This window comes from Budorcas taxicolor, chromosome 10 (assembly GCF_023091745.1).
Source record: "Budorcas taxicolor isolate Tak-1 chromosome 10, Takin1.1, whole genome shotgun sequence".
Classification (NCBI taxonomy): Eukaryota; Metazoa; Chordata; class Mammalia; order Artiodactyla; family Bovidae; genus Budorcas; species Budorcas taxicolor.
Window position 1 is genome coordinate 34,273,427 of NC_068919.1, and position 111,716 is coordinate 34,385,142.

Sequence of the window (111,716 nt, forward strand, 5' to 3'; positions counted from 1 at the left end):
GTGGAATGTTTCTTGAAGTATGGACAGTTTGTCCAACAGCAGGCTGCCTCAGTCTACAGATGAATCCAGGAGGCAAGGAAAGGCAGAAGTTAAAACATCACAACTCTCCACCACAGCCCCAGCTTGGGGAGGGTACCAGCTGCCGAGCACTGGCCGGGAGAAGCCACTCCAACCAATGGGAACACGTCAGAGCTGGGGGTGGAGGGAGGAGCTGGAGGAGGGGAAGCAGGGGAGACACAGGAGCCCTCTGGGAGAGACAGAGCTGCAGCTGCAGCCCAACCAGTCAGACCAGCTGGGGCAGTCCCTCCTGGTCCTGGCAGCCTCGGCAACCTAGTCGGGATAGAGCAAATAAATGACAACAGTTTGGCATCCGAGAGCTGTGTCTGAGGTGAGGAAGGGAATGCATCCAGGTAGGCGAGGTGCTCATTCTGTGCTCTGTGCTGCCCCATTCTCACCTGGGATGGAGGAGAGGGATCTTCAGGCCCGTCCCAGAGCCGGCTGGAATACATAGTTCCATAGCTGGGAAACCCGGGAGCTCCATGGAAGAGCTCCAGCTTCTAGACTACAGCTGGACACCTGCCCTAAACAGGAGCTGAGAGGGCTGGGTTTGCCCTCCAACCTTGCCATTTGCCAGGCAAAGGGGGCGGGGGCATCCATAGCCAGGTCTCCACCTCACCTCTAAGCTCCTACCTTTGTAACACCCAGCGCACTCTGTTGCCTAGGATGACACGTTAGCGATGCTGTTCCTTCTGCCTTGAAGTCACTTCCTCTTCTTCCAGTATCTTTTACTCATTTTCCAGGACCCCTCTTCTGACTTCCCCTTCCGTCAGCTCCCAGGAGGGGAAGGAACTGCATTCTCTTTTGAGTTCCCCTAACTCCAGGCTCATAAGCTGCCATATTATACAAGTTTTTTTTAAGCACAGGACTTATGCAATTTTTCATATTTATATGAAAATGTGTCCATACCTGTCAGGTATGGCACCTGACATGAAATACTTAGGCAGTGTTTGTTGCGTGAATGAAGGACATCCCAGAGGGTTTGGTCACCAAGGTCATGTCCTCGTGCTCATGCTGAGTCGCTCAGAAGTGTCCTACTCTTTGCAACCCCATGGACTGTAGCCTACCAGGCTCTTCTGACCATGGAATTCTCCAGGCAAGAATACTGGAGTGGGTACCCATTCCCTTCTCCAGGGGATCTTCTCAACCCAGGGATCGAAGCTGGGTCTCCTGCATTTCAGGCAGGTTCTTTACCGTCTGAGCCATGTTCACTTCCATCAGTCTGGGAATTCAGCGAAGAGCCAGAACCATGACACCCCACATCATGGTTCTCTTTTAAAAAATATTTATGTTATTATTATTTTTTGGCTGCATTGGGGTTTAGTTGCAGCATTCAGGATCTTCCACTGTGGCCAGTGGGCTTCTCTTGAGTTGAGACACACGGGCTCAGTAGTGGTAGTGCATGTGCTTAGTTGCCTCGCAGTAGATGGGATCTTAATTCCACTACCAGGGATCAAACTCATGTGCTCTGCATTGGAAGGCAGATTCTCAACCACTGGACCACCAGGGAAGCCCCACCTCGTGGCTTTTACACCCCACTGAGGGACACACTGTAGAATGCAGAGTCTTTGACTGCTTAGAGGAGCCAGCTGGTCCAATTTCTTTGTTTGCAGTTGAGGAAGAAACTGTCTCCCACAGATGGGAGGGCTGAGCCTCTTTCACACCTGTCTGTGAGGCGTCGTCTTCCCCATGACAGCCACCATAAGTAATATGTGTCCAGGGTCTGTCTGTCCCAGACACAAGACTCTCAGTTGGTAGAAGCCAGCCTCTCAAATACCATAGCTCCCCTGGTGAAGTTACAAGGACCACAGCTGGCAGATGTCCCTGGGTCACTTTTCTTGGAATGCTCACCGCCTTCTCTAACTCCTTACGAAGGGTCTCGATGGAAAATCAGAAACAAGATCAGATTGATCTACTCTTGTCTTTAGCTGTTAGGAGATGATGTTTTTCTAACGCTGCCTGTTTCTGTATTCTTTCTCCCTCCTTCAGTTTGGGAACCTGTGTTGAAAGAAAGACATGGGAACTTCCCAGAGGCAACATGTCCTGAAGACCTCCATGGAGAAAGGAAGTTTGTATGGTTCTGATCCAGCTCAAGAGCTTAGGGTTCTCATCACTGGCATGTTCAAGCCCAGGAGTGAGCCTGGGACTCTGAAATGTGAAGAATTTCCCTAGTGTTGCTCTAGAAGTGGCCCAACTTCAGGTTTTCCACTGGCTCTCAGTCTCAGAATTGACTTAAGAAAGAAACAATGTTGACCAGTCCTGTGAGGACCCACCCTTCCAGGCAATGATCAGAAAAGGACAGCCTTTAGAGGAGCAGGAGGAGGTGGGAGCAGAGGTCAAATAACTTGTCACATCACTTAATTCTCTGAATCATCTCCTATCTAGCCATGGCCGGCTTTTACTGTGCAACCCAAATACTTCCATGCTTGTCTCCCACATTCAGCCAAACTAAGTTGTTTCCAATCATCTTATCCTGTCCCAGCCTGGTGGCTTCTGACCTCTGGTCATTTCTTGGAAAAGCATCACATAACCCAGATCCACAAAATGTCTCCCACAGCTGGGCCCCTCAGAATGTCAGAAGCAAACTTTCCAGTCTGCACCACGCCCCAGGAGGCAACAACTGAGAAAGGGAGTGAGGAAGCCTCCCAGGTGGATAAGTAATGGGAGGTGGGGTACCCATGCCCTACACACTCCATCCTCCTGTCAGTTTTCCCACACTGGTTGGCTCTGCCAAGAGCCATCCCAGTTGTTGTCCACCTAGCATGGCATCACTACCGCCTTGAATAAGGACGGACCAGTATGAAATTCATTTTTCAGGTCTCAATGCTATGGAGCCACCTGAACATGAATAATGAAAATTCCACAGGCTCTTCCATAGGATCTCTAGACCCAAGGTCATGGTTAACACATACATTGCTTTGGGTGAATTAGAGAAAGGAGGTCCCTCTGGGCATATTCCTTTTTAAAGTGCCTACTCTGAGTGAATGAAGCAGGAAAAAGCTTCTCCATTCGTGCCTCTGGCCAGGCACTCTTGGGCATAGCATAATTTGGATAATTATATATGAGGGCCTGACTCAACCTCCCTTTCAAAGCCTCCCCCAGGTCATCTGAGTGTTTCCCAGAGATCTGGCACTCAGCAACCTGTCCATTCCCTACTGTCACCATCCAGTATTTGCCATGCTTTTCCCTTCCTGCTCTAGCTCCCTGGTTGAAGGCCTCTACCTCTGAGACCACTGGAGGATATTTCCCCTCTGCTGGAGCCTGCAGCAAGGGTGCTGATGTGGCACTAGCATGGGGCCCAGGAATGGCCTCCCAGTGCTCTCAGAATGGCCAGAAATTGAGATGTTGGAGCTGGGTTGTGCCCTTGGCAATTGGGCCTGAAGACAGTGCTGCTGGAGGCCAGCATTACACAGTATCAGTTTCTACAGCCTCTGCCTTTCTCTACAAAGCCAGGGTCCTTGGGGCCAGGTCAAGAAGGGTCACTGCCCAAGACAGATATCAAGTGGCCCTTCCCATTCCAGTTCTCCCCAAGCCTATGGTTCCACCATTCTTCTTCCTCAGAAACAAACAAAACTGTCTGCCAGGCACCCCATCCTCTTTTTTTTCTTCAAATATCCAACATGTTGGAATAAGTGGAGGTTCCCACTCTTCATGATACTAGTTTCCTCCCCAAGAATTTGGCACCCAGAAGCTGAAGTTAATTAAACATAAACTTGGGTTGAAAGAATTCAACATAAATTAAGGTTGAATCCCTTAATTTAGAACTGAGGTTTGTGGCACCCAGAGCACCGGTATAGAAGTAGAACGCTGGCAGCATTCAGATCCTGTTCTGTTCTTCCTATAATGGGTCACTCCCATTGCCATTTACTTCCTTGAGGTTGGATCACCTCCTGTATAAACTGAGTACAATAATGAATATTTGGCAACTCTAAATTCTCCAAGACCTTCCTGTAGGGTAAAACTCTGGACGGGCTAATTCCAGATCAAAACAGCCTGCTTTTGCACTTCTTATTGATGACAAACTTGTATCTTACCTGGTATCTTAATGGCCCTGTCATATGAATGCTTCTGTTCTTAGCTTGTGATCCATTCTGACCTTTTGGCTCTCTTCTGTTGATACCAGTTGATAACTGGTATCTTCTTGTTCAGTATGTGTATTTTTTGCATTTATCAGTGTGGAAATTCAGGGTCAGGCAATTTCCAGTGATTTGAGAAGACCCACGAAAAGTAGGGTAGTTCTTCTGAAAAGCAGAAGTAGAATCCAAAAAGTTTTCATGGAATTCGAGAGAAACCCAGCTCCTAGGAGAGTTCCCTAATACCTTGTCACAACAGCTACTGTGAGATGCAACTAGGTAGCAGCCAGTAGCTGCCAGCCCTGGGGTTAATGCCTCTTCTCACCCTTCCTCCTGGCAACACAAAGGTTGTTTGGATTATTATGGCTCCTTCTCATTGGTTCTTCTACCTCAGGACAACTGATCACTGGTAAATATAAGATGCAACCACTGCCAAGATTGGCTGATCTGTTGCTGGGGTAAAGGGCAGCATGGTGATGCTGCTTTGCCAGATGTGGTTTTCTTCAGGTCCTGAACACACACACCCTCATTCAGCCTCTCTTGACCTTCCTCCCATCCTCAGAAAGTCCCTCTTTCCTCCTGTGGTTGCGCGGTAAACAAGCAGTTTGTCCAGGGATCCCTGGAGACCCAGAGGTTTTCATCTTTGCAGTGTTTAGCCTGCTAAAGTAGGGTTTTGTATAATTCAAGAAGGCAAAGTTGGGGAAAATCAGCCTTTGACAATCAAGAACACACATATGCCCCCATGACCAAGCAAGAGATCACAGATTTTCTGACAACTAAACTAAACTACACTGATGCAGATAGGTATGGCTTTGCATGTAAATGGGTGAAAAATGAGAGGCTTGCTAGTCCCCAACTCCTACCAGTTGCCACTGAACCTGAAATTCCATCATTAAGATTTATCCTGCTATGAATTTTCTTCCCCTGGGACCTACTGTTAGAATACAAAGAGCTAAAATCTGTTCTGAAAGATGTGTGAAAAGGCTTCTTTATGGTCAAATAAGTCTAGAGATGCCAACATATTTTAGTGTCCCCTGTGGTAGGCAGAATAACGGTCCCCAAAGATGAGTATGTCCTAATCCATGGAACCTGTGAATATGTCACCTTATGTGGCAAAAGAAACTAGGCAGATGTGACTAAAGGTTAGGACCTTGAGACAGAAAGGTCATCCTGGATAATATGAATGGGTCTGTTATAATTACATGAGTCCTTCAAAGCAGAGAGATTTTCCTGACTGTGATCAGAAAAAGAGATGTGGTGACAGATACTGGGTCCAGGAGAGTGATGCTGCTTGCTTTGAAGGTGGAGGAAAGGGGCCACAAGCTAGGGAATACTGGCGAATGTCTCTAAGAACAAGAAAACAGGAAACAAATTCTCCTGAAGGGCCTCCAGAAACACAGTCCTGCCAACACCTTGTTTAGTGTGAGACTTGAGTCAAATTTCTGACTTACCAAATTGTAAGGTAATAAATTTGTGATGTTTTAAGCTGCTAAGTTTATGGAAGCTTGTTAGAGAGCATTAGAAGACAGAATATACTCCCTCCCTCAGAGATTCATGAGTGTGCATTAGCTATTAAGGGCTCTAGTGAATCTTTCAGACGGCTGTGCAGCTGCTGCTGCTGCTAAGTTGCTTCAGTCGTGTCCGACTCCGTGCAACCCCATAGACGGCACCAGGCTCCCCTGTCCCTGGGATTCTCCAAGCAAGAACACTGGAGTGGGTTGCCATTTCCTTCTCCAGTGCGTGAAAGTGAGAAGTGAAAGTGAGGATGCTCAGTCGTCTCCGACTCTTCAGCTAGGCTTGTTCAAAAACGCTGCTCCCCAGCCACATCTAAACTTACCATGGTTTCTTCCTCAAGAAATCAGAACTGGGACTAAAGAATGTCAGTAAAGGCTGGTCTGCTGAAGGGGAAAAGAGGCAAAACCTCCGGAGCTGTAGCATAGCTGCATTTTCTGCCTGGGACTACAGCAGAGAAGCAAGGCGGTGTCATTACCACATTACAGATGAGTTAAAACTTAAGGTCAGAGAGAATATGTCGCTTGCCTAAGGTTGCACATTTGGTACGATTTCTACAGAATTAGAATCTAGTTTTCTTCAATTCAAGTGCGGGGCAGGAAACAGCTGGGTCGGAGCTGCCTAAGAACTCTGGACACTTGTGACACTTGGGGCAGACAGCAGGAGGTGGTCATAACCTGGCCAGCCAGTCCAGAAATCAGGTCAAGCGCAAGCACTCAGAGATATCTCACTATGCTCATTATATCAGAGAATTCTGATGCTTAAAATGTTCCTCGCTTGGCTCAAAGATTAGCTCTAGAGCCTGGACGCAGAAAGCACCTGTTGAGAATTTACACCTCCTGAATTTACACCCGCTAAGCCTGCGGCACCTGGACAGCCACAGTCCCCGGAAACTACCACTCCCACTATGCACCGCGACAGCGTTGACTAAACCCGGGATAAACTACAAGTCCCAGGATTCCTTGGGAACGAGCGGGGAGGAGCGGAGGGGCGTGACACGTTGTCCGCGCGGGACCGTTAAATTTGAAACTTGGCGGCTGGGCGTGAGAGCTTGGGGTGGCTGGTTCGTGAGGGAATTAGGTGCGTGCTTTTTCGGGGATCACCCTCCGGTCGCTTCAGTGCCTCGAAGGGCAGGTTGCAGAAGGAGGCCCAGGCGGTCTGAGGCTCTGAAGAAAGGCCCGCGGGAGGACGAAGCCCTAAGCCGGGAATGCAGGATGGCGGCGATGCAGAAGCAAAGGGGTGCTCCGAGGTAGGTACCGGAGAAGGGCGGCCGGGAGCTGGGCCTGCGAGCTCCTAGGGTGCCTGGCAGTGACAGAGGCTCCGCTGAGAGCAGTCCAGGAGAAGAGCAGGCCCGACCGAATCGTCCTCCCTGCTGGAATTGGACGTGAGGAGTGGAGGTGAAGGCACAGGGTTAGCACTGACCTCAGTGCGCTGAGGGCGCGTGAGAATCATGCTGCATCCAGCTGCAAAGCCAAGGAGGCTGTGGGACCCCGGGGGTCCAAAGGGCTTGGAATTTGTGGTCTGTGTTTGTGTCTCAGCCCAGCCATTCGCTAACTCTGTGACTTTGGATACGTCTTTAAATGGAAGATGCTGCTGTTAACGCTACCTACCATTCCGAGTTCTGGGAGAATTCAGGGTATTTGTAAAGTAACTGCCTCCAAATAAGTGCTTAGCACATGGTAGGTGCTGTCTTTAAGTTAGTAGCATAGTTAGAAATCTAAAAAGCCCTTTTCTGCATGCTTGCTGCTCTTCCTTATTTATCCATATATAAGCTCTTCTGTGGAGAAGGCAATGGCACCCCACTCCAGTATTCTTGCCTGGAAAATCCCATGGATGGAGGAGCCTGGTGGGCTGCCGTCCGTGGGGTCGCTAAGAGTCGGACACGACTGCTTCACTTTCACGTTTCACTTTCATGGAGAAGGAAATGGCAACCCACTCCAATGTTCTTGCCTGGAGAATCCCAGGGACGGAGGAGCCTGGTGGGCTGCCGTCTGTGGGGTCGCACAGAGTCGGACACGACTGAAGCGACTTAGCAGCAGCAGCAAGCTCTTCTGGATTGAAATTCTTTGTGCGTTTTCATTAGGGGGTACACGGTATTTATGGGCTTCCTAGGTGTCGCAGTGGTAAAGAATCTGCCTGCCAGTACAAGAGACACAAGAGAGACTCGGGTTCGATTCCTGGGTTGGGAAGATCCCCTGAAGCAATAAATGGCAGCTCCAGTATTCTTGCCTGGAAAATTCCATGGACGAGGAGCCTGGTAGGCTACACACCATAGGGTCACAGAGAATCAGACACCACTGAGCACTACCACAACCACACAGTACTTAGATAAATGTCATTTTACGAGCTCTTTAATTCATGCAAAAGATAGATATACTTTCTTTATTTTATATTGGAGTATAGCCAATTAACACTGTTGTAATAGTTTCAGGTGAACAGCAAAAGGACTCAGCCATACATGTATCCATTCTCCCCTAAACTCCCCTCCTATCCAGAGTGCCACCTAACATAAAGCAGAGTTCCCTGTGCAGTAGGATAGGACCTTATTGGTTATCCATTTTAAATATAGTGATGTCATGCGAGATATATTTATTAACCACCTACAAAGTACTAGGTGTAACAAAAACACAAAAATCCCTATCCTTATGAAGCTTAAGTTCTGGGTGGAGTGAGGGTAGGGAAAACACGATAAATAATCCAAAAGGTAGACAGTGGTTGGTACAAAACAAACAAAACTGGGGAGGAGGACGGTTGGTGCAATTTTTGATAGTTTTGAACAGAGGGCCTCACCGAAAAGGTGTCATTTAGGTCAAGACTGGAAGGAAACTCAAGAGTTAGTCATGCATTGATCTGGGGGGAAGTACAAAGGCTGGAGGGTGAGAGTTGGGGGAGGCAGGGGCACTGGCTGAGTAATTGGAGCAGAATGAACCAGAGAATAAAAGGAAGTGAAGTAAAAAAGGTGAAGATGCAGGCATTGTAAGGACTTGGCTTTTACTCTGTAGTTGAAAGTTATTGGAGGGTTTTGAGCAAAAGAAAGACATGATCTGACATGGATTTAAACAGGATCACTTTGGCTGCAGTATCGAAAAGACTAAAGGTAGAAAAGGATGGAAGCAGAGAGACCAGTTTAGACGTTATTGAAATAGTCCTGGCAGGAGAAGATGGTGGCTTGAGCCAGGCTGAAAACAGTGGAGATGCTGAGAAGGTTCATTTCTGGATACGTTCTAGAGGTGGAACCAACAGGACTTGCTGGATGACTGGGGGATGTGAGAGGGGTGTCTAGGTTGGCATTAAGATTTTTTACTTGAGAGCTGGATAAATGAAATTGCCGTTTATTTGAGATGAGGGAAGAAGCAGGTCTTTGAGGAGGCAAGAGGAGGAGAAGGGAGGGAGGAAGCAATCCCAGCTCAATTTTGGACATTTAACAGATATTTTAATTGCTATTTTAAGAGAAGAAATCTAGAAACCTCAATAAATATTTATTCACTGCTTACTACTGTTAGATCCTGTGTTAGATTATGAGAATAGAAAAATAAATGACATGGCCCTTACATTTACACAAAATAGTTAAAAAGATAAGAGTAGTTACAACTTACATTATTAATCACTTACAGTTTGTTTTCCTGAAGGGAGTTTTTAGCTCTCGTCTAGACTGAGGTCACACAAAACTTTCACTTTATTTTTGAAGAATAGTGCCTGTCTGTCTCTTTTAAACACAGAAATAGCATCTCTTAGCCAGAAGTAAGCTTCTCTTCGAGGATTGTAGAGCTCTGAAGTTCAGAGTATATACCCTTTGTGGTGATTACCTCCAAAAAGCTTTTGCGGATTCCCCCCATAGAATTGACATAATTGGAGGAGGCACTTATGACCAGTAAACTGTATTTTTGTCTGCTTCTACTCTGGGCTACCTATATATATAAACTTCAGTTTTAAGTAATCAGTTGAAACATGGGGTTAGTATGGTAAACACTTTGCTAATTTTAAGTTAAACAAGGTGATGCATTCAGTGATAGGTATCAATCTGACTTTTGTCTACTTTGCCAAATTTACAATATTTTTTTCCCTTCTTTCTTCCTGTCATAAACTTTCTTCTTAGGATATTGCTCACAATACTGTAGCCATGTTCTCTCTCCCATTAGGTAATACTGCAGCCTTGAACTTGGAAACAGATAGAAGGTTAGGAGTATAACATTAATAACACTACTAATATGCCAGCCCACTGTATTTAACCCAGAGATCATGAATTATCACTTTTCTGAAAACATTTACAATAATCCAATGTTGTAACAATTCAGTGTTAGTATGAGATTTACTTTTGTTTCTCTCTCCACAGTGAAGTCATGTCCTTGGAGGGAGATGAATGGGAGCTGAGTAAAGAAAATGTCCAACCTTTAAGGCAGGGGCGGATCATGTCCACACTTCAGGGAGCACTGGCGCAGCAAGAATCTGCCTGTAACACTACTCTTCAGCAACAAAAACGGTGTGTAGAATGGCTGGGGCTCCACCAGTCATCCCCAGCTGTGGTAGTTAATGTGGGCGTGGACCCATGCAGGATGGCATAAGGAGTACTAAACTACTCTTCAAAAATTGGTAAAATTGGTAGTCTGAGAATCTGTTCCTCTCCTGCATTCTTATCACACAACAGCTATCTAAAGATCCCCTTGAGTGCACTTAAGAACAAGAGCTATAGGATTTCATTTCACTGTGGAGCAGCCAAACTCTTGTATCAACAGAAATATTTCTTATACAGGGGGAACTGATAAGTAAAGCAAGTATCATATTATAGTATTTACCAAAAGAATTATGTCATTCTGAATCCTGAAACAAAATTAACTCTTTGAGACTAATCAATTAATGAAATTGCTTCTTTGTGTTCTGAATACTGAGGGAGAGTGCATCTGTTTATCCTTTGTCTGTACTCAATTATTAATGTTCTAGGAACATATTTTTGAGAATGTATGCAAAAGAAATAGTGGTCTCCAAAGAAAATGTAAGCCTTGGAGAAACTGAATTTAAGGAACTCAGGGTGATGAAAAGCTGAAAAATACCACTCTATTGTTCAATATAGTGAACAGTAAAACTTGCTCTCCTTTGACAAATGTTTTGATAAATACACTTCTTTTCAAAAAGGTAAACTAAAGTATTGGTTTCTACCTGCAGTTTCGTGACCAAAAAATTCTTGTATTATCAGAAAATTATCATAACTTTGCTCTAATGTAATGAATACCCTTGATCATCTCTTTGAATCTTTAAAAGCACTGGATTTTATGGTTTTGTTTCACAGATGGTGTTCTATTATTAAATCTTTTTGATGACATTCTGTGACATTGTACTAGTTTTTCCACTTCACTAACTATTCTTCCTTTTTGCTTGTTGGCTTCCTACTTGATTTTACCTAAGTTTCTGTTCTTTGCCCTCTGTTCTCATTCCATATTCAGATTTTCCAGCATTATTTAACTACTGTCTACATCTCTTACTTGCTTTCTAAATGTCTTTTTATCTACCTGTAACATATGATGAGATAAATATTTCACTAGTGTATTAAATACTGAATCTTTTCTCATGTAGGACCTTCCTTTTTCTACTCCATTTTGATTAATGGTATGAATTAATCTGAATGATCTTACCTCACTGCTCTCTCATACTCATTGATTTAGTCGATTGCTAGGGATTGGTGATTTTTTTTTTTAAAGATCTATTTTTTATTATTTTAAACTTTTGACTGTGCTGGGTCTTCGTGGCTGTGTGTAGGCTTTCTGTAGTTGTGGTGAGCAGGGAGTACTTTTTGTTGCAGTGCGCAGGCTTCTCACTAAGGTGGCTTCTCTTGTTGAGCATAAGCTCTAGGCCATGGGCTTTAATAATTGTGACTCTCGGTCTCAGTAGTTGTGGCACACGGGCGTAGTTGCTGCAAGGCATGTAGGATCTTCCCAGAGCAGGGATCGAACTTGTGTCCCCTGCGTTGGCAAGCAGATTCTTACTAGGAAAGCCCCTAATTTTTTAAAGTATAATTTGCATGCAGTGAAAGGCTCAGATTTTTAAGTATGCTTAGGTTATTTTGATACACATTTCAAGACAGAACATTTTTATTTCCTCCGAAGGTTCTCTCCTGCACCTTCCCAATCAATCTTCCCCTCCTCCATGAAGAAACCAGTGATCACATTTTTATCACCATAGGTTAGTTTTGTTTATTTTACTATTTTATATAAATGGAATCATATAGTACTTTCAATATGTTTTTTAGGCATTTTCACGTTGCATGTATTAGTAGATTGTTCCTTTTTTTATTTTAACTGAGTAGTATTCCATTTGTTTATCCCTTTATCAATTATGGACAAATGGATTCTTTCCAGTTATGTGTTTTGTGGGTAAAGCTGCTATTTACATTCTGAATAAGACTTTTTGTGGACATAGATTGTCATTTCTCTTGGAATAACATTGCTAGGTCAGAGAATAAGTGTTTGTTTTCCAAAAAGGTTGTAACATGTTACACTCCCATCAGAAACATATTAGAATCAGTTTGCTCCAGATCCATTCCCATATTTAGTGTGATGATGTTGTTGTTGTTGTTGTTGTTTCATTTTAGCCATTCTGGTGGATGTATAATAGTATCTCATGATGGTTATACTTCCCATCTCCCAAGTGACTACTGAAGTGAGCACTTATTTACTTGTTTATTGGCCATTTATATATCTTCTTTTGTGATGCGTTTGTTCAGATATTTTGCCTTATTTTACAATTGGAAGATCCCCTGGAAGAGGGCATGGTGACCCACTCCAGTATTCTTGCCTGAAGAATCCCCATGGACAGAGGAGCCTGGTGGGCTACAGTTCATGGGGTCGCAAAGAGTTGGACATGACTGAGCAGCTAAGCATAGGACTGCAAGTGTTCTTTATGTAGTCTGTATACAAGTCCCTTATCAAATATATGTGTTAAAATATGTTCTCCCAGTTCATGGCTATCTATTTTCTTGGTGGTACTTTTTGACAAGCCGAAGTGTTTAATTTTGGTATCTGATTAACTAGTGTTTTTCTTTTAATACCTTTTGTGTCTCCTCTAGGAAATCTTTGCCTGCCTAAAAGGTCCTTTTTTTTGAAAAAAGGAAACAATCCTGTAGTTCTTTTTTTTTTTTTTCCTAGTAGCTATGTTTTAGCTTTTATGTTTAAGTCTGTGATTCATCTTAAATTTATCCTTGTGCGTGGTGTGAGGTTAGAATAAAAGGTCTTATGCCTCCGTCCCTACCCTCGTATGCCTATCTAGTTGTTCTGCCTTCATTTGTTGAAGAGAGTTTTTTGTCTTTCCCCATGAAATTGCTTTGGGGCTTTTGTCAAAAATCATTTGGTTGTGTATGTGTGGATCATTTCTGGACTCTATGCTGTTCCATTGATCTAACTGTTTACCTTTTCATCAGGTTGTATGAAAGACAACTTGTATGACAACTTGTATGTTGTCTTGATTAGCTTTATATAATAAGACTTGAAGTCAGGTAGAATTCAAAATTCTTTTAGCTATTATTAGTCCTTTGCTTTTCCAAATTTTAAAATCATTGTGTCAGTTTCTAGAAAAGAGACTGCTAGGATTTGAATTGGATTGCATTGAATCCATAGATCAATTTGGAGGTTTGCTGATTTTTATCAGTATTGTCTTGAATTTTATTTTTCATTTGTTTCATTATCTCATACTTAAATCACCATTTTAGTCACACAATTGTGGCCCCTTTTCTAATTTCTCCTGTTATTATACTGTTGTTATCAAACAGGGTTCTTGGATTCTTTAATCAGTAGAAATTGATAAGAGTCCAGACAAGACATTCAAGCAAGGCTTTACTGGGACTAGAGCTGCAGGGATCAAAAACAAGTAACAGGTTCCCTTGTTTGCTTCCTGAACGTGGGGCCAGCTTGTTCCCTAAAGGGAGTGAGGGTAGGGGCAGGTCCAAGGTTTGGGCTGGAGGGGTGGCTTGGGTGATCTGCCCACCCCCTTGCTTTTGCTGTATGCAGGGATCATACTGCAGTACCCTGCTTTTGCTCTGGACACCTTAGAAGTAGCAGTTGGGTTTTTGGTCTTTTTATATCTTGTTCAAAATTTGTTCCAACTGCTCATGTACACAGTTATTTTTTACTCCCTTATAGTTTCTTTATATTCTGTTGCTCCAGAAAACATTTGTCCAGGTGCAAGCACTGTCGCCAAGGGTCCCAGGTCTCAGCCTTTTTCAGTGTTACCTGATTAATCTTTTTGAAATCTTTACTTAGCATATTCAAGATACTCTCCAACTGAAGAACCACTACTGGCTGAACAGCCAGAATCCAAGCTCTTAAAATTTGCATTTAAAGCATTCTCTTACCTCTTCAGATATCTCCATTTATTCCCAATACTGACTTTATGTTATAGCTGGATAAGCTCTCCGACTTTGACAACTTTATTCAATACTGATTTCCCTCTCTCTTGTAAAACTCTTTTTTTCTTTGAAATCTTATGTTTCCTTCAAAGTCCCACCTTCTACGACTGCTTCTATAACACCTCCTTTTGACATTATAAAGCCTTTACTATCAATTCTTGACAGTTGTAATATACTGCTCTGTATTGTTAGTTAATTTTTCACTTATGTACTGTCTTTCTTATTAGAGTTTAAGGGTCTTTTGTGTCAGGGACTATTCTTATTCTTTATGTTAAACATAACCCCTTATACAGTTATTATTGATACATTGTTTATTTAAATTGTGGTTTATTACATAATACTTCCCCTCTATTCTGACTGGTCAATCTTTAACTTCATCTTAGCCCTCTGCCTTTGTAAGCACTTTATAAAGTCATATTTCACACTTTCTCTGAAACATTCCTCCAATTTTTATATGGTCTAATTCTTCTTTGACTAATGTTATCCATGGAATTCTTCTTTAAGAGTCTTATTTCTGGATATATATTTATGTGTGTGTGTGTATATTTAGCTTCTTCAGTACTATCATATGCATATAAAGGTAATGGGTGTCATTTATTGAGTACTTAACTACTTACTTTGTCTAAATACTTTACACTTAAGACTAATCAACCTAATAAGATAGATCATATTATTATTCCCATTTTACAGATGAGGTAACTGAAAGCAGAGTTTAAATAGCTTTTCTAATGTCACTCAGTTAGTGATTAGTGGAGCTGCACTGGAACCTTGGGAGTCTTGTTCCAGAGCTTTAAATGCTGTGTAATAGTACTTTTCTATAAGTTGTCTTGAAATTTCTCTTAATTTCTTCATATTTTGTCTCTCCAGTTATGTTATCAAACAGAATCCTCATTATTTCTATTCTTTTTCTTTCTGTTTAACAAGCTCTCAAACTCCAGTACAGTTATCTAGATTGATATTAAATACTTAATAATGAATAAAAATAAAGGTGACACTCGTTCATTTGGTTGTTATCACTATTGCCTATGCTAACATTTTCTGTTTAAATTTCAGGGCATTTGAATCTGAAATTCGATTTTATGCTGGAAATGACCCTCTGGATGTTTGGGATAGGTGAGTCTTTTTTATTTAACAGGGCAATAGAAACTTAATAGATGGAGTTCTTATAGCTATGCCTCTCAAACTGAGTTGTGTGAAGCAGTGTGTTAGAGTAGAGAGTAGTGTTTTTGAGACACAAAGAAGCAGAATAATTATAGCGTATCTTCCTAAGGTGTGACTGTGAGCTATACCCATCTGCCACCATCCTCATTTTTTCCCACAGGTACATGTTAGCAATATTTAGAAAAGTCTGAGAGATACAGGTTTAGGACATGTCACTGAAAACCTCTAAATAAACATTGTCAACATATTAGATATTTCTGCTTTGAAAAGTCCAGAATGGATCTTGGAACAAGACATGTTAAACTTGAAAAATAATTCATTTCCTCTCTTCCTATTCAGATATATTAACTGGACAGAGCAAAACTATCCTCAGGGCGGGAAGGAAAGCAATATGTCAACGTTATTAGAAAGAGCTGTAGAAGCGCTACAAGGAGAAAAACGATATTATAATGATCCCCGATTTCTTAGTCTCTGGCTTAAGCTGGTAAGTCTCTCTGAAGTGCCATCTGAGTTTATTAAATTAAGAGATTTTTCTCAATAGGTATCTTATACATTCAAAAACTGAGCTGTTCAGTAGATACTAAACATTCCATAAATACTCAAAATTGTTTGCATCTAGAGATGCATTTTACCAGAATTTTTTTTAACCCATTAAAAGTGACCATAAGGCCTGTATATCTCTCTGTAGGAATGGGTTATTTATAGGTTTTAATCATCATTAGGCTGTGCAGCTGTACTCGGGGAGGACATATAGGAACCAGCACGTGGTGGTAGTACAATTGTTTGGGAAAATCTTTTGTAGGTGATTCTGCTGTTCCTTTCTTCCATTTTGTGAATCATCACCATAAAAAACAGTGTTGTTTATATTTTATCTCTTTAATTTTTTTTCATTTAGTATGTTGCTATAATTAAAACTATTGACCTGACCACTTTGTACTGTCTTACTTGACATGTAGTTCTTTTAAGGACACTTTTGAGGATTTTTTATGAAAACATCTTCTTTATAAAAATGATGACCAGAGTTTCTTAGACATTAACTCTTCTCTTTTATCCTAAAAGAGATTAGAGAAAAGCAACTGGGGACTTGGTGGTGGTCCAGTGGTTAAGAATCTATCCTCCAATGCAGGGGACACAGTTTCAGTCCCTGGTTGGAGAACTAAGATCCCACATGCCATGGGGCAACAAACCCCACAAACGACAACTACTGAGCCTGCACACCACAACTAGAGAGAAGCCGACACATCTCAAAAAAAGATCACCTGATGCAGCCAAAACTAAATAAATAAGTAATTTTTTTTTTTTTTTAAGAAAAAAGGCAAGTGGTAAATATTTAGAATAGAATTTTAGGTGATAGAATTAGATATTGGATAAAAACTTTAAATAAAATATATAAAAAATTAAAAATAAGTAGTCAAGTAATTCTAAATAATAGACTGTTTTCAACAATCATTGTAATATGATAAAATACCAACACTGGAAATTAATAAGCTTTCTGGCTAAAATATACCTCTATATTTATGGCTAAAATATAATAAAATAATTATTAATATCATTAAATGACTCTTGAAGACATAATTATCTTGATTTCTGCAGGCCATTTGACATATCTTGGCATCCTTATGTACGCTGGTGACATTACCTTAGGGATAGTAGTTATGGGAATTTATAAGAAAGGATGGCACACAAAGAATGCTAACCAGATTTGTTAGTGAGACTGTGGTTCCTAATGGTGAACTAATAGATTTTGTTGTTCATTGTATTTTATATAATATTCTTATATGTGACTTACTAGAAGATTGAACTAAATAAACCTCTAAAGTGACATTTAATCCCAGGTTTCTATGATTATAGTTAGTTGAAGCTAGTAAAAGTAGTAATTGGAATAGTTTCTCTGTTCACTTGTGTTAACCCAATGTTTGTAGTGAAGAGTAATGATTATCATAGAGTGAAAAGCATAATCTAAGCCAGTGCTCCTGAAAGAATGATCTGTAGACTGTTCAAGGTAAATACAAAAATTGAGAGTAAGCGTTTAGAAATTTTATTGACAATTTGATGTTGTGCATCTATGTGCATCATTTTTCTTATGACTTCTATTTTTATTGTCTGTTTTAAAAATATCAGTCAACAATGCAATGGAAACTTTTAAACACACATGCCTAAAATTGTCCCTTCACTACAGGTAATTGGAGAGGCACTGGTCTAGGTAACCCTCAAATCCAACATTAAAAAAAAAAAAACGCCTCAAATTCAAATTATTAGCCCTAGAGTGATCAGCAGTAATCTAAACTTTGTACCTGGGAAACAAGGTGCATATTAAATTATTTTGCTTTCTTTCTTAGTCAAAAGGAGTAAAGATGGGCTCCTCACACTACTCTTTTGCTTTGCAGAAAGTTTTCTCCAGTCCGTTTTATAAAGGATAACTAAAGTCTAGCTAAGGAAAAATTTGTTCTTAGAAAATATCCAGTATTTTTAGTTAAAAGTTTAAAATGGTTTTAATTTGGCTTTTTAAGAGTTACCAGAAAGATATATTTAACTTCTGAATTGATTAATCTAACCATCTTATCCTTTTATATAGTTCTTAAGTGATCTTATTCAGCACTCTGGAATAACCCAAACTGTATTCACTGCCCCATGCTGCACCACAGCTGTTCAGAAAACCATTATTGAAGTGCAGTCAATTTTAAACTTTATTTATGTAGTAATAGATATCAAGGACTTGCTCTTACAGTGATAAACATTGAGAATTATTACTTTGCTTGAAATATCATCACATGTGGGAAAACATCTCTAATTTGAATAAGCAGAAAAACTCCATTACTGAATTACTATGAAATTAAACTATAAGATACTAATGGATTTTGTTAAAGATATAAATGGAACATTTCATTTTTTTCTACTAGACCATGGGTAGGGACTAGAATGTAGTAGAGAGCAGTGTTTTCTGCCTTTGTGGAACTTACTTTATTGAGGAAGACAGATGGTAAGCAATTAATTGTAAGTGTAATAGAAGAGAAAGAGGGAAAGTGTTGAGATGTATGGTAAAACATACAAGGTGGACTAAACCAAGGCTAAACAATCAGGAACAGAAAGATATGAATGAAAATACATGTAGTAAATGAACAGGAGAACATGTTATCCTCTGCAGTAGTAAAAGAACTCTTAATGAGAACACTGAAATGCTATTTTTATATGAAAGTAGAAACTTAAAAATAAAATATTAGCTATGAAATTATATTTGGAAATAACTACTAACATTTTAAATTTGTATAACCATCTTAGAAAGCAATTTACTTTTTAACATAGTTCCACTTATAGGAATTTATCTTAAGGGAATAATGTAAAATGTGAAAGGCAATATGCTTAAAGGTATTCATTACACAATTATTTACAATTGGGAAAAAGTAGAAGTGGTTTGTCCAAAAAATAAGGGAACAGTTCAACGATGAAAGATCTACTAGATGGAACATTGTTCACCCATTCAAACATATTAATTAAGTAGCAGCATGGAAAAATGAATGATGCACAGTTAAATGGAATAAAAATATTTAATTATGATTAAAACTATGAAATGACAAAAATCTTTTTATCCCATTGAAAAATGATACATGTTCCTTTTTTTTCCTCAAGAGAAAAATAAAGACTGAAAAAATATATCAAACTTGTTAGTGGTGTGGGATTTTTACCAATCCCTTCCCTTTCCCTTTTTGCTGCTAGAATTATCTGTATTGTGGCTGGTCTTAATAAAGTCTCTTTTAAAATACAGATTTGACCATGTCATTTCTTTGCTTATAGCTCTCCTACCCCAACACATATAACATTGACTATCAGGTATATTTACAATTGATGAGCTTGACTTTCAAGTCCGGTCACACCTTTTTTCCCCAAACTTCTATCTAGCCTACACTTCCACAATCTTAGTCTTCAGTGTCTTTGCTTATGCTTTTTTCTCTGCCTAGAGTGCACTTCATTTCCCACTCTTTACCTTATATAAGTTTATTTTTCCTTAAGGGCCACACTCAAATGTCATGTATTCTTGAAAGCTTTCTTCCCCATTTTTTTTTCTTACAAATTAATTCCTTACTTTTGTCAGGTAAGGGATTAGTGTAAATGTGTTTTAGGTCCTCCCAATATATTCCTTATAATCCTGTGTTATAATAGATAATATTTTTTTCAGTGCAGAAACTACATATTGTATCTCCAGTGACCAGCACATAACAGACAATATGTGAAGAAAAATTGGTTAACTGCTAATGTTTTTAATTTGTTACAGGGGCATTTATGCAATGAACCTTTGGATATGTACAGTTATTTACATAACCAAGGAATTGGCATTTCACTTGCTCAGTTTTATATCTCATGGGCTGAAGAATATGAAGCTAGAGAAAACTTTAAGAAAGCAGATCTGATATTTCAGGAAGGTATTGAACAGAAGGCTGAACCACTGGAAAGACTGCAGTCCCAGCACAGGTAAACTTCCTCTCTGGAGCTTTTCTTAACTCTTTAATAGGTACAGAAAGTTGTTTTGCATCTGAATAAAGTGCTCTCTGTGGATTGGCAAGTTAATTTCATTACTATTCAGTTTTTTAAAAGACATACTTTAAGTATTTTCTATTTAACATACAGTAAAATCTAGTCTTTGATGTACAGAAACATGTAACCATTATCATCATTAAGATATATTTGAATTATTTCATCACTCCATAGAATTCCCACATTCTATCCCTTTGTGGTCAACACCTATTCACAGTCCCAACCTCTAGCAACCACTGATCTATTCTCCAGCCCTATAGTTTAGACTTTTCCATAATGTCATGTTAGTGGAATCATATAGTATATAGTCTTTTAATTTGGGCTGCTTTCATTTAGCATAATGCATTTGAGTTGTAAGAGTTCTTTATTCTGAATACAAATCTTTTGTCAGATGAGTGATTTGTAAACCTTTTCTCCCAGCTTAATTCTAGAAGTGACTTTTACAGTACAGAAGTTTTTAATTTTGAAGAAGTTTAATTTATCAATTATTTCTTAAATGGGTTGTGCTTTTGGTATATCTAAGAATTCCATCTAGCTGAAGGTCACAGAGATTTTTCTCCTGTGTTTTTATCCTGAAGTGTTATAGTTTTTGTTTTTAAATTTGTGATCCATTTTGAGTTAATTTTTGTAGAAGGTATTAAGGTTCTTTTTTTTTTTGCCTATGAGCCTTATTTATTCATGTGCCTTTTGTTGAAAAGGTTTTCTCCATTGAAGTACCTTTGCATTTTTGTCAAAAATCAGGTGATCATATTTGTGTAGGTTTATTTCTGTTACTCTGTTTTCTCTTTTGATCTTAATGTCTATCACTGGTATATATTACCCGTATCTAGATTGCTGAAGAGTTATAGTAAGTCTGGAAATCAGTTAATTGTTCTTTTTAACTCTTCTAGTTCATTTGACGTTCTGTATAAATTCTAGAATTAGCTTTCTAGGATTTTGGTTAGTATTATGCATGAACAAGATGTATTTCTCCATTTATTTAGATCTTTTATTTCTTTGAATAGGCTGTGGTAGTTTTTATCTTTCAAGGACTTGGTCCACTTCATCGAAGTGATGAGTTAATAGGCATAGAGTTGTTCATAGTATTCCTTTATTATCTTTTTAATGTCTATAGGTTAGGTAGTAACCTTCCTTCTTTGTTTTTTCATATTGATAATCCTGATATTTGGTCCTCTAGTTTATCAAATTCTATTGATCTTTTTAGGAAATCAGCTTTTGCTTCCATTGATTTTTAAATCTTAATTGATACTCTGCTCCTAATTTTATTAATTTCTGCTCTTTATTATTTCCTTCTTTGTGCTTACTTTGGGTTTAACTTGCCCCTTTTCTAATTTAAGGTGACACTTAGAGCACTGTTTTCCAGAGCTTTTTTTTCTAATATAAAAGATTTCTGTCCAAGCACTGCTTTAGCTGTATCCCACAGATTTTGATAATAATACTATATTTTCATTTTCATTCAGTTCAAAATATCTTCTAATTTTCCTTATGTCTTCCTTTTGATCCGTGGGATATATAGAAGTGTATTATTAGGAAGTGTTTGCAGATTTTTCAGGTATCTCCCTGCTACTGATTTCTAGTTTAATTCCATTATGGTTAGAGAACATAATTTGTATGGTTTCAAGTCTTTCTAATTTATTAAAGTTCATTTTATGGCCCAGAATATGTGAATGTTTTGTGTACACCTGAAAAATGTGTTTTCTGCTGTTTTGGAATAAAATATTTTATAAATGTCACTTTTAGGTCAAGTAGATTGGTAGTCAGTTCTGGTCTTCTGTATCCTTGCTGACTTTCTGTTTACTTATTCTGTCAGTTACTGAGAGAGGAATCTTGAAGTCTCTTTTATTGTGTTTTTTTTTGTGGGATTTTCTTTTTCATTTTTTTGCCACACAGCTTGTGGGATCTTTGTTCCCCTTCCAAGAACTGAACCTGGGTCTTCGGAAATGAGAGTTCAGAGTCCTAACCACTGGACCACCAGGGTATTCCCTCTTTTATTGTGAATTTATCTCTTCCTTCTTTGAGCTCCTATCAGCCTTGCTACACATATTTTGAAGTTCTATTAAGTATATACACATTTAGAATTGATCCCTTTATCATTATATAATGTTCATCTTTATCCCTGATCATACTTTTTCTGACGTCAGCTTGATCTGATATTAATATAGCCAGTCCAGCTTTCTTTAGTTTTCATGATACATCTTTTCCTTTCTTTACTTTTTTTCCCAACAGTTTTAAAGGTATGCAACCATATCCACAATCTAATTTTAAACATTTTTAACACCGCAAAGTGAATTCCATACTTATTATTATTCCACAGAACTGGAAAAGGTCAGTTTTCATTCCAATCCCAAAGAAAGGCAATGCCAAAGAATGTTCAAACTATCACACAATTGCACTCATCTCACATGCTAACAAAGTAATACTCAAATTTCTCCAAGCTAGGCTTCAACAGTATGTGAACTGAGAACTTCCAGTTGTTCTAGCTGGATTTAGAAAAGGCAGAGGAACCAGAGATCAAATTGCCAACATCTGTTGGATCATAGAAAAAGCAAGAGAATTCCAGAAAAACATCTACTTATGCTTCATTGTGCTAAAGCCTTTTGACTCTGGATCACAACAAACTGGAAAATTCTGAAAGAGATGGGAATACCAGATCACCTTACCTGCCTCCTGAGAAATCTGAATGCAGGTCAAAAAGCAACAGTTAGAACCAGACATGGAACAACAGACTGGTTCCAAATTGGGAAAGGAGTATGTCAAGGCTGTATATTGTCACCCTGCTTATTTAACTTATATGCAGAGTACATCAGGCTGGATGAAGCACAGGCTGGAATCAAGATTGCCAGGAGAAATAGCAATAACCTCAAATATACAGATGACACCACCCTCATGGCAGAAAGTGAAGAAGAACTAAAGAGGCTCTTGATGAAAGTGAAAGAGGAGAGTGAAAAAGCTGGCTTAAAACTCAACATTCAGAAAACTAAGATCGTGGCACCCAGTCCCATCACTTCATGGCAAATAGATGAGGAAACCATGGAAACAGTGACAGACTTTATTTTCTTGGGCTCCAGAATCACTGCAGATGGTGACTGCAGCCGTGCAATTAAAAGACACTTGCTCCAGAGAAAAGCTATGACCAACGTAGACAGTATATTAAAAAGCAGAGACATTACTTTGCCAACAAAGATCCATATAGTCAAAGCTATGGTTTTGCCAGTAGTCATGTGTGGATGTGAGAGTTGGACTATAAAGAAAGCTGAGGACTGAAGAACTGATGCTCTTGAACTGTGGTGTTGGAGAAGACTCTTGAGGGTCCCTTGGACTGCAAAGAGATCAAACCAGTCAATCCTAAAGGAGACCAGTCCTGAATATTAATTGGAAAAACTGATACTGAAGTTCCAGTACTGGGGCCACCTGATACAAAGAAATGACTCGTTGGAAAAGACCTGATGCTGGGAAAGATTGAAGGCAGGTGAAGGGGATGACAGCAGATGAAATGGTTGGATGGCATCACCGACTCGATGGACATGAGTTTGAGCATGCTTCCAGAGTTGGTGATGGACAGGGAAGCCTGGCCTGGTACAGTCCATGGGGTTCCAAAGAGTCAGATACAACTGAGCAACTGAACTGAACTGATTAGCAGTGACTCTCCATTCCCTCTCAATCCAGTTCCAGGCAACCATTAATCTCCTTCTCTCTCTGGATTTCCCTATTCTGGACATTGCACATAAATGGAATCCTACATTATGTGGTCTTTTGTGACTGGCTTCTTTCACTTAGCATGTTTTCAAGGTTCGTTATAGATGAACGTAGTTGTGGCATATATCAGTATTTCATTTTTATTGCCGAGTAATATGTCATTCTATAGATATAGTGCATGATTTATCCATTCATCAGTTATTGGGCATTAGGTTGTTTTCAATTTTTGGCAATTATGAAATAATGCTGCTACAAACATTCATATTACAGGATTTTGTGTGGATTTCCTTTTATTAACAAAGGGGTTTCTTTTTATTGAAGGGTAGTTGATGTACAGTGCTGTAGAAGTTAAAGGTACACAATGTAGTAATCTGCAATGTTAAAAGGTTATACTCCGGGTGGTGCTAGTGGTAAAGAACCCACCTGCCATTGCAGTAGGCATAAGAAATGTGGATTTGATCCCTAGATCAGGAAGATCCTGCATGGCAACCACCAAAGTATTCTTGCCTGGAAAATCCAATTGGCAGAGGAGCCTGGCTGGCCACAGTCCATAGGGTCACAGAGTTGGGCACGACTGAAGTGACTTACTTAGTAAGTGACTTACTGTGCGTACACACTCCATCTATAGTTATTATAGAATATCAACTATATTCCCTGTGTTGTACAATATGTCCTCGTAGCTTAGTTTATACCTAATAGTTTGTACCTTCCTATCCCCTACCCCTATTTTGCCTCTCCCCACTAGTAACCACTAGTTTGTTCTCTATATCTATAAGTTTCTTTTTTGTTTATTCACTAGTTTGTTATATTTCTTAGATTCCACGTTTAAGTAATATTATGCAGTATTTGTCTCTTTGTCTGACTTATTTCACTTAACATAATCCCCTCCAAGTCCATCCATGTTGTTCCAAATGGCAAAATTTCATTCTTTTTTATGACTGAATATTATTCTACTATATATTTATACCACATCTTGTTTTTCCATTCATTTGTTGGTGACACTTAGGTTGCTTCCATATCTTGGCAGTTGTAAATAATGCTGCTCTGAACACTGGGGTGCATGTATCTTTTCATATTAGTGTTTTTGTTTTTTTCAGATATATACCCAGGAATGGAATTGCTGGGTCATATGATAGTTCTGTTTTTAGTTTTTTGAGAAACCTCTATGATCTTTTCCACACTGGCTGCAGCAATTTACATTCCCACTAACACAGTACAAGGATTCTCTTTTCTCCACATCCTTGATAACATTTGTGATTTGTGATTTGTGATGTGTTCTTTCTGATAATCGTCATTCTGACAGGTGTGAGGCGATACCTCATAGTGGTTTTGACTTGCATTTCCCTGAAGATTATTGATGTCAAACATCTTTTCGTGTGCCTTTTAGCTCTCTGCCTTTCCTCTTTGGAAAAAGTCTGTTAAGGTCTTCTCTCCATTTTTAAATCAGGTTTCTCTTTTCCCTTTTAACCTGACAGTGTCTTTTTATTAAAAGTGGTTCTTATACACAGCAAAGAGTTGGATGTTGTGTTTTTCTCAACTGTCACAATATTTTTTGTGTGGTTTATTTAGAACATTTTGATGGAATTACCAACTTTGTGGGATTCAGATATGTTATTTTAGTATTTGTTTTCAGTTTCTCTATCTTTTGTTCCTTTGTTGCCCCTTTCCTGTCTTCTTTTGGATTGTTTGATTTTTTTTTTTTTTTTTTTTTTTAGTATTTCACTTTAATTTATTTTATTGACTTTTTGTTTGTTATTTTTTAGTGGTTCCTCTAGGGTATATAACACATATACCTAACCTTTCACAATCTACTTAGAGTTAATATTTTACCACTTCAAGTAAAATAATAGAAGGCATAGAACCTTTATAACCATATAGGTTCTATATTTTCCCGACTTTCTTGATATACTAGTGTTAAGTATTACATTTACATACATTGAAAATCCCATCAGACAGTGTTATAATTTTTGCTTTCAAAAGCCATATGTATTTTAAAGAACTTAGGAGAAAAATAGTCTGTTATATTACCATTTTTGTTCTCCTTATTCCTGAAGTTCCAAGCTTTCCTCTCATTTCCTGTCAGACAAGAGGTTTTTTCTAGCCATTCATATAAAGTGAATCTTTTCCAATAAATTCTCTTAGTTTCTCTTCATCTGAGAATGTCCCCCCGCCCCCGCCCCACCAGCCTCACTGCATGCAGAATCTTGATTTACTAACCAGGGATCAAACTCGTGCCTCCTGTTTCAGAAGTGTGGAATTTTAACAACTGGACTTCCCAGGGAAGCCCCTGAGAGTGTCTTTATCCATCTTTGTTTCTGAAGGATATTTTCACTGGATGTAGAATTCTGGTCCAACCATTCATTTAGCATGTTTCTGTCTCCTAGACTATCTGATATCTGATGGGGCATCTACAGGCATTTGAATGGTTCATCCTCCGTTTTGTAATGAGTTGATTTTCTCTGGCTAAGTGTTTTTTTTACTTTAACATTGCTTTTCAGCAATTTGATCATGATGTATCTAGGTATGATTGCCTTTATATTTAATCCATTTGGGGTTTACTGGGCTTTTTGAATTTGTAAAGATATGCCTTTCACAAAATTTGAAAAGTTTTCAGCCGTTATTTTTTAAATGCTTTTCTGTACCTTTTCTTCTGGGACTTCGGTTCCACGTATATTAGACTCTCTGATACTGTCCCACAGGTCCATGAAGCTTTGTTCATTTAAAACAAAATTTTAACTATTCTGTCTGTTCTTTAAGGTGAGCAGTTTTTATTGATTTGTCTTCAGGTTCATTTACTCTTTTTTCAGCTTTCTCCATTCTGATAATGAATATATCCAGTAAATTGTTTGTTTCAGATATTGTGTTTTTCTAAATTTCTAAAATTTCCATTTGATTCTTTTTCATAGTTTCTGTGTGTCAGTTGAGAATTTCTATCTTTCCACTCATTCTGTCTTTCCACTCATTTTATATTATGGAGCATCATTGTGTTAGCTGCTTTAAAATCTGTCTGAAAACTCAACACCTGGGTCATTTGATGTTTTTATTAATTTTTTATTAATTAGCTTATTTTAATTGGAGGATAATTACTTTACAATATTGTGATTTTTTCTATCATTCTTTGAACTATATGTAAAATTTCTACATGAGTACCAATCGTGGTTGTGCTGTGATTCCTATATTTGTATTTTTGGTCACTGTGCTGTGATGTGCTTAGTCCCTCAGTTGTGTCCAGCTCTTTGCGACCCGACAGACTGTAGCCCTCCAGACTCCTCTGTCCTTGGGGATTCTCCAGGCAAGAATACTGGGCTGGGTTTTTATGCCTGCCTCCAGGGGACCTTCCCAACCCAGGAATCGAACCCAGTTCTCCCACATTGCAGGCAGAGTCTTTACTGTCTGGGCCACCAGGGAAGCTGTCATCTGATGTTTGTATTTCTGTTTTTCCTTTGAGAATGGTCACATTTTCCTGGTTCTTTATATGTCAGGTGATTTTGGATTATATACTAGACATTTATACTGGTTTTATTAGACTCTAGGTCCTGTTAGTTAATGTTGATGCTTTTGTCTAATTAGGTAACCAGCCTTCAGATATAATTTCTTTTTCAACTTATGTGAGTAGTGGTTCTAATGTCAGTTCAATTTTCAGAGACCTTTAGGTCTATCCCATTCGTCTGTTGCTCCAGGGTTAGTCTAGGGCTTGGACAGTGGTTTATATTATAGTTCAGTTCTTAAAGCCTTTTCTGTGCTGCTTTGGGTCTGCTCTGTGTATGCATAGCTCAAGGGTGGTCCAGGGCTTGTGCCAATTCATGTACAGAATCAGGAGATTCTCTTCTTCAGCTCATCCCCTCCAATATTTCTCCCATACTCATTGGCCCTCACAGTCCGCTTTTTCCTTTCCTCTGGACAAAAAGATGAGGTTTCTTTAGGAGTTTTAGCTTCCTGCACTGCTAATGTAACAATTCAAAACCAAATGGAAAAGAGAAGGGGAAAAAAAACAGGAAACAGCCTTGAGTGGGTTGTTTCTTTGACTCCTCTCCACAGTCCACTTGCTTTTGTTTACTTTTTAGAGACCTCAGCTGCTTTTTTGTATTTTGTCTGGAGTTTTTAATTCTTTTTTTTTTTAAGTTTTTTTTTTTTTTTTTTTTTAGAGTTTTTAATTCTAATCAGGGAGAAAGAGAGAAACTAATATAAGCTTATTCCATCTTGGCCAGCATTTGCAGTTTACTCCATTTCTTTACCCTTTTGATAATACTTAAAACTTTGGCAACAGCACAGAAGTTTAGTCTTCAAACTTCTACCAGCTTTACTAAAAAGTAAAATGTCATGTTTAGTGCAACTTCATTCATCTGATTCAGGGAAAATGTTGGGGTAGGGAGTTGGGTGGGGATTCTTTGTAGCAAGAGAGACAATAAAATAGATGTGTCAAGATGTTAACAATTAGTTAATCTAGGTAAAGAAGATATGGGTGCTCACTTACTCTTTCAACTATTTTGTGAGTTTGAAAAGTCAAAATAAAAATAAAAAGTTGATGGGAAACTCTGATCTTAATATATTCTATAATCTTAATCTAAGACACTGATCTAATCCTGAGGTCAACCTGCTGGTGCTCTTCAGAGTATTTTTGATTGGTCAAATTTGGATATACAAATTTGGACCTTCTCTGATTTCAAGGTGGCTTTCTTTGTTTCTGACAGAATAAGCACTTTCTTTTGGCTATTTCTATATATTTCTTCCCTTACATCCCACTCTTTTCCTGTTTAGCAAATTAGGAAATTGACTCTGGACAGTAGTGTTCATCTCACCAACTGTTAATTGTCCCTTCTCTTACTTTAGACAATTCCAAGCTCGAGTGTCTCGGCAAACTCTGTTGGCACTTGAGAAAGAAGAGGAGGAGGAAGTTGTGGGATCTTCTGTACCACAACGAAGCACACTGGCTGAACTAAAAAGCAAAGGGAAAAAGACAGCAAGAGCTCCAATCAGCCGTGTAGGGGGTGCTCTCAAGGGTAAGTTTGTTAGGTGTTATTATGGGAAGCTTTTAGTTTCGGGTGATAGGCAAATTATGTAAGGAAATCATGTATAAATATATATATGAACATTGTCCTGTTGTTCTGACTACTAGGAAGCAAAAAAAGAAGTCTAAGGAGAAGCTGAGATCAGTGTGCAGTAACACTAAAACATGTCAGCATTTTGTGTCTTTAATTAAGAAAAACCTATTCTGGGACCCTTATAATGCAAAGAAAGAGGGAAAGACAGAGAAGGAAGGAAAAGAAAAAAGAAAAACTTAATCTAATATGTATCTAGAGTAATAAGCAACTAGAGTTTCTGAGTTTCAGTTACTAGTTGACAGATATGCAGTAATATAGCAAGTATTATCAAAGTAAAGCTTAACGTGTACCAAATTCACAAAGAATATATTAATTTGGTCTTCAGTTTTAGAGGGTCAGAAATTGGGCTCTCTGTATACTTAAAGATGATCAGCAATAGCTGTTTTTTAAATCTACTATTTTTTAAGGTAAATTTTAGGTTCCCAGCAAAATTGAGCAGAAGGTACAGAGAGCAGTAAGCTTTTATTAACCACATTTATAGCAGTTAGACACGAAGACCAGATATTTAGATCTCTTATCCCTATCCTGATATCAACTTTGTAATACTCAGAATGTTCCTTGGAGATCTGAGAATTAGAGTATAGAGAATATAGTCCTAAAAAATATTTTATCCAGATCATGATGAAGCTTGACTCTAATAAGCAGCCCCACTAAAGAGAATACCAATAATAAGTGGGCTGCGTTGGGTTTTTTTTTTTTAGATTCAATACATTTCAGCTGAGAGAAAAATTTTACCTGAAAAATAAATATTAAGATTTCAGTTAATCCTGATAAAATTAGACAATGTTAGAATGATGACTGAAGGAAGATACAGAATTTGTTTTTTGGATATCTATATGTAAAAGATTATAGGTGAGGGAAAAAAGGGAGGGTATAAGTAACAAATACAGAATAGACTTAAAAATTAATAATTTGATGCATTAAGGTTTTTAAAAATTATTATTTAAAAAAATCTCTGATTCTATGGTAGTAGAAGTAATCTTGATTTGGGAAAGGTTCAAGTATACCTTATTGGGCATCTAAATTGGTAAAGATTTTTAAATTTAGATTTTGAAAGTTTAATATTTTTCTCTTAGCTCCAAGCCAGAACAGAGGTCTCCAAAATCCGGTTCCTCAACAGATGCAAAGTAATACTAGAATTATTGTTTTTGATGAAAATGCTGATGAGGCTTCTAGAGCAGAGTCATCTAAACCTGCAGTCCAGCCATGGATAGCACCTCCTGTGTCCAGGGGCAAAGAGAATGAGCTGCAAGCCGGCCCTTGGAACGCAGGCAGGCCTTTGGAATACAGGGTAAGGACTCTAAGATCCAGTTTATTTGCTGACATAACAAAGGCTTCAGAGTTCAAACAGGAGTATTTTTAGCATCTCTTTTAATTCCTCTTGAATAATTAGGCATGGTCTGCATATGGTGTGTCAGAATGTAAAACCATGGTAATTTTAGTTTTCTTCTTCATCGCCAGCCTCGTGGCAATACAGCGTCTATGACAGCTGTACCCTCTATGCTTCCAAGTTTTACTCCATATGTGGAAGAGACTGCACAACAGCCAGTTATGTGAGTTTGATTTCCAGATATTTTGAGGTGGAAATTATTAAGGATGGACAGGGGCACCTATCTAATTCCTAAAGCATTTTCTTCTTTGTGGAAATGAAAGTAAAAGAAAGTTTTATTTCCTTTATGTCTTTCTTTTTTTTTTTTTTTTTTTTTTAGTGTGTTAGGGCTAAAAGACCACTTGTTATTTTTATTAAGGAATAAAAATAGGTTTATATTTAAATTGGTGTAGTCAAAGATAGTCACTGTTATTTAAGGGAGATGTTCTACCTTTATTATTGACAGTAGTGAGGAATTATGGCAGTTTTTGCTCATAACCTGCTTTTTCTTTCTGAATGTCTTTTTCTTGGCATTTCTATGAAATATAATAAATGATTAAATAATCAGGCAGTCTAAGATTCAGTCTAATATATAACATTGTGGAGTGGTAATATTAGGTCATATTTTGTGTCCCATTGCAAGAGTTTCTTCATATATAATTTTAACCCCTCATTATATGCTAGGTATGATGTTTGTGTGGGTTTTTTCATAGTCTTTTTATCAGTTGAGCAAATTGAGGAAGCCTTTTAAGCATGTGGATGCTTGGACCATTAAAAGTTCTGATCCAGTGTATCTGAGGTGAGGACCAGATATCTTTAGTTGTAAAAAGATACACAAAAAAATAAAAAATATATAAGTGATTCTGATCCATAGTCCAGATCCTAGTCGAGGTATGCTCCATTTTTACACCTGTATTACCACTCTCTACTCTTTCCCTTCAGCTGATAATGTTGAATTTTACATCATCAATTCCCTAAATGCTGTATTTCTAATTCTTCTGGGTTCAGAACAGTGATAAATGGGCATAAGTTAGCTTCATTTTGTACACTGGGCTCTATTTAGATTTGGTTATTCACCACAGTCATAGAAAACAAACTTATGGTTACCAAAGGCCAAAATGTTAGTGTTAGTCACGCAGTCATGTCCAACTCTTTGCGACCCATGGACTATAACCCACCAGGCTCCTCTGTCCATGGAATTCTCCAGGCAAGAATACTGGAGTGGGTAGCCTTTCCCTTCTCCAGGGGATCTTCCCGACTCCGAGATAGAACCCAGGTCTCCCTCATTGCAGGTAGATTCTTTACTGTTTGAGCCACCAGAGAAGCCCACCAAAGGGGAAAGGTATGGGATAAGTTAGGGGATTGGGATTAACATATACACATAACTATATATAAAATAGATAACCAACAAGGACCTACTGTATAGCACAGAGAACAATACTCAGTATTTTGTAATAAACTATAAGGGAAAAAAATCTGAAAAGGTATATATATATATATATATATATAATATATAACTGAATCACTCTTGTACATGTGAAACTAACACATTATAAATCAACTATACTTCAATAAAAATATTACCTCCTTTGAAAAAAAGATGTTATTCAGATTTATTTTTACCTATAAGTAATATAAGCTATTTGATGACTCTTAACTTATAGCTAATTCCTTCCTCATCATAGTAGTACGTAGAATATAATTGTTGATGGACTATGTAAATTATTTTTAGCCTCTTAATCATTTTTGTTTTTTGGAATCCATCATATATAGCCTTACAACTGACATCATCCCTGTGTTTTGTCAAAACATAAGAAACAGCTCATTTGATCTATATGATAAATAATAATTACCTTGTTTCTTTTAGGATACCATGTAAAATTGAACCCAGTATAAACCACATTCTAAGCACAAGAAAGCCTGGAAAGGAAGAAGGAGATCTCCTGCAGAGAGTTCAAAGTCTTCAGCAAGAGTCTGAGAAGAAGGAGAAGATGATGTATTGTAAGGAGAAGATTTATGCGGGAGTGGGGGAGTTCTCCTTTGAAGAGATCCGGGCTGAGGTTTTCCGGAAGAAATTAAAAGAGCGAAGAGAAGGTATGTGTATTTATCTAGCTCAAGTTTGTAAAAATAACTTAGTTGTAGGAAGACTGAGTTGCTATTTTAAGCCTGAGGAAAGTTCCTGCTGTTGTGTGTACCTTTGTGTGATGCTTCTGTGGTTTCTGTATTTCTGTACATAAGCTGAACTTCCATTGCTGCTTTCTGTGTAACCCATGAGGGAAAATTTTAAACAACGAAGTTTGTGTTCAAAAGTAAAGAAACTGCATGACCAGTTCATATTTCTCCGCAATAGGCAGACAGAAAAGTGCTTTTCCTAATATTTCCTAAATATTTCACTTTACTTTTGATACTGTGCCTGAAATTTCTCCCAGGGCTAATTTAGATTAACGGACTCTGTCATTTAGATGATAGTTGTATGTCCTGATTATTAAAGAATTCTTTCTGAGTTAAGGGAGGCTTATACATTGAAAAACTGGAAATTTGGGAAAAGTAGGAAGTGGTTCTGATTCTGAAGCTTAGAAGTGCTTGGGGGGCAAAAGGTGCCCAAAACAGGCTGAAAGTAGGGAAGTTTAGCAGTTTAGCATTTGGAATTTAAGGCATTAGAAGATGAGTGAGAGTATAGAAAAGGAGGTTGCGGGTGGGGGGGGGAGGAATCCAAAAATAAATTTTATTCATTTAGGCATTTTGGCTAGGATATACCAAGAATGAAGAAATAATTTTTTTTTTTTTAATACAATCAACCAGAGTAACCTGCAGCTCAGCTCACCTAAAGAGATGTGACATTCATAGGGCTAGCTGGGAAACTTAACCGTCACTTATAATTTGTCTGAGAAAAAAAATCATTTCAGAGTTTCAGGTGACAAGTTAGAAGCAAAGGTCTGTAAAGCAGCCTGTTAGTAAGTTTGGAATTGCCTTGTTACATGAACTGGTGCCTTCCAAAATTGACAGAAGTGCTTTGGTCTCAAATAATATATGGAAAAATGGAATCTGTGTGTCTAGGTAGGAGAGAGGGAATGCGTAAAAAAAGATAAGGAACTAGTTGTGTGAAGCTTTTTAAAAGTGGAAACCACCACGACAAAGAAGTAGGCTAGCAGAGTAGCCAGATATGAGCTGGGAAAGGAGCAAGGCACTTAGGTTGAAACTACCGCTTCCTAAAGGGAAGGCTCTAGCTACACCAAGTATATAAAAGTAAAATAGTACGTTTTATTCTCAACTAGCTAAAGAAGAACCTGAGCTAGGGTTAGCTGGGATTTGAGTACTGAAAGAAGTATTGACCTCTGAGGATATTGTAATACTCTTTTCCTAATCTTGTCTCTGAATCTAGTTTGTACTCTTAAAATCCTCATGCCTATAAGAAAGTGGTTTCTTGTTATATTCAAAACTAGCTTCAAAGATTGTTGCTGACATTCAACTCTCAGGTAGGGACATGAGAAATGAGGAAGCCACAGGCTGGGTCTAAAGACAAGGCTGTTACCTTTTCTTCCCATTACTACTTCTAAAGCATTTTCCCCCTTCTCCTTCAAAAAGTTTCTTTCCAATTCAGTTTTTTTCCTACTCATTGAACCTCCTTAGTATTCTACATACCTGGCTCATTTCTTATTTCTGCCCTTACACCGTCCACTCTATTGTATTCACCTGGCAAAACCTCAACCCTAGTTAAATCCAGCTGTCTCCTCACACTCTGTACCTGCATCCAAGTATAATAGTTTAAATGTAGCTGGAAAAAAATGCAGCTGTGAATTGGTCTCATTTTAAATGCTTTTTATTGTTTATTTTAGCTATGCTGGATCTTTGTTGCTGTGCATGGGCTTTCTCTAATTGTGTTGCACCAGCTTCTCATTGTGCTGGCTTCTCTTGCTGCAGAGCGTGGGCTCTAGGGCACATGAGCTTTCCTGGACCAGGGATCAAACTTGTGTCTCCTGCATTGGCAGGCAGATTCTTAACCACTGGACCACATAGGAAGTCCTCATTTTAAATTCTTGACCACAACATTTACCAGTGCCTAACAGTCTTACTAGTTACCTGATAGGTGAATTTCTTCTTTCTGCTAAACAACTAATTTAATTTTGTTTGATTTTCAAATATATATCCCTGTCCCTCCTGACCTAGAATCTCCTTTGTAACCTCATTGAGAAAATAGAAGGTATGTAATGGTAACTCTATTTTCTTCCACCAAATCTGCCATCTCTGCTATCTGTACACTCATTCTTTTTGTTAAAATTAGCATTTCTCTGTTCCTATCAAAGGAATGGTCCTTATTTCTTCCCCCTCTAGCATTTTCCCTTTCTACTAAACCATTCTTACTAATTTAGGCAAATAAAATGTCTCCATTTTTTTAAAAAGAAAGAAAATCTTCATTACCCTTATTCATCTCCAACTACAACCCCATTTTTATACTCCCTTTCACAGCAAGATTTGGGGGGAATTGTAATCTTTTGCTGCCTACTATTTCCTCAACTGAAAAAGAGTAGTCATCTACAGAAGTGAATTGAACCATACAGAAACCTGAGTACCGAAGAATTGATCCTTTCAAATTGTGGTATTGGAGAAGACTCTTGAAAGTCCCTTGGACAGCAAGAAGATCAAACCAGTCCATCCTAAAGGAAATCAACTCTGAATATTCATTGGAAGGACTGATACTGAAGCTCCAATACTTTGGCCACCTGATGCAAGGAGTCAACTCATTGGAAAGACCCCAGTGCTTGTAAAGGTTGAGGGCAGGAGGAGAACGGGGCAAAGGAGGATGAAATGGTTGGATAACATCATCAACTCAGTGGACATGAGTTTGAGCAAACTTTGGAAGATAGTGAAGGACAGGGAAGCCTGGCATGCTGCAACCCATGAGGTCGCCAGGAGTCAGACATGACTTACCGACTGAACATTTCCTCAAGCATCTTTTCTATTCCAGTGATCACAGTAACCAGAAACTTCCTTTTTGCTGAATCCAATGGCTGTTTCTGAGTCTTGATCTTTATTGACCTCTTGGCTTCATTGAGTACAGTTAATGAAATGCTTTATGAAATGCTTCTCTTTGGCTTCTTCCTTGATGGTGTATTCTTGCCCCATTTCCTTTACTGTTCTTCTCATCCAGGGCCTCTTCCTGAGGCCCAGTAGAGTTCTGAAATATCCCAATTATATCTTCTTTCAACAGCCATCTTTAAGTAATGGATTAAATACTGTGTACAAGCTATTGACTCTCAAATTCATATCCCCATCCCTGACATTTCACCTGATCCCCAGACTGATATTTAGTTGCCTGAATTTATTGCCTGTCCTAATAGCCATCTTTTAAAATTTATATGTATTTATTTGGCTGTGCTGGGTCTTAGTTGCAGCACACAGCATCTTCAGTCTTCATTGAGCATTATGGGGGTCTTTAGTTGAGGTATATGGAATCTAGTTCCCTGACCAGGGATTGAACTCAGGCCCCCTGCATTGGTAGCTCAGAGTCTTAGCCACTGGACCACCAGAGAAATCTCTCCAATAGACATTTTAAGTTCTATATAACCAAAAACAGTTACGGATTTATGTCACAAACCACACCCCAATATACAAATGTACCACAGGCTTCCCTATTTCAACAAAAGGCATCACCATGCACCAAGTTGGTTCAGTTCAGTTCAGTCGTTCAGTCGTGTCCGACTCTGCGACCCCATGAACTACAGCACGCCAGGCCTACCTGTCCATCACCAACTCACAGAGTCCACCTAAAGCCATGCCCATTGAGTCGGTGATGCCATCCAACCATCTCATCCTCTGTCGTCCCCTTCTCCTCCTGCCCTCAATCTTTCCCAGCATCGGGGTCTTTTCCAATGAATTAGCTCTACTCATCAGGTGACCAAAGTATTGGAGTTTGATCCTCAACATCAGTCTTTACAATGAACACCCAGGACTGATCTCCTTTAGGATGGACTGGTTGGATCTCCTTACAGTCCAAGGGACTCTCAAGAGTCTTCTCCAACACCACAGTTCAAAAGCATCAATTCTTTGGTGCTCAGCTTTCTTTTAGTTCAACTCTCACATCCATACATGACCACTGAAAAAACCATAGCCTTGACTAGACGGACCTTTGTGGACAAAGTAATGTCTCTGCTTTTGAATATGCTATCTAGGTTGGTCATAACTTTCCTTCCAAGGAGTAAGCATCTTTTAATTTCATGGCTACAGTCACTATCTGCAGTGATTATGGAGCCCGGAAAAATAAAGTCTTCCACTGTTTCCCCATCTATTTGCCATGAAGTGATGAGACTGGATGCCATGATCTTCGTTTTCTAAATGTTGAGCTTTAAGCCAACTTTTTCACTCTCCTCTTTCCCTTTCATCAAGAGCCTCTTTAGTTCTTCTTCACTTTCTGCCATAAGGGTGGTGTCATCTGCATATCTGAGGTTATTGATATTTCTCCTGGCAGTCTTGATTCCAGCTTGTGCTTCCTCCAGCCCAGCATTTCTCATGATGTACTCTACATATAAATAAGCAGGGTGATAATATACAGCCTTGACGTACTCCTTTCCCTATTTGGAACCAGTCGGTTGTTCCATGTCCAGTTCTTTAACTGTTGCTTCCTGACCTGCATACAGATTTCTCAAGAGGCAGGTCAGGTGGTCTGGTATTCCCATCTCTTTCAGAATTTTCCACAGTTTATTGTGATCCACACAGTCAAAGGCTTTGGCATAGTCAATAAAGCAGAAATAGATGTTTTTCTGGAACTCTCTTGCTTTTTCCATGATCCAGCAGATGTTGGCAATTTGATCTCTGGTTCCTCTGCCTTTTCTAAAACCAGCTTGAACATCAGGAAGTTCACGGTTCACGTATTGCTGAAGCCTGGCTTGGAGAATTTTGAGCATTACTTTCCTAGCATGTGAGATGAGTGCAATTGTGCAGTTGTTTAAGCATTCTTTGGCATTGCCTTTCTTTGGGATTGGAATGAAAACTGATCTTTTCCAGTCCTGTGGCCACTGCTGAGTTTTCCAAACTTGCTGGCATATTGAATGCAGCACTTTCACAGCATCATCTTTCAGGATTTGAAATAAGTCTACTGGAATTCCATCACCTCCACTAGCTTTGTTCGTAGTGATGCTTCCTAAGGCCCACTTGACTTCACATTCCAGGATGTCTGGTTCTAGGTGAGTTGATCACACCATCATGATTATTCAGGTCGTGAAGATCTTTTTTGTACAGTTCTTCTGTGTATTCTTGCCACCTCTTCTTAATATATTCTGCTCCCTACAAAAAACTCTGAAAGGTATATTTTATCCCTCTTTCCTTACCATTCCCCCACATCTAATGAATAAACCAACCTTGCCACCAAAAACTTTCATACATCTTTCATTTATCGCCAGTCCCATTATTACCTCAGTCCAAACCACAGTCTTTTAGCTGGACTACTGCAGTTAGACTTTCTGCCCTCTTTCTGGCCTTCCCAAAATTCATTGTGTTCACAGCACATTATCATTTTTAGAAAGTCAGGTCATGTCCCTCCTTTATTTAAAATTCTCCCGGGTTTTTCCATTGTCTTAGAATGCAGTACAAATTCTTACAAACCCTACATGATTTGGCCCTTGCCTACCTTTCCAATCTCATCTTTTACTTTGCTCCCTATTTCTATGCTACAACCACGTTGGCCTTCTTTTGAGTCCTTGTACCTATGATCTGTTCCTCCGTTAGGGCCTTTATGCCATCTAGTCCCTTTCCTCAGATCTTTATATGACCGGCCTCTTGTTATCCAGGTTACAGCTTTATAATGTAACTGCCTTAGATGATCTCCCCTGATCACTGGTTTAGTAGCTCCTGACCGCCATTCCCCTACTCAGTAACACATTTCCACATCACCTAATTTTTAGTTTTAGCACTGATTATCTTGTTAATTTCTGTGTGTTTGTTTTTGCCAAATTGAACATTAGCATCATATGACCAAGGACTTTGTATTATGTGCCACTAAAACCTAAATACCGTGTTGTGCTTGGCACATAATAGACTTCTGTTTTTTACTGACTAAGTAAATAATAGAGACCGAGACCTCAAGTTCAGGGCTTTGCTCCATCTATGTCATTCTTATCTGTAATATTGACTGTCCCAAAGACAAGCTTTGACAGGATTAATTGCTATGAGGAGTAATGCCTCAGCCAACTTTACTATTTCTAGCTGAGCTGCTGACCAGTGCAGAGAAGAGAGCAGAAATGCAGAAACAGATTGAAGAGATGGAGAAGAAGCTAAAAGAAATCCAAACTACTCAGCAAGAAAGATCGAATGAGCAGGTCATTTTCTCTTTTCAGTGCATAACAACTAATGCTTATTGAAACAAATTTAAACAATATGAAAATGTAGAAGGTAAAAGTCCCTCCAGTGCCCACTCCGTTTTTGGTAGTTTCTTAGCTACTAGTATCAGCAAAGTTGAGCAGAAAAGTAATTTTAACAGGTGACTTTAAATGGAATTTGTGGCATATAAGTGATACAATTTATTGACATCTTAGTTATACTCTAAATCACTATTCTGTTACTTCTGACTTTAGTTTTTTATTCTAGTCATGTTCCATTAAAATAAGATTAGCTAAAGAAATTTAGTGTATATTTGCTTGCCACTACTTAGTTAAGTACAGCAGTATCAGTTTATACTGGGAACATAAATTTAAGAACTTCTGTGGGACAGACATTCTATATGGTTAGTAAATATCTTGGGAAAGTGTATAGTAAAGCTAATTTTGGCACTAAAACTTGAAAATAGGTAGCATTTTCTAGATAAAAGGGACATACTAATTTTGTTTATTGAATGCAAATAGCAAGAAGAGAAGATCTCTACAAAGGAGACAGCTGAACTGCGAATTGCTTCAGAGTCTCAGGAAATAACAGGAATGGCTCTGTCCAATTTTGTTTGCCCGGTAAACTCTTGTGCCAGGTAGGACCACATTGGTGGAAGGAATGATGCTTATAGGAAGGAGGACTCTCTAGACTTGAAGTTTCCTTAACGTTTATAGTATTGAGACATGATTTTTGCAAGTCTTTGTCATAACGTCAGCTTTGATGCTAATGAGGGAGGTCTAGGTACTGGCTTTTTTCCATTTAAAAAGATAACGTATTTCTTATAACAACCAAATAATTTTTTAAGTGATAAAACCACTCATTTCTACCACCAAAAGATGACTAGCATTAACATTGCTTTATTTCTTCTTTATGTGTTGTTTTGGATTTGTCTATAAAAATGAAGGTTTATCATTTTGTAATCTGCTTATATTGTTAATGTAACTTGATGTCTGCTATCAAATATATTTCTGTAACCATTCTAATGACTGAAGGTTCTATCTTAAAGAATTTGGTTTAATGGTACTAGAATATTTTCTTTATCTTAGAATGAAGATTATATTTAATTTTTAAAAAAGCCTCTTGGACTTCTGAGAATTAAATAATTTGTTCCATGGGTAGTAAGCCACATGTTTAAAAACAAGTTTCTTCACAGGGAAACATCACTTGCAGAAAACGTTTGGCAAGAACAACCTCATTCTAAAAGTGAGTTGTATTTGACAATCTCATGAAGACCTTACTGATAACAAATGCATTATGTAACAAGTATAGATAATTTTATTGATTGTAGTAAAAGGAGGTGAAAGAAAGCAAAGAGGGGAACTCAGGTTTATAATCTTTGATTCATGGAATTCAATTTATTAGCATATAATTCAAGATAGGATAGACATTTGAAAGAATATTTTTGTAAAATAACTCATTTCTTAAAAGTATTTCATTTTAAATGTAATTTAAATTTATACTAACTATAAAATAATATTTCACTTTAGTTAGTGCACTCTAGCTAAACATAGCAGTAGCAGCCAGGAGCCAAGACTGGAAAGTGGTTTTTTGATGGAAAGAGAGGGGAAAAGCTTAAAATTAAAGCTATTTTATATTCAAATTTGGTCTTTTTGAAAACATGTTAAAAGTGGTAGAAACATGAATATCCACCTAGTAGTTTAAAAAATTCAGTAGAATCTGATTAAACCTTTAAGTCTAACCATCAGTTTATAGGAAATGTAAGGCATAGAAGAAGATTTGAAGCAAGAATATAATTGGCCAAAAATCCAGCATTATGGGGTAAACAACCCAGTTTCTAAAACAAAAAATTAATAGTAAAAACAAAAACCCTATAAAATAAAAGCAATTTAAGAGGCAATTTCAACTGGTCAGTGTTTGAATCTACTTTACATTCCTAATTCAAACTTTCTAAAAAGTTTTGGTAAAATGTGATGTGATACTTCTGACTGGATGTGTGAATTCAGAAATGGTTAATTCTGTAGATATGATCATATTTTGAGATTATGCTTTTTAAAAAGATGCTATCTCTAAGAAATGTGTACTGAAATATTTACATATGCCATGGTATGGTGTTTTGTATTTGCTTCAAAAATATTTCAGAGTTGGGTTAGATTTGGGGAGTGGTGATGGGGAATAAAGATGAAACAAGATCATCCATGTTTAGATCACTTTTATTAAATGATCTTTACTTTTATATTTTGGAAATTATTTACTATAAAAGATAAAACTGTTTTTCTGCTTTCAAACAGCAAAAATGTTAATTGACCTAACTGTCTTGAAGAGTAGGACATTTACTCTAAAAGAGTGTAAATTTAGTCTCTCTTTCTATAGGTTCCAGTGTACCTTTCTCCATTTTTGATGAATCTCTTCTTTCAGAAAAAAAGCCTGTCAGGTTTGAGGGTTTTTTTCATTTATTTTGTTTCAACAATGAAAAGTTTTCTATTATTATAAATAAGGGTGAAATAGGAGGTTACTGTTATCTGTGTTAAAAGAAGAATTGCTAAGTGGCGTATGTCTTTTTCTAGTCCTGCTGCAGCTCCCTCACGGGTTCTAGCCCAACGAAGACCTCTTGCAATTCTCAAAACTTCAGAAAGCATCACCTCAAATGAGGATGTATCTCCAGATGTTTGTGTAAGAAACAGTATCCCTAAGTTTATATAAATGGGCTAGTGTATAGTTTCATTCATTTCTCATGGAAGTTTAAAGTGAAAATCATTGGCTTGAAATAAGCACATGAAAAGATGCTCAACACTATTATCAGAGAATGGAAATCAAAATCATGGTGAAATACTATACACATCCGCTTGGATGGCTATAATCAAAGAGACAAAATAACAGCTGTTGGTGAGGATGTGAAGTAACTAGAACCCTCATACGTTGCTGATGAGGATGTACAGTGGTACAACCTGTTTGGAAAACAATCTGGCAATTCCTGAAAATGTTGACAATAGGGTTACCATATGATCCAGCAGTTCCCTCCTAGGTAAATATATCCAAAAGAATTTTTTAGTTAATTTATTTTCAATTGAAGGATAACCAAAAGAATTTAAAACATATCATTACACAAAAACTACATAAATGTTCATAGCAGCATTGTTCGTAAGAGCCAATAACAGGAAACAACCAAACATTCATCACCTGATGCTTGGATAAACAAAATGTGTATCTGTAAAGTGGAGTAGTGTTCAGCCATAAAAAGGAATGGAATATTGACATATCCTACAACATGGGTGAATCTTTAAAACACTTTGCTAAAATGAAAGCACACCTAAAAGAACACATATTGTATTATTCCTTTCATGTGAAATAAACAGAAGTCTTCTCATAAAGGCAGAAAATAGATTAGGATTTCTGGGGGATTAGGGATAGAGTGGGTTGGAAAGTGACCACAAATTGATATAGTGTGTCTTTTTAAGGTGATGAAAATGTTCTGAAGTTAGATAGTGGTGATGATTGCAAAGCCTTATGAATGTGTGATACTAAAAACCACTGAAATGCACATTATAAGAGTGTATTTTTTGGTATATTAATTATATCTCAATTTTTTTTTTTAAGTAGGGAAAAATCACTGTCTTCAAAGCCCAGGATCTTTTTTCTTTATAAAAAAAATTTTGTAGCAATGAAAGTTATGTGAACCAACCTTTTTTTTTTTTGTAGTAATGTTCTGTTTTAACCACTGTGGACTAGTGACCCTGCACACATTCAAGTCAAAGTAAATAAACTTTATCAATGACATTTTATTGAAGTTTTAAACCAGCATCTGGAAATTTGTCTTAATATTTAAAGAGAACTGAGTATGTTTAATCTAAAGCTTATAAGGGGAGACATGATCAGTATCTATAGTGATTTAAAATAGTGTTAAATCAGTGTATTCCAATGAATCAAACATGTTTTTCTTTTTTACTTATTTATTGAGGTATATCTTATATCCATGGACCTCCCTCAGTAGCTTAGCTGGTATAAAGAATCAGCCTGCAATGCAGGAGACCCAGATTTGATCCCTAGGTTGGGAAGATCCCCTGGAGAAGGAAATGGCAACTCACTCCAGTATGCTTGCCTGAGAATCCCATGGATAGAGGAGCCTGGCAGGCTACAGTCCGTGGAGTCACAAGAGTTGGATGCGACTTAGCAGCTAAAGAGAGAGAGAGCTCTTATATAGATACATTGCACAAATATTAATTGTACAGCTAGGTAAAATTTTAAATATGTGAATATCCATGCAGTCTTCACATATATCAAGATACAGAAAATTTGTAGCAACCCAGAAGAACCTTGGGAGCCATGTATGACTGAAGGTGCTGAGGCCCCATTCCAACTGGAATTTCAATTCCAATTCCAATTGGAATTCCCAGAGATAAAATCCAAGCATGTATTTTTGTCTGTTTTAAATACTTGCCCAGGTAATTCTAATGTAGGTAATAGAGATGATGATGTAGAAGAATAATTTTTACATACTAGATTCTGGAGAATACCACCAGAGAATAGGCTGGATTTGGAGGTAGTGGTTCTAGGTTCAGATGTTCAAGGATGGACCAAATTATTAAGAGGATATCTTAGGTTTTTTTGTCTTAAACCTTTTACTTGAATTTTGTTAATAGGTACCTACCAGCATTTTTTTCCCTAAAAAAAAAATCATATTTAAAGTGTCTAAACTAATAGGGCCGTAAATAGTATTTGCATAAATGTATCCATAGACTACAGACATCTATTTTACTCCAATCTTACGATTCTTCAGTTTCATCTATTCTTTCTTCTAGATGTATCTCTCACCTCTACTTAATTATGTTGAGCCAGAAATTCAGAGTATATGTCATATTGGTAATGATCTAGAAAGTTAATATCTAGTATCAAAGAGGGTTAAATGAAATAGGCACTTTTGTGTATTCAGGTAAATGTATAAAGTGGTACAATATTTCTGAGGGAAGTTGGGCAGTATGAATAAATACCCTTAATGTCCCATTACCTTTTTGACCTGATAGTTCTATTTTTATGAACTATTCCTGAGAAAACTAACATATTCCTAAAGATTTAAAATCTATAAGAATATTTAAAATAGTTCCATGATAGTAAAATACAGGGAATAGCCTAAAACAGTTGGTCAACTTCTGATAGACCCACAGTGTTACCAACATGTTTTTAAAGAATTTTTAATAGCACAGAAAATAAACTAAAAAATATAATGATAACAAATAATATGGACTAGCATATATGCTGTAATTTCACTTGTTTTAAAACCTCTTTTTAAAATGCATAAAATATGCTTGTGCATGTATCCTACCAGATGTATGTGGTCATAGCAGTTGTCTTTGGATAGTGGTAACTGGGGACATCCCAGGTGGCGCAAGTGGTAAAGAACCTGTCTGCCAGTTCAGGAGATATAAGAGATGCGGGTTTGACCCCTGGGTCCAGACCCCCGCTGGAGGAGGCCATGGCAACCCACTCCAGTATTCTTGCCTGGTAAATCCCAGGGACAGAGAAGCCTGGTGGGCTACAGTTCATAGAGTCGCAAAGAGTCAACACAGCTGAAGTGGCTTAGCACGCACACACCAGTAGTAACTGCAGTGGAGAAGTGGGAGGATCAAGTGTGGGAGGGAGACTTTTTTACTACAGATTCTTTTAAACTAGTTGACTTTTTAAAACTATACACTTGTATTACTTTTAAAAACAAAGGCATATTTTAAGTGTTTTCCATTATTTTATACTTTTTTCCCCATATTTTCTATAATCATGAATTGTTGTTTAGTCGCTAATTCATGTCTGACTGTTTGTGACTCCATGGACTGTAGCCCACCAGGCACCTCTGTCCATGAGATTTTCCTGGCAAGAAGACTGGAGTGGATTGCCATTTCTTTTTCCAGGGGTCTTTCGGGCCCAGGGATTGAACCAATGTTTCCTGCATTGGCAGGCAGATTCCTTAACATTGAGCCACCAGGGAAGCCCATGATCATGAGTTACCTTTAAGAAATAAAATAAAATTTAATTATTTGTCATAGAATAAGACCTAAAAGCTAGGAGAATAGTCGATTACCAGAATGTATTCTAGGCCAAAGCCAGAAGAAAAATGGTATTGGTTCTTTGGTTGCTAGGTGAAATTGATTGAGGAGAAAACATTGTCCAGTATTTTTCCTTTGTGTGGAGAATCTTCACAGTGTATTTTTGATGAAATATAGTTTGCTGTTTTCATAATACAGAACCTTTTTCCTCAGATGTAAAGATGTACTTTTAAAAATTGTCTTTCTCTAGAGATTCTGTGTTAAAAATCACTTATCTAATGTCTCTTTCAGTAAAAAAGACAGGCCATTCATATGCTCATTGAAATGTTTCAGCTAAATTTTATGTGGTTTTTATTTCAGGATGAATTTACAGGAATTGAGCCCTTGAGTGAGGATGCTATTATCACAGGTTTCAGGAATGTAACTATTTGTCCTAACCCAGAAGACACTTGTGACTTCGCTAGAGCAGCTCATTTTGCATCCACTCCTTTTCATGAAATAATATCCTTGAAGGATCTCCCTTCTGATCCTGAGAGACTGTTGCAGGAAGAGGATCTAGATATGAAGACCTCTGAGGACCAGCAAACTGCTTGTGGCACTATCTACAATCCACCTCGCAGCATCAAGAAGCTGAGGTGGGTGGTAATTGTAGGTTGCACAAACCAAACTGTTTGAGGGCTCTTACTCTGTGTGTGCTTGTCAGTTATAGCCATCAATTATCAAGCTTTTACTACCTGCCGAGTACTGTGCTAAGTGCTTTACGTGACAATTAAGCTCCTTCAGATAAAATGTTAATGGGATTTAGTAATTTATTTGAATATGAGGGTTAGACGTAAATTTTTAAAAATATTTATTTATTTAGCTGCTCCAGGTCTTAGTTGCATCATGTAGGATCTTCCGTCTTTGTTGCAGCATATGGGATCTGTAGTTGCAGCAGGCAGGATCTTTTAGCTGTGGCATGAGAACTCTTAGTTGCAGCATGTGGGACCTAGTTCCCTGACCAGGGATCAAACCCAGGCCCCCTACATTGGGACCATGGAATCTTAGCCTCTAGACCACCAGGGAGGTCCCATGGAAGAAGTAACTGGGTTTGATTATGGTATCTTTGAGGAAACTCCAAAACGGTACCTGAGTGGTAGAGAAGAGGCATATATTTTTCCTTTAATATTGAGTTTAAAATAATGGTAGAGTAGCTTGATGCTAATTTTAAATAGGCTGTTAGAGATATACTTTTCAAAAGTATCTTGTAATAGAGAGACAGAAATGAAGACAGTAATAGCAGGAATGGCATCGAGAGCCAGGGACTAATAAGCCTTGTGATCTACCCATACTTAAAAGTCACCTAATTTAAACAAATTCCAGTTTTAGGAATATTCCTTAATTTGCCAGTTTGTGCTTTTAAAGCTGTATTTTCAAACTTTCCCCCTAACAAACTTTTCTCAGTTTCTAGCACATAGTCACCTTGATTAATTTCCTGTTTTCTTTCTTGACCTTTGCTTATTGAAGAGTTAAAAAGTCCAAAGAAGAGATAAAGAGGAAGAAAGCTAGTGTCTTAATCAGTTTTTCTCGGTCTAGTTTAGAATAGATGTAGAATAAGGCATTTGCTATAGATTAGGTTGTTGTTTAGTTGCTAAGTTGTGTCCAACTCTCTTGCAATCCCATGGACTCTAGTCCTCCAGGCACCCCTGTCCATAGGATTTCCCCGGCAAAAATACTGGAATGGGTTGCCATTTCCTTCTCCATGATAGGTTAGGTTGATAAAGCACAAATTTAATAGTTGGCATTGCTCATCAACCAAAGTAGATAAAGTTACCTAGATTCTGATTATGAATCTTTTTTTTTTTTTTTCAGGAAAATAATAGACTTTAAAGTGAGATTTGAATAGTGGATACTTTTTTTTTTTTACTTTTGTTTACATTTATTTTTTGCGGCATTTATTCCCAGTCCATAAGTTTTTGTTTCTTTGGTTTCTTCTAGGGTATCTTTTTCTTCTATGCAACCTCCTTTTCTGGTTTAGGACCAATTTGTTCTTTTTCAGTGAGAATTGATCATTTCAATGTGGCAAGGAGAGCTCATATATGAGTTGATCTGACCATGAACTCTCTCAAGTCCTGTGCCACATCTTGAGGACCTTGTTCACCTGGAATATGCTCAGTAACTAGAGAATCTATATCTAAGCCCTTAGGTTCAGAATTACTCTCTGCATTTTTGAGCATGTGCAGTAAAAATTCAGCACTCTTTTTGGGCCACTGACCCTGCATCCAGCCCCACTGTTTAGCCTGTGCCCACATTACCAACTCTACCATTGTAATGACAGAATGGTACACGCTGCTTCTTTAAGGTGACATCCTTTAGACACTTAGCTGCTTTCGGATATGCATACCCTTAATGGCCTGGACAGTTTCATGAATGTTCTTAAAGTGAACTCGAAGATTTGAGCCTCTTGATTTACGTGATTTTGTGGGGTTTTCTGGGTCAAATGAATAGCACACAATTTTTAGAGGTCACCTCAGGCCACTTATGCTTCCCAGGTGGCCCAGTGGTAAAGAATCTGCCTGCCAGTGCAAGACCCAAGAGACTTGGGTTTGATCCCTGGGTCAGGAAGATTCCCTGGAATAGGAAATGGCAACCCACTCCAGTAGTCTTGCCTGGAAAATTCCATGGACTGAGGAGCCTGGCGGGATACAGAGGTCGCAAAGAATTGAACTTGACTGAGCATGCATGCAGGTCACTTACTAGAAAAGAGCAAATAAAATTAGAACAAAGATAAGTTGATATAAATTATCCCTTTGAAGACTGATTAATTTGTGGTTCTTTCAGCCCAATTATTGAAGACAGCCGTGAAGCCACACACTCCTCTGGGTTCTCTGGATCTTCTGCCTCAGTTACAAGCACCTCCTCCATCAAAAGTCTTCAAATTCCTGAGAAACTGGAGCTCACTAGTGATGCTGCAGGTAGGTTCATATATACCATTTGTGAGGAAATATCTACATCTGTATCCAGTGAGCACTTTTTATCAGAGCAAACTGAGGCATATGTATTTCTTCTCTGGAGAAGTTGCCATAGATTGTGAAATCACTAGACTAAATGAGTACAAACTGAATTCAGTATCATAAAGACCTGAGATAGATGAGTGTTGTTAGATTAACAGTTTTGATCATGCAGTCTTGGGGGGGTTTTTGCCCTCCTTTGTTAAAATACCCATTTTGGTTTTAAGGTAATTTTTTTTTTCAACTTTTTTTACCCAGACAGCCCTACTCAGTCACCCTGGTGTTCACAGTATCGCAGACAACTGGTAAAATCGCTACCAGAGCTGAGTGTCTCTACAGAGTTTTTTGTAGAAGATAGACCAATGCCTAATTTGGAAATAGAGAAGGAAATTGAATTAGGTAAGTATCATTGAATGCATGGCCTTTTGTGTGTGACAGTATATAAATAAGTGACTATTAATACTTGAACTTGATGCTTAAGCACAATCAATATTTCTAGAATGTAAGAAACAGCATTATAGAAGTTGACACATTCATAAGTTTATGTCCCAGTAACAATAGGAATTCTGTCTTCCCCTCTTTCAATTTTTCCCCCTTTTCAATTTTTAACAAATGATTTTGAAAAGTGTTTTAGATGCTACTAACTGTCAAATATTAAGTTCCTTTAGCCCTTAAACCAGGAAATAAAACCTAGGGGGCTGTACATATTCATAGTGATTTTTAAATGGAATCAAACCTTCTCAACAGATAATGAGGAATATTGCATTAGACAAGAATACCTGGTATGTGAAGATTACAAGTTATTCTGGGTGACACCAAGAAACACTGCCGAGTTAAGCATAATAAAGGTAGGACTGATTCTTTGTCATTTCATTTACTTCATAACTAACATCAGTTGAAGCAGTAATTGTGACTCCATGGCACCATCAAATCCCTCTGATAGTCTAGGAGCTGCCTTATATGAGTCAGTGATGCGTCAAGAAATCGCTCACCATTATATGCCAAGGGCTGATGTGAAAAATGACAAGGTATTGTGTAAATCTCTTAAATACAACATGTTCAAACATGTTAGGTATTCTATCAGTTTTATCTTCTTGAGGACATCTTCTGAAATTTCCTGGCTTCCTTCAATCTGGAAGGAACACACACACACACACACACACACACACACATACAATATTACTTTGAAATTTCCATTCACCATCATCCCAGGGATTCAGATTACCTCTTTTTTATATTGACTGCCTAGTTACCTTGGATCCCTGTTTTTTTTCTTCTTTCTTGATTTAACTTAGGTACTTGATGGCCTTTTCAACCTGGAAACTTCTTTAGTTCTAAGAAATTATCTTCAAAGAAAAAATTATTTCTCCTCTCAGTCTTTGCTGTTCTTGTATCCTAGAATTCCTATTGTTAGGATTAAGGGTTTCCTGAACAGATTTCTTTAAAAATCTTACCTTTTTTCCTGCTGTTTTCTCCTTATATTTTTGCTTTATTTTCTGGAATGTTTTATCAACTTTATTTTCAACCTTTTTACTGGGTTTTTCATTTCTTTTATCATGTATTAAATTTGTAAACATTCTTTTTTATACTCAAATTTTTCTTCTTCGTAGAATTCTTTCTTCATTTCAAAGATGAACTATTCCTTACCTCTCTGACTATATTAACAGTGCTTTAATTTTGCTTTCTCCCTGCTTCATCTATTTTCTTTTGTCTGTTTTGATCTCCATCTTTCATATTTGAGACTTTCTTCAAGTCTTTGGCTCTCTCTTCATATTTAAGTATGGGTCTCTAGAAAACCAGTTAAAACTATGTATATTGACAGCTGTAGGCCTCACTGTACAATGATCTCATTTGACCTTGATATTGGAAAAAACCCCAGTCTTTAGGTCTTTTCTCTTGAGCTTATCAGATACCTCAGAGAAAAGTTCTGGTTTCTTACCTAAGATACATAATCCTGGCTGCTAGTCTCCTAAAAGCTTCGTGGGGAAATTAGTCTGGAAAGTAGAAGGGCAGGAAGGTACATCTTAACATTTGACATATAATAAACTTTTTCTTCTTTTCCTTATGGCATTCCCACTCTCAACAGTGCGTAAGTGTCCTTTAGTCTAGAGCCCTTCTGTTTTATATTCTCTAGGGAAAAAAGTGGTCTTCAAGAATGAAAGAGAGGCAGTTGTTAGGCTGGGTTACAGGAGCAAGAGGGGTAGTCAGGGGTCTAACTTTCTCTTTAACAGAGTTCAACCCCTCCAGTTTTAGCTCCACATTGACCCTTACCTCTGTAGATAATTAGTGCTACCAGTTTTATATTACAGAAAGATGGGCTTGTGATACAAATTTGGTTGCTGTCAGCCTTCTCTACTGCTAGAATCAGCTTTCTTGGGTCTGTTAAGTGGATTGTTACCTCTTAGTATTCTGTTTCCAGCTTCCAGAATATCCTGCTGCTCTGTTCTTTCCTAAAGGTTTATGCCTTTTCAAATATCCCTCTTCTACTGTTATTTCTGTCAGGATATCAGAAGGGCTGGAGGGAATGTTTTCAGTCTGCCAACCATTACCATAGATTCTAATGGCTTTTATTTTTAAAATATATTTTCTTACAGGTATCTTTTCAACCTGTCCCGTGGGACTTTTATATCAACTTCAAGTTAAAGGAACGTTTAAATGAGGAGTGTGATAATTTGTGTAGCTGTTATCAATACCAAGATGGCTGTATCGTTTGGCATCAATATATAAACTGCTTCACCCTTCAGGTTTGCAATAATACGAAAACATACCATTTAAAATCCTCAAGTAGAGAGATTTGTATGACATTTGGCAAAGGAATTTAGTACACAATTCCTATTAATCTTCTAGAAATAGATTAATTAATTTATTTTCCGAAGTTATTTTGACCAAGAACACATTTTAACTCTTTATTATGTCAATTTTCAAACATATAAAATGAGACAGAATTGTGTAATGACCCGGTCATTTATGATCATCACCAGCTCATGGCCACTTTTGTTTTAAATTCCTGGTCTGATAATTCCAATATCCCTGCCATGTCTGGCTTTGATGATTGTTAAAATTGTGTTTTTTGCCTCTTAGTATGCCTTGTAATTTTTTCTTGATAGCCAGACATGATGTACTAGATAAAAGAAATTGCCCTTTAGTAATGTGATGATAACGTACGTGTGAGGGGAAGGAAAGTGTCGTACAGTGCTATTATTTATCATCTTTTGTAATGCACGTATGCCTTTGGACTGTGAAGTTCACAACTTTCTGTTTCCTAAACTGTCCCCCATACCTCCCACCCGCCCAGCTTAGGTGGGACAAAATAGCTGGAGTGGGCTGGAATTGGGTATTTCATTTATCCAAGGTCAAGTAGACTCTGATAATATCCCAGTATGTTAGGCTCTGGTTAACTAGTTTCCCCTGAAGGCAGGCCTTATTAAAAAGAACAGAGTGCTCTGGCCTGTTTCAAATGTTTCTTTTTCCCCTCCCCCTGCTGGAAACAGTAGGGGGATTTTTCCACAGTATTTACTGTGAAAACCTGATCTCCTAGAGGTAAAATTCACAAAAATGTGGGTGCTTCCCCTATACTTACAGATACTAGAAGAGTTGTTGATTTTTTAGTTTGTTCAGCTTTTTACATGTTCGGACAGAGTAGCAACTTCCAAGTTCCCTACATGAGGAATGGAAACCAGAGTCTATTTTTGCCATTCTTGTTTTATCTGTACTACCCCTCTGGATTATTTTTAGTACCCATACACAATATATCTCTTTTTTGACCATGCTGCAGGGCTTGTGGGAGTCTCAGTTCCCCAGCCAGGGATTGAACCAGGACCCCTGGGAGTGAAAGCCTGGAATCCTAACCGCTAGGCCACCAGAGAACTCCCTACAATATGTGATTTTATTCTTTGGACTATTCTTAAGACAATTTTATGGCTTTTTTTTTTTTTTTGAGATTATTTCTCCTATCATTTTTATTTTTTTTTTTAATGTCTCTGAAATTATTTCATTTCTCATCTCTTTTTTTAAATTGAAGTATAGTTGATATACAATGTTATATTAGTTTCAGGTATACAACATAATGATGGTTTTGCTGCAATTGTGATGGTAATATGAATTCTCCAAAATTGTTGGCATGAGGATAATTTTAAACTACCATTTATATAGAGATCCTACTATGGGCCAGCCTCACCCTGTATGAACAATCTTACTGGAGAGCAGCATTGTTAAAAATGGGACAAAAACCAACCTACAAAGGAGCCCACATTCTAACAGAAAACCAGGAAGAGTACAGAGCAGCAGTAAGCAAGGTATTGACTATGTCACCCCAATTTAAATAATTTTCTGTCCTTCTATTTCCAGGATCTTCTTCAACACAGTGAATTTATTACCCATGAAATGACAGTATTGATTATTTATAACCTTTTGACAATGGTGGAGAAACTACACAAAGCAGAAATAGTCCATGGTGACTTGAGTCCAAGGAGCCTGATTCTTAGAAACAGGTTGGTCCTTTTCATTCTCTTATAATTCTGTCAGCTTTGGCTTAAAACATAGGTAGTTTCCATTTTCTCTTGCCTTTTAATAAATACTATATTAAAGAATACTGTATGTTAAGAGGATATTTGCTTCCTAAAAGTCAGTAGTCACTGAGAATAGTTTAAAAGTATTCAAAGGAAAAAAACACACACACACATTGAGGAAATAAACAAGAAAAAACGATATCACTCTATTGTGATGATTCCTGTTTAGAGAGATGTAAAAGATAAATATTTGTGGAATGTGAAGTAGGTTGTCTAGTGTTTCTTTGTGTGGGGCCAGTGCAGAACTAGGTAGATTGCTAGCAAAGTTGAGGCACTGCTCAGTTTCAAAGACCAAAGTTTAAATCATACCAAGCTGAGGTAATTGCTGAGAGAAGTAAGTAAAACCAGAGTGCGAATGCAAACCATGCCAAGAAAAGGGGCTTAGTGTTGAAATCCAGTTTAGCCATGAAGTTCAAGGAAGGAAATTTCAGAGCAGGAAATAAGAGATGAAACCCAGATACTCAATTAAGAAAATATAGAAAACATTGAGGCATAAACAAGGCAAAAATGGTCAACAATTTTTGTTTTATGGAAAGGACTAGAGGACCAGCACACCCTTCTAGTGATCATTGATCTCATGATGTTTGAGTAAGCAGTGTAGTTTAAAGATGCTTTTTCTATCCCAAGCTTGTGACTTGGGTAAGCAGATAATTTTCTCTTTGAGGTCTTTGGTGTACACTAAAAGCTGGAATCATTCTCTACATTTCTCCTGACTACTTATTCTGTTAGAAGAAACTGAATTAGACTCCAGATCATAGTTGGCATGGAAATTAAATAAAAGAATCTCCAATGTATTCCTGCAGTCATAACCAAAAGAACTAGAGCTTCCTACCTTCTTTCCTGAGATGGTGGAGTCTTAAAGGCTTCCCCAAGCATAATACAGCAGCATTTCTCATCCAGAGTACCACAGGTACTTAGTGCGAGTCTGGTCCAAGCATTTCAGGATTTTTATATCTATTCCCCTGTAATTACCTCCCACCCAATTAAATACAAGTTACAGTCAACCAGTCATTGTGATCACCAAAAATCTCCCCATATGTTTCTAAATGTGAAAAACCCTGGTATAGTTTTTATTTTGATTCTGTTTCACAGCACTGAAGTTTCAGAGGGATAGTACTAGAGTCCACAGGGCTTTTCTCAGGAATTGTAGGCAAAGAGATTTTCTAAGCCTTTTTAGGATTGGGCATTTGTATTCTGTATATTTAGATATCCTCTCAGTCCCCCAAGGACTCTAGAAAACCACATAGTGTTCAAGGGACATTGCCTTTTAATATGTCACAACTTTTCAAATTTGATAGGAAATGTTGTATAGATTCACAAGGAATTGAAAGAGCCTTTTGAAATCACTTAATGCAGTTTCTACATTGTGTGTGTGTAAAATGAGATCCAAGAAAGTGGAATGTCTTGCCCAGGGTAACAGTGAATGGAAGATTAGAGAGTTAGGAGACCTTTCTGCTTTTCATTATTCTAAGAAACATTTTCCTACCTCTCCCAAGTTTTGAAAATATTTGGGGATTACAGTTTTATGGCCAAAACAAAATTGTAAAGAAAAATGGGAACAGTTGTAAATTTTAAAGTAAAAGAGATAAGCTGGTGCTGTGGAGGTATATGTGATAGGATTAATCAAAGCCTCTATTTAGAAATATAGGACCTGCCATTGATATCAATCAGGAACTGAGAAAGCAGAGAAAGAAAAGGAACACATAAAAAATAATCCATGTTTTCCTCATATAAATAATTCCTGTATCTCTTTGGAGAACAGCTTTATTACATGGAATAGGTAATTCCAAGGAAAATCAGCAGTGATTTAGTGCTATGAAGTTGTGTGTGTGTGTATTTTTTAAGGAAATAAGGGTTGGAATTACAGATAAGTGTAAGATAGAGTATGGTATTAGTTTACTGTAAACAGGATAGTTTACAGTATTTTGTAAAGGTGTCACTTTACCAAAAAACAGTCTTATGTTGTTTTTGATTAAACTCAGTGAAGGAGTCTGAATGACATTCAGAAAGCCTAATCTATAATAGTAAACAAGAAAGGCTATGCCACCTATAAAAGCTTAATTTCCTCCATCGTAATCCTTGGTAGTGTATGAATTATTGCTATTATATATGTTAATATCTATAGTACAAGACCCAGGCCTGCATTCTGCTTCTAGTACTTAGTTTATATAATATGAAAACTCGGTAAGTGTTCTGTTGTGACCATGCACTTTGGCTTCTGTAGCTTAGGCCAGTAAACCACTCTTGACCTTCCCCAGTTGGGTGGATACAGGCACTCCTCTTACAGGTGCATTTTCATAACTAACCACTTGAGGGAGCTATTGGCACAGCTAAAGCACACCTGCAGTACCTCCTTTTTTCTTTGCTTTTTTTTGTTTTTAAAAAGACCAGCTATGCAGCTTCTTTCGTGGCCTGTTTTTTTAATCTCCTTCTCTTAAATTTGGGCTTAGAATCCACGATCCCTATGATTTCAATAAGAACAATCAAGCTTTGAAGATAGTGGACTTTTCCTACAGTGTTGACCTTAGGGCACAGCTAGACGTTTTTAACCTCAGTGGCTTTCGGACTGTGCAGACCCTGGAAGGACAAAAGATCCTGGCTAACTGTTCTTCTGCCTACCAGGTAAGTGTAAAATAAGCCAGAGCAAATATGGAGAGGGTTTCTTAATCTCTTTCTTACCTAAATAAGCCATGAAAGCTAATGTTTGCTGATACTATCTCTCCTGAAACAGATGACCTAGTTTTCATCTATCACCAAGTCAAGCAAAATGTACCATTTTTCTGTCACAACACTGAAGAATATACACATACACGTGCAGACACATGACTAACTCAGTAACCTAAGTGTCAGGGCCGTTTCTACCACTTATCTGTGTTGTATTTTGTAAATCATTTTCTGTGATCTTCTCTGTAAAATAAAGATAATAGTTTGCTATATGTACATTAGAACTCTTGTGAGGAATAAATAAAGTATATAAAAAGAACATTAGGACAAATGTAAACTGTTTTATATGGTGGCATTATATGCAAAAATCCCTTTTGACTCAGCTCTGGATATATGGCATTTGCTGATTGAATATATAGCATAACCCTGAACTAGTCACGTGCAACACATTTAGATCACAGCTGGAGTCCATGCATATTTAGTAGGTATACAAATTTGCATTTGACAGTCCAGATATTTTTGTTCTTAAGGATAATTCCTAGAGTTGGCTCTGCTGCTCACTTCTTTGGGGAGTTTCTCCCTTCACTGTAAGGATAAGAACAGTCTACTGAAATGTATGTCATAAAATAAACTGAGCTAAGCACTGTAATGCCTGTCAACTTCCTGTATAAATAAACTGGCATCATAGTCGCAGAGAGTGATTTTAGCTGATAGTGCTCTTTGTGATTTCAGGTAGATCTGTTTGGTATAGCAGATTTAGCGCATTTATTATTGTTCAAGGAGCACCTACAGGTCTTCTGGGATGGGTCCCTCTGGAAACTTAGCCAAAATATTTCTGAGTAAGTATTGCTGATTTCAGGATCTTTGCCTGTCCAAATGATCTTCTCTTTATCTCCGGTGCTCTCTCAGCTTTGACAGCTTGGTTTCTTAATCCAAATGCCATGATTTCATTAATTTTAACCAGTTTTCATTAGATCTTCAGTGGAGTACCTTGTGCAGGACAAAGGAATTATTAATAAAAAGGGAATCAAACTATTCAGCTTCAGGACATTATTTTGAACCTAGATATATAAATATGACATATAGGTTGACTATGGAAGTCTCTCAGTTTAGACGTCTTAATAGAAACATTTTGTGAGAATAATTTCTAACCAATTGGTGTTAGTCTTATACTCCTTTTTAATTGCTTTTATGAAAAGGTAATAAGCATCTCTTGAAGAGAGTTAAATTTCTAAATTACATAATAATTTTAGGCTATTATTTATTTAATGAATGAATAAAACCAAAGCAGAGAATTGAATCTCCTTGGTGAGGAAGTAAATGCTCTCTTAGTAAGAGTTGCTCGGTCTTAGAACCTTAGTATTCCCTCAAGCCTGCTTGTAATACTTAATAAATATCCCATCTTCCATCTTACCTTATCATAGCTGTTAACTTCCCAGAATAAGTATAACAATCTATCACCTACTAATAGATTCTTTAGTTAAAAGAAAAATCAGTATTGATACTTTAATACCGCTTTACTTCCATTTTCCCCTCCCAACAATTGAATTGTTGTTTTTCTTTACTCAGAATTTGGCCAGTCTTATTTGTCTCTAACATATACTTTCAAAATGGGTTTGAAATATAATTAAGGCATAACATAGGACAGAGTTAGGTATCTCCAGTTGGTTATGGTCCTAGATGAGTCTTACACAAGCGGAAGCAGGTAGGGGCAGGTGGGATTTTCTAACAACCTTGCCTTATACAATAATAGAAGCTTATCTGTTTTTTAAAAAAAATTTTTTTTAATACAAACATCATAGACTTAAGCAGTAGTTTCTTCAGTCGAGCTTAAGATTCTGCGAAGGTTGTAAATATAATGAACTACTGGGCAAGGGGAGAGAGGAAGCTGTCATCTTTCTAATGACCTAGACGTTAGGAAAGTTAGAGGAGAGGAGAGAAATTTTGTTTTTCTTCTAGTTGTAGAAATGCTGCATCTCAGTACACGGAGGAAATTTATAGATTCAAATGAAAGATTTTCTTTCCCTTTAGGTGTGTTCATTGTATTATAACTTTTCCCACTGTGGTAGTCTTTTTTTTTTTTTGTAGTTTCACCTTGTGCTTTCAAAGGACGCTATTTGAGTGATCTCTAACCCTAGAGTTAGGTATTACCTTAAACCATGTTGGTGCATAAATGTACCATTGAGTTAAACACAGAAAGAATTCAAACTCCTATATGCCTAATCTTGATGAAAATGGTTTTATATATTTTTAGGCTAAAAGATGGTGAATTGTGGAATAAATTCTTTTTGCGGATTCTGAATGCCAGTGATGAGTCCACAGTGTCTGTTCTGGGGGAACTTGCAGCAGAAATGAATGGGGTGTTTGACACCACATTCCAAAGTCACCTGAACAAAGCTTTTTGGAAAGTGGGGAAGTTAATCAGTCCTGGGGCTTTCCTCTTCCAGCAAGATAGGCAGTCAAGCCTCTCACAGATTCCTGCCTAAAATCAACGGTTGTACTATGGAACACTGGATCTGTGTATACTGTGGTTTAATTTAGGTACACTACTAATACTTTTCTACTTTTTGATAGAAGTATATTTCTAGGTAACTGGCATTTTCTTCTCAACAATGTACCTACTCTTGGCCTTGACTACGCTTAACAAAGAACAGTTTTATTCTAAATGGATTCAGTATTAATGGGTACCTTGCTGTCATTTAACACATTTGCCTCAACTTTTCCTTGTACTCTTCCCATTTGTAATTTGTAACATGTATCCTTATGATCACTATGTATTTTGTAAATAATAAAATAGTATTTGTTAAATTTGTGCTTCTAACATCTCATCTACTTTTTGCCAACTAAGATAATAAATAGCCTTATTTTGCAGACAGGAGCTACTTTACCATGGAAGTTTGTGTATTCTAGACTTGCAACTGGTATTATAGGATCATAATAATATAGAATAGCCAACCATTCCTGAAGGTGTTCGGGACTTTCCATTAAATGGTCTAGATTGAAAAGTAGATTAATTGGTTTATACAAGGCCAAATTTTCTGAAGTTTCAAGTGGTAAAGTTGTTTTTATTATGTCTTAATGTTTTCATTTTTTTTATCCACCGTGCGCCTTGGTCTACTTACATAATCTAGTGGTGCTGCTGCTGCTGGGCCTCTTGATAAGGGCTGTGTGAGTTAGGGGAAAAAAGGTTTTGAATGGACTTTAGCAACCTTTCAGAAATGGAATGATCATCATTGTGTTACATGCAAAATGATTTGTTAGGGGCAAGGTTAATGAAGGATTAGAAGAAGGTTTTTCATTTGAAAAATTTGAAGGGGCAGAATGTTAGAATAAAAAGATGACTTTGACACATGGACTCATTTGGGAGTGCATAGGTCTAGATGAAGTATTAGACCACTAAACAGAAGCTTGAATTACATCAGGTTTGGAGATAGGGAAGAAAATCAGTAGAAAGGGCAGTGAAAACTATTTCATATCTAAATATCAAAATTATCAAATGTGCCTCTTATGTTGGTGCCTTTTTTTTTTTTTTTTTAAACTCTAGTTGTCACTGTTACTGCTCTAAAATTGCTGGAAAGCAGAAGATTCTAAGTATATCTTAACTAAAAATATTTAAGCATATATACTTGAAGCACTGAAACATGACTTGCATCTGAAGGATAATCAACTTAGAAATTTTTGCTCTTAACCAAAATATGACTTTTGATACATTTTCATGTTTGTTTCTTGTACAACTAAAGATATAAAATTATATACTGTATCTTTTATGTAACTGAACCCATCTATCCCTCTGCTGTTCTTTGATTTCTCAATCCACCACTTTGACATGTAAAGTCATTACTCTGAGGCTGGATGGTAAATTTAGATTCTTTCTTAACATAGGCTTAGCTTCCATCTAGTGAATTTTTCAGCAGCCTTGACAGCATGACTGACAAAGCACTGCTTTATGGATAAAGCTTTATTTCTGAAAGTCTGCTCTGAGGAGAGGAAGGGAAATCTGAGGAAGTTAATTTATTAGGGAACTTGGAACTGTTTTGCTGCCTCTTCCTGCATTCCCCATCCCTTCCAATCCTTTGTTTGTAGAGGGAAGAAAATAGTACCTGGTCAGTTAGAACCTGTGATGATGTCTTCATTTTCTCTTGAAGTGACCCGAAGTGACGTCGCTCAGTTGTGCCCGACTCTTTGCGACCCCATGGACTGTAGTTTACAAGGCTCCTCTGTCCATGGAATTTTCCAGGCAAGAGTACTGGAGTGGGTTGCCATTTCCTTCTCCAGGGGATCTTCCCGAGCCAGGGATCAAACCCAGGTCTCCCGCATTGCGGGCAGACGCTTTACCGTCTGAGCCATCAGGGAAGTCCTCATTTTCTCTTAGCCTGAGCATAAAACTATAAAGTGGGCATGTTTGCCTCTTCCTTATAGCTTATGTTGTTTGTCTTGGGAGAAGGAAGCCTCTATTTGGCTTCCTTCAAATGGTTATTTCTTGTCTCACTAAGGCAGTGATAGTGTAATGATGGACCTGAGGAAAAGAACACAGTTGAAAAGAAGATTTTCACTTTTGTTTGAAAAGAAACCATGGAAATACAGTGCCTCACCATTCACAAAGTGTACATCCACTAATTTTCTTCCACTGTTAGAGTCTTCACCCCCTGTGACAGTTGCACAAGAAAGCTTCCACCCAAGTCATGGTGCTCTGCTGCCAAACTTGAATCTGGAAATAAAAAGAGCTGCTATATAGCATTAGGACTTTAGACTGTTAGCTGGGCTGTTATCTCAAGATAGACAAGAAAGCCTTTCAGAGGGTTAGCAAAAAGCTCTTTGAAATGACTTGTATTTAGGCTAAAATCTTTAAGCAAAGACAGCTTCTATTGCTTTGGAAAAAGAGGAATTCTTCCTCCAGCCTCACCTACTTTTACACCAAATTTGCTTCCAATCTGGCTTCTAAAATTAAGACTTCCCTAGTGAGGAAAATGCATTAAAAAAATATATTTAGTATGGCAAACTTCAATCTTAATGAAGTTCTTGGTTCCACCAAAGATATAAGAAGCTACAAATATTTAATAGGATAAAGGTGGCCGTTCAGGTAACTGGTATTGAAGCATGGATTAGAGTTTGAACTTAATTAGAGGATGAACCAGTACCAGCACTAGTTCATAAAGTGTGCACGCAAGCTCAGCTGTGTCCTACTCTTTGCGACTCCATGGACTGTAGCCCGCCAGGCTTCTCTGTCCCTGGTATTTCCCAAGTAAGAGTACCAGAGTGGGTTGCCATTTCCTCCTCCAGGAAATCTTCCTGACCCCGGGAGTGAACCCAGATCTCCTTGGCAGGTGGATTCTTCACTGCTGAGTCACCTGGGAATCCCTAACTCATACAGCACCCTTGTGCACATTAGAAAAAGGCTGCTCCTCCTAGTGGGTTCAGTCCCTTCCTACGCACCATAGCTTGACTGGACTGCAGTCCCCACTTACCCGCTCAACCTGGTACTCTTGTGCAGTGAATACATTGCCCTGCCATATGCAGTAGTCTCCTGTTTCACAGCTACCTACAAAAAAAAAGTTAGATCAAAAACATTAATGTAAAAAGCTGAAAATATACTAGATAACTTTGTAATTTTTTGTCTGTGATATAAAACCAAGAATAAACTAAGAAGATTGCTATTTATTACTATAATAGATAAAAACAAAACCTAACATAGTCACCTATCTCCCCTCGCCCCCACCAAAAAAAGAAACTCTAAGCTCAAACTAGGAATAATCACTGGCCACATGTTTGTGTCATTTTTTCACTTGCATTATCTCAAGGTCTTATAACTAGTCTCTCTGCTCCCCGCCCCACCCCACCTCCAGTCAAAGCAGAACCCTCCAGTGGCTTCCAGTGTCACATAGCTCAAAATGGGAAGACTTCTCACAGCCTGCGAGACCCTGCCAGGTCTAACCTGGCCATTCCCTCACCTCTTCCCTGACTCCTTTTCCTTCCTCACTCTACTGTAGTATGCCCACCTCCTTTCTCTTCCTTAAACATGCCAACTAGTTTCCTTCTTTATGAACTTTTAGCTTTCCATCTCTTCTGCTTGGAATATTCTCTCCCATAACTTCACATGCATTACTCCCCTAGTCCCCTTCAGGTGTCTTCTCAGATCGCCGCCTTATCAGAGGCCTTCCCTAGCTGTTCTGTGCAAAATGCCACGCCTACCCTTATACACACTGCTGTTCTGCTGTTACTCCATCGTTCTTTACCCTGCTTTATTTTTCCCATGGCACCTATCACCTACCTTTTCCATAGCGTATATAGAAATGTATTTTATCCTTTCCCCCTGTATCCCACTACTAGAATTTAAGCTCCTTAAGGGCAGGGATTTCCTTTGTTTTAACCCCAGTGCCTAGAGCACAGTCAAAACAGTATTTTATGCCTAAGGTACAAAGAACTCTTAAAAACATGAAAACCAGTAGAAATAGACAAAGGGCATGAACAATTCACTAAAAACACTTCAATGGCCAACATATGAGTTGTTCACTCTCATTCCTAATTAAAATGCAAAACAAATGGGAAATTTTCATCATTCACATAGTAAATGGTTGAACATTGTATTTGTGAGGGTGAGTGGAAATAAGCACTCAGACGTTATTAGTGGGAGTGCAGATTGGTACACTACTAGGAGGTGATTTGGCAATATTTAATTTAAATCGGAGAAGTTTTTCCTAAGATTTTTCCTTAAAGAAGCGGCACAGATGCTCAAAGATGAAGCACTGTGTGTAATAGCTGTCCTTCCTGCCTCCCAGTCTCATGAGTCCCACAGGGGTAATCAGTGCAGCCAACCCTGGGAGAAGAGGCGCCTGAGACTAATGCAGAGGTAAAATCAGACCATTTCTGTAGGTGGCGGTGGCGCTTGGGCATTGGTGCTGAAGCCCAAGTCTTCCAGTTTGGCATGAGCCTGTAGAGATGGCAAAACCTGAGTTAGACTTTGAAAGTAGAATTCCACACATTTCAGCTTATGTTTAAAACAAAAAACTGAGGGGGAGAAAGTGGTTGTCTTTGAGGAGAGGGGCAGCGAGAGGAATGAATAAAGGCTTTTACTTTTCAATTGTGCATTTCTGAGCACTTTGAACATTCTGATCACTTCCTTTATGTCTGTGGGATAATCTAGGCTAAGAAATTATGGGCTATGGTTTTGTCATTTTTTCCCTTCTCTACATTAAAAAAACAAAAGCTCTAATAAATGTTGGGTTTCTTTTTTTTAAGCAGGAAATTTAGGAGACTTTATCATCCAAATATAAAAACAAGATTAATTTGGAATTAAAATGAGAGAGTAAAAGCAGTTTTACATTACTGAAGATAATACATCTAAACTTCCATCTTTGGTATGTTAAAAATCCATACATGTTCAAATATTTTATAATTTTCTATTCAAAATGCTCTTTCTAAAATTAGCATCTTCCTACTATTGCAACTTCCTATGTCTGAACTGGGGTTTGTATGACAAAATTTGACTTTTTTCAAAACAAAAAACATAGGTTTTGTATAAAAGCTCATTGAGTTTCCACAGACTGACATAGCATGATTAAGAAAAGAACAAACTAATAAACTCAGGGTAAATGTCTGTAAACATACTTTTTTCCATCAAAGCATACTACTTCCAATAGTCTTGCTGTTTAGAGGTTCCTACAGCAAAGTCTCAGCTCCCTAGCAGTATTGACCCCTAATTCAAATTGACTTCTCCATGGGAAGTAGTGGTTGCCCAATCACACTGCTAGTTCTCAAACCCCTTGTGAGCAAAGGACTGTCTATTAATTTTATATAGTCCTAGAAATTAGGAGTGAATTAAATATGTAGTGAGTTTAAAAAAAAAAAAGTGAATTAAAATGTGAAAAATGTGGCCACAAGTTCAAAAACTAGTTATATCAGAATCTTGGTGAGGAGGAAAAATCTATCCTAGGCTGCAGATGTGTCTGGAATCATCTCACTTTCATTTCTAGTGTGTCACTTTGTGTATGTTTCTTTAATCTTACCGGCCTGGTCATGTGATACATTTAATTGCTTCAGTCCTACAATTAGCAAAGTGAAGATGGCATTTCATAAAAACAAATACCCATTAAAATCTGTGAACAGAAAGATGAATATACATTTGCCTTTGCATTTTTAAAACAGAATTGAAAAAACCTGGTAATTCTAGAATGAAGTGATAAAAATACTGAGAAGGATGACACATGAAGCTTCAATGAGACTGGCTCATTCCAGGAAATGAGACAGCTAAAGGTGAGTGAGTGTGTGGTACAGCAAGTCAAGGAGTCCCAGAGAACTGAAGGAATCAGGCAGGCAGAAATATGAGCTGGGGAGAACAGACAGAAGTTAACCGGCATTGCTAGGAGAGACCATCCAGATCACCTACCCTGTCACTGAACAGATAAGGAAGCCACTCGCTCAGAACTCACCCAAGCAGGCACATCCAGTTCCCTACCTAGCATGTGGACAAGTAGGGTAGGCTGCTGGGGTAGCCCCATAGCTCCTGGCTGCATTACACCATTAGTTGCCTTGGATAGGTGCATGTACATGTATCTTTTTACAACTGAGTTACAACTTATATGTGGTGCTCACGTTATAGGGGGTCAGCTTCACAGGGGTAATAAGACCTACCAGAATCTCCTCAATATTGAGGTGGCCCCTGCCTATGGTTCCACTGCTTGGAGGTTAGAGATGCTGCCTCTGTGGCCAGAATGCCTGGGTTTAAATCCTGGCTGTGTGGCAATGAACAAGTTACTTATCCTCTCTGAGCCAGTGTTGTCCTCTATAAAGTGAAGATAACCTGAGTGCCTACTTTACGGAGTATTTAGAACTAAATAAAGCTTTTAGTACAGATGCTTGTAGATGTTTATATTGGTTTAGTTCTAACGTGGTCCAAAGTCCTGGAAACTTCTCGAGTAAATTGGAACCTCAGCTAGATCAGGGCCTTACTATAATTTACTGTACAGAGTACAGCTAAATCTGTAATATAATAAAGGCAGTTGAAAGAAACATGATTGTTCTGTATTCTAAAGGAGAAATAGTTATTTCTGTTGGGAGTGACCTTCAGGAAACCAAATAATTGTACTTAAAGAAAACAGTCTTAAGATCAGCCAAGTTCTAAGCTTTCAGGAAGGTCCATCTAGTCTCATCTTCACCCCACAGGGCTGTTTCAGTCCTGTCTGCCCGATGGTACATATCAGGCAGGGTCTTGCTGCCCACACTGGTGGGAAGCAGGATGCAGATTCCCTCTTCTTTAACCATCTGTAGATGTATCTCACTCTTCTGCCCTCGCCTCTCCTTCACCAGGGGAAACCCCTTCTGGCTTAGGCACAGGGGCTACTCACCCCATTTAAGGCCGAGATATTTAGTCTCTTCCTGAGACTCTTGCTGCTAGAGCTTAGGCTTTCAGAACCATTTCTATATTACCTTCTGCTGCATCCCTCCCCTGAGCCAGTGGATGAAAAGTGACCACTTGCTTGCTAGGAAAAAGGAAAGCTAGAACGCAAGAAGTCCTATGAGTTCGATTCATGAACTGGAAAACCTGGGCTGCAACCCCAGGTCTCCACACTGGCTGCTTGATCAGGGTGGGTCAATATGCCATCTGTAAACTAGTGCTAAGCGCTATTGTGAGAATTAACACAATATGGTTGCTAAACTTTAAAGTTCCATGGTTCCTGGTAAGCAGTGGATTCATCTCTGTCTGCCCAGCAGTCAGCCCAGAGCTGGGTACAGGAGGCAGCCAGAGCCAGTGTAACCCGTCATGGACTCTACAGCACAGTGGAGATACCTGACATTCCTATTCACTCAGGTTTCGAGCTGCAACCTGTTGACTCCTGTTCTGCTCTTTGTTGGAACATGTTCATTTACCCTCTTCAGGACAGCAAATACTCTCTTGGAATGTGGCAAAAATGATTAGCCAATAAATATAAACTCTACTGAGGATCCACATGAAGGATATAAAGAAATAGAGGCATGCTCTCCCCCTTCAGAGAGTTTATAATTTAGTTAGTGGAACAGGATATTATAGGTTAAAGGCTAAGAGAATATAGAGGGGAATATGTCAAAGGACATCTCAAGGTAAGGCTTGACCAAGAGCTAAGGAGTTGAGCAGATGTGTTGGGACACTTTGAAGAAGGCAGGGCCAGCATGGGTGTCCGGGGTCATCAGGGCATGGCAGGGATTGGAGCTTGTATCAGGTAGTTTTCAGCTGCAAAACTCAGAAAATCTAAACTAGCATAAGGGGTAAGAATATCTGTTATTTCACATACCAGCCTGAAGCCCAGCAGTTCACAGAAGACCCACGCTCCTCCCTATTCCTCCATTCTGTGCATGTTGGCTTTTGTCCTCAAGGCTGGTCCCCTTCTGGAACCCAGTTGGCTCCCACAGCAAGCCAAACAGCTTGGAGCAGCGCAAGGAAATTCTTCCCAAAAACTCTTCAGCAAACTTGCACTCCTGTCTGGATTGTCACATGCCTAGGGTCTAAACCAGTCCCTGACAAAAAGAAGGGAATTACCAAGATTGGTTCAAACTAATTGAGATTACCCCCAGGGCTGGTGCCAGGGAGGAGCCCTTCCCTGAGCACACAGGAAGGGGAAGAGGATACATGCAAATAAGCTGGGCTGCTTCCAGCAAATCAGAAGGGGGATATGAGATAGATTTAGAGAGGCGACTGGTAGTGTCTTGTGCGTGGGTGGTGTTGGGAAGGAAAAAAAGACAGAATTTGGTAGGAAAACACCACCCTGGACTCTGAAACGTTGCCTGGGTTCAAACCCCTGCCCTGTCACTTAGAGACCAAGCAAGAACTTCAGGAGGCCTCAGATTCATCACCTCTAAAATGAGATAGTTAATAGTTCCCACCTAGATTGTAAATTTCATGAGGACAGGGACTTCTCCACAAAGTTATCCCTAGCGCCTAGCGCAGAGCTTAGCACCTAGCAAGTACTCAATAGCTATTTATTGAAAGGACTCATTAATTGGATTGTTGGGAGGATTTAATGAGTTAATGTGTGGCAAGGGCTTAGCACTGTGCATAGCCTCTAACGTGTGCTCAAGAAAATGAGTGTTTTGGCAGTCATTGAGGCAGTAGGAACCCTCCATGTATGTGCTTCAGCTGCTGTCCTTTCTCCTGTGCTGCCAGGCTTATCACTAGCCCTTGCTCATTGAGCAGAAGCTCAGGTGTGTCTGGAACCTCTCCTGGGGCAATGGGCCTGGGATGGCAGAGGCCATCACTGTGCACTTGGGACTCTGCAGTTTGCAACTTTGCTCTGACCAGTTTCTGAGCCAGCCCCCATATTACCATTAACACTTCAGGGTTAATCCCCTAAAGCCTCCAGAGACCAGCCTTACTCACCTCTAAAGCTGTATGTGCCCGAGTGGAGAAGGGGTGTCCATGTCACTGACAGAAGGCTTTTCTTTTTAGCTGTGTCTCAAGTGAAGTTTCCTCTAGTCCCTCCTTTTCCCTGCTCTGACAGAGGGGGTCCAGCCCCTCCCATCGAGGCTGCTCCCAGGAAGTCTCATTTCTGGGAAATGCCACTGCTGGACCTGCTGCCAGCCACTGAACTGGGAACTAGCGGCTGGCCCCTCCTGAATTCTAAGTCTGTGTCCTTGCCACATAGCAGTGAAAGTCAGCCAGAGGCAGCAATCAGCCCAGTTAGAGCAGGTTGTGGCCAGACCTTGACTGAGTGGCCCCCTTCAGCCGAAGGGTGCAGTGTCCCCCGGAAACAGTCACGCCAAAGCTTCCTGCCTTGGCACAGGGTGTCACAGCAGGGGCCAGGGCTTGCACGCCGACCCTGGCTTTGCCGCCACCTAGCTGATTCAGGGAAAAGTTATTGAAACACTCTGAGCTGTAGACTCCTCATCTGTATGAATTGGGATAATGATACCTCCCCCTTGGTGTTTTAAGGATTCAGTGATCTAACAAGCAGGGAGAACCGAGCCTTCCTACTTTACTTCTAGTCAGAGGGCTGATGCAGGGCCTTCTGTGAAGGCCAGAAGGGCAGTGGCCAGGCAGCAAGGCCGTCGGCCAGCAGCGACAGTAATTCCTGCTGCTGCTGCTAAGTCGCTTCAGTTGTGTCCAACTCTGTGCGATCCCATAGACGGCAGCCCACCAGGCTCCCCCGTCGCTGGGCTTCTCCAGGCAAGAACACTGGAGTGGGTTGCCATTTCCTTCTCCAATGCCTGAAAGTGAAAAGTGAAAGTGAAGTCGCTCAGTTGTATCTGACTCTTAGCGACCCCATGGACTGCAGCCCACCAGGCTCCTCCGTCCATGGGATTTACCAAGCAAGAGTACTGGAGTGGGGTGCCATTGCCTTCTCCGGATAGTAATTCCTATTGGAGTCAAATTGAGTTTTTCCAATTTCCTTTTTTATTTTTAATTTTACGTTACTTTACGATACTATATTGGTTTTGCCATACATCAACATGAATCCGCCACTGGTGTACATGAGTTCCCAATCCTGAACCCCCTCCCACCTCCCTCCCCATACCATCTCTCTGGGTCATCCCAGGGCACCAGCCCCAAGCATCCTGTATCCTGCATGGAACCTTTGTTGAAGAAGCATTCCTAGAGAAATTCCCTAACAGCAGGCACTCCTACTCCAGGAGCACGGTGGAGAGTCCCACTAGTCACACTCGCAGCCCCCGGCCAGGCATTCTCCACACACCTTGCTCCACCACCAGGGCGTGCCCGTTACCCTGGGCTTCTCGCCCCACTCCACCCCCACAGGAGGGAAACGGGGTGGAGCGGGAGGAGAGGCACAGAAGAGGCCCAAGCACCCTTATATGACAAGGCCTTTTAAGCTCCGTTCCACTCAGGACCCCCAGGACTTGGCTGGTCCTTCTCCCTTTTGCTACCAGCACCTTGGAGGGTGGGCGGGGGCTCTGGAGGCATCTGCTACGAGAACCCCACCTGCCCTGTGGGAAGCCATTTGGGAAAATCTCTTGAAGGTGGGGCCCCTACCTCTGACCTGGAGGCTGCGGGCTGAGGGCCACCTCTGAGGCGACACCAGGCCTGGAATGCAGGACACGGACCTCCAGTGACGACAGCTGCTCGTTCATCCCAGCCCTTCCTTTCCGGAGCCTGCCCCGGGTTGGGACGGCAGTGGGGCAGGCAGATCTGTTCCTCCCTTCCTGGCCCTTTGGCAAGAGGTGCTGACGAGTGTAGGCAGGTGGAGACAGGCCCGCACAGCCGTCAGGAAGGCCTATGTGAAGCACCCTCTATACACACAGCTAAAGGAGGCGGGAAGTGTAGGAAAGAAGCTGAAGAGCTAGAAAAAGCTGGCAGTAAAAGGGCATTTTTTCCCACACGTTAGAACCCTAGACTTTGTTTCTGAAACTTGTTATTCTTGAAAGCCTGGGAAGCATTTGTCTATGAAAATGTGAGGGCTTCGCTATTACAGGGCCTTTCCAAACCAATTCCCAGATGATTTGTTTAAAGCGATTCGGTGGGATATTTCGGTGTAAGCTTTCAATCCAGTGGAACCTGACTCACCAAAATGGTGCCTACCAGACAAGTTGCTTTTGAGGCTTTAAGAATATCACCATTTTCAACAGTAAAGTGCAGAAAACTGAAAGACTGTATTAATTAGTTGTAAGGACACCATCTAGGCCGATTCACACGCTGCCACTCCCTGAGAGCCAAGAGTAAAAGGCAGAAAAACCCACAGAGACAGCACCGCTGCTGCCTTGGACTGAACGACAGATACCTCACTCTTGGGGCTTCAGCAGAACGGGCCTGCGGGGGCAGCAAAGGGAGCGTCACCGGCCTGTGAGGAGGAAGGCTGCACTCCAGTCCCGACTGCCTCTAATATCCTGTGTGGCTTTGCTGAGTCACCTCATCTCTGGGGGCTGCAGTTTCCTCACCTGCGGAAGGCGGGGCAGGGCTGATGATGTGAGAGTCCCCTGCAACTCCATGACTCACTGTGTTCCAAGTATACGGGGGGCCAGAGCACAGAACCTCCTCACGCTTTCGTTCACTCAACGAAGTATGTGTGAGCATCTACTGTGTGCCGGGCGCCATGCTGGGGCTCCTGCCCCCAAGAGCTCAGCCTGCTGGGATCAGCAGAGGTGACCCGCTGGGCTAACAAAGCGTGCAGAGCACCCAAGCAATGGCCCAAGAATGCAGGCGTCTGCCCGGCTGCCCCCTACAGGCGGCAGCCAAGCCTTTGAAGGGTTTCTTCCAATGGCTGACAGATTTCCGCTTTTCTACAACCTGTGAGGAAAGGGGTCTCAGTTGAATGCAATTCTCACCAAATCAAGAGTCCCTGTCAAAAAAAAAAGAATCCATGCAACATTACATAGAGGAATGAATGAGTTCTACTCTGTGCAGGCGTCAGCTTCCCAAAGTCCCTGAAGATAAGACTAACAGAATCAACAATGTCTGATTATCACTCTCAGAAATTTGGAAGGATGAGCAAAAGTGGCCAAGACCCATGGTGACCCTTGACTGGTCTCTGAACTCCAGCAGCCTTTCCTTAGGGGCTTCCCAGGTGGCTCAGTGGTGAAGAGTCCACCTGCCACTGCAGGAGCCACGGGAGACGTGGGTCTGGTCCCTGGGTCAGGAAGACTCCCTGGAGGAGGAAACGGCAGCCCACTCCAGTATTCTTTCCTGGAGAATCCCAGAGGAGCCCGGTGGGCTGCAGTCCATGGGGTCGCAGAGAGTCGGACATGGCTGAGTAACTGTGCACTCATGCACGCACCGTTTTCTTCAGCGCCTGCACCCTACTCTTCTTTCCCACCTCACGTGGGTAATGGGAACCCTTGACTAGGCTACCCTCTGCTCCACCAGACCAGAGGCGCACCAGGTGGAGCACGCGGTGGGAGCACCTTCCATCCAGGTGGGGGAGGCATGGAATCTGCAGAGTTAGGTCTGATGCCTAGAGACCTCTGTACTACCTGGCCTCTGTCCCGGACTTGATTCTCCAGATTTCTCATCAGTGCTGGGAGCTAGTTACCTGATGGCTGTCCAAAAAAATCCCTTTTCTGCTCAAGATGACTAGTAATTAGAAACCCTAATTGAGTTTTTATGACTAAACAGGCCACGTGGTCCCACACCGCACAGCTCAATCAAAATGTCTATGTGTGCAGCCTGAGACCTTCACACAGGAGGTGACTGGGGTCATCGTTTTGAAGATTAATCTGACGCCATTTGGTGGGTGGATAAGAATGAGCCCCAAACAGCACAGTCATGAAGCGGAAAGCTGAGAACATTCATGTTTTCTGAGCTCTCAGGATGAGCAGCTCCTGTGCCAGGAGCTTTGTTCACTTATTTCCCACAACCCTGTAGGAAGGTGAAATCATCCCCATTTTACACATGAGGAAATCAAGGTCCAGGTGGTTATATAACATGCCAAAATTCACTCAGCTGATGAACGGTAAAGCTGGGATGTGAACTCGGGACGGAAAGCTCAGAACCTGGGCTTTTAACCAAACACCACACTGTTTCTTTATGGAAGAAAATTCATGAAGTTTTCAAAAATAACATGAGCAGCCTAGTGCCACCTTGGGTGTAAGGGGCGGGGGTGGGGAAGCATCGAGGGGAATGGTGGGTTTCCATCTGGCCATCAGCAGCAGTGGGCACTGGGGTGGGAACTGGCTGGTGAAGGCAGTGCCCATGTTGGCAGCTGTGACTTGGGCTCTGGAATGAGCATTTCCAGGTTGATGGTCAAAACCATGGATAGGATGGTTTTCCAACAGGACCGTGGGCGAGTTTGGGAGAGAGGAGCAGGGGGCCGAGATTGGGCTTGGACACTGGGAGAAGATAAAGAACCAGTAAGTGGATGGGTGGGTTCAGGGACCTGGAGGGCATTGTGCAAGATTGAGCTCTCCCTGGCCCCAGGGGAGCTCAAGCACCTACCTGCAAAGGCAGATACTTCAGATCAGGGGCTGGGAAACAAAGGGTCCTTGCCAAGCCCTGAAGCTGATGCCCCTGCTGCCCAGCACCCTCTATGTGCCGCTTTCTCACTCTTCACAGCAAAACCAACCGAGACCCCAAAAGGGGCTCAGCCAGCTGTGGCCCAGCAGCCAGGTCTTGCAGCCCTGGGTGCGGGAAGCCCAACAGGTCCGGGGCTGCAGAGGGGAGGCTCGCTCTGAGCAGAGGCAGCCCTTCCCCCTAGCCTCCCCCTCAGTAAAGGAAGGCAGGAAAAAAAGTGTTTTTATAAATAGCTCCAGCCCCAGCTGATTTGTAAATTCAGTGGGGTTTTTTTTGTGTCAATGACATCATCCTCCTCCCCATGGCAACCCCCGACGATATCAAAATTGCCAAGCAACGTTGGAGCAGCTCGGCGCCCCAAACGAGCAGGTCGCTGCCTGAGGATTTAATGGAGAAATCCCAAAGTGAGCCGGGGTGCTCGGTGGAGGAGGGACAGGCGGCCAGGGAGGAAGCTGGAGCCCGCCTGCCGGGAGCCCTGGGCCAGCTGGGGCCCCGTGGCCGCACTCCCTTTGACAGCCTGCTGCTGCCAGCTGCAGGGGGCAGGGCATTGCTCCCAGCCTGAGGTGCTGGGAGCCAGGAGCAGCTATCCAGGTGACTAAGCCGGCCCACGGGCACTGAGTCACCCGCTGGCCTGGAGATTTCTTCCTTCCCTTTCGCATCTGATTATTTTGGGAGCTGGAAACTTGGAGCTGCACCTGGGTCCCGCCCCTTCCAGCTCTCCCCTCCCTACCTGGGGCTCCACGGAAGATGGGACCTGCCACAAGCCTGCCGCCACCCCCTAAGGATATGGAAGATGCTGTGAGGGCCCGAGGTGCCCAGGGAGAGACGTCAGTCGGCAAAGTGCAATAGCGGATAAGGTGATGAGGCGGCCTATCCTCTGGAGGTGTCGGGAGAGAAGGGGAGTCTGGTCCAGCCGACCAGAGTCCTCCTGCCCGGCTTTGAACACACCTCCTACAAGATATTTCCATAAATGAGTGGCTCCTAGGGTCAGAGTGGCACTTGGAGATCGAGGCTGGATTGGCTGAGGCTGGATTGGCTTAGGCTGGCCTGGGGAAGGTAGGTGGCTCTGCTGGGTGTGGCCCCACGTGTATGTGTGTGTGAGAGGGAGAGAGAGAGAGGAGCAAGTGTGTGAGAGCAGACCACAGAGGGGCCAGTGAGAGTTGGGGGTGGGGGATCCGGCATCCATTCACCCTGACCGATGCTGGGCCTGCCCAAGACGCGTGCTGTTGAAAAGGATGCCAGGCACCTGGCCTGCGCAGGTGAGGTGCAGTTCCAGCTCAGATGGGCCCAGGACCCACTGAGTCCACAGGGCAGAGACACACAGGGTGCCAGGGCAGGGAGTGGTCCAAGGTTGGAAACCAACCCCCCAGAGTGCCGGACAGCGCTTGGGCTGCCCCCTCTTCTGGCAGCCTTGGGCAGTCAGCTTCCTACAGGAATTCAGTCCCTCTCCACCAGTGCCAGTCAGCACCCATGTGTGTCTCCCACCGAGCTCGTTTGGGGACATCCCTGGGGAAGATGTTGCTCGGGGCTCCGGTCCCCCATACTCAGGACCCAGAGGGCCAGCCCCTCGGGCCCTCGACCCCACGCGGCACGCTCCGGTGTGTGTCAGGCCGAGGGGCATGGGCCCCCCGCCTCCCCCACACAGCTGGCAGCCTCACAAGTACACCGGTGAGTAAGCCGCCGGGAGGGAGGAGGCTGTGTGCCCACAGAGGCAGGACGACACCAACCAGGAGCCTTCGGGAGAAGCAGCTGAGTGAGAAAAGCACTGAGGTTTTCTTTTTCTTTTTCCTTTTTTTTTTTGCCTGAAGGGAGTGCCGCTTCCTGAGCTAGAGACAAGCAGCGGCCTGCGGTGGGGAGCCCGGGGCCCAGCTGCCCAAGGACAGCTCAGGTAAGGTCCCTGCGGCTTGGGGCCCTCCGGGCAGGGTGGGGATGCCAAGGTGTTCAGGTTGCCCACCATCTGGGACAGGAGCGGCAGCTGTGGGTTTCTGGGCTCAGGAGCCCCATGCCCACACCCCACCCCATCTGCCCCCCTTCCCTGATGGATTTGGAAGCAACCCTGTCCAAGCTGGCCTCTGGCTCCCCAGCCAGAGAGAGAAATGCTTGTTTCCGCTGCTCCTGCCTTCACCTCCCCTTCCTGCTGGGCGGCGCACTGCCACCAGGACGCCCTTCCAGGAGGCCCCACCACCTCTGGGACACTCCCCTCATGTGTTCATCCCACAAATATTTATGGAGCATCCACTGGGGCCTGGGATCCAAGTCACACCCTCATGCTGAGCTTGACTTGGCACAGATTCTGACCCTGAAACTCGGCATCAACCCAGTTCAGGGGACTGCTGGGCTGAGAGCAGGCCCCAGACCCCATGCAGGGTTAATGACCTAGTCGGCTTCAGGGACACCAGGCCCATTGAGCTCCAGTTTATAAAGCCCTGGGGCCCCCCCTCCATCCTGCCCCCACCCCACCTCGCAAGAAGCCAAGCTCATATGGTGTAGTTTGCTTTTTCCCTGATACCACACACCAAGGTCGGAGGGTCCTGCTTGGGGTCTCTCCTTCAGTGATTTTGGTGGGAACCAGGTTTCTGAAGTAGAGAATGAGCTCTGGACTGCATGGTCCCCAGGCCTGGTGGGCCTGGGACTCAGCCTCACAGAAGCTCACCTGGCCAAGAATAAGGCCTTTGGGCTAAGCAAGGGGTGACAAACCTGGGAGCCCTGGTGACCAGGGTGCCTTGTGAAGAGGACTTGGCCCCAGGAGCAGGCCTGGGAGCCCCTGATTTGGGTGGAAAGCTCTGTGCACCTTGCAGTGGCTACAGGGGAGGAAGATGGGGGCTGCATGGACCTTTCAGTCCCCCAGGGACAGACATTCTTGGTGAGCTGAGCAGTCTGGAACATGCCAGGCGCAGGGAGAGGCGCAGGTCAGCGGCCTCTAACCAGGGCAAACCCGCTCTGCGCACAATCCCCCAAAACGACCAGGAAGGCCCCTATCCCGGAGGAGCTCAGGGGACCAGAGTCAGGATGAGCACCAGTGTCTCCCACTCATTTAATCCCCATACGTGGCTCCAGGGCAAGGAAAAAGGGAGTCTTTACGAGCTGTGGCATTACCAGCTGAGGGGTATTCCCACTGCCTGGGAAAAGGCCGCTCCACGCCTGGCAGTGCCCTACATATGCAGAGCTGAGCAGCAGCTGGTGTCTGGCTGGGGGCAGAGAGGCAGCAGCTGGGGAGCACCAGACAAACAGCAGGCCAGCAGGGTGGTAGCTGGTTGGGCCCAGTGGGAGGGCCGGACAGGGAGGAGGCACAGACCCTGAGACACTGCACTGCTCACCCAAATGGCCCCAGAGCCCTCTGTGCACTCTGTCCTGGGTTCAGAAGGCCAGAAGGACTTGGGGGAAGCTGACCTGTGGCCGGAAGCAGAGTCTTTCCTGCTGGATGCTCCCCACACCTGAGTGGGAAGGAGACTCAGGTGGTAGGAAGCGTGCTAGCAAACCTCATAACGGGCCCTCAGCAGCCTGTCCCTAAAAGAAGAACTAGCCGACAGGTTGGACTAGATCATGGAAAATGGAAGCTTCAGAAGCCGAAGAGCTCTGACTTCCTCAAGGCAGGCTGGCCCTCCTGTCTGGGATTAACAGGCCCACTGGTCCTGGAAGCAGCCCTTTCCAAGCTCAGTCTGAGGGCCTGTGGGTGGCTAAGGTGAGAGGTGTGAGGGTGGGATAAAGGAGGGGACTTGTCTTTTCTGGGGAGCTTACAGCCCTTCAACAGGGGAGAGGAAAGCTGAACCGGATGGATTTTCATACCCTGGGGGTAGTTAGCACAGGACAGGGTGGTGGCGGGGGGCAGGGGACAGGTTCCCTTACAACTCCATGGCACCATACCCACCCTAACAAAGGGACACTCACGCTGGCCAGCATTTTCTATAAAACCTCATCACAACTCACCAGGCAGGGCAGAGACTTTCAGAGGGACAATGATGGCTTTTTGTACACCCATGGGCTCTCTGTCGTGACCTTTCACCCTTGAAGTGCTCGGTCAGCGATGCTGACACCTTTCTGCTTGGCTCTGGTTTTCCCAAGTTCACCAAGAACTTGGGGGGCCTCAGGCCTGTGGCTAATGGGGGTGGGTAGGCAGGGCTGTGTTCTCTTGCACACTCAGGTTGCCCAGGATTGGGGACGGGGAGGGGCTCCGCGTGCTCAGAGAAGCCTGACTAGGAAGCTCAGGTCTGCTGGTTCCCAATTCTGGTCTCTGAATCCCATGCAGCAGGAACCCAGCCCACTCACCCACTGCAGGGCAAATAGCAAGGAACCAGTCACCTTGCTCAAGGCCCCCACTGCCTGTTCGCCACCCCGCCCCTGAGTGCTGCTGCCGCGGCAGGGTTAAAACCTTAAAACCGGGAGGACTAGTTCTCTGCTTCAGTCCTGGCGTGGCGCCTCCAACATCCATTTCCTTTCAGCTTCAAATGAGGTTCCCTAGGGAGTTGTGCAAGACACAGACGGTGCAGGGAGACAGGGACCAGCTGTGCATGCAGAGCGCACTCCCAGGCCAGTGGACAGGAGCGCAGAGGAGGGAAGGGCTGGGCCAGACAGAAGCTGGCCGCCCTGGATGGACCGCTGTAGAGCATCAAGCCAAAGGGAAGCCCCAAGACTGTGACGCAGCCCTCATCGTTTCGCAGAGTGAAACAGAACCCAGAGAAGAAAAGTGGGGTCCTGAGATCACAGAACTGACTGGCAGCAGAGTCAGATTCGGGCCTGGGGGTCCCAGCCTTTCCATTAGGAGCATCAGTAAAGGCGCCCCCAAACAGGGCCAAATGAGAGCTGCCAGGTAACACAATGGTTGGGAGAGGCAGCCGGCCTGACATAGTAGGAGGCCGGACAGGTTCCCTTGCTCCTTTGTGCTTCCAGCCCTAACAGGGCTGGGCCCTGCCCTTCCCCAGCCCCTACTTCTCACTTGACCTGGAGCCCCAGCTCAGCCCGTGCTCTTTCACCAGGTCCCCACAAGGAGACAGGCTTGACCCCTTCCTGGGACCAAGCCACTCTCTGATAAACAGATCCAGCTAATCTGTAAATAGATAGACTCAGCTCTACTTGTCCCAGGAAACATTTTCTATTTTAAACATAAGCCTGTTAATGTCTGAAGCCAAAGGACGGGGTAATGGTGATAGCATCTAGGAAGGAAAGAGATTCTGGAGCTGACTCTGTGACCGGGAGGCACACAGGAGATCCTCTGCCTCAGGTGGTCTTTTCCCTGGTTATATGCCATGACCCCGAGCAGGAATTTAAGTGTCCACCATCAAAGGTCAGATTCCAGGAGCAGGTGGCCTGTCATCTGTCATTTGTCTCCCTGACACCAGGCCCAAGCTGGCTTTTATATCCCATGATAGTGGGTTTTTCTGGGAGATGGTATGTCAGGGATCAGGAAAGGTGGAGGTCTGAGACCCTGAGGAGGGATGGAGCCAGACCCAGGGACATGAATGCAAGGCCAGGAGTTAACAAGCATGCAGGCCTCCTATAGAGAAGAGGCTGGTCAGACAGGAGGTGGAGCTGCCTCTCAGCAAGAACCACTGCGAGGAGAGGCGGGTAGGGCAGTGCACACCAGGACCCTTCTTGTCAGTGTTCACATAAAGGTCCCACAGGCCCACCTAGGACGGACGGCTGAGGTGTGGTCCGGAGACTAAAGAATGAAACACGCTGAGAACAGATGATGGAAGCTGTCTGCCCACACCCCATCCTAGCGCCCTCTAAGCATAGCCCAGCCCAGCCAAGTGGCAAGTCATGTCTTCTCACACTGACCCAAGGCGGATGCAGAAGGTGGAGTGCCACAAGCTTTATAGCAAGATGGTTAATGCTCCCAAGAGGCCACATGGGCCACAGTCTGTGAACTTCGTGCATTTAGAGCTAAGGTATCCCCCAGAAGGTTGTAGATGTGCCTTAGGCAGCCAACATCATGCTTCCTTACTCTTTCCTTCCCTGGATTCTGGCCGGAGTTCATACCTACTCAGAGCACAAGCCTTCTGCTGCTCCAGCTCACTTGTCCTTCCTGAAAGTCAGGCCCTGGGCTCCAGGACATGGGTGCCCATCAGAACCCTGCCCCGACCTTAGACTGGGGGCAGCTGCTGGAGGTTCCTGGGAGAGAGGAAATGACAATGAAGGGTTTCCATTCAGGAAGCTTCCAGCTGTTAGTTCTGCCGGCAAAAATGCCAGCTAGAGAACTAAACTGCCAACAACAGACATTTTGATGGAACTTTGGAGCCCATTAAGAGCAGGGGCTGCAAAGTGATCATAGTGAGAAGATATTAAAGGAATTCATCATGTCTCTAAAATCAGTGTCCTTAGCACAGAGGTGGCTCTTTCTGGTGCCACCCTCCCCAGTGTGGCTCATGCCCCCATGTACCCAGGAAGGGTGCTGCAGTCTGCCCTGCTCCTGCTCCAGCCCCTTGAGGTGGGTGGACAGTGGCCCCTGCATCTGGGTGGTTCGTCCAGGTCACCAGGTCCCTTTGGGACTCTCAGGCAAGCTCAGCCGCAGTGTCAACTTTCATTTAGAGAAGATGGGCCTATGTATTCTAGTTGGCAAAGGAAGCCCAGTACAGATGCATGCTTGAGGAAAAGGCAGGGTGTGGTCATTTCCTTCAGCTGAGGTTCAGAGTGGCAGTGACCAGGCAGGGGAGAATATGGACTTTCCCCAAACCTAACTGGGCCCAGGTGGCGCTGCCAGACGGGGCTGGGGTTCTCTCTCTGGAATTTGGAGCGATTTAGTATCAAGGTCTCCTGGAAGAACCCTGGGATTCTGCCCTGATGGTGCACTAAACTGGGCTCCATTGCTCCCAGTGGCAGCTTGTGCATACATGATGTGTGAGAGGGGTATTTTCTCCTTGGACCCTTCAGCAGCTGTGAGGGCCAAGAGCCAAGAACTCTCACCCTGTTTGGGGGTGCTGGTCCTTTGGGGGCCCTGTACCCCAGTGCTCTAGACCTCATCATTCCACCATCTTCCCAAGGAAGAAGGGCACATGTATGCATGCTCAGTTGCTCAGCTATGTCAGACTCTTTGCTCCCCTATGGACTGTAGGCCTCCAGACTTCTCTGTCCATGGCATTTCCCAGGCAAGAATACTGGAGTGGGTGGCCATTTCCTACTTCAGGGGATCTTCCTGACCCAGGGATCTAACCCACGTCTCCTGCGTCTCCTGCATTGCAAGCATATTCTTTACCCACTGAGACATCAGGAAATCCTCCCTAAGAAGGGAACCCTTTCCCCCTTTATACACATCAAGAAACTAATGCTGAGACAAGCTGGAAGTCTAGAAAGGCAGAAGGGCTCCGATCTTGTAGGAACTCATGGTTTCTGTGGCTAGATTCGACCTCCCTCCTGCCTGAAGACCCCAAGGGTTTGGCAATCTCAGCTTTCTCAATTCATTCTCCCAAACCCTCAGAGGTTGCCTCCCAAGCCCATCAGGAGAGAGATGGATAGTTCTATCAGGGTGAGGGGCACTGATCCAGGCCACCCCATGAGCAGGAAGGGACAGGCGTGGACAGCCTGCAAGCAAAGGGGAGGAAGGGATCTTCTCCAAAGAATGCCTCCTCTCCTCAGACTAGGGGCTCAGGGTAAATGGGCTGCTACTCCTCCTAGTGCCCAGCCCCAAGGGGTTTCTCCAGCCAAGTAGCTAGCAGGTGCAAGGCCCCACCTCCCCATGTGGCCTGAGGGTACCTGGCACATTCTGGGTCTGTGAGGGACAGACGGCTTGATGCAGGGATTTCAAGCAGAGTGCTGGCTCATGACTCAGTGAGAGATGGCAGAAACTGAGGCCCTCTCTGCCCCTCATACCCAGGGCCATGTGGGGTTCCTCATCCCCTCACCAGAAATGGAGGAGAGGTTACCCCCACACTTCTCTGTGTCACATGACTTATCCTTCCTGGGTGGTAGTCAGGGCCGGCACCAAGAGGCAAATTACCAGTGCGTCCCCCAAAGACTGCTGCCATGGACCTGACCCCGCATGGTCAATCATACCTGACAGTCTCTGCAACCAGGGAACTCTGAGCAGTACTGAGTTATAAGAATGGACTGGGGACAGATACTCTTGGGTTGAAATTCTGGCTCCACCACTCAGTAACTACAAGACCCTGAAACGGCTGCTTAACCAGTCTGGGCCTCATCTGTTTCCTCATCCGTAAAATGTGAATAACAACGGTATAGTCCTTCTGTCTCAGGGTTGTTGTGAAGACTTCAGTGATGATATGTGTAAATAGCTTAGCATGGGGCCTGGCCCATCGGAAGCATTCAATAATCAGTAGGCATTATTATTACTATTATTACAGAAGGGTAGTTATCCAGAGAAAGGACCCTGAGGAAGTTTTTCGAGTCACGGAGCAGAAAGGTGCCGGGAAAAGATAATGTGTTTGTGTTTCCAAACCACATATCAATCTGTATCTCTCCTCCTTGGCCCTAACCCGGGCTCTCAGCTCAGATGTTACAACAGGCCCCGACAGCCACAGGCTAAGAGCCAGGGAGTGCCTGCCCTGCCCATGTGCCCTCCCTGACACCCTCCCAGACCAGGCTGGTTGACCAGTGCCCCAGAGCTGGTAGGGCTCTGAGAACCACAGCCCATGGTGAAATGCCAGCTTTCAGTGCCCCAGTCCAGCACTCCTGCCCAATTTGTGGAATGGCAGTGCATGGACAACCCCCTCGACCAGAAGGCCTATGCCAGCTGCCGAGGCTCTTCAGAGGAGGGTGTGCCTGGTCCCTCTCCCTGTGCTTGGGGTGGCAACCTGGCAATAGGCCCGAAGAAGGCTTGTAGATGCTGGAGAAGAAGCTGTCCCTAGACTGTCCCCACCACTTCCGGCACTGCTATTCTGCCTCCTCCTCCTGGGCAGGGCTGAGTTGGGAGTGGATGAGAGGAAGATGGGGAAGGGGAGAGAGTCACACACAGAAGTTACTCACTCAGGATCTACTCTGCGCCTCCCAGCCATCCAGATATGCAGAGGCTCATCCAACCCACCGCAGCCGACCCATCTGTACCCTGCCTGGAAGTGCAGAAACGTGTAGCTATGATGGGCCCAAGAGGCCCCCTAGTCTAGTTTGGTATTCACTATGGGAACCTTTACTCTAGCCCATCTGACAGGTGGTTATCTGCTTCTTGAATACCTCCAGAGATGGGGGATTCATTACTTCCTCAGTCAGTCTTACTTAGGTAGGAGTCCTGTCTCTCTTAAGGCCCCAAACCCCACTGCAGCTCTCAAAGATGAGAGGCCCCCCAAGTTTCCCTAGACTTTCTCCCTATGGGGTAAGGATGGGACTTGGCTTGTAGACTTTCTGGGATACCCAAGCCTGGATCCAACCAAATTAAATACCAGTTCATTTCTGATAATACTATAATGTTCACACTTTAGTGTAGCTTAACAGTTCAAAAGTCCTGCTTGGATCTGTGGTTTTGGCATATAAGGTATTTTAATTAAAAGAAAATAATTCATGTGTGTCAATTAAAAAAATAGTTTAGGGTGTTGATTCTAGGTTCAATGGTGTAATGCATTTCATTCTAGCTTTGGTTCCTGCTTCATTTCAAATCCTCAACAACCATTTTCCCCTCTCCCTCCTTCTCCTTCTCCTTCTCCTCTTCCTTCTCCCACCCAGCACAACCAGCTTCCCATAGCCAGCCTGTCCATCTGGCATCACCATGCCTTCCCCAGGGAGGCTGAGGACAGACATCAGGGCTTTGTGATGCAGCCAGACAGGGTGCAGTCCTGTTTGGGGTGATGAATTCCCACTGGCCATCTCAGCTCTGTTTGGTGGGAGCCTACAGTAAACTGTGCATAGCAACTGAGCCTAAAATGCAAATTCTTTATCCATAAATTGCACAATGTCTAAAGAATCAGTGAGCAAAAATGTACATGGCAACAGTGACCTCAATGATAAAGTTTGAGGTGCTCAAAGTGATGAAAATCCTTGCACTGTCCCCAGTGCCTGCCACTGCTTTGGGGGCAGCCATCTGGGGTCCAGATATACTGAATTTCTAAGCTAGAATCCCCTGGATACTCAGTTGGACACAGCCCTCTCTCTGGACCCAAGGACAGCAGGAGTCTTCTCACTTCCTTGTTTGGGGAAGAGACAGATGGCCCCTGCCCCTCTCCCACACATATAAACACAGGACAAACCATCCTCCAATCCAGGGGCAGGGCAAAGAGCAGCCCAGAGTGAGCCACTTGGGACTGCCATGCTAACCCTCGGCCAGGGCGCTGCTGGGGACAACTAGGAGATACTGGCCCTAGAACCATATCTTCTCCTCTGTTTGGCGGGGGTGAGGCTGGGGGTAGGGTGGGGGTCCAGGGCTCCTGGAAGCTTTCTTTCCCCAGAGGTCCCCTACAATCCTGAGACCAGAGGGTTCTCAAAACTGAGCAAGATCTGACAAAGGCGTTGGGGTCTATAATTTCCGCTTTCCTGCCCACACAAGGCGGCCACTCCAAGGCAGTCGTGGGACCTTGTCCCTGTGGGACAGGACAGGCCAAGGTGGCAGGTTTCAGGGCTCCAGCTGCGCTCTCCCCGGTGTGCGGTGGGCACGCGCCGCCGGGGCGTGCGTCTTCAATGCAAATCAGGGAGTTAATTACAAAGAGGCGCTCGGGGGACAGTCCAGGTCAGGCCCCTACGCGGCAGCCCGGGGTCCGAAGGGCCACGTATAGGTCACGGTAGGCAGCGGCCGGGACCAGTACCGGAAGGCAAAGGGCTGGCTGCCGCTGGAGCGGAGCGGCCAGAGAAAATGGGTTGAGCAGAAGGGCGCTCCTCGGGAGAAGCAGCCCCCTGGCCGCTGCCCCTGCGCGCCTCCGCGACTTCTCCCGGGCTCTGCGTTCGCCGCGTCCTACCTGAGGCCACACCCCGAAATCAAACTCGGGGCAGGTGAAGCCGGCGCGGCACAAACATGTAAGCGCGGCCTCTCCTCGTCGTTCCCGGCGCCTCCCGGCGGAGGGTGGGCCGGACTGCCGCGGCCTCTCGGAGAGCTCTGGGGGCTTCCCGCTCGGCAGGTGGGTGTCCCGACCGCCTAGGGGCTGTGAGCTCCGCTGGGGCGGGGACCGGCCTCCCCGCGCGCGAGGCTCCGGGTCCCCGGGTTTTCCTTCCCCAAAGTGCGGGGCCGCCGGCGCGGGCAGAGGGGACTCGACTGCGCCGGGAGCCGACCTCCCTCGGCGTGTGCGCCCGGCGCTCGCGCCCAGGCTGGCGGGGGCGGGCTTCGTCCAGAGAGCGCCTCGCCCGGGCTGGCGAGGCGGGGCCGGCGGCCGCGCTGGGTCGGAGCGAGGCGGCCAGAGGGAACGCTGAGCCTACCGCCCCCTGTCCCCGTGCGCTCCCCTCGCACCTGAGAAGGTGGCTCAGTCGGAGGCCGGGCGGAGGGGGATGGGTGGCGGTTCCGAAGCCTTTGGATTCGGGCCAGTCGCAAAATCCGCGGGGATACTTACTACCTCGGTCACAATGAATTTCTGATCTGTTTCCACCCAGGCCTCGGAGGACTGGCCCTGGAAGGTGCCAGGCCTTCCCTTTCCTCCGTGCCTGAAAGCTCTGCCCTCTAAAGAGTGAGGAGTTGGGAGAAAGAAGAGGCCGGGAAGGCGGCCCAGAGGTGAGTGAGCCCCGGGAGGGTGTCCAGGGGACTTCTCGGACCTGCGTGAGGCACAGGCTGGGACAGTGGCAGGCAGGTGGCCCTCCTGTGCTGGCCCGTTTTCGGTACTGTTAGGCAGGGGTCCCTCCCAGTCCTTAGTGGGTGTCCATTGTTACTTCAACTGCCTGCACCCACAGCAGGCGCAGGGCTTCAAATGGCCCACCCTTGTTCCTGGCCCAGGTCTGATGCCTGTCTGGGGAGAGGCAGTGTCACCAAGGCCAGTGCACTGAATTCTTGTTTGGGAAAGAGGTTCCCAAACAGGAAGGAGGGAAGCAGGCCCAGCCTTTGGGCTGAGCAGGTCAGGGAGGAGCCCCAGCCAAAGGTGCTGGTCCGCATATCCCAGCCTACCAGCTCACTCCCCAGCTCTCCAACCTGCTAAAATCTCTCCAACTTTACCCACACCCAGTGAGTGGATTCCAGTTGGGAGGGAGATGCCGCTGAGGACACCAAGGGCCAAGACATGAAGATTTCCGGTGTGTAGGCTGCATTTTCTCTACCTTGCCCCATTCTGGTGTGTGTGTTTTTTAAAAAGATGTATGTATTTATTTGTTGACTTTGTTGCTGCACTCAGGCTTTTTCTACCTACAGAAAGCAGGGGCTACTCTTTATCGTGGTGTGCGGGTTTCTCGCTGCGGTGGCTCCGCTCGTCGCCAAGCACGGGCTCAAGGGCGTGTGGGCTTCAGTAGTTGTGGCTTGAGGGCTCTAGAATATGGGTTTAGTAGTTGTGACACATGGGCTTAGTTTCTCCGTGACATGTGGGTCTTCCCAGGTCAGGGATTGAACCTGAGTCTCCTGCATTGCAAGGTGGATTCCCAGCCGCTGGGCCACCGGGGAAGCCCATGGTATGAGTTCTGCTGTGAGCTCTTCCCGGTCATACGTAGGACAGTGGTGGTGGGCACAGCATTTGGAACCCAGAACCCAGAAAGACCTGGGTTCGAATTCTGACTCTTTACCTTTGATTCCTTAGGCAAGTTGCTTTGTTTTCTCTCCTAACTTTAATGAAGTTATCTATAACGTGGGGGTGATCATGCCTTCCTTGCAAGGCAGCTGGTGAAGTGACAATAATAACTGATAAAGGAGGACAGCCCCAGCAGGAGCCTACCTGCCTTGCCTCCAGTTTTCGAAAACGTTAAGCCACCTGAGCCCTCTCTTGGAGAACTTGAAGGATGGTCTGGCTGTGTGACAAGAGATTGTGGAGGATGTTAGAGCCAAGCAGGGGGAATAAAGTCAAGGCCGAGGGTCTGTGGAGGGTGGGTAGTGAGGCGCCCCTGGGCAGGGGCCATTTCTGGAAGGGAATTGGCTTTGGAGGCAGAAACAACAGCATGCTCTGGGAAGCCTTGCAGGGCTTCACCTGTTCATAGGTGACCCTGGACATGTTGTTATCACCAGTGCAGACTGGGCCAGAGAGACACTCTGGCTTGAGGCTTCTGGTCCTACCTCTGCCCAGAGGAGCTGTGTGATCTGGGGCAGGTCAGTTAGCTTTTCCATGTGTATCAGGCATCGTGGAAGAGCTTGGGAGTTGGGCTTGAATCCTAGCTGCACACTCACCATCTCAGACAATGACTTCCCTCTGAGCCTGTTTTTCCACCTGTAGACTTAAGCTCTTAAAATCTACCTTGTAGAGTTGTCACTGTCATGACCACGGTGTCTGACACGTGCTGGGCACGTAATACACGTGTATATGTAGGTTCCCTTTTTCAGCTCTGCCTTCCTCTCCTTGGTCACCGGTCCTCCTAAAAAATACACTCAAACAGGTTTGGCCCATATCACTGCAGTTTTGTGAACTTGGAGTGAGGAGGCAAGCATTGTACAAACAATAACTGTAAAAACAGTCTTTTTGTGACTAGGGGACTCTGAAGGTTCTTTGGCCGAGGCACCAAGGGCTCTGTGATGAGGATTTGGACCTCTCTATCTATGTGGAAGCTGGTGAAAATTGAATAGCAAAGAGGGGCCAGGCCTGCAGTCCTGCCATGCTTCCCTCTGCCCTTGGAGATAATCCTGTGCCCAGGAAATCCCAGCGCTGCCGACTGGGGAAGCAGTTGAGATTCTAAGTATGGTGAACAGAAGAGGTCAGAGGGCTGCTCTGGCTTGAGCTGTGGCTGGACCGCAGCACGGCACTTGCAAGCTGGAGCTGGGCCCAGGAGGCAGGCCTGAGTCAATATTGACCTTCCCTGGCTGACCAGCCTGACTCTTCGGCCTCTCATTCAGCTGGAGTGTTGACACAAGTGATTGAATGAGACTTATTATCATATTCTTTTCAACAGCAGCCCCATTATCTTTCCCTTGGGGATTCACTAAGACCTGTAGTGTGGGTAGGATGCCAGGGGTGGGGAACCCAGACATTCTGGCGCATTCTGTGCCCAGGCCCTCTGTCCTGCACACTGGGCTTCTCTCTGGGCCGTTCTAGTAGGGCAGAAGAACCTCAGGGTACTGCTTTGCATCCTGGGGATGCTCCATCCACATTTCCACACAGCACCCTGGGCAGATCTTACAGAGCCTGCGGGCAGGGGCAGTAAGGGGTACAGCCTGGGTCTAGGACCCACCTACACTGCAGGGGACAACTGGGCAGAAGAGCAGATGAAATTGTCTTCAGGCCCTTTGCCTGGTGCATTTCTAGGGGCCAGGAAGGGTGCTGGGGTGCCACCTCTCTTGTCACGTGCAGAGGGCAGTTTGAGGCCCAGATCCTGGTGAGCTGCGGGGGGGACAGAGCTCAGCCCTACACGAAGGATGACGAGCTCTGAGGGGACAGAGGGCAGGGGCCTTAGGAAGGGGCACATCCCCATCACTGAATGCATTGGCACTGGCCAGCAGGATGTGGGCGAGCTCCTACAGAGAATGCCACCAAGGGATGGAAAATGAGGCAGGGACTCAGGGGAAGCCAGACCCCAGCAAGTCCTACAGGCAGGCCGTGCAGCTCAGGGGACCAACAACATCTATTTGGAAAAGCCAGCTAAACGCACAAGAGCAAAGATTCTGTTTTGTTCACCACGATCCCCAGAGCCTTGAGCAGAGCAGATGCCCAGCAAATGAAATTTATTGAATAAATGAACGAATAATACAATTTTATAAAACTTTGAGAATAATCTTGCTGACGGATGAGAACACTCCAGTGAAAGACTGGCCTCTGTCCAGGGTATTCTCAACCAGGGGGCTGGTGAGGCGCATTCCTTGTCATGGAAGGGTCGGGGGGGTGACAGTTCCCACAGAGTGTGATGAAGCGGCCGGGCAGCAGAGCTCGGAATGAAGGGCCCAGCTCTGGAGGTAGCAGGGTCCCCCGTAGGCCCTTCTGTGACTGGACGGCGGCAGCCCTGGGGCGCCTTTGTGCATGCTCTAGGACTCGGGCTTTCCTCTCCTCCGGGTCACAGAGCCGCTTGCGTGACTCTGAGAGTGACACGAGTCGGGTGGTAGGAGGTGACAGCTGACTGCAGCTGCATTCACGTCAGGGGCTGGGTCCAATTAACAGGGATCTTGCCCTTCTTGGCTGCTTCACTGGGGCAGATCAATCTCTGAGCAAGGGCTTCCTCATCTGCAGAATGGGTACAATAATGGGCCCATCTCACGGGCTTGTGGCGAGGATTCCGTGTGTGAAGTGCTCAGCCCAGAGCCTAGTGCTTACTCTAGGCACTCCCTGAGGGATGATTACTAAAAATACCCCAAACAGCCCCTCCAACTGGGACAGATGGTATTTCTCGCCTCACTTTACCTAGAGAAGCCGGCAGAGGTGAATAAATCCATTCCCCTGTCGCCTCCAGAAATGCTGAGTCCTAGAAAGGAAGAGGGGGTCAGGATCACAAGCAGAACTTAGGGACTGCACACCCCAGTCCACGCTGAGCCAGCACACAGCCCTGACAAACCGGCCCCGGGCCTCCCTCACGGGGCCTAAGTGTGCACCCCACTCTCACTCCCTAGCCCTCGGAAGGAGTGGGGCCCCGGGGGCAGTTGCCATCTCTTTTCCCAGTCATCTGGAGGTGGAGGGGGATCCCACCAGCCTCATCCTAACAGAGAGCTTACAACATCTCGGAGCTTATGAAGCCAAACAAATCCTATTCCCTACGAGTGGCTGCAAACTCCTTCAGGCTCGCTTTCTGGAAAGCACCTTCCCAGCCTGTAGTGTGCTGTTGTGAATCCCTTCAGTGGGGTAGTGTCCTTTCCTTGAAAAGAATTCAACATGTGGGAACAGCCAGAGCCCACTGGAAGCCAGGTCTGGGGGTGAGGCAGCCACATTGGACACCAGCTCTTCTGGTGAACAGCAGAGACCACGGGTTAAGAAAACAGTTGGCGCTGGCTCTAGACGGGCCCCAGAGTTACGTCCCAAGAGAACTTCTGGCAGGAAGGCAGTCTGGGAGCACGTCTGGAGCGGGCAGTTTCACTCCCCAGGGTCTGCCTCAAATGGCAGTGCTCCCTGGGAAGCCTGTGCTCTGCTTTGAGGTTTAAGCGCAGACTCATGCCTTCGGGGCTCTGCCTTGGGTTGGTGGGGTCCCAACAACTGGGTGGTCCTGGCACCTCAGGCCTGGCAGACGGATGTCTCCTCACTCAGAGGAAGAGCAGCTTGAGGGAATGACCCACCCAGTGCAGCTGTCTGCCGTCCCTGTTATGGACCCTGGACCAGCTGAGCCACAGCACCTAGTCCGGGGGCTCCACCGCCCAAACCCCCACACACACCTGTCACCGTAGAACCTTAGCATCAGCCACAAAGCTCTGCCCGCCCTCCTTGAGCCAGGCTTGCCAGTTGCCTGACTTTAGGCTGAGACCCTACTGAGGGGACGTGACCTGTGCTGGAGAAAATACTCTCCTGCTATTTTTGCAGTCTTTCTGTATGTGCCAGGCCCTGCATCACAGCTGCCAAGGCGAGCTCTTTAGAACACCCGCACCGCCACCATTGCAAGGCAAAATACAAACAAATCCTGGTTCCAAAGTAAGGGTCAGCTTACAAGTCAGCACCCGTCTCCGTTGGCCTCTGACTCACAGATCAGAACAGGAAAGAACCCAGCAATCTTGGTTCAGGGAGCGGGCCCTGGCCCACCCCCTTCTACACAGGCTGCGCAGCCCCTCCCTGTTCACAGATACCTCTGGGAAGGAGACCGACAACAGCCCGAGTCCTTCCAAGTGGGCATGGTGGATGGAGCAGGACTTGGGAGTCAGATCTGTGTTCAAACCCCAACTCGGCATTTCCTGGTTCTGTGACCCTGGGCAAGTTATTCAGCCTCCCTGAACCCATCTGGATTTGCAGATGATAATAATAATGCCTACCTCCCAGGGTTGTTGTGAGGATTAAATTAGTTGTTGCTTGAAAAGTGGCTAACACATAGTAGGTGTTCAAGAAAAGTTACTTCCCTTTCTCTCTGGAGTCTCCTGCTCCTCTGACATGAGAGTCCCGCCCCTCAGTGACCCCGGGCTTTGGCTCCCTGAACTGTCCCACCAGCTCCACCCTCAGTGTTACTGGGTGTGGCAGCTCTTCCTCCAGAAGGCTCTGCCAGGAGCTGACCGGCTCCCCAAGTGCCAGGCTCGGCTCGCACTGGAGGGAGCAGCCTCGGCAGGAGCTGTGCCCAGAGCTTCCTCCTCAGACTGGTTGGGGCAGGGCTCTCCCCTCCTCTCCCTTCCTCTCCCACCCAGTCATGGGCCAGCCTGCTGGCTGGAAGGTGACTTCCTTGGCCATTCAGAAGAGGAATGTGCAAAGCATTCCTCAGGCGTAGAGACGCATCCCAGCCTACGGAAGACTCCTAACCCCTCCCTCCTCTGGTCTGGCGAGGTGTCAGACCAGAAGGGCGGGGCTGGGGCAGCAGAGTTCACCCTGAACCAGAGCGGGCACCCTGCCTCTGCCCACTTTCTTCCGCCACTGAAGCCCACATATTTTCTGTCAGGCTGGGCAGAAGGCAAGGCCAGGACTGGCTCTCTGAGGGGACAGCAGCCCTCTTCCTGCTTCCTGCTCCAGAGTATCTTCTTTAAGGAGGGCTCTTCCACTAGGTTAATGGAGTGTGGACTCAAAGAGCTGGAGCTTCTGGGTGACAGTTTTAAACGTGGGCGTGGCCTGATTTGATTTAACCTCAAGGCTGACTCAGCACCCGCTCTCCCTCAGCCCAGGGACTCCTGGGCTTGTCAGAAGGTGGGAAATTCCGTGGAAGATGGAGACCTAGGAATGGCAAGGGAGGGTCCCTGTCTGGGCATTAGTGTGTGTGTCTAGGACACAGAACTGGAGAGAGGCACTCAGGTGATTGATACCCAGTGACCTGGCAACGGAGGAAGCAATGGCACCCGACTCCAGTATTCTTGCCTGGAAAATCCCATAGACAGAGCAGCCTGGTGGGCTACAGTCCATGGGGTCACTAAGAGTCGGATACAACTGACTGACTTCACTTTCACTTTTCACTTTCATGCACTGGAGAAGGAAATGGCAACCCACTCCAGTGTTCTTGCCTGGAGAATCCCAGGGACGGGGGAGCCTGGTGGGCTGCCATCTATGGGGTTGCACAGAGTCGGACACGACTGAAGCGACTTAGCAGCAACAGTAGACCTGGCAACATCAGAGACTTAAGTGGGTGCATATCTCTTAGGAATTCAGTCCTCATGGATCACTCTTTTCTTTATTTAAAAATATGTTGTTTTCTTTTGGAGAAGGCAATGGCACCCCACTCCAGTACTGTTACCTGGAAAATCCTATGGACGGAGAATCCCGGTAGGCTGCAGTCCATGAGGTCGCTAAGAGTCAGACACAACTAAGCAACTTCACTTTGACTTTTCACTTTCATGCATTGGAGAAGGAAATGACAACCCACTCCAGTGTTCTTGCCTGGAGAATCCCAAGGATGGGGGAGCCTGGTGGGCTGCCATCTATGGGGTTGCACAGAGTCGGACACGACTGAAGTGACTTAGAAAAGCAGCCCATTGTCTTCAAGGAAAATTCAGAAGAGTACAAAGATGGAGTAGGAGGAAATCACCTGGGGCCCCACCAGTCAAACACGAGGATAATGAATATTTTGCTATATTTCCCTTCAGATAGTCATTGTGTTCGTACTGCATTTACAAATTAATCTTTGTAAAGTATTTACAAAAACCTTTGTGAAATCTTTAGAAAGAAATTACTATTGCTAACCTAGGCCTGCTTTGGACAAAGAAGACCTTGGTAGTTTAATTTGTCCTTGGGACCCATGGGTATGGACAGGTTTAGGCCCCAGCAGGTCAGGGCCTCCAGAAGAGGCCCCAATAGTCACTCACAGCAGACCTAGGGCAGGGGATGGCCAGACTATGGGTTTCCCCCTCCAACCCTCCACCATCACTTTATTATTTTACCTTTCACAATTAGAGCCAATTAGTTTGAGGATATGATATGAATTCATTTTTCCAGATTCTTTTTTTTCATACGAAGATCTAATTGCTTCAGCTACGTTTATGGAAAAGATCATCAGTTCCCTGCCATATTGCAGTGTCACCTTTGCCATAAATTAAAGGACCTTATGTGAGTGAGTCTATTTCTGGATTCTCTCTTCTGTTCCACTGGTCTGCTCATCAATCTGTGTGCCAATTCCACCCTGCATTAATTATGGTAGCTTTATAATCAGTCTTGATGTCTAGTAACGTAACTCTCCAACTTCGTTCTTGTTCAAGACTGTCTTGGCTATTCCTGATTCTTTGTTTCTCTGTACATTTTAGAATCAGTTTGTCAATTTCTTTTTTACTGAAGGATAATTGCTTTACAGAATTTTGCTGTTTTCTGTCAAACCTCAACCTGAATCAGCCATAGGTATATACATATATCCCCTCCCTTGGGACTTCCCTCCCATCTCCCTTTCCATCCCACCCTTCTAGATTGATACAGAGCCCCTGTTTGAGTTTCTTAGCCGTACAGCAAATTCCCATTGGCTATATATTTTACATATGGTAATGTAAGTTTCCATGTTACTCTCTCCATACATCTCACCCCCACCTCCCCTCTCCCCATGTCTGTAAGTCTCCCCATTGCTGCCCTGTAAGTAAATTCTTCAGTACCATTTTCCTAGATTCCATATATATGCGTTAGAACGATATTTATCTTTCTGTTTCTGACTCACTTCACTCTGTTTAATAGGTTCTAGTTTCATCCACCCCGTTAGAACTGACTCAAAAGTGTTCCTTTTTATGGCTAATATTCCACTGTGTATATGTACCACAACTTCTTTATCCATTCATCTGTTGATGGACATCTAGGTTGCTTCCATGTTCTAGCAATTGTAAATAGTGCTGCAAGGAACAATGGGATACATGTGTCTTTTTCAGTTTTGGTTTTCTTAGGGTATATGCCTAGGAGTGGGATTGCTGGGTCATATGGTGGCTTTATTCCTAGTTTTTTTTAAGGAATCTCCATACCGTCTTCAATTGTGGCTCTATCAATTTACATTCCCACCAACAGTGCAAGAGCATTCCCTTTTCTCCACACCCTCTCCAGCATTTACTGTTAGTAAACTTTTTGATGATGGCCATTCTGACCAGTGTGAGGTGATATCTCATTGTGGTTTTGATTTGCATGTCTCTAATAATGAGTGATGTTGAGCATCTTTTCATGTGTTTGTTAGCCATTTGTATGTCTTCTTTGGAGAAATATCTGTTTAGGCCTTTTCCCCACTTTTTGATTGGGTTGTTTGTTTTTCTGGTATTCAGTTGCATGAGCTGCTTGTGTATTTTGGAAATTAAACCTTTGTCAGTTGTTTCATTTGCTATTATTTTCTCCCATTCTGAGGGTTGTCTTTTCACCTTGCTTATAGTTTCCTTTGCTGTGCAAAAGCTTTTAAGTTTAATCAGGTCCCACTTGTTTACTTTTGTTTTTATTTCCATTGCTCTAGGAGGTGGACCATAGAGGATCTTGCTTTATGTCATTGAGTGTTCTGCCTGTGTTTTCCTCTAAGGGTTTTATAGTTTCTGGTCTTACAGTTAGGTCTTTAATCCATTTTGAGTTTATCTTTGTGCATGGTGTTAGGAAGTGTTCTAATTTCATTCTTTTACATGTAGCTGTCCAGTTTTCCCAGCATCATCTAGTGAAGAGGCTGTGTTTGCCCCATTGTATATTCTTGCCTCCTTTGTCAAATATAAGGTACCCATAGGTGCATAGGTTTATTTCTGGGCTTTTTATCTCATTCCATTGGTCTATATTTCTGTTTTTGTGCCAGTACCATAGTGTCTTGATGACTGTAGCTTTGTAGTATAATCTGAAGTCAGGAAGGTTGATTCCTCCAGCTCCATCCTTTCTCAAGACTGCTTTGGCTGTTCGGGGTCTTCTGTGTTTCCATATGAATTGTGAAATTTTTTGTTCCAGTTCTGTGAAAAACACCATTGGTAATTTGATAGGGATCGCATTGAATCTGTAGATTGCATTTGGTAGTATAGTCATTTTCACAATATTGATTCTTCCTACCCAAGAACATAGAATATCTCTCCATCTATTTATGTCATCTTTGATTTCTTTCATTAGTGTCTTATAATTTTCTGTGTACAGTTCTTTTGTCTCCTTAAGTAAGTTTATTCCTAGATACTTAACTGTTTTTGTTGCAGTGGTGAATGGGATTGATTCCTTAATTTCTCTTTCTGATTTTTCATTGGTAGAATATAGAACAGTTTGTCAATTTCTATCAACAGAATTATCCTGTGATTTTGATTGATATTGTAATAACTCTGTAGGTTAATTTGGGAATAATTGATAATTTTATAATATTGAGTTTTCTAACCTATGAACATTCTTTATTATCTTTAATGTTTGATATTTTTCCATGTAGAGACCTTGCATCTCTTCAATTAGATTTATTCATAAAAATCTGATATTTTTAATGTAAAATGGGAAAGGATGGCTGAAGGGTTTTACCTAATAACACTTCTGACATCAAATGAGAAGGTTTTTTTTCCTCCTAAGATCACTTCTCCAACTCTCTGGGATCAACTGGGTGTTCCACAATGCAGTTTGATTCTGACACTAACTACCTGGAATAGCACAGACTCCTCAGGCTCAACCTTACTAACTGCCCCCTATTTTGGACTCCCGCTCCAAAGCCAGTACTTCTGACCACCTGGCTATAAATTAAGTTTCCCACAACCCTCTTCTCACATTTGATAATTTGCTGAGATGGCTGGTGGAAGTCAGGAAAGCACGTTACTATGACTAGTTTACTAGAAAAGAGACAACTCAGGAACAGCCAAAGGGAAGAAGAAATTCTGGGCAGGAGAAGGGAAGGGCATAGAGCTTCCATGCCCTCCCCAGACACGTCACCCTTTTGGCACCTGGGTTCACCAGCCCTGAAACCTATCCCGGAGGGGTTGAATGGCGGTTCCATTAAGTAGGCACAATTGATTAAATCATTGGCTATCGATGGCTTTGGTGGGGGTTGCTGTGCTAGGTCTTCCTTGTGGCGTGCACACTTTCCAGTTGTGGCTAGTTGCCCTGTGGCATGTGGAATCTTGTTTTCCCTCCCAGGGATCACACCCACATCCCCTACATTGGAAGGCAGATTCTTTACCACTGGACCTGAGGATTAAATCAGTCTCCAGCCCCCTCTTCCCTTTGCAGAAGTAGGAGAGGGTGAGGCTGAACATTTCAACCGTTTTATCACTCTGGGGATTCCAAGAGTTTTAAGAGCTCTGTACCAGGGGTGGGGGCTGGGGGAAGGGTTGGGGGACAAAGCCCAAAGGTCTATTTCCCATGGTACCATAGAATTTTTTTTAATTTCATTTTCTATTTGTTTGTTGCAGTTGTGCAGAAATACAATTGATTTTTTTTATACCGATCGTAAATTAGGGACTTTTAAAATTCACATTTAATCCCAAAAGATTATGTGTAGATTTTCCTCTGTGCAAAATCATGTTGTCTCAAGCAGTGTTGGCCTTACCATCATTTTGGATGAGTCCTGGAAGCCTCCCTTTAGGTGTGGATCTCCCACTCACTAAGTGACTGGCTCCGATTTCTAAATCTCTACTTCCCCTCCCCTGAAGCCTGAGCTCAGTTCATTGCTTCTGTCAGCTCCTGACCTCCCACCCCAACTCCTGGGCCCTAGGACCCTGCACTGTCTTCCTTTCTCCTCAGGCCCTTCCTGATACCTGTGGGAAGAACTTTATCCTGGAATAGTTGTTAGGGTGATTTTGGAGTCACATAGACCATTTACTGAAGATGCTATCTCTGCACATTCCTGCAGCAAATGCTGGGCCCTTGAGTGGGGCCAAGAAGTTAGCATGGAGGTTGTTCTGGGTGGGGTTGGGGGGAGTATTGCTGTTGTTAAGTCATTGTCTGACTCTTTGTGACCCCATGGACTGCAGCACACCAGGCTTCCCTGTCCTTCACCATCTCCTGGAGCTTGCTCAAACTCATGTCCATCAAGTTGGTGATGCTCCTCCTGCCTTCAATCTTTCCCAGAGGGCCTTTTCTAATGAGTCTGCTCTTCCCATCAGGTGGCCAAAGTATTGCAGCTTCAGCTTCAGCATCAATCCTTCCAATAAATATTCAGTTAATTTCCTTTAGGATTGACTGATTTGATCTCCTTGCAGGAGAGAGTATTAGCCAGCTCTTTTTCAACTCTTGGCTGTTCCCTGCATCTCTAGAGGAGTTCACAGAGTAGGGAGGAGAGTGAAACTGTCAGCTGAGCTAATCCAGAGATGTCTGGACAGATCCAGAGGGTCTGAGACGCTCTGAGAACAGAATTGCAGAACTGAGATTCTTCTGTAGCCAAAGACCACCAGGAGGAGGTCAAGGTTTACCAAACCATGAAGAGTCTACATTGTAGAGAAGTAGCAAGGGCCCTAGTACCGGAAATCACACATAACCCATGCCAGGTGACTTTGAAGGATTGGGGTTGAGCATCAATTCCAGACTTGTATCTGCTCATGTTCTGCTGTCTGCAGAGCCCTGAACTGAGAGGATGCTCAGAGAGGTAACAGAGCAAGAGAAAAAGCCCCTGTTTCGTGGGAATCTGCTCACTCAACACTCCCTAAACCTGTGTGTTATCTTTTATTAACCCCACTTTATAGATGAAGAGTGCTGAGGGTTACAGCATTTATGTAACTCACTCAGAATCTCCCCAAATTAGTGGCAGACTTCCTGCCACTCTCCTATAACTCAAAGGTATATTTCATTCTAAAGTCCTTGGTTCTTGGAGCTTCTGCACATGTGGCTTTGCCTGGTGGGAATGTTTGATAGATTACTGAATTTCAAGGTCCCCAAAGTAATGGCCATTCCAAGAGGTATGACCTGGATTCAGATTGATTCATGCTTGGTGAACGGGGAGAGGCTGTGGCTGTTTGAGCCCCCTTCCCTCCAAGTGGGCACCAGCTCCCTCCTAGATCTGTGACCTACTCCAGAACCTGTGAAAGTAACCAGGTTACTGGTTAACCTCCAGAGCAGAAGCAAAAAGAGAATGCCATGTTCTGATGCCATGAACATATTCAGTTCTGTGGATAAATGAAAGATCCAAGCATTCAATTCAAGACACAAAACATGTCTTGTTGAAAGTGACCTTTCTATCTGACACAAGCGCCTACTGAGTGTCTTTTGCACACATACCCCCCCCCCCACATACACACACAAACCCACTGAGCTATTTTGAGCCACATCAGACATAAACGTATTTGAGTGGGTACCCCAGCTGTGTCTTCCATCACATGTGGTCCCAGCCTAGGGCTCCCTGAAAGCAAGGCCAGAGCAGCACTTGGAAGGGTCAGTCTCCCTTGCTCAGATCTGCGTGCCCATGTCACTCAGAGCTGTTGATGGAGCTTAGTAGGGCCTTAGGTGGTGGTGGTTTAGTCACTAAGTTGTGTCTGACTCTTGCGATCCCATGAACTGTAGCCTGCCAGGCTCCTCTGTCTATGGGATTCGCCAGGTGACAATACTGGAATGGGTTGCCATTTCCTTCTCCAGAGCATCTTCCCAACCCAGGAATCAAACCCAGACCTCCTGCATTGCAGGCAGATTTTTTACTGACTGAGCTATGAGGGAAGCCCCTTAACACCTTAGGCAAACCCCTAACTGCAAAGTAAGGGATGGAGGTTTGACTGCAGGGGATGTTTTGTATAGTCAGAGTTGTGAGACCAGAGAGAAAGGAGCCCAGGAGGAAGTGGGCTATCTTTTCCCCCTAAGATAGTGGCCCTCACCCTCCCTAGAAGTGCCCTTGGCTCAGGGCCTTTCCAGAATTAGGGCCAAGCACCTGGGGACCACGAGGGTCCTTTTAGTTTGGTCCCTGACTGGGCAGCATGCCTGTGAATCAGCAGCTTGCCTTTTTGTGAGGGTGCATGTCACATTGACAGGTTTTGTTTTAGAACCATCCTGGGACAAACCCGAGTTGACTGTGATATAAAAGAAAAAACAAAAACCTTTAATGCGCAGTTGGATTCAATTTGCTAATTTTATTTAGGATTTTCTTTTATGTTCATAAGTGAAGTTGGCTCACATTTTCCTTTTCTTGTACTAGTCTTATCTGCTTTAAGAATCAAGATCATCCTCACGTCATACAATGAGTTTGCGGGCTTTCCTCCCTCTTCCCCACCCTCCTTTTAGCTCTTTGACGGTGGAATGATATTTGTCATGTCTTTGGATCTTATAAAAACACACCCCCAGAGTCTGCGTGCTCGGCAGGGGACTTGGCTCAGACAAGAAAGCAGACACCTCTTTTCCATGTTTGTAGTCTGTGTTGGCTTGTTTATGGGGCTCTTGCAACTTCTGGGACCACTCTGTGGGGAGCTAGCCCATTCCCCCAAGGAAGAGGCCTGAGAGGTGGGGTAGGGGGAGCCTGGGCTGGTACGGGGGGGCTGTGCCCGGGAAGGGAGCCTGGGGCCCCAGCACACGCTGCAGCCCCCTGTGCTTCCCTGGGGCCAGGTCCCTGTGGAGCCGGAGCTCAGCCTGAGCCTCCCCATGCAGGCGCCATGTTCCGCAAGAAAAAGAAGAAACGCCCCGAGATCTCGGCCCCACAGAACTTCCAGCACCGCGTGCACACCTCCTTCGACCCCAAAGAAGGCAAGTTCGTGGGCCTCCCCCCACAATGGCAGAACATCCTGGACACGCTGCGGCGACCCAAGCCCGTGGTGGACCCTTCACGCATCACCCGGGTGCAGCTCCAGCCCATGAAGGTGAGGTGCGGGGCGGGGAGGGCAGAGGGTGGGGTTCAGACCATCGCTCTCCACAGAGGGCAGCTGGCAGGACCACCCAGGCACCGGAGGAAACGTGACAACCAGTTATCAATTAGTTACCTTGTTTTCTTTCCCAGCTAATCAGCCTCTTCTCTCCCTAGGGAGAAGGAGTCTGGTTTGAAGGGGGAGGGTTATCCCAACCCACAGGGTGGGAGGGTTGCCAGATTAAGCAAATAAAGATACAGGAGGCCCAATAAAATTTGAGTTTCAGATAACAATGAACAATCTTTAGGTATGTCCCAAAGCGATATTTGGACCTGGGGCTCTCACAGACCAGGGGGATTATGTTGTGTAGGTCGGGACACAACGTGATAAAGAGCCCCGTGATAAAGGGGTTGGGGTCAGGGCTCTGGTGGGGTTTGGAGGCCACGAAGCCCATGTGTGTGGAGGAGAGCCTTGGCCTGGAGCCTCTCCCCCCAGAGAGCCCTGCATGCCCCCCCAGAAGACCACAGATGGAGCTGGAGAATGGCAGCGAGCCCCAGGCAGGGTCTGAAGTCCCACCAGCTCCCCAGGCTCAGCCACCCACACCATCAGGCATGCTGGATTAAACAGTGTGGTTACTCACCTGCCCTGCCAGTCTGCGGAGTTCTTGAGCCCATGAGAATGAACCTTCTTCCTGTATGCCCACCCCAGCACAGGCCTGGCCCTCTGTAAGCCCTGGTAAGGGACTGAAAAATTAAGGAACAGGTAGATGATACACCAAGCAAGGTCCTCAGGTGATCCTCCTCCTCCAGGCCCCGCTCTCTGACTTGACCCCCACCCTCCACCATGAACAGGAGGCTCACCACACTCTTCCTCCACCCTCCTGCAGACGGTGGTGCGGGGCAGCTCGGTGCCTACGGACGGCTACATCTCCGGGCTGCTCAACGACATCCAGAAGTTGTCGGTCATCAGTTCCAACACCCTGCGCGGCCGCAGCCCCACCAGCCGGCGGCGGGCACAGTCCCTGGGGCTGCTGGGGGATGAGCAGTGGGCCACTGACCCGGACATGTACCTTCAGAGCCCCCAGTCTGAGCGCAGCGACCCCCACGGACTCTACCTCAGCTGCAACGGGGGTGCACCAGCAGGACGTAGGCAGGTGCCGTGGCCCGAGCTGCAGAGCCCACGGGTCCTTCCCAATGGACTGGCCGCCAAAGCACAGTCCCTGGGCCCTGCCGAGTTCCAGGGTGCCACACAGCGCTGCCTGCAGCTGGGCACCTGTCTGCAGAGTTCCCCAACCGGAACCTCACCCCCCACGGCCACGGGCAGGCGTGGGACCAAGACTGCCAGGCATGGCCCCGAGGAGGCCCGGCCACAGTCCTGTCTGGTGGGCTCGGCGGCGAGCAGGCCTGGCGGGGAGGGCAGCCCCAGCCCTAAGACCCAGGAGAGCAGCCTGAAGCGCAGGCTGTTCCGAAGCATGTTTCTGTCTGCTCCTGCCACGGCCCCTCCAAGCAGCAGCAAGCCAGGCCCTGCAGCGCAGAGCAAGGTAAGTCAGGCCGGGGCCCCCACTCTCACCAGGGTAGGCAGCTGGGCCCACTGCATCCACTGGGGACACAGGCCCTGCCCGCCTTTCCTGCTTACATGGTCGGGTTGGGGGAAGGCAACAGATCATCAGCTGCAGATTCTACCCTGAACCAGCTGAGCGCTCCTCCTCCAAAGGCTTAGCACGTGTGAGTCAGAGGTTGCAAGCCAGGTCACTTTGCAGGGGTTTCTGAGGGGCTCCAGTATGCCCCAGCTGACACTCCTGCTCTCTGGGGTGTGCCTAGCCAGACCACACAGGGAGGCAGGTACGCCCTCTGAAAAAGCAGCACTTTTAACCGCAAGCCCAGACTCTTGCCTGCCCCCAGTGACCGGCAACCCCCCCCCAGGCCCCAGCAGAAGTAGGGGCTCTAGGACTTAGGGGGCAGGGTCTCTCTGGCTCTCTCTTCTCAGATCTTCTTTTGGCCTCAACCCCCTGCTTATCCCAGGGCTCTCCTGAGGTCAGGCACAGCCTCCCTGCACTGCTTCTCCCATAGGCATTCAGAATGCCCTTCTCTAGTGAGGATTTCTTCCTCCTCACTCCCTCCCTTCCTCCCCTCCTTCCTGCCTACCCTTTTCCTAGTGATTGTTGCTCTGTTTAACATTTCTATAATTATTTTTTTCTCATATTGTGTGCCATATGAAAAGCTAGAGGACTGAATTTGCCTGGGGTCTGGGAGCATCGGGAGAACCAACTTTCAGCATGTGTGACAGTATCAAATGCACACATTTTTCTTGTTAAAAAGGAACCAGTGAATGGAGCCCTAATGGTGACATTTCTTGGCAGGCAGAGGAGAAAGCTTTGGCTTCTTCCATACCCTATGACACCCCGTCCGTGGTGACAGTAACATCCTTTCCCATTTGGCAGATGAGAAGACGGACTCAAACAGTCAGCCAGGGGTGGGGGGCCCTCTGGGCTCACACCTCCTCCTCATGAAGGCCTTTTCACAAAGGCATCTTTTAGCTCCTTCCTAAGGGACAGGCAGAAATAAGCTTAAGCCACAGCACAAGCTTGTTGCTGTTTAGTTGCTAAGTTGTGTCCGACTCTTGGCGACCCTGTGGACTGCAGTCCACCAGGCTCCTCTGTCCATGGGATTTCCCAGGCAAGAATACTGGAGTGGGTTGCCATTTCCTTCTCCAGGGAATCTTCCAGACCCAGGGATCGACGTGTCTCCTGCTTGGCAGGCAGGTTCATTAGCACTGAGCCACTAGAGAAGCCCACGAGGGTTCTAGGTCAGATCTAAGAAATAACCACCACAGCAGCGTGAGTGACAGAGTCTCCCCTCCCAGATGGCGCCTCTGTGTCCCGCCTGAGCGTGGAGGACAGCGGGGTTGGGAGTGACCTGGACCCTCAACCCCTTCTAAGTCGCTGCCAGCCAGAGGAGGTCTGGGCTTTGTGCCCTCCAGCCCCCACTGGGACAAAGGACAGTGGGCTAGGATCCTCTGCAGGGGTTGGTTTTGGAGAGGAATAGATGAGATGTGGCTTGATATGTCATGTGAGAAAACACGAGTGCCTGTGAGCGTGTGGAGGGGTTTGGAAGGCTGTCCCTGGGGAGACATTCCCCAGAAAACTAAGGACGGAGCAGGACAGTGCACACCACCAGAAAGTGCACGTAGAGGGTCCTGATGGAGCAGGGAGGTGGTTTCAGGGATTTGGAGAAAGGCGGTGTCAAAACTGGCATGCATGGCCCAGGGCTCCCTCCTGCACCCCACAGCAGGGGGCCAGGCCATCCCCCATCTCTGCACACTTCACCAGGCGCCTACTGTGGGCTGCTGCTGCAGGCGGTGCAGCATCTCCCCTGTACCTGTGGAGGCAGGTGGCGCTTGTCCACAGTTCGCAATCTGGCCCCCTGGGCACACCCTTCTGGACAGATGTTCTCAAGCCAGGCCCCTAAAAGGCAGAGCCAAGACTGCCCCTTAGCCACTCTGGGTCCAGGCTTCTCAACCTTGTACCGCTGACGTTTGTAGATAATCCTTTGTGGTAAGGACTCTCCTGTGTATTGAAGGATATTCAGAAGCATCTCTGACCGCTACCCTCTAGATGCTAGTAGCACCCCTCAGATGGGACAACCCCAAATTCCTCCAGACATTGCCGAGTGTTCCTCAAGGGAAAAAATCACCCCCAGTTAAGAACTACTGCCCTCAGCTCTTGTACCACTTGGCCTGCAGTCACTCACTTTGACCAAAGAGCAAAAGAGGACCTCAAGGAGGGACAGGAAGGCCAAGGAGGTAAGACAGAGCTTGAGGGATTTAGAAGTGGTCCGACTTAGTGGCAGAAGGCTGAGTCAGAAAGACCTCAGCAATCTGCAAACCTGGGTTAAATACCTGCTGTGTATCATGTACTCCATTATATGCCAAGGACCCCCAGTCAGACCACTGCATAGAGGTCAGAGATTAGGCTGACCAGGGCTGAAGTCTGCTTCCTACTGAGTGACTCTAAGCAAGTTACTTAACCTCTCTGAGCCTATTTCCTCATCTACAAATGTAGATAATAATATTACCCATGGCTTAATAAAACAAGCCACAGGGCCATGAGCATTAAATGAGATAAGGCACTTAATGCCCTTGTTAAAGTGGTAAGCCCTCTGTAAACGGCTTTATTATTTCTTAAATATTATGAGATGGCCTCTGCCTGTGCAGCCCCGACAGAACAGCCTCCTGAGCCCATAGCTGGAGAGCCCGGCCCTGTCACCACAGCCCAGGAAGGGAACATGCGGCAGCGTTGTAACTCCACGAACGACTCTTCTTTCTAGTGGCTTCCTGCCCTGCAAGAGGCCTCAGTCACACAAGTAACTCCAGAATTAATCCAGAGTCCTTAATTAATTCCACGTTTTGTTGCCCTTTCGCTTCCTTGGAATGGTTTAACAAGCTTCACCCGGTCCTTTCTGGTGGCTCTGTGAGGTAGAAGCTCCCTCCTTGTGGAGACAGGCAGCAAAGCCCACAAAGGGACACTTGGGACCAGACCCCGCAGAGGTGAAGACCAAGCCTGGCCCACCACGCCCGTGTCCTAGACCACATGGGTGCTGGCCTCTCCACCAGGTCTATCTACTGCTTCCGTCCGCCCCCTGTAACCTTGGGCCCTGAGCTCAGGGTCTCCATGGGGGCCTTGATGGCAGAGAAAGATGAAGCCCCCTCCTCAGCCCCTCTGCATGGCCTGTCCCCACCCTCCCCATGTCCACACATCCTCAGAGCAGAGAGCTCATGCAAGAAGCGGAGAGGCTGGAAGGAATGGGAAATGGTCTGCCTTCCTTAGAGATCCATGGTGGAGAGAGGTCAAGGGCTGAGAGGATGAGGTTGAGGGCAACATGAGCTTTTCATGTCCCCAAGCTCCGCCCAGCCCCACACCAGTGCTGCTCAGAGAGCACATTGTCTGTATTAAATCCGCCGTGGCCAGCAGGCAGCCTTTTTACAGAGCCTTGGGCGCTGCTTCTGGGTGACAGCGTGTGATACTTCTGTTCCTGGTTGTGGCCCCACAGCCTCAGTGGTGGCCACGCTCCCTCTACCCCTAGTTCCCGCCCTCCCATGGGCTCCCCGCAGCCATGGAATCAGAGCAGCTCAAATTGCGGTTCGGGGTTCCTCCCACCTCAAAACCCAGTGCTGGTGTGTTAGTTGCTCAGTTATGTCTGACTCATTGTGACCCCAGGGATCAAGCTTCTCTGTTCATGGAATTCTCCAGGCAAGAATACTGGAGTGGATTGCCATTTCCTCCTCTAGGAGATCTTCCTTACCCAGGGATCGAACCTGGGTCTCCAGGGCCTTGTTAAAATGCAGAGTCCCTTCTCTCAGAAACCTGCTGAGGCCATTCCCAAGGCCCAGGATTCTGCATTTTATCCAGCTCCCCAGATCAGAGGAAACTGGGGCTCAGAGAGGGGGACTGGCCTAGGATTCATGGCAAGTCAGAGCAGAGCAAGACCAGAATCCGGGTCCTTTCCTGACCCTCAGCTGGAGGTCCCACTGCTTCACCACAATAGACTAGGGAAGGGCAGGTGAGGGTTGGGTACTGGCGGGGACATGGGACAGTCTACCTGCTGCACAGAAGTGCTCCCCAGGCAGGAGTGGAGTGGTCTCAGCAGTCCTAGGAGGCGTTCCTGCTCCTTCCCCTCGAGGACTGAGCTGGAGCCAGGCACAGCCTGCCTGAGGCTGCAGCACGCCCAGCGGGCACATGGGGCTGGGGCTGGCAGAGCAGCCGCGGCAGTGGCACTGTGCACCTGCTCAGCCCTAGGCCAGCCCAGGCCAGGGATTGGGGTGGGGGCTCTGAAGTCCAGGGGGAAGGGCTGCTGAAGAGGTTGAGAAGGCTCTGGCTGAGCCTGGTAGGACCCAAGGGCCAGACTGACGCAGTCCAGCCCAAGCTGAGTGCTTGAGCAGATTCTCTGGATGCTGACTCAGTTGTGAGGATAAGGGAGGGCCAGCACCCTCTAGGCACCTAGACAAACCGTCTATGAAATGGGCTCTGAGACATTCTCAGAAGGTCCCCTTGCAGCTCCTCAAGTGTCCCCCAGTAGGTCACTTTGGGGGATGGCCCTCTCCAGGTGCCCCTGGGAGGTGTTTTGTGGTACTTTACCAGCTTCTTGGGGAAAACCCAAGGATGGGACCCTTTCTTGCTGGGGCTGCCAGGAGGGCTGGAGCTGTGCAGGGCTCACTGGGGGCCCAGTCTGCACTCAGTTCCACCTTCTCTCCCTCACTCCCCACCAGGAATCAGAAACATGGGCCCCCTGCCCTCTCTTCCTTGTTGGGGGATACATGGGGGTTGCATGTATCACCCAGAGGGGCTGCTCCAGGGAGCCCTTAGGAAACCCTTTCACCCCAGCCCCAAGGCTTGTGTTTGGCCGGACCTACCCTCCTGACTCCACATCTCTCTAGCACCAAATCCCCAGTCTAGGGGACACCCAAGGACCACCCCCCGCCCCTAGGTAACATGGCTGTGTGGCTCACAGCACAGACACACAGACTCCCCATTGTCAGGAACGAGCAGGACTATCAGACCTCAACTGGGGTTTTCCTTCCCTGCCCTAGGAGTCAGTCACAGCTGTGCTGCTGCGTTTGCCACCCCCCTACCCGATGCCCAGGGCCTCTTCTGCCCACCTGAGCCCTTGGATGGAAGAGACACAGCTGTGAATCCCTGTGACCCAGATTCGCTGTGCAGCCCCACAGCACAGAGTGGGGATCGCCTCCTGGTGGCCTCCCTGGGGCCTGACTGTCCATCACCCAGGGAAGAAACACCGAGCTAGGACACTCCAGGGACCTGGCTTTGTCTTCCCAGGAGGGGCAGAGTGGATATAAACAGCTGTTATTTTTTCTGCTCACTTGGGAACACTGAGGGTTGGCTTCTCAAGCAGGACTGTGGTTTGACTTCAGTTCCATTTGAAAATCTTTGCTTGAGGCATCTCCCACATTCATCTGATGCCCTGCCTGACCCTACCCTTGTCCAGAGGTCACAGAGGCCACCCCCTCTCCCTGGGAAGGGTGCTCCAAGTGCTCTCACAGCCAGCCTTCTCTCTGTTGCTTTCTACAGCCCAGCTCCTCCTTCAGACCGGCACTGAAAGGCGGCCCCCCCAGCCTGGTGGCCAAGGCCCAGTCCTTGCCCTCAGACCAGCCCGTGGGGCCTTTCAGCCCTCTGACCGCCTCGGATACCAGCAGCCCCCAGAAGTCCCTCCGCGCGGCCCCAGCCGCCGGCGCTCCTCCAGGCCGGTCTTCCCCGGCGGGGTCCCCCCGCACCCGGCATGCCCAGATCAGCACCAGCAACCTGTACCTGCCCCAAGACCCCGCGGTGGCCAAGGGCGCCCTGGCTGGCGAGGACACGGGTGTCGTGACGCACGAGCAGTTCAAGGCTGCGCTTAGGATGGTGGTGGACCAGGGTGATCCGCGGCTGCTGCTGGACAGCTACGTGAAGATTGGCGAGGGCTCCACGGGCATCGTCTGCCTGGCCCGGGAGAAGCACTCGGGCCGCCAGGTGGCCGTCAAGATGATGGACCTCAGGAAGCAGCAGCGCAGGGAGCTGCTCTTCAACGAGGTGGGAGGAGAGGGTGTGGCGGCCAGCGGCGGGCCTCCGGGAGCAGGGGCGCCGGGAGCGTGCCGGCACTCAGGCATCCCCTCCTGCCCCCAGGTGGTGATCATGCGGGACTACCAGCACCTCAACGTGGTGGAGATGTACAAGAGCTACCTGGTGGGCGAGGAGCTGTGGGTGCTTATGGAGTTCCTGCAGGGCGGCGCCCTCACGGACATCGTCTCCCAAGTCAGGTGGGCAGCTGGAAGAGCAGGGCCCTGGCACTGGCTGCCCCACTACTGTCCTGGCAGGGCTATCAGGCAGCCTGAGTCCCAGATGATTGAGGTACCACCTGTCGCATTGTCCTGAGCCATCCTCCCCACGCCCATCGGCTTGGGTAAACCAACCTGGGGGTCTTAGGGGAGTGAGGAAGATACTGGGTCTCCAGCCTAGGCCCAGGCCCGTTTCCACCAGGGCTCTGACCTGACATGGCTCCTCCACACATTGCCCAGGAAGCTATGGGGCCCAGTATTGGGGCACCCACTCTGCCTAGCCCCTCTGCCCGGCCGCCCTGCCAAAGCTAACATTCTCTTTTGCTGGTGGCCGTGCGTTCTACATCCAGGCTGAATGAGGAGCAGATCGCCACCGTGTGCGAGGCTGTGCTGCAGGCCCTGGCTTACCTGCACGCCCAGGGTGTCATCCACCGGGACATCAAGAGCGACTCCATCCTGCTGACTCTCGACGGCAGGGTAAGCCCTGCCCATCCTGGCACACCCACCACCCCCTTCGCAGCTTCCTCACCTCTCATTTCCTTTCCTCCCCTTTGCCCTAACTCCAGGTGAAACTCTCGGACTTCGGGTTCTGTGCACAGATCAGCAAAGATGTCCCTAAGAGGAAGTCCCTGGTGGGAACCCCATACTGGATGGCTCCAGAAGTGATCTCCAGGTCTCTGTATGCAACTGAGGTAACCACTCTCTCCACCCCTCAGTCCTCCCAGAAGGGGCTTGGAGACACATGGTTCTACTTGTGGTCCTCCCCAGAGCTTCCCACCAAACATTGCCCCCAGTTCTTAGGTTCCCGCTTAGTCAGTCCTGTCCACTGGCCCCTTTTGGAATGTTCTTCTCTGGCCTGTGAGTTTGCTGCCATAAGCTGGCCCCCCAAATGCTCTCCCCCAAGCCCAAGGGCAGGTCAGGGTGTGGCCAGGCTTTCCTGTGTGTGATGGCCTTTCTAAGAGAGTGGCTGACAGCTGTGACCCTGCAGCCAGTGGTCACTTAAGCAGGGCACTGGGCGGGTGGCCAGGAAGGAAGCCAACTCACCAGGGAGACCTGGGACCAGCTGCTCCTCTCAGCCTGCAGCACGCTGCTAACTACCAAGAGGCCAGACTCTGGCCAGTGGAGTCAGGGACACTCTCCTCTTGCAGGTAGATATCTGGTCTCTGGGCATCATGGTGATTGAGATGGTGGATGGAGAGCCACCCTACTTCAGTGACTCCCCAGTGCAAGCCATGAAGAGGCTCCGGGACAGCCCCCCACCCAAGCTGAAGAACTCTCACAAGGTCAGTCAGCACACAGGCGTGAGCCTGCAGGCCCCGTTCTCCCTGAGGCTTCAAGGATCAGAGCCTGGCTCTCAGGCCCAGCTGCACCTGGGTGTGGAGCCTAGTCACAAATTCTTACGGTCACTCTGACAGGTTTCCACCTGCAGGCAATGACAGGAGCCGAAGAGAACAGAAGCAAGGCTGTGGGGAACCCTGACGTCCTGGAAAAGAATCTAGAGAAGCTAACTGAGCAGGACCCCCCTCTACCCCATGTGCTGGGGAGCTATACCACGGCACATGTTCCCAGTCCATCCCAGAGAACTGGCTTGCCCTCCCTGGCAGTGTATATGCTAACCACATCTAAGCCAGTTTCCCCTTAAAACCAGTGTTTGTGTGTGTGTGTGTGTGTGTGTGTGTGTGTGTGTTGAACCTTTTTCTGCCAAATCCACCCAAACCCCCAGTCTTACCTGTGGGTACCCCCTGCTGGTGGCCAGCTCAGCACAGAGCTGCAAAATGGCACTGCCATCTGGTGGCCAGAGTAAGAAATGTCCCAGAGGATTGAAGCTGGGTGCCTAAATGGCAAAATAGTTTCGTAGCCCAGCTGGATGAGAGGACAGACAGGAAACACTTTGAGACAAATGGTCCTTAGAGCCTGCACTCCTGACCCCTAGACTAGCAGATAGTTCTAATTAGCTAATTCCCCAGAGGATGCAGCTTTCTGTAACAGCCTAAGACTCATCCTTATCCTAAAATATTTCTCAGAATGAACTGAGGCAAGCCCTTGACTTAGACTCCAAGGCATTGAGCAACAAAGGAATCTTCTTTTCAGGTCTCACTTTTCTAGTTTTCAAAACACTTTGTCATCCCTGACCTCTTTTTTTTTTTTAATCTTCACTAAAGCCCTGTGTGAAAGACAAGGCAAGCAGATATTATCATTAGCCCATTCTACAGATGAGAAAACTGAGCTGTAGATAAAAGTGCAACTTGTCAAGGGATCAGGGATAGACCCAGAACTCGATCACTGGCACCTTTCCACAGAGTCTGAACACAGAGTCCTGAGAAGCAGCGTGGTAGATGGGCTGTACTGGGAGCCCAGCTCTCCAGGTACCCTAATTCCATTGCTCAACAGCCCCCTGTGGTGAACTGGCCACTTTTCCTGGACTGATGCTGACTTTCCTTGGTGGTGGTTTAGTTGCTAAGTTGTGTCCCACTCTTTCGTGATCCCATGGACTGTAGCTTGCCAGGCTTGCCTACCGGATAATCCAAAAAGTGCAGAGCCTGGGAGGAACCAGGAATAAGAAACAAGAGAATATAAGGCTTTCATATGATGGTGGAGCCAGGCAGATTGGGTCACCCGAAAGTGGCTACCAGCTATGGCTTCCTCTCACTGCCCTGCCTCCACAGGTCTCCCCCGTGCTGCGAGACTTCCTGGACCGGATGCTGGTGCGGGACCCCCAGGAGAGAGCCACAGCCCAGGAGCTCCTGGACCACCCCTTCCTGCTACAGACCGGGCTGCCCGAGTGCCTGGTGCCCTTGATCCAGCTCTACCGCAAGCAGACCTCCACCTGCTGAGCCTGGCCCCAGAACGCGCCTGCCACCTGTGCCCACAGGCAGGGGACACTGGGCCGCCAGCTTGCCAACAGGCCTGCCTGCCTGCCTGCCTCACTCTCTCAGTATTCTCTCCAAAGATTGAATGTGAAGCCCCCAACCTACCCTCCTGCCCCTCAGCCCACTGGGCCAGGCCGGACCTGCCCCTTGGTCACTCTCCCTCCCAGGAGTCCCCAGTTGCCTTTGGGATGATGGAGACCCCTTCTGCGGGATGACCCTTTGTTATTTGCACAGGAATATTTCTATGAAACATTGGAGACCAGCGCTTCTGGCCACGGCGGCCAACACAGCAGAAAAGGCTGCTGTGGTTCTTTTTTATATATATATAAAACGGTAGTTGTAAACGAGCATCCCAGGTCACCCAAGAGGCAGACTGCCTGTCTTCACTAGGATGCTTGCTGTTCTCAGCTCCAGCTCCAAACCCTGGGGTCTGAGAGGGCTACAGGGAAGGCGTTTATTGCCCAAATCCATCTTCCTCCCTTTGTGTCTGACTTCCTGAAGTTGCAGTTCCATCTACACTGGCTTCCTGTCCCACCTGTGATGACAACATGCCCGTAGCACAGCCAGCACCTGAGTGTGAACAGCCTGCTTGAAGGACATGGGTGAGGGAGGGGGATTTTCTGGGTGAAAGAGGAAGGAGGCAACTAGCAGTAAAGATGGTCTCCCTTGACAGGGTGTGCGTGTGGTTGGGGGGAAGGCCACCCACAGCTGGCTTCAGTTAGGCTTCTCCATCTTTTCTCCCACTGAGTTCTGCTCTGAAGGCAACCTGCCTGGCTTCCTATCACTGAAGTCCCAGGTTTCTACCTGACCAATGAAGAGGTCTATATTGTCAAACATATCCCAGGTGCTTGGCAGTTTTCTCCTGTACCGTGGAGTCTGAGAGCCAGGGACCAGTATGGTGAGAGAACAGGCTTTGTGAGCTTCATCTCAACAACCAAGTCATCAGGGACCCGCTCCTTTTGTGTATGCACGGGGGACCGGTTCATTTCAAAATCCTGGTCTGGGGGAGGTGAACCAACTCCCAGGGTCCATCATGTCACTGGAGTGGGCACCCCACCTGTGCAGACCACCCACCCCTAACTCCTCCTCATACACCTGTCTCCTTGTCCTCCCAGCCTTCAGGGCTGTTGTGAGACAGGGAATCCCAGGGAAGAACTCCAGGTGTCTGGACCCTATCCAGATAATATTTTTAGATTCCTCTGTCCCTAGAGCCCTGCTTTGGGGCAAAAAGAAAAAATTGCAAGAACTTTTTTTTAAGGGTCAGAGTTTTAAAAAACAAAAGCATCTTCCCTTTTGTGAATTGTTTGCACTTGTGCCTGTTTTAAATTAAACTGAGTGTTCAAAACCTCTGGCCTCCCTGTTGTCTCTGGGAATGTAGCCAGGCTGTCTTCAAACTAGACGCACTGTAGTGGGTGTCCAGGGTGGTCCCCCTTCCTCCCTGACGTGAGTTCCCCATGGCCATTCTGAGTCACAGAAAACCCAACTCTCTGGTGGCAATGAGGGCCGAGAAGGAGGGAAACAGGAAGTGAAAGGCCCTTGGGACTGAATGAGCTGAAAAATAGACAAGGCTCCTTCCCAGGGGAGAAGAACTCAACCAGAAAGCCAGAGCCGTGGGCCGTGCTTGCTGCCTCCACGGGGGCTCTGGGGCAGCCGCCAGGGATAGGGACAACTTTCTGGAGCAGCGTCTCCCTTTCCCCGTTTGCTTCTCCCACCCCCAGAAAGCTGCGGCTCTCCTCAAAATGTCTACAGGAAGTGGCCTGGAAATGCCTCTAGTGAGAAAGCGGTCTCTGTTTCGGTTCTCAGAAAGGAAGGAGACCGTGAGGAGCTGTGAAGAGCACAACTGGAAATTAAGAAACCCGGGTCTTTAAACTTCTAGCTCTGACACTGATTCCAGCACTTCCTTCCTGAGGTCTCATCCTACCCTGTCTCTGTCAGGGTCACTGAAACCTCTTACCTAGGAGGAGCAAGGAGTCCCACAGACTTTCTCCCCACAGCTCCTTACCGCAACCCCACCTAGACAGCTGCCCTGGTCTGAGGGTCCCAGTCCCAACCGCTCAGCAGCACCTGATTCTTACCTCCAGGAGGCAGCCACAGTGGGCTGGGCAGAGAAGGAGGCTGAGAGAAGGTGGGACCTTCCCCCTCCCAACGGGAGCCCACAGTCAGGAGTGGTTGGCAAGGCAAAAAGACACCAGTCCTCTTAACTGAAGAACACTGGATTTATTAACTGTTCTAAGTTCTAAGAGTCCTTCCACTGCGGTGTCATTCCAAGCCTGTGCTTTGTGTCATTTAGCTTCACACACAGACCAGTTCTGAGCTTACATCAGCTCCAGTGGCACAGGTGACTTCACAATGATGAAAGCAACAAGAATTTGGAAAAGCAAAATGTTTCGAAAAGTCTCTGCTAGACCAGAGTGAGCTCAAGAGGACCCCAGCCTCAATGTTCTGGGGCTAACAATGAGAGGAAGTTCAGGAGAGCGAATTGTGGTGAAACGTCAAAGTTTTGCACAGAGCTGGGCCAGGTAAGTCTGCAAGAACAGCAAGGCAGTCAAAATACACAATTTAGTTCAGACAGGAAAGATCTGCTGTGGTTTTTTAGAAACAGCACTTTCAACCATCAAACCCTTGGCAACTCCACAGAGAGGAGCCCTTGAAGTTGTTTACCCAATAAAGAGGACCTAAGGTGACCTTCAACCAGAAATCCCCATGTTAGCGACACTTAAAAGATGACAGCACCTTCAACACAACATGCAACCCCAGACCCACGTCTTCAATGTGGTATTTTGAAGAAGCCAAAATACTTATATTCTTACACCATTAAAAACTTCATAAAAGTTCAACACAGTTGGAAAAGGATAAGTGAGCAAGCAAGGATCAGGAAAAAAAGGAGTTTGCAGTTGGCACATCCAATTACCACCTGCATCCCACCCCAGATCCTCTCCCTCTGGCTTTTCAGGTGCTTTTTCAGAACTTTTCAGTTCACCCACCACTCAGACAGTGGCACAGAGGAGAGGCAGGTATTTAGGAAGAGAAGAGTGGGGAAAGGGCAAAACACCCCAGAAACGAAAGCAAATCTCATCAGAAGAAAACAGTGCAGAATCAGTAGGCCCCACAGTTCAGAAATCACAAAGGACCGGTTGGAAGCTCCCAGTCTCTCAGAAGTCAGCCGGAGCTCTCCACATGCAGCCTTGGAAGATCTTGGGGTCCTAAGCGAAGGGTCTGGGCTCCTGCTACTCCACATGCGAGTTTTTTGTTCATTGTCCCTCACTTCACTGCTGTGAAATGACTTCAAGTATCCGGATTTAACATACTACAAGAGGAAGAGGATTCCATGGGTAAGTGTACAGGAACGGAGAAGTACACAGCGGTGATTTCAAGCAAAACCAGAAGTCTGAACTCCGAGCCAGGAGGCAACTAGGGCGCAGTGTTGCCACCAGGGGGCACCAGAGATCACGTCCAGAGTCTGGGCCCTGGCGGCCTCGCGGACCCTGGAGGGGTGGAAGCCCTGCGCAAGCGTCTGACACCTACACGAGGCCGGCCTCTGATCACCCACCCCTCACCGCAGGCCCTATTTCTCATCACAGGTTATTCTCGCTCTGGGCAGTTTCCTTAGAGTTACTGGCGAGAACCCCTCCGTTCTGCAAAGATGAACAGATCGACGTCTTGAAAGGACCCCACTGCCGGCTCCTGAAGCGGCTGCAAACTCAACCTCTGGGGTTCACAAAAAACTCCCCCACGCACCGCTACCACAACCGCTGGGCGCGCGGGTTCGTGTGCTGGCGCTTCCGCAGGGCACGCGATTCGCCGGACCCTCCGGACCTCTCCTGCTTGGCTGACACAAAGAAGAGGGCGGGGGAGAGGAAGGAGGGGACCAAAGGCCAGGCCAGGAAAGGGCCTTTAACCACCTCTCCACGGTTGCCTCTGACTCACTAATCTGCCCAGTATTGAAGCTGGGCCGAGCCTGAGTCCCACGCGTTGGGGCAGAGGCAGGGGTCCTTGGTCTCGACCTCTAGCATCCATCATCTGCCCTGCCCTCCATTAACGGCCCAGCAAGAAGCAGGAACCGTTTAACAGCCCCCTTCTAGCTCTCGCCAGTTTGATATAATTTAAACCCGGACCTGAGGCTCGTGTGGGCTTCAGACTCCCTCGCGCCGCAGCCGTTTACCGTGGCAAACACTTCAGTCAATTATCCCCCTCGCGGAGCTTCTATTTAAAGAGACATTGTCAGGTTCTTAAGCCTCGGATCAGACCCGCTGCTTTTTGCTTCACATACAAAGACTAAAAACATGAGTTCTTTGAGGATTGGAAGAAATACAATTAAGCAAAGCCTTCGCAACCGTTCCACCCTGCGGGAGCACCCACGTACGGGACGGAAGAGCTGGGAGGCGGTGGGGACGGGGGAAGGGCTACGTTCTTTTCGTTTCAGGTCTCTGAAAGTGAGGGGAAATCACTCAAGAGCCCAGAACTGGGCTGGGCAAGGGGAGGGGGGCGGAAGACCCCACACTGTCAATGAAGTTGAATCTTTGGATCAGGCAGAGGGAGCTAGAATTACTCAGCTGCTGGTTCAAGGGACAACTGGCATTCCTGCCACCGCCCCGCCCCCAAAGCTGCTTTCAGTGTATTGAGGCAGGAGTTTCTCCCCAGAAAAACTAAACTTCCAGATTCCTTCCCTCCTGTCTAGAAGGGCTCCCCTTCTCCAACACTCCAATGTGTAAGGGGAAGGAAGATTTAGGTGGTGTGGGGCATTATTGTCAGCATCATTGGAGTTGGACGGGGGAGACTAGGCCTTTGTTCTACAGGTCAACTCTTTCTGCCTGGCTGATGAGGGTGTGAGAAAACCCTCCAAGGGGAAGGAAACCCTGCGGGGGCCAGAACGACTCTGGACTACACACCTTAGCAAGGAGAGAAGGAAGTCCAGCTGGAAGGTTGTAGCCTATGGATCCAGCTTTGACAACAGGAACAGCAAGCCTTC

At 44.8% G+C, this 111,716-nt stretch overlaps 2 protein-coding genes across 3 annotated transcripts; both read left to right on the forward strand.

Moving 5' to 3' along the window:
* The first annotated feature begins 6,856 nt into the window (after nucleotides 1–6,856).
* Nucleotides 6,857–56,948, forward strand: BUB1B (BUB1 mitotic checkpoint serine/threonine kinase B). Its single transcript, XM_052647116.1, has 23 exons — nucleotides 6,857–6,891; nucleotides 9,976–10,122; nucleotides 15,088–15,147; nucleotides 15,535–15,679; nucleotides 19,466–19,662; nucleotides 28,252–28,421; nucleotides 29,600–29,814; nucleotides 29,985–30,076; nucleotides 31,760–31,986; nucleotides 38,092–38,204; nucleotides 38,727–38,842; nucleotides 39,401–39,450; nucleotides 40,579–40,639; nucleotides 40,773–40,878; nucleotides 44,601–44,875; nucleotides 47,061–47,194; nucleotides 47,489–47,629; nucleotides 47,978–48,078; nucleotides 49,825–49,974; nucleotides 51,578–51,720; nucleotides 54,249–54,420; nucleotides 55,195–55,301; nucleotides 56,717–56,948. Exons 1-23 carry the CDS (start codon nucleotides 6,857–6,859, stop codon nucleotides 56,946–56,948), a joined length of 3,189 nt encoding a protein of 1,062 aa, XP_052503076.1.
* Nucleotides 56,949–81,641: 24,693 nt separating this feature from the next.
* On the forward strand, nucleotides 81,642–106,977 carry PAK6 (p21 (RAC1) activated kinase 6). 2 transcript variants are annotated; one of them, XM_052646655.1, is made up of 10 exons: nucleotides 81,642–81,709; nucleotides 81,842–81,959; nucleotides 95,857–96,065; nucleotides 96,937–97,590; nucleotides 103,135–103,632; nucleotides 103,726–103,859; nucleotides 104,228–104,354; nucleotides 104,444–104,569; nucleotides 105,026–105,160; nucleotides 106,544–106,977. In XM_052646655.1, exons 3-10 carry the CDS (start codon nucleotides 95,862–95,864, stop codon nucleotides 106,709–106,711), a joined length of 2,046 nt encoding a protein of 681 aa, XP_052502615.1. In that variant the 5' UTR covers nucleotides 81,642–81,709; nucleotides 81,842–81,959; nucleotides 95,857–95,861; the 3' UTR covers nucleotides 106,712–106,977. The 2 variants fall into 2 exon arrangements, with proteins under 2 accessions (XP_052502615.1, XP_052502616.1); XM_052646656.1 differs by lacking the exon at nucleotides 81,642–81,709 and having other exon boundaries at nucleotides 81,912–81,959; nucleotides 95,815–96,065.
* The last annotated feature ends 4,739 nt before the right edge of the window (nucleotides 106,978–111,716 follow it).

Coding starts and splice junctions, on each gene's coding strand:
- BUB1B (XM_052647116.1), top strand. CDS start 6,857: ATGGCGGCGATGCAGAAGCAAAGGGGTGCTCCGAG. Junction 19,663..28,251: donor AGACTGCAGTCCCAGCACAG/GTAAACTTCCTC, acceptor CTCTTACTTTAG/ACAATTCCAAGCTCGAGTGT. Junction 47,195..47,488: donor GCTCACTAGTGATGCTGCAG/GTAGGTTCATAT, acceptor TTTTTTACCCAG/ACAGCCCTACTCAGTCACCC.
- PAK6 (XM_052646655.1), top strand. CDS start 95,862: ATGTTCCGCAAGAAAAAGAAGAAACGCCCCGAGATCTCGGCCCCACAG. Junction 104,570..105,025: donor GGTCTCTGTATGCAACTGAG/GTAACCACTCTC, acceptor CTCCTCTTGCAG/GTAGATATCTGGTCTCTGGG. Junction 105,161..106,543: donor AGCTGAAGAACTCTCACAAG/GTCAGTCAGCAC, acceptor CTGCCTCCACAG/GTCTCCCCCGTGCTGCGAGA.